Raw genomic sequence first — 144,179 nt, 5'->3', positions numbered from 1 at the left:
AGTCAGCCTTTGTGTTCCTCCATCCTGCTATTTGTCCAATCTTGTATGTGTACTCTTGTAGCTTTGCAGCTATGCGTGCTAACCTGGGGGTGGACATGTTGGTACCACCTGGGCTCAGCATGTGTATGAGTGGTTTGTGGTCAGTAAGGAACATGAACCCGGTGCCCCACACATCCTAAAGTATTCGACAGGTGAAGCACACGCCAACATTTCTTTTCCAATTGTTGAAAAACCTTTTTCAGCGTTTTTGATGCAATACCACTTTTTTAGTGTTAACCAATTTCTGGGTTAGGGTCTTACCTAGACTATAGGCACTGGTGCCCGTGGCGACAACCGTGTTCCATTGGGGATAGAACAGTCGTAGGCACAGTGCACTTAATATTCTGTCTTTCACTTCTCTGAACGACGGCCTTTCTTGGGTCGGGTTCCATTTGTACTCTGTTCTTTTTTTCAGCAGATCTCTGAGGGGTGCTGTTTCTTCCGAAAACCTGCGCAGAAATTTGGATAATATTCTGCAAGGCCTAGAAAGGATCTCAGCTCTTCCCTATTGGTTGGTGCAGGAGTTTTTACCAAGGCTTTCAGTAAGATCCTTTCAGGAATAATTCCCTCTTTGGATATGGTGTCCACTTCCTCAACACTGATTGCACACTTTTAATATCATATCCCTACCACTACATCTTGCAATTTGTGGAGTACTTCCCTTAACACCATGTTGTGCGTATTTGTGTCTTCTGCATACATATAGGATTGTCATCTTGGAAGTAGGCTACATTACTCATGTTTTTGAGTAAGGACTTCATCATCTGTTGAAAGGCGGATGCAGCCAAGCACACTCCAAATGGCATTCTTGTGCATTGGAATGTGCCGAACAGGGTGATGAATGCCACCAGTGGTCTTGATTCCATGTGTAGCGTGATTAGGTGGTACTCATCACTCATGTCCAGCTTTGAAAAGACTTTCACCTCCTTCATCAATAAAATTAACTCATTGATGCTGGGAAGCGAGTAACCGTCTGTGATAATCTCTAGGTTTAGACTGTGCAAGTCTATGCATACTCTCAAATCATATGAGCCTTCCTTCTTTATGAGTAGCACTGGGCTTAGCCAGTCTGATGACTCTATGGTCTCTATTGTGCCTTTATTGACCACCTACTCTAGTTTCTGTTTTAGTCCTTACCTTGCCGTGGCCGGTACCAGCTTGACTTTGTGTTTGACAGGGATGGCATTCTGGCGTAGCCTGATGTTTTGCACAAGTTTTTAATTCTGCCCAATCCCTTCAAGAATAACTCTGGGAACTCCTCTTTCAATACCGATGCTCCTCCCCTGGTCACCGCTAGTACCTGATCACTTGTGCTGGGGTCAAGCTTTATTTCTAAATTTGCTTGATCATCCCACCCAAGCACAGCAAGGTCAGTATCAGCGAAGTATACTTTGGTGTATGTTTTCCTTCCTTTTAGCTCTACTGTGCCTTTGATGTACCCCAGCAGACAAATGTGCCTCCAAACACTGTGGGATTGTGTTTGGTCTTCAAGACCTCCACTTTGTCATGGCCCATCATCTCTTTGTATGTGCGTATTGGCAGAATGGTCAGGTCGGAGCCAGATTCAGCCATGACTCTGATTTCTATTCCGTCAACTCTGATTATGCAGTGTGGCTTCTCTCTTCTTGCCATGACACTTTTGACCATGATGACGGTCGGCTTATCCTCGTCTGACGATTCCTCTTTTATTGCACCGCTATCGACGACCACTGACATAATTTTCTTGCCCTTCCATTCGGAAGCAACCGCTATGTGTCTGAACCTGGGGCAGTTTGAACACTCTTTGTTCCTGGCTGGCCACTCCCTATTGTTGGCCAAGTGTCGGGTGCTAGTGCACCTATGGCATTTCAATGTTTCTCTCCTGCTGACTCGGTCATCTTTGTCATCCCACCAGGATTTCTCTTTGTGGCCACATTACTGTATTGCATGCACTTCTGGGTTTGGGCCCCTTACCGCCATTTCTTTGTGCCTATTGGAGGTTTCCTAAATGGATCTGCTAATCTGAATCACTTAGTGGAGCACCAATTCCTTTTCCACAATGAATTTGTTCTGGACCTTTCTCGAGTTGGTTTGAACCACAAACGTATCACAGACCATGTTCTCTGTGTTGTTGCCAAAGTTACAAAAAGCTGCCAACTCTCTCATCCATGTAACATAGCCGTCCACCAGCTCCAAAACCTGTTTCCTATTGTAGAACTTAATCCGGTGTAGGACTGTGTTTTCTTTATTGGAAAACCGATTCACTATGAGTATAATGGCTTCTTTAAAGACATAATCATCGACATCCTCCACCAGCTCGAAGTTTAATCTCACAAATATCCTCTGCTCTTCCAACCCTATGACGTTCAGTAGCGTGGCTCTTTTTCTAGCAGTGGGGTAGTCTGTGCCTCCCACAGCATCCAGGTAGGTGGTGAAAAGTGGTTCCCACTGAAGCCACGGAATGGCAGGCCTACATAGCACTTGAAGAAAAGCAGGAGGTGGATTGGCGCTTTGCATCTCGACTGCCCGGTGATGTTCCTGCTCTTCATCCCCAATTATGTTGTATAATGATGGCCACATGATGATTTGGGTAACTGGATATGGTTTAATAGTGAGGAAAAAGTAATGGAGTTTTCTGTTACAACACAGGTGAGTATGGTCATACAGGAAGTCTCTGCATATTGTTCATAAGTGCTGCCGAAAGCCTCTTGCTTTATGAGTCCATATGTATATATTGGAGCGCTGGAGCTGAATCTTGCTCCGTCTACCTCCCGCTCAGTCGGCGTGCGCTCTCGAGCTCACGCTCTCTGCGTCTAGCGAGATCCCAATGGTCACAGACTCACATGAGACTCGCTCGCCACAATCACTCTCCTTCAGTCGCTTTCTCTTGATCGCTCTCTTCCTCAACAATCGCCCATCCCAGTATGTTAACTCTACTATACCCTCGCTTTCTGACTTTTCCCATTTGCCTCCACTTAAGTCTGTTCACACCGCTATCTGCTACAAAGATCTCATCCTCCTATCAGGGCTGGAAATTGAACAGATTGTACTATGGGAACCCACTTCTGGCGGTGTGAGAGGCTAAAGCAATGGGGCAGAGCTAGGCAGTAATGGAAGACAAGTTTTATGATTGTAAAAAGTGAAAAACACAGACCTAAAAAGCACCCCTTTTTAGCTAGAATACTTACAACATGTACAACCTGACAATATTTAAATCAGTATGGTAACATGTCGATAAAAAAGACTGTGGTTGTAGCTTTATGTTACCTGTCCTGAATAGAAGCCTTACATTGCCGCCATGCAAGGTAATATGAGAATAAAATAAATTGCTTTTGCAAACACAATGAAATAAACTGCATGATACAATCATCTGCTGTAGTTATTGTTTCACACAACAGGGAGCTTCCTGCACTACTTTTGTATTTCTAATCACCCAACACGCACAGCTCTAAAGAGAAAATAACCACTCCCAGTTATCAACTCACTCATGTGTCTACATCCATCATTGCTCTCTTTTGTCATTGCTAGGTTGTGGCTAAAGGTCAAAGGGAATTTCAAGTTGGTGAAATGCAGTATTATCCCTTACCTAGCAGTCGTTCCTTTCAAAAGCAGATTCATTGACTGCAACTTCATATCGACGAATTGCTGGCCTTGGAAGTGCTTGTTTTATATTGATATTATGTTATTTGACATGTGTGGACTGAAACTCAAAGCTCCTGTGCCACGAATTTATGTGAGTGTGTGATATTAAAAGCAAGTACAAAACAGAACATATAAAGGCACTGTGTCTGAGAATGCACAGATGTTTATGAAGTGTTCTTTTGTCATCCAGTGCCTCTTCCCTCATCAACAATAGTGAATAACACGTTTAATTGTCAATTGTGTTCTTTTGATGTATGCCTGTGTCATTTGCTCGATCATGACCCAGATAATCAACGTTTTGTTCTCTAAATTTACACATGTCTATGGAACTCATGAGTCCTGATTCTATTAACTTTCCCAAAACCAAACGTAATCTCTAATTATGTTCTTCCACAGTTCTCCCCCACATTAAAATATTATCTTGATAACACTTACTTTAACACATTGCTCCAAATTGTTTCATCCTTACTCTCTGGAAAACACTTGCAGTGGATACCAACCCAAAAGGCATGAGTTTACAAAGTTATAAAACAAATGGCATAATAAAAACATACATAGTCTTACATCCCAATAGCTCCTATGTATCACTACAATGGGATTCACCCACTCTGAAGTGTCTGCTGCCTGTATTGTACCCCCCTTTAACATTCTCTTTAACTCCCCTTCTACCTCCACCCTCAACACTAATGGTGTAGGTCCGACCTTAGATGCTACCGGCCTGCCTCCCCCTTGAAGCCTAATTTAATGCATGAAGCCCTTTAAACACCCAGTAGGGTTCTTAAACACTTCCAGGTGGCAAGCAGTTGTGTCACTCTCACTACTCCGCTTTGCTGCTTATTCGTAGGCACGTGTACTTAAAGTTTGATCTGGATGAGATGGATCCAATTGGATCCCTAAATCAGTCTGGGCATGCCAGGACAATACATTTCCAACTTCGTTCATAACATGTATCATGACATTTGCTATCCGATCCTTGAACTTCAGGGTAACCTCAACCATCAATTATGTCAATGGGTATCTCTCAATATTCATGTGTGACAACTTGGACGTCTTGTAATGTACATTGTTGAAGCTTCCCTATCCATGTTTCAGCATTAATTAATTAATGTATAATCCACTTCACTATTGATGTGCCTTTTAACTTATTTCCCATTGATGATAACTCCAGCATGAGGCTTGCGTCTTTTCAGCACTGCATTTATTGCACTGTCCATATATACTTCATCTCTCTTTTCGGTTCTATCATCACTCGCCTGGCTCTAATTTGTCAGCAACGTGACTTTGTTCACAGCACAAGCATTATTGGCATTTCCTGACCGTTGCTTAGAGCATCTTGCTATGAGTCCCTTCCGACAACAATTTCTACAAATCAAGTGCATCGCAAAGCAAACTTTATCACTTGCCAAATGATCCATGTGTGCACATTGATAACATCTCTTGATCTTCGATCTGTTCTACACAAACCTCCAATTGATCTCCTTTTCGGTATCCTCATGATTGTTAGTTTGAAACTGTCTTTAGTCATCTTTTGTAACTTGTCCACGATGATTACTTTCATCATCTTACTCAGGTCAGGTCCTAATTCTTTAATACAACTCTGTATGTTGTATCATTTTGGCTATTTTGATAGCCTTCACAAGAGTAATGTCTTCTTCACTACGTAATGCCTCACATAATTTGTGATTGGCACATTTCATCATTAACTGATCCCTTCGGTGCTTCTCTTTGCAATGTATAGCGTCACATTAATTGGCTAGAGCTCTCAATGCTGTGATGAATTCCTCACTAGTCTCCCCTTCTTATGTTCACAAGTGGCAAAATAACATCTGGCCAATATCTTGTTTTCTTTGACTTTAGATTATTCAGCCCATCACTGTTAGCCTAAGTTGGTTCCGGTACCTTTTGTATATGGCCTGACCTTCATGTTCCAAACAGCGAATCAAGAGAGCATTATTCCACTATTATGCAAAATTGGTCCCATACTCACCATGCATATACTGTAGGAAACCTTCCTTCCAGTCTGCCAACTAGACGGCTGGTTGAACTGCGGACTGGAAGAACAATGCTTGCCCAGGAATATTTGCCAAAATAATCCTCTTATTCCTCTATTTCTTTCCCTATCCTCTTTTTTTTCTTGTCACATTGACCGATTTATACTTCTTTCCTTTGATTTAATTTGTGCAGACACTGCAGCATCTCTGTGTTTCCTCGCACATGGTGCCTCTTTTTTACCTTTGTAAAGATGTGTTACAGTATCTCTGTGTTGCCCGGAAGCCAGGACTTCACTGGTTGCTTGGAAACCATGACGCTTGTCTTCGCCGACATATTGGGAGCCACAAGTCCCGGTCTGATGACGTTCCCTTGACAACTACGTCAACACCATGGACAACACCTGCAATCCGCACATTACTAGCCCGATTCAGAGCTACAGTCCTAAATCACATTCCATTATTGTTTACTATGCAGCCCTCCCTCCAGCCTGAAGGGCAACCTCACTCAGGAACCAGGGTTTCCTTGCCTCTCCAGGTTCTTGTCACCATTATTAAAAGAGACTATGCATTCAATAAAAAGATAATGCCATTTATTTACATATCAACATTAGTAACCACTTCCTGCGAGACCCAGCTCCAATTCCATCTCTCTCCACTCCTCAGGTTCCTCTCACGAGCCCCCTCCCATTCTATCCCCATGTGACACAAAGGAATCTCGAGCTATTAAATTCTGCTAGATTTTGCAATGTCCCTCTTGTATCTTCCCAACATGCACAACTGTATATGTAACAGTATACACTTATGTTTGTCCCCTTGAGCTGTGAGGTGTAGTATCCTGTTTTACTGACATCTTCCACTGGCCCTTATGTTGAAGCCTCTAATATAGGTGCACCCTGTAACCTTCAACTGCATTGACATTGTGCAGACTGCATCTTTTGCTGCCTCTTCTGCATCCCCTCTCCACTGCTGTCTCTGCAAAGGAGACACTGGGCCTGAGTCACAAATATTTCCACTGGTGCACATGAGGAATTGTGCCTGAGCATTTAAGATATGCATCTGGTACATTATCCCTGATTCGCAAAGCCTAACAATGGAGCAAAGTTGGATCTGCATGGAGCTTCTTTGAGACACTCATGTGCAAATGCAATTCAAAAAGATTTGCTCATGGGCAACTAAGGGACTAACTCCATACATCTCCAGATTTGACTTGTTTTAGAGTTTGTTTATCAGGTATAAGGTTTTAGCTCAAATCCAAGATGCTAACATCTCCCAATTTCCACTTTGCAAATCTTTGGGAATCAGGCCCATTGTGTCAGTCTCCATCAATTTTATTTATAGTTTATTTATGATATGAATTATTGAAAACACTGTAGTACAGCATTGTTCTCCTGCTTTGCCATCGAGTTCAGGGCAGGGATATGAATTTTATTTTAAAGCATAGCATGCAAATTTAAGGCAGAAGTCTACAAAAAGTCTGAAAATAAATGTAACTATTTTCTTCTGCCACACTGGCAATAAAAAGTGAGCAATTGCAGGAATAATATCAGATGACTGCATTTATTCTCCAAAAACTTGTTGACTGCTTCCAAGGAATCCCTAAGGAGCATAACTGAAGCTTGTATGTGTGTTAACTCAGATATGCTTTCTCGAGTGAGTAGTGTGAAGAGGAGTAAGCCCATACTAAGCTGCAAAATGCTTGAGACAGTGTAGAGAAGCAGACGAGTATGCCACTGATAGACTCCGCCCCCTCACTTCTGTCATGTTGGAATAATAGTCAAAGAGCCCTATGTGTGAAACCAGGTATTGTCCCAATACTGCACTGAGTGTATGAGAGATGTTATGCACTCAGCCAACCGTAGGGAATGTACCCTCACACTGGGATGGTAGAAGGATGTCAGCATACACCGTTGGACATAGTAGAGCTGTATGTGCAAACTGACAGCTGCAAAGTGAAAGAAAGACACAAGGACACACTTAAACAATATGCGAATACTTAAAGAATAACGATGTAACTGAAGTAACAAGAGAAACATGTAATCTAATACGAATAAATCATATGCACGAAAGAAATTCATGGCAAAAGACAAAGTGAATGTACTTATGCAGAAAAGCAAGATAACTGAGACGTATAGAACCTTGCTGCAGTAGAAAATGTAACATGACTTTGCAAGGAACCTTTAATGCATCTCTACATTTATTGTAACCTTGATACACTATGTTGTGCCTTTTAATTGTTAACTCCACTTACATTTGTATCTTGGACTATTGGTTAGCAAGTATTATAATTTTTAATTGTTGATGATTATATCCTGTATTTATCCATCACAAAGCCTAATAAAAATTGCACAAAAAAAAGAAAAAAGAAAATGTAACTTGACTAAAGCAGCCATGAGAAAAAGATGGACGTCCGATTTGTGTTGAAACCAATCAAGCTACGTGTTGAGATTTAGTTTCTTATAACTTTAGAAAAGTGTCAGACTTATTTTAAGTTAGCACAGTGCAATTCAATAACATTATGATGTAACCAGATTCTAACTGGAATGTATTGATGCGTTTATTCTAATCAGAATGTTTGTGTAGGTTTTCTTTTGTATGAAAAAGCAGTTGGAGCCCGCCTCTTGAGGAGGGTGCCTGCTGTGTGTTACGTTCTGTAATACTGAAAATAAATGTTCAACCAATTGTGCGTCTGGCCCCTGACTTAACATTGGCGACGAGGCTAGGGCACCCTGAGGACCCGCTCGTGTTTGGTTCGCCCTCGTTTGTTCCCGCATTGCTGATCCAAGTGTTCCGACGCCTCCCTCCTCCGACACAGCAGGCGAGAGGCAGGCGGAGGGAGCGGCTGATCCGGCGGAGTGTCCGCGTGAGTACTGTGCCCGCGGGTCCTGTTTGCTGCATTTGGGTGGTATTTGGTGGGTCACTGCAACGGCCCACCGCGGCCTGGCTCGAGGCCTTCTCGCTCACGGAGGCTCACGCTTGTGCGGCACGCACCTCGGCGTGAGCCACAAAGAGAGTTCGCTACGTGCGCTGACCATTCAACACGCCCACCTCACTGCGTGTCAACTCGCCAGCCCTCATTGTTGCGTCACGCCCAGCGGAGTGCTGCCATTGGCTGGGATAAGGGCATTGTCTACTCCGGATCTTCCTTGTGACTCTCTGTACGTGTGTGGAATTTCGCCAAAGCCCATTGTCATCCACGGAAGAACTCAAATCTTATTTAAAGGGGAACACGCTTAACCAATTAAAAGTTTGTTTTTAAGCACCTGCATAATACTGATATCCCCAATTCTGCATGTCACTGCTAAAACAAAGGGAATACAAGCAGTTTTGAAAGCAGTCCAAAGGGATTTGTAAAAGTGAAAGTGGAAAAAGTACTGTTCGTTGTTCGCACTGGTCATTTCACTTTTCTTGACTTCAATTGTTTGTGGCTCCACAGCCAACCACACACATCCCAGCCTTCGGATTCTATTGTGTGCATAGAGTGTTTCTGTCTCCAGGACAAAACATGACCTCTATTCGACCTCCTCTTCCTTTTGTCAGCGATCCGGGCCGTCCTGTCATCCCATGGGATCGGTGGAAAGATGTATTTGAGAACTATTTGGTGGCCATGGGTGGGGACAGATTTCCCGCTGCACGGAAGAAAGCTCTCCTTCTTCATAATCTCGGCACTGAAGGGCACAGAATTTATGATGGACTTCCTAGAAATCGAGACCTTGGAGCTGGTGATATGGATGAATACTCATTTGCCCTTAAACAACTTCGGGACCACTTTGAGCCAAAGAAGAATGTCAGTTTCGAGCGGCATATGTTCTTTCAGAGAGTTCAAGAGAAATCAGAATCTGTGGAATCATATGTTGCTTGTCTCAGATCATTAAGTTATACGTGTGAGTTTGAGCAATTAGCAGATTCTCTCATCAGGGACCAACTGGTCAGATGCACAAATAATCCAAGAATTCAGGAGAAGCTACTTGCAAAGGATATGGTCCTTCAAGAGGCAATTGAAATGGCGAGAAGCATTGAACAAACCTCGGAGTACGTCAAGGAACTCAAGGTTGACAAATCAAATTCTGATCAGGTCTCGGTGTGTGTGGTGGATCAAAAGAGGAGGGGTAATTCCTCTACGATAAGGAGAGGAGTTTGGAATGTAAAAGGCATGTGTTCTCGTTGTGGCAGCTCCAGACATGGAATGAATTTTTCCCTCATGCCCTGCCAAGTATGCAGACTGTTTCAGATGTAAAAGCAAGGGTCATTTGCAAATGTTTGCAAAAATAAATCAATCAACTGTGTGGAACCCAAAATGTTGAATCATGAGGAGGGTGACATCAAGGCAGGATACCATGGTCATCAAACTTCTGCCATACAAGAGATGACCCCTAAACATGTGTTTCAGATTTCGGAATTGTCCACTAATACTAAAGGCCCTGTGGACACGTTCTGGATTGATGGTGTTGAACTCTCAATGAAGGTGGACTCTTGTTCACCATGGTCTATCATATCCAGGGACATATTGAGAAATGTCCTAAAACAGGATGATGCCGTTATTCTTCCCACCAGTATTAGAGTATGTGGATATGCAAACTCTGATATAGATATCGTCGGCCAATTCTCTGCAGGAGTGTGCTACAAGGGTAGAAACTGTCAAGCCACATTCCTTGTGGCGGAAAAGGGAGCTTCCTTACTAGGTTGGGAAGAACAGAAGAAATTGGGTATAGTAGTACAAGCTAGTGCATCTGTTCCAGTTTCAATTGCCGAAGTGGGGGATTTCTGGACGAAGGAATTTCCTGAAGTGTTTTCTGAGGGACTTGGCAAACTCAAAGACTTTGAGCATCACATTAGATTGAAAAATAATGCTCAACCTGTTGTGCATAAGGTTCGCCAAGTGCCATTGAAGATGAAGGCGCAACTTAAAGAAGAACTTGACAGTCTGATGGTCAAAGGGGTTATTGAACCGGTAGTAGCTACAGAATGGTTGTCCCCCATCGTTCTTGTTACTAAAGCCAATGGCAAAATGAGGTTGTGTGTCGACTTACGCAGTCTTAATAGGAACATTGTAGTTGAAAGACATCCCTTGCCGAATATTTCGGAAATTCTGTCCACACTGGGAGAGCCTAAACTGTTTTCCATTATTGATCTTTCTTCTGCATACCATCAAGTCCCGTTGTCTGAGGAGTGTCAACAGTTAACTGCATTTATTACTCCGGAAGGTGTTTTTATGTATAAACGTATGCCCTTTGGCTTGGCCTCAGCGGCATCTGTCTTCCAAAGAGTGATGGAAACAGTACTTAAAGGCCTTAGCAATGTAACTGTATTTCAGGATGACATTCTTATTTTTGCCAAGAATATTGTTGAACATGACAATGCTTTAAGATCTGTTTTAATTAGACTTAAGGATGCTGGTTTAACTGTACAAAGAGAAAAATGCAGAATTGCCATGACAGAAGTAGATTATTTGGGGCACAAGATTTCTTGCAATGGCATTTCTCCTAGAAAGTCCTTGGTGGATAGCATTGTGAGTGCTCCCCAACCCCTTGATAAGGAACAATTGCGATCTTTCATGGGGTTGGCGGAATATTATCACAAATTTGTTGATGGGTTCTCTAATATTTCGTCTCCTTTGAGAGATTTATTGAAGAAAGGTTCCAGATATGTGTGGTCGGATGAATGCCAGAAAGCCTTTGACAAAATTAAAGAGGGCATAGTCGAAGCACCTTCTTTGGGTGGGTTTGTATCTGGAAGGAAAACTGTGCTTGCTGTGGATGCGAGCATGTTAGGGCTTGGGGCCGCCCTTTTTCAGTATGAAGGGAGCATTGAACATGTCATAGCTTTTGCCGCCCGGCCACTGAGGGGGGCGGAGAACAACTACTCTCTGGTGGAGAGAGAAGCTTTAGCTGTGTCGTGGGCAGTAGGCCATTTCAAATTTTTCCTATGGGGCCAATCGTTCACTGTAAAAACTGATCACAAACCTTTGGTTCAGTTGTTGGGCAGTGCCGACTGGACTAAAGGTTCGCCCAGGATATCCCGGTGGATGATTGATTTGTTGGCATATGATTTCTGGATGGTGTATGTTCCTGGTGGTGAAAATGTAATTGCGGATTGTCTTTCCAGACTACCTATTCAGGCCAGAGATTTCAAGAATGCTAATGTGGAGTCTACGGTTAGTATTTGTGAAATGGTGCACAATGCGATAAGTAAAGAGGAATGGGTGTCTGCTGACAATCTGGATGAGGTATTGGGCCAAGTAAAAGTCTGGGTCAAAGCAGGTTGGCCCAGAAAGGATCTGGTGGAGAGGAAGTTTGATGCGTTTCAAAATGTCAAGGAGGAATTGAATTTGTCGGAGGACGGGTCTCAACTCAGAAATGGGATGAGGATTATACCTCCCTATGAAATTAGATCCAAGCTAGTGGACATAGCCCACCAGGGCCATCTGGGGATGGGGGGCACCAAAAGACACATAAGGCAATCATTTTGGTGGCCAGGGATAGATAGTGAAGTGGAGAGACGTGTCAGGAATTGCAAGGAATGTGAAAAGAGTGATAAAGTAAAGTTGTCAGAGATACCCCGTTAAGGCCGGTTAGTGTCCCAGCAGAGCCTTGGAGGAAGTTAGCAGTGGATTTGATGGGACCCATTCAGGAATTAGGTGAAGATTTCAAATACCTCATTGTCTTAGTAGATTATCACACAAAATGGGTTGAGTGGAAACCTATAAAGGAGGCAACTACTTCACAAATGATCACTTTCTTTGAGGAAGTTTTTTACAGGGAGGGGTTTCCCTCGGAGCTCATCTCAGACAATGGGGTCCAGTTTTGTTCGGACAGAATGGTGGAATTTTTTAATAGATATGGTATCAAACATTACAGGACAGCATTGTACCAACCCAGAGCGAATGGCTTGGTTGAAAGAATGAATAGGTTTCTTAAGGGTGGATTACAGTTGGCCATGGCATCGGGATTGAAGTGGCAGACGGTCCTTAGGGAGATGGTCTGGAGCTACTGTGTGACCCCACACTCTGTTACTGGTATTTCACCTTTTTCATCTCTCAAGGGTAGACACCCTGGGACAAGGCTGTACATATTGACAGAGAAAAAGTCATGGATCTAGTTAGGGAGACTCAGAATGAGTACAAAATTCGTTTTGATGCAAAAAAGTCTATTGGAGGAATGATTTGGTCTATTGGGGACTGGACTTACATCAAAAATCCTAGAGTCTCTCCTAAATGCATTACTAGTAAATTTATTGGTCCCAAGAGAATTGCAGCCATAAGGGGGAATGTTGTTATAATGGAGGGTGGTGAATGTTGGGCAATGTCTAGACTTGCCAAAAGCAATAAGGTTGTTAGTGAAGGAAGTGAGGAGCGGGACCAGAATTTGTCTTATGAGGAGGAAGCTCTAGTGCCTGGATCTAATGCAGATAGAGTAGTGAATTTTGAGTGTGACCGCAATATTAACACTGATAGTGGTTTGAAAGCAAACAGAGTCAGGAACAGACCAACTAAGTTTAATGATTATTACTTGGGTTAAATGCTTCTGATTAAAGGAAGGAGATGTGTTGAGATTTAGTTTCTTATAACTTTAGAAAAGTGTCAGACTTATTTTAAGTTAACACAGTGCAATTCAATAACATTATGATGTAACCAGATTCTAACTGGAATGTATTGATGTGTTTATTCTAATCAGAATGTTTGTGTAGGTTTTCTTTTGTATGAAAAAGCAGTTGGAGCCTGCCTCTTGAGGAGGGCGCCTGCTGTGTGTTACGTTCTGTAATACTGAAAATAAATCTTCAACCAATTGTGCGTCTGGCCCCTGACTTAACACTACGTCTTCACTTGGCTGTTGCTTTTGGACTGCACATAATTTTCCTATCTGTTCAGACAACATTTTGACTTGGGCCTCTAAGCACTGAAACCTGTCCATGTCTCTGAATTCCTTCCGTTTTAGCCTGGGCCAGTAATGATTAGGCCTGTTTTGATATCACTTAGGATATTGATTTCTATTTATGTTATCTCTGCATTCATGTGACACAGGACGTGGAGAAACCGGATTGACCATCCTTTGACCATGGTCGACTGGTGGTGGTGATTGATTATAATTGTGAGGGACATAATTCATATGTTGTCATATTTTGTCTTTCATTTGGTGCAAATTGTCCCTTATGCTGGTTTCCATTTTCAATGAATCTATCCACATATCTTGGTCTTTCTTAGTGACCATATACGATTGTATTAGGGTCAAATCTACTCTGGGTCACTAGTGTCTGGTATGGGCCATTGTACATTTGATGTTGATTGTTATTTAGGCCTGGCATGTCGTAGCAAAATCCCACTCTTGGCAAATTACCAAGGTAGGGATCATCAGCAGAGCATGTTGCATGATTAGCAGTCATTCACTCATGTATAAGGGAGGATGGAGAGGTAGTACAGGATGGGAGTTGGTAGGTGGGTGATGTGTCATCAGCATTACACTGGTAGCGGGATGCAATGGTGGTGATCGAGTGGGCCAGAGGGGCATGGTATGTGTTGGGGAGCCATGGCGATTGAATGGTGCCCTGAGGAACGACACAGGTGTGGAGTGAGGTGGAGGCATGGGAGTGGCACGACTGTCGTTCTGATAGATAGGCAGTCAGCCATGCCAGGGCCAGGTCCATCAGGATGGATTGGATGTGTGCATACATGTGTTACAGGTGCACATTGCACATGGTGCATGCATGCCACCTGGGGGGTATCGTGTATGTGTTGGTTCTCATGTCATCAATGCCTGCACATGCACAGTACATGTGTGTGTTTGGATGTATGTGGGGGGAATTTTTGTGTGCCCTTGGCCAATGGCCATGGTTCATTGGCCACGGTATGGGTTGGATGTGTTCTTGTGTCATGCAGTTGGGCATGTCTCTGTGTGCTGTGCACTGCATTTGCCTGCTCACTGTGTTTCCTTTGGAGTGGTACCTTGTACTCACTGCCCTCTCCAGGTGTCCTTACTCCAGCCGCTGCTGCTCTGACTCCCTCGCAGCAGGTTACGCACCTATAAGCAGAGGTCATCCCACTGCTTGTGGCAATCATGTACTGTGTGGGGTATGGGTCCCACGGCTGACACCTTCTGAGCCACTTCCCAGCAGATAGCATTCTTTCGGATGTGTGTGCTGCAGCGGTGGTCCGTTGCAAATAGGTCTCCAGAATGTTGTACAATGATCAGTGATGTCATCAATGACATTTGTGATGTCATGTTTGATGTCATGGGTGTTAGTCTTAGCAGTGCACAGTGGTGGCGCGAGTTATGGTTGCTTAGGTTACCATAACTGGTGAATTTCTGTTTTTTTTGGTTTACTTGTAACTACAATATGGATAGGTTGTTATTAGTGCAAAGTAAATGCAATGTTCCTTTCAAGTACTTCTTGCACTGAATTTGATAGGTTTTTCTTAGGGCAACTGAAACATATCGTCCCTTTAATAACGTTTTTTGTCAGTGAATGGCAACGTTTTTTAGTACTGCAATTTACCCATAACATCCCTTTAACAAGGTTTTTTGTCAGTGAATTGCTTAGGTTTTTACTAGTGCAACTTAACCATAATGTCCCTTTAACAATGTTTTTTTGACTGTGAATTTCATAGGTTCATACTAGTGCAACTTAAGCATAATGTTCCTTCAGCAATGTTTTTTCAGTGAATTGCATAGGTTTTTAGCAGGATACCCTTAGTTTGTAAAGATGTACTGTACAACATACTGAACCTGTGAACACCATGTGAATGCGCACAGCAGTCTCGGAGTATGCGTCTGGTCGCGGACATCGGGTGGCATGCAACCTGCTCAGAAAGGCAGTGGCTCTCTTACATAGTGGTAGCATCCAGCAAACACAAGCAACATACGCAAGCAGCTGCATGAACATGAATTGCAAGGTAAGATAGAGTAGGTCTGCAAACTGCGTATTTATGAAGCAAACAGTACAAAGGCATAGGGACTACAACATAATGGAATGCACCAACAACAGAACTGACGTCTCCCTTCAACAATCTTAACTCACTGCTACTGTGCATGGGAACAAAGAATGAATGGCCAGAGTAAGGACAGGAAAGTACAAAGACCAGAACATCACTGCAACGTAGCAAGCACACTACATGTTGTCTGATAATTGCGCAGGTGGTGCAGTCAGAAGTATAATTTTTTTAAAAATGTTTCATGTAGCAATGGCAAGCACCTAACAGTGGCTGGAAGAAAATGTCCTTAATGACGCAATGACGTATGATGCTAACCACATTGGTACTCACAGTAGTGTGAAACGTAATTATGTAATATATATTGCTTCATGTACACCTAACACATTTTCTTCTCTGTAAGCAAGGCAGCACAAGTGGCACCCCTTCCACAACAGCATACAGGCATAAGAAAGGAAAGAAACTCTGTAAATAGCCAAATGGACAGCCTGGAAGCGAAAATGGAGGAATTGGTGAACAAATGTGCCACCTTAAAAGATTGCGTACAAGAGTATGTTATGGACCAAATAAAACAGCACTTCCAGACCTGCACGTATATCCCTTCCCCATGTCAGAGCCCGCCATCCCCTCAAATTCTGTGTGATAGGAGACATTACCGTGATACCTCAATCCCTTCCCCCGAACGACCAAGCTGTGCAAATCCCCAATTCCCCACAATAAGTATCTACTTCTGCTATCCCTTCCCTTTCCTAATGGTGTGTATGAATGTGTGCGGAATCGTACAAAAATGTCGACCTGGGAACTGCGACGGCCAAAAATGCTGACTTTTATTTTTCTTTTTAACCCCTCCCTTAAACCACATATATATATATATATTTGGGGGGTTAAGTGTATAATATTAATATCAGGGAGGCTGTGGGGGATCGCCCCCCGCATATATATGTGGTGTGAAGGGTTAAAAAAAAAGTCAGCATTTTTGGCCGTCGCAGTGATCACAATGTGTGCAAGTAAACGTTGATATTTAAATTGTTGCTCAGTGCATATGTGGTATTGTTTCCTTTTTTAAATGCCGTTATAACTCAGCAGCACACAGGCCTCGTAGGAATGACCGCAATTAAGCAAAAGGTAGGTGTCCTACGGATACCGCACCAGCCCGGCCTATCCACAATGACAATGGAAGCATCCGTACAACGCCAGCACGACCTGCATGTCCGCATGTTGTGCACCACCTATAATTATTTGTGGGAGCAGATGTTTGTTTGTTGTGCAAGTAAACACTGGTATCCTGCACAGTGGCCTGGTAACACCGCCACTGTGCAGGATATGCAAACAAACTTTAATTAGGTCGAGCCGCCCACCCACGTCCTACAGGTAGCTATACAGATAAACATCCCACCTGCTATACCTTATAAACACTGAGTGTTTCCCAAAATGGTCGGTGCACGTGTGTCGCACTATTAATCAGTAGAGAAGTGGCAACGGTCTGCATAGGACACCTACGCACATGCGCACAATGCATTCCACCCAAAACACGTCCTGTGGACAGCTGTACCAAGGGAGAACAGTGGCAACGTCACGATGCAACCGCACCGACACTGTGCGTGGGCCCTTATTTCGGGGACACGATCCGGACCCTCGGACAGCAGAAAAGTACAGTATTGTGCAATGTACGGAGTGTTTTTCGCAAAGTACACGCTTACAAACACACAACAATGTGCCGTTGCACAGGTATATTTGTTTTTTAACAATGTAGGGCTGTTTTCCTGCTGTAAGTTCTCAAGTAAGTACCTTCAACTCTCACTTCCTAAATATCTCACTGCTCGAGCTCTTCCCTCATCCCCCTCCAACTCCCTCAAGCGGGACTTGGTTCAGAAAGCATGCTTTTGTGTGTTTGGTGGAAATCCGACCAGTGCTTTTGATGCAAAGAAGTGAAATGTACGGCTCAAAAAATGAGTGATATCTGGGTCTGCTCCACAGACCCATTTCCCTGTTTGCTCCGCCGACAGAAGTGTCATTGGCTTGCGGTACGCCATGATGTCGGCGAGCATTGAACGTGACCGGTGGTTGGCTGGAGGGAAGCAAACTGTGCGTCAAAGTTTTTGGGAAAGCTGCCATGGTGTATCAGAGGACAGTGTGGTGCCGAAAGGGACTGACAAACATACTTTATGCCATGTGGTGGTGGGAAGAAGAGAATGAGAGGGTGGGGGAATGAGAAGAGGTTCATGTGATAAATGTCAGTAGGTGGAAGTAGACGGTTATGTGTCTGCAGTATCCATGCATATTGCGCCAATTTGTGGCAGCCTCCACAGGTGGCTACCTTGTGTGGGGACTGCAGGCAGTCTGCGTTACAGCACCGTAGCTGGTGAGGCGACCTGTTTCCGTGGCCACTGATGGCACAGCAATGTATACAATGTTGGTTCCATCAGTTTGAGGATTAGTAGTACATCATACAATGTTTACTGCATGCCTGAGTGCCCTGTCATGTAGTGTGTCCACTGGGTGCAGTGGTTAAGTACTGGATGCTTAGAAGTGGTATGGTTGCACGGTATGTACCTGGCCACTTGTTCATCTGCATGACTCTGTTATGTTGTGCTGGGTGTGGGCAAGACCTACACTGGTGGGTACATGTCGAAAGGCCGTAGGCCAGGCACCGTAGAGCCTAGGCCTGCACCGTATGCAGGCACCATAATGCAGGCATGCATTTTAAAGTATGCATGTCTCCGAGGGAGGTGACGTTTAAAGAATGGTGGGGCAGGAAATTGTAAACCAGGTAGAAGAGCACAAACAAACTGATATGCATACAGTATCATATGGTCTACATTATTGCACGTATTGCACAATAGGAAGCCACATGTCTCCATTGGCCTTTGGTATGGGTTGCGCTTTATACTACCCATCGTATGGTACATGTGTGGATTGCGGCACGCAGCAAATGTTCCCGTTCATGTCGCCAATATGTTGTGCGGGTTCTGGGCAAGGCCTACACTTTTGGGTTCATGGCCAAAGGCCATAGGCCATTGGCCATGCACTCAAGAGAGTAGGCCTTGGCCACACCCAGCTACACATAAAACTGCCATACAGGGTTAACTCTGCATCTCTCCGAGGATGGAGACCTTTGAAGAATGTTGTCGGGAACTTTTTACATTTGGTGGAAAAAGAAAAGCGAGGTAATATGCGTTCACTAGCACATGGTGTAGGTCAGTGAACACGTTGCACATTAGGGGCCAATTTCTTAATATTCCCATTTGCTATGGGTTGCCCTGTACAAGACACTTGCTTGAAGAAGTGTCTTAACACATTGCGTCATGAGAAGAAGTCGTCAGCATCACTAAGTGCACGTGCACTGTGAGTGTTTCACTGTACGTCTGGAGTGCTGTACAGAAATGTTAGTGTACAATGCAGTGGTCTTGCATGTGATTGCTACATGCTTGTGTGACTATTTCATACTACCTAATGAGGGAGTGTTGCAAATGTAAGAGTGGAAACGGAAGAAGGACTGTGTCTGCTTTTCTGGGGTGCGGCCCTCGCTGTAGCTGGGAAGAGGCACCTGGTACATTCTACCCTTCTGAGCATGGTGGCCTTGCAAATGGAACTGTGGGGATTATCCAATCAGGTCTGGAGGGTGTGGTTCACAGGAAGGGGCAGTAACATTTTCACCCAAAACTCGATGCAGTGACGTTGGCAGAGATGGCGTGACGCAGAGTGCTTATCGTGGGTTATACCTTTGTGCAGGATCTGCACATGTATGCCATGGAAAGAGGCTTTGCTGCTAACTTTCAGTTGGAAGGAGTGGAGGCTTTTTGGGGCACAGTCTATGAGTCGGGTTTCGGGTGCATGGATCTCCTTTGAACATGTGTGGCCTCTGTCGGTACTGTTGATGTGGTGGTCGTGCATTTCGGAACACTACATTTGGGATGCATGTCGTGCTCACATTTGCTCGCTCCCCTAAAGAAGTTGATGACAACAGTGATGCAGATGTTTCCAACTGCCAAGGTGATTTTCTCATCGATAACACCAAGGGGAGCATGGGACCATGCCGGTGTAATTTGTCCACAGCCAGAGGTTGGGAGGTGTTGGATAAACAGAAGCATGTGTGACTTTATGTGCAGTGCTCGGATGTTCTGCACCGACCATGAAAGCATTAATAACCAGCAAAATTTCCAGTGGTTCCAAGGAAATGGTACATTTTTGATCTCCATACGCAATGCTGTTTTGTTTGCCACTCTGCACGAAGCGTTGCAGAGAATCCTGTAGAAATGTAAGAGAAGCGTTGACCTTCAATCGATAGAAATGTCAGGAGGAGAAGCAAACAGACAGTCGGCGAAAGACAGAAAACACAAAAAATGTATGCACATACATAACAAAAACACGAAGAAAAAATAAGTTTTTTCAGAGACAGTGCTAAAGACACAATACTCTACCCTGTTTTACATTTCCTCCCTCCACCCCATCCCCCTCCTGCTCCTAGCACGGTAACTCTGCAGATTCTGCTGTACTTTGAGAATTAGACGTGCCACAACTGGCTCTTTTCAGGGCGGCAGCTATGGCATTGGAACTGTTGAGGATAAGGTATTGCACAATGTGGTTGCTGGTTGTGGTGTTGTCACAAACCTTTGCGGGGGACAGACCACAAGACAGACTTGTAATGATTCAACTGAGGTTTATTCAACAAATTAGATTGATCATAAAACAGAGATATTCACATGAAAGGTGTGAGTTTTCCCTTTAGCAGGTCGTTTCTCATTTCCTCTCCTCGGCGGGGAATTCGTGGTGGTGGATATTCTGTTCCAGGAGGATGTGGGTTACAGTCTTTAATATCAGCTTGTATTGTAGTGCAGATAATATGGGGACTTGGAACTTGTTTAGTCTCTAAAGCAGCTTATCTGAGTTTCCAATCGTTATTTGCCTTTCTGATATTCACTCTCTCTCTCTTGTGTTTACTCTCCTACCCCCTCCTTCTCCTTTGAAATGCACTTGTAGACTCCGTCGTCAGGAAGGGGCGTTCTAGCTTTCCAAACAGTTTATTTTGTAAATACGAGGAAATATTACACTGTGGCTGGCATGTACATTAAAGGTTCACTCAAGCGCTTACTGCCTCATAAGTCGTTCTCCTCAGCTCTCCTTCTCTCTTGTTCTCTTCACTCACTTGCCGTTTTTAAGGTCCTTACATCTGCGTCAGTTTGATGTAGCTTTGGCTTCTCCTCTTTTACTTTTATCCGCGTTGAATACAGTCAGCTGCCCCTTCTGCAGCAGCTGCCTCTCTGCTCCGATAGGCTGCACAGGACAGGCCCCCTCTCCGTACGGCGGTAGCGTTGAAGAGTGTTCCGCTTTGGCTCCTCCTCCCGCATGGTGGGGGTTAGGAGCGGAGTCGCAGGGATAGCTGCACAGACGATCCGGCTGGCAGCTGCCAGCTCTTTCTCACTTACAGTTCTAAATTTTAGGAAAACGTTTATCACAGTCTGTACTATTCATCCGATTTAGGCACAAACACTGACAACTGCTCCTTCAAGCACAACGGGTGTAACTCATTCTTTCTCCTACGGCCTAATAATTACATTAATAAGCCCATCCGTAGATTGGCTCTTCTTCAGATACTGCTGACTCCTGTCAATTTAAAAACAAAAACAAACAGAACCCACAGTATTATAGGAAAGCACCTAATAGGTCTGGAAGCTTATTTCTCATTGTACTAAAGTGTGTGTCATACATCAGCAGAGCCATCCCTCATGACATCTTCCATTTACCCTCTCCCTGGCTTGCTGCTTGATAGAAAGGGACATATCTTAGTTCTGATTTCCTTTCCCTTCCACTGCCTTATTACAGGTGTGTACACAAACACTGTGGCAGAAGTTCTGTTTGCACTGAGAATTGTAGGAGGCTATGGTGAACGTGTGCAAGGTAAGTGGCATCCTGTTTGTATGCATGCACTTGCTTAATGTTGCTAACATACATTCCATGCTTCTTTTGTGGGATCACCTTTCCAACATTTGTAGTACATGGATCACAGTGGAAAGACCATTCTGTGAAGCCTACAAGGTACGTGGCAGGCATCCTGTTGTAATGAATGCAGTGTGTGTGTCATATGATATGATGTGATATGGTATGCTGTGGCATTTGTACCGCACCTACACACAAGTGTGTGAAGGCGCGACGAGGAAAGGGAGGCAGCACAGAGGCCACACAGAGATATTGATCCCACTAGGCCAGGTGATACTGAGAGTGTGCAGGTGAATGGGAAGGGGGAGGGCAAAGTGGAGTACATGGGAACAACAAAAAATAGCAATAAGTGCCACTACGGCCGGTGCTGGCAAGTGCAAGGATAAGTGGAGACATCAAGTGGTGGTTGGACTGTTAGGGTTACAGAAAACAGTCCCCAAGTGAGGGGGTTGGCAGAAAACTAGTGCAACGGTGGAATTATCAGGAGGGAGGTTGCCCGGGCCACAGATTAGAGGGTGGGTAGGAACCCAGTGCAAAATCAGTTTTAGGAAGGAAGTGAGCAAGGGAGAAGAGGGGAAAAAGAAGAAGCACATGGAAAGGTTTTGAGCTGCTTCCACCCTAAAATGGTTCTTCTCAAGTTCCAGGGAGGAAGAGAGCCTGTTCCAGAGGGAGGCCCCAGCAGAAGAAAGACATCTACCTCCAACTGCTTGCGTGCAGAAGCAACTGACCCTGAGGGAGCAGGAGGCGGATGAGGGAAGAGCTCGAGCAAGCAGATATTAGGAAGTGAGAGTGGACGGTATTGAGGTCCCAGGGACCAGAAGACCTTGTGCATAATGCACAGGGTTTTCATTTTATTCCTCACAGCCACTGGGAGCTATTGCAGACATTTTAGTCCAGTATCTCTATAGCCTTCAGACCAAGGACAAGTCGTGCAGTCCTCTTATGGATCAGTTGCTGAGGGTGAAGAGTAGAAGCTGGCAGATTTAAAAAGAGTCTGCAATAGTGCAGCGTACACAGGACCACAGCTGCGCACACACTGACCTTTCGTAACTGCATTTAGGTTGGCAAGACACATTCAGTAGTGGCTTTGGTGCCACATTTTTACTGTTTATGTAGGAGATGGGTTAGTGGGGAACACAATTCGTAGCATTGTTGGAAGGAAAGAAGAGAGTTCCTGTTTTGCTAATACACCGTATCATATGGGTAAATGAAAATGTTGAAAGCAGGTACCATTGAAGTGCCACTACATGGTAGGAAATGGGGGAAAAACCAGTATGCTTTTCAAAAACATAATGGCCGCTTTGTGGCAGATATCGTGCGCAGAGGCACTTATAACTGAGTTGTAAACATACTAGCAAAAAAATCTTCATACCTTTATTTAGTGGTGATGGGTGCTAATGTGGATGAATGTGCATGCACAAATCCTGCAATGTTTCACTGAACTTTCCACTGGACGTGATTTCGAATAACAGTACACTTGCAGGCTGAATGTGTAACGGTACATATGACGTCTTGTGGAGAACTGACAGTGTTAGATGCTGACCTCTTGGATGGCATTGGTGGATGCGTGTGTGACTACTTAACAATACCCAATGAGGGTGTGGTGGGAAGAGGGCATGCTTTACTGGGGTGCAGCCCTCACAGTACTTTGGGAAGTGCACATGCCACATTCTGCGCTTCTCACCATGCTGGCCAATGGAAATGGCACTGTGAGGATTATCCAATCAGGTACTGAGGGTGTGGGTCGCAGGAAGGGGCAGTAATACTGGTATTCATTACTGGTTGTAGTGACGCTGGCTGACATGGAGAAACACATTGTGTTCACTTTGGGTGATGCCTTTGTGATAGATCTGCACAAGTATGCCCAGGAAAGACACTTGAATGCCAATTTCGGTTTGGAAGCAGTAGATGCAATGTGGTGCGCTGTTGATGACCTCAGTTTAGCCGATATGCATGCACTTTGCAGAGAACTGGCCAGTTCCGCTACTGTGAATGTTGTCATCATGCACTATGACGGCTTGCATTTGGGTTACGTGTCTTGTTTACGTTTGCACTGTCGACTCAAGAGGCTGATGAATGCAGTGAAGAGACTTTTTCCCACTGCCCAGGTGGTTTTCTCCACCATACCACCAACAAGAGTATGGACCACTCATATTGTCTGTTGTACCAAGCCAGAGGCTGGAAGGTGTCTGATTAACAGAAGAATGTCTGATTTTATGTGCGCTCGTGGCATATTTTTCTGTAACATCTCCAAGATGCATTGAAAAGGTTCCTGTAAGATCTGAGGAGGAAAAGAAAACACACAACTCTATGAAACCAAAAACAAGCTCTTTGTGTGGTCGCAGATAATAAAACATTTTTTTAAAAAACACAACAGCTCTTTTCAGAGCCATCCCTACAGACAAAAGCTCTTACCCTGGTTGACATTTCTTCCCCCACGCCTGCACGCAGCACGAAAGCCTCATTGGCGGATTTTCAGGACGGTGGCCATGGTAATGGGACTGTGGAGGCTGAGGAATTGCGTAACAACGTTTCTCAGTGTGGTGTATATGCAGGGGATTGTTGTACAGAACTGCTGGTGTTACATGGAGAGCGCACGTGCCACAATATGTGCTTCTCACCATGCTGGCCAATGGAAATGTGACTGTGGAAATTGTCAAATCAGGTGGTCAGGGTGTGCGTCACAGGAATGAGCAGCCATATTTTGTTTCATTACTCTGTGTAGTGAGGCTGGCAGAGATGGCAAGACGCACAGTTTTCATAGTGGGTGATCCCTTTGTGCTAGATCTGCTCCAGTATGCCGTAGAAAAAGGCTTTGTTGTGCGATGTCGATGTGCGCAGTTTCAGCCATTTGCTTGCAGAATGTCAACGAGTGGCCACTTTCGCTACTGTACATGTTGTGGTCGTCCACATGGCTTGTTCACGTGTGTACCGTCAATTCAAAAAGATGACGAAAGCAGTGAAGTGCATTTTTCCCACTGCAAAGGTACTTTTCTCATGTATACCACTATTCCAATCAATGTTGTCATCAGCCGGAGGTCAGAAGGCGTCTTATCAACAGAAGCATGTGTAACCTCTTGCGTGCTGCTGGGATGTACTCCTGTGAGAATTACAACATTGGTTATCGGAATGTGCAGCTTCTCAATGGAAAAGGCATTTCTTTGTCGCCCAGTGGCAATGACATTTTGTTTTCCAATCTACAGGCTCCATTGAAGACGCTATTGTACGAATGTGAGGCGAAGTACAACTAACAAAAACACTTATAAAAACCAGAATAAAAATTGTTTCTATGGAAGCATCTTTAAACAAATTACAAAACGGCTCTTTTGAGAGCCACCAGTACAAATGAAATCCCCTAACCTGGTTGACAATTATTATCCCACTCCCGCGCGCACAGCAAGATAAGTCCGCCGACATTGCGATAGATGCAAGGTTGCATGTACCACATCCGGCCCTTTTGCAGATGGCGGCCATAGCAATGGCCGTGTGCACACTACAGGTTTCTGGGTGTGGTTTTTACACACAAACTGTGATACACAGTGTATTTGCCGATACAAATGCTAAAGTTGCGGTTATGGCTGTGTGCATACATACATAGGGGAATTTGCCCCTTTCAACAAGTTTGTCATGTGGGCAGCCAAGGATTCCATGAACAAATGTTGTTAACGGCACATTATGGCTCAGTTGCTCTACCACAAAACGTTCACCTTCACAGAAAACACTATGCTAAAACAACGTTCTGGTTACAGTGCCCTACTAAAAACCTATCATATTCACTAACAAAAAACACTGTTAACGGGATGTTATGGTTACATTGCACTACTAAAAACAAATCCCCTTCACTGAAAAATCTATACTGAAGGAACTTTCTGGATCCACTGCAGATATAATAATGTATTGTCTATTTAGGAGTTGTCCTTCATCTTTGGGGGACTATCAATCTTCTAGTATAGGGTAGCTGTATTACAGTCTTCTGACGTTCTTTGTCCTATTACGTTCCCCACATATTTTGGTTGGTATACATCTAATCTTGTCCTCTTGGTTTGTGGGGGTGGAGCAGCTTGTTCCACTGCCACCTTCCACTGCCCCTTATGGTGAGATATCTAACGGATGTGTTCCCTTTGACTATTAACTGTGTTGAAACACTTCACAGTGCCTTTCTTTTGCTGTTTCGTACACAGTCCCTCTCTACTGCAGTCCCTGTAAAGGAGAAACTGGACCTGTTTGCAAACGAGGAAGTAGCCGTGCATTTCAGATTTGCAACTGGTTCACAAAGAATAACATTGGATCAAATCTAGAGATCACTGGAGCATAGAGGAGATGCTTAGATTCAAATGGTGTTGACAAAGATTTGCTCAAGTGCATGTAAAGTATACTCTGAGTATCTCTGTATTTGCTTCAGTTTTATGGTTCTTGAATTCGGTGCAATGGAGAAGCTGAAAAGTTCAGATGCTCACCGGATCTCCTGATTAGCCCAGTGCAAACATTGCAAATCTGGCCCATTTGGTCAGTCTTCATTGCTTTGCTTTTGAGTTCATGACCTGGGGTTTTTGTTTAGAAACAGGTTATATCTTCCTTTAAAGAGAAGGAAGCTAATTTAAGACAGAATAAAAAGAAAGCCCAACGATTTGTTCCCCATTACAGGAAGTGGAATGTTTTCTGAGGTGCTACTGTGCGATAAGTATGACAGTTGGAGGTCACTTTAGGGCAGTGCTAGCTGCGCTACCATGTGGTGTCTGAATGAACCTCAACTTAAACACGTCTGAGTCACTTTTCCCTGCAACAATTCTCTTTTCCTTGAATCAAGCAAGGGCCATCATGACCCCACTTTTAGGTTCCTTAACTTTGTATATAATCTCTAATAAAATGGGTGTGTCCTTGGTGGAGTCCACTTGGCTTTTTAATAGCTGATACATGACCAGAGACCAGAGTGGGATGTTGCTGCAACAAAAAAGGAAATGGTCATTCTGGATGGCACGGGCAAGCTTTTATGCTGCCCTAAGCAAAGTACCCTTTTGGTGGCCACCCTTTATACTGGAGCCTAATTTAACATAAATAGCATCCTCTTTTCTGCACCTCTGCTGGTAACACCTTAGATGGCTTTTCGGGGTTATTTTATAATACTATTGGCCCTGTTGGATTGAGGTTGTTCCACAGCCACTTGCACAAATCTATTCCAGTGAAATCCTTCTTGCCTAGCACTCTTGAACACATTTCTCGCCCAGTTTTCTGGACGGAAATGTCATGAAACAAACATCTGAATACTAAAGTCTACTGGACTTCTGCTCCATTTACTCAAACATCTCCATCCTGAAAACTCGGTTATCAGGAACCTTTCCTTCACTTTTCAGCACTTTATAATTCAGAATGCTTCTATTAAAGGCCATCAATGGTGCTGGTTGGTTCATAGAGTATTCTAGATAAGATAGTGCTGGATAATATGACTTTGGCTTTTATGCTATATCTCTGGATTATTTCACTTGCTTCAACTTTAAGTACTGTGAGCTCTTGTTTTTCTTCCTTTCTTATAGCTTTGTGACAGAAATGAATCATTTAGCCAACATAAAATGCTCAATTTAAAAACATGTCCCTTTTGGTTTTGGCTATCCGCAAGGAGTGATGTCATCCATGGCAAAACTTCAGTCTTACACAAAGACAATATTTTACTCAATTTAAGAGTGACAGTGACTTCATGCCAAATTACAAAAAGCAGAGTTCAAAAGATTAATGCTTGATGTGGAATCGTTCTAAAATGAACCAATTCTAGACAAAACTTCTCATAGACCAGGGAGCTGTGCTGTGTCTTAATCATGCAATCTGATTGATTGACAGCTGTTCTGTGTCAATCAGGGAGTTTCATAGAGAATCCAAAAGGAACTACTGTCATTCTATTTTTACAGAAGAAAATTTATGAAGGTTGGCAAAAATTCTGACAAAAAGACTGTATTTCATTATCACTAAGACTGATACATTCCTTGATACAGGCAATGTCTGCAATAATTCTAGATGGTGTGAGAACCTTTGACAATTTGGGACCTAAATCGATTAATTTATTTATTACATATATATAGCGCGCAGGCAGCCCAGGGGCATTGTGGTGCTGAATGTGAATGTGAATGCTGAATTAATGAATGTGTAAACAAAAGCAATCTGTGGTGGCTAGGAGGTGCAGTGTAAGACCGACCTATCATGGCTGAAAAAGGTGCATTCTGGAAAAACATCTTAGGGTTAGGACCAAGTTTTCCTATAGAAATGATAAGATTGGAAATGGGCTCAACATCCTAAGTAACGCAGGCCCTGAAAAGATGTGTGTTATACAAGACAAGCGTGCTGCCCCTGTGCTATCCTCCCTCATCCGGGGAGAAGAAATCAGCATTAATGCTAATAGTAAATGTACATGGCTGGTGACTAAGACCTTTGAAGCCATAGGATGGAGCCCACACTTGGATGAAGATCTCCCAGTATTGCAAAAGAAGTTTGCTGTTGAAATTAGAGCAATGGGATTGGACCACCAATTATACCCATCTGGCTACTTTGAAGAATTGTCCTAAAGTAATAGAGAATCAGTCCCATACATTTAAAGAAACACAAAGGTATTTAAAAATATGTCCATCACCAGCGATGCATAGATTTCTTCTACTTCTGAGGGTAAATAAATTACCAGTCTTGGTGGCTATTGGTCCAGAACTTGCTATTCCTAAAGATGCACGCATATGTTGTCTATGTGGTATTGTAGGTAAAGAGAAAACTGCATGCTACGTACTCACAGAATGTCGTGAGCATGGTTCACTTTACACAAAGCTGCTGGGTCCTTTCCTAATTAATCTTGACAATATAAAAAGTGACTCATTATGGTGCTACTGTTTAAATACAGAAGATAAATCTATGCACATAGCACTTGATCATGTCTGGATTGGTGTGACATCAACAGGGAAGCTCGATAAACGGAGCAGGTTAAGTAGGATTTAAGATCGCCTCCTAAAAATAACGTATTGCAGTTGCCCTGTTTTCAGATTAGATTTAGTTAGAAACTGAACGGATTGTTTTATTGTTGAATAATAATGTGTTATTTGTATGATTGTAATGAATGATGTTATTAAAATGAATTGTAGTTTTTTGTAACAAAAGGTGCTATTAGAATGTATTTATTGTGATTTTATCTGTAATTTCATGATACGTATTTTTTTTCTTTTTTTATCTATGTTTCTGATATGTGAAAGTTTGTATGAACTATAAACATTAATACATTAATAACAATCTATCCGCAATTAACAGGAGGAAACATCATGGAACTGACATTTTTGTAATATTGTGGTTGTTTTAAGAAATGAAAGGTTTGGGCACTGCATATGTGATGTGACCTGGTTAATCTCAGAGTTCTTTTGGGCAAGGGTAGCAGGTGGACAGGAGACTGCACTCACAGTTGAGGTGCAAAAATATTTAGCAAACATTGACTTGGTAATTATTACTTAGTAGACAAATAAAAGAGGGTTACGTTACGTCTGCTATTTTACAATGTATAAATGTATTAATGTATCAATTCAGTTCGAAATGTGAACAACATTGAGTGTAATGTATTGTACTGTAAACAAATGCTTTTAACTTTGTATATATGTGAAACGTTGCTAAGTCAACCAAAGCACATTGTAATAAAAAAATAATGTGATTTTATGATGAAGTTTTGTGTATTCTATTATTATGTGTACATGCACTTTTTGGATTATCATGTGTCCCAAATAAACTAAGGATGATGGTGATTATTGCTATGCATGAATACAATGTATTTCAGTTAATGCCACAGAGATGTGTATTGTAATTCAAAAACTGATTCACGTTGAAGATGTTGTTCACTACAAATAGATGAGTGTAACAAAAGCAATCACTTTTAGAATTAGGTAAATTTGACATGTAAGAACCGATTTATATAAATTGCTGTCCATTCAAGCTTCTTGTTTATATACTAAAAATGTAAGGTGGCATAGAAGGAAAGAAACAAAGTGGGTCTAGGCAATTCCTTTCCTGTCAGGGCTGGAAGAGGGTCTCTCTGAACCGCTCTTTTCCCAGGATCCACCAACAAAAGCCTAGGAAGTGAGACATCGGACAAAGACACCTATCAAGGACTATGTGGATGGGAGAAGAAAGATTTGCAGCTTATATCAAAGGATATCTCCAGTGGAAAGCCAAGGGAAAACCCTTGTCTGAAGCTTACACCCCATCCTTACTCGTCTAAAAGAAGCACAAGCTCTGAACACCGTCTCAGGGCCGGCAGATATGGCAGACAGAATTGCTCCTTTCCCTGACTCACAAGTCCATGGCAAGACAGAAGGACAGAGAGCATGTTTTCATTGACTGACACCATGCTGGATCATTCTACCATACCAGTGTGAATAATGCACAGCCATCAACCTGCTTAAGCCATCTCCTTGGCAGAGGTTTACAGCTTGAGAAGACCAAAGGCCTCCTTAAATAATGTTGATACGGTAGCCAAAGTCGCTAGGTGGGACATGGCTCATTGGTACCAATACATAGCACCATTACCGACAGGGGAACCTCTATGCATTTATTACATTTTAAACATAGAAGAAAAAATGCAAAATAGGCCTCGATGAATGGCCTCCCTAGGGAGGCTTGTCCATGACCAAGAATAGCACTGATGACCATGGGGAAAGAAAAAGAGGAGAGGAGAGAAGAGGAGAGGAGAGGAGAGGAGAAGAGAGGAGAGGAGAGGAGAGGAGGGAAGGAAAGGGAAGAGGGATCCCTGCACTGTCAGTTTATAAGGGGATTTTAGTGTAGTGATGTATTGTCTACTTAGGAGTTGTGCTTGCACTTCGAGGGAGGATCCAGCTGTCTTTTATAATTCTAGGATAGGGTACACGCATTACAGTCTTCTGCAGTTCTTTTCTCTACCACATAAGTCACATATCGGGGTTGGTATACACATATTCTTGTCCTTTTGGTTTGTGGGAGTACAGCAGCCTGTTTTACTGACACCTTATACTGGCACTTATGGTGATGTCCCTAATGTAGATGGCCCCTTTGACAACCAATTTCCATGGCATGATTCAGGCTGCCTCTTTTAGTGCTTCTTCCACAGTCTCTCCACTGCTGCCAGCAAAAGAGCTATGGTGATTGATTCACAAATCTTTGCAACATACCACATTAGGGGATGACCTTGAGCATCTCCAATTTGCACCTGGTTCACAAAGTATAACATTGGATGACATCTGCAGATGACTGGAGCGTAGCTGGGATGCTTATGCACACATTTTATTCACAAAGAATGTCCATTAACTTGTTTTTTCCCATTGAATTTCAAAGGTTTTGTTATGCAATACCACCCACCACCTGTAAATCTATCTATATTTCTGATAACATAACTGAAATCAGATCACTATATATTATTGAATCTCTTTTTGTGTCCACTTAATAAGACGGGATTAGTAATGGTGTACTGTGACGAAGGGAGACGTGTGGCTAGTGAGGGACTGTGGCAAGATAGAGTGAAGTTATGTAGTTGGGGGCTGGGACGAGGAAGAGTGAAGTGCTGTAGTTGGGGACGTGATGAGGAGAAGTGAGTTGGGTGTAGTAGGGTACTGTTATGAGCAAGAGTGACATTGTGGTAGTGGGGTACTGTGACAAGGAAGAGTGAGATGGTGGTAGTAGGGGACTTTGACAAGGAAGAGTGAGGCGGTGGTAGTGGGGTACAGTGATGAGTAAAGGTGAGGTGGTGGCAGTGTCAGACTGTGGCAAGGAAGAGTGGCGTGGTGGCATTGGGGGACTGTCAAGAGAAATAGTGAGGTGGTGGTATTGAAGGACTGTGATGAGGAACATGAGTTGGCGGTAGTAGGATTCTGTGACGAGGAAGTGAGATACTACCCACATACTCCCTAGCCACAACACAACCCTACTTACACCCCTTATTTAATTCTAGGACACTTTCCAATATTGATTCAAGAACTTGTTTATCGAATTTCATAATGGCAGATTTTCAGAAATAATAAAGCTTGGCGACAGCAATGCAGCAAATAAAACAAATAACTACTGGACTGATTTCCACCAATCCACCAAACCACCAAAGGATTTCCTTCAACGCATTGTGTGCAACTTATTTCTTATTTGGCGTAAATCTGTCCAGTGGTTTGGGCTGTGCGCTTCAGTTAATACATATTGCACTATTTTCCTATTGGAAAATGAATGCGAAAGTGAAAAGCACACCCTTTGTTTACCCTTTATATCTTTTGAATCATAAAACGGATTTGCACGAAAAGCTAGGAATTTTTAATTGCCACGCTGATCCGCCCTCTGGCTCAAAATTTATTAGCCATAGAATGTTTGCATTTCCTATGGATGATAGGTTTCACCTTCACTATAGGGTGGCTAGTGCTGCCCTATAATTAGGTCGTTTGTTTCCAGATCAGTACTGCACAATCATTCCATGAGCAACAATCTACATGGACTTCAGTATTGGCTGTGGAACTCTGTGTGCAACATTCTACGTGGAGTTCCCAGCAATGGCTGTGGAACGTCTTGTGTTCACTTCTAGCCTGAGGTTCTACTGGTGAGCTGAGGCTGGGAGTTGGAGGTTGAGGTATTCTTAAGGGCTTTGCTACTTTCTAACTCTACTATTTACAATAAAGCAAACCAGCAGTTTGACCCGAATCCGACTCTGTCACTTTTCATTAGAGTTGTCCATTGCCATTTCATGTTAGTCAAACTGAATTATCTCTAAAGCTCCATCATCCCTTGCCTTTCCAGTATGTGTTGATGGGACAAGTTTAAGGGTCTGATTGACAAGGCTTTTTTCAATGGGGCTTCCTCATTGAAAACACTTTTGTGAATCGGGTGCAAGATCTTTAAAAACATAATCTGCCCAGTTATTAACATTTGAAATACTCTTCTTCCTTTCTCTAACATGGCAATCATAGAAATAGCACAACTCTGTTTTCCTGTACACCTTTCTTTTATTTAATAAAATAGTCATGCCTCAAAATCATTAGTAGAGCCTGCCCAATAGTAGACTTCAATTTGCTGCTTGATACTGGGATATTGACACTGTATGCCTGACCCTATTGTGATGCTAGCTTGATGTTGAAGCGATTACCCCATTGTGATGCAGTTGATGTGGGGAGGCAGGCTTACAAAAGGCCTCGCAAACATGATCACTGTTGCCTGTATCACACCACTAATCTCAGAGGAAGATATACAGGTTCCTGGAGCTCTCAGTGTCCAGATTTCAAATTGAATAGTGAATGTATGTATTGTTCATACTCTGTATTGATCAGGATTGTTGAACATCCTAATTCTACATCCTAGTCTCAGATTTCAATATATTGTGCATTATCATCTGATAAATTGGTGGTAGCGTACGACGAATGACTGGACAACAATTCTCTCAAAGGTAGGAATGAAAAAGAATGTAAGATTTAATTACTTGACCTCTGTAATCTTCTTTACAGCCATGCTTGTTTTTGATGGACAAATACTGTGCTTTTCCTCTCCTTTAATGGGGCTTAGTGAGTAGAGAACGGAAAGGGGATTCCTGAAATGTGTCAGCTTATAAAGGATTTCTGGTATAATAATGTATTGGGACTTGTCCTTCAACTTGGGAGGGAGCTCCAACTTCCTTCTACTTAAGTATAGGCTACCTGTGTTAGTGTGCCTTAGTTTTTAGTTCGATCACGTTATACACAGATTTGGGTTGTTGTACAACTATTCTTGTCCATTTCGTTAGGCGGGGCTCACTAGCCTGCTCTACTCACATCTTCCTCTGTCTCCATTGCTGAACCTGCAAAGAGGACACAGGGCCCGGTTTGCAATAAATTGCACTGGAGCACATAAGGAGGTAGCCTTGCATCTCAGATTTTTACCTGGTTCATAAAGCATAACAATTGATCAAACCTAGAGATTATTGGAGCATAGCCGGGATGCTTCTATGCAAATGGTATTCACAAAGATTTGCTGGATGGCATGTAACAGATGCTCAGTGCTCAGAGAATCTCTGGATTTGCCCCCGTTTCCTGGTTCTTGAATCTGGTGTAATGGAGGGGCCGCAAAGCTGAGATGCTCACAGGCCTCCCAGGAATAGCCCAGTGCAAATTGGTCAGTCTCCATTGCTTTGCCTTCGAGTTCATGACCTGGGGTTTTGGGAACAGGTTAGGGTTGGTGGATTTTCTTTTAAAGAGAAGGCAGCAAATTTGGGGCAGAATTCTGAAAATATATTAGTTCCTCATGACAGGAATTGGAATTGTGCCGATGTACTGGTGTGGGATAGGTATATTGGCAGTTGGAGGTCACTGTAGGGTGGTGCTAGCTGTGCTACTGTGTGGTGCCTGAATGAACCTCAACTTACCATTATCAGAGGCCCCTTCCCCTGCAAGTTTTCCTTTCCTTGAATCAAGCAAAGGCTATCATTACCCATGTTTAAGATCCACAACTTTGCATATAATCCCTAATGTATTTGTGTTGAATTGTGCCAAAGTATTGCCTCCTTTGTGGTGGAGTTCACTAGGTATCTTTACAGCTCATGATTTACTGTTGCTCAGGTGCTCCTGTGTCAGTCCCAGCTTCTGTATTCTCTATTGGAACTGCCTGTAAAGCCTATGGGGCTCATTGCAACCCAGGCGCTAATTGCGCCAACTTTACCACCATGGTGTAAACTATGTTTACACCATGGTGGATGGCGGATTTACCGCCCCATTCCAAGGTGAGTGGGGCGGTAAATCCCCATTTCCCATTTTCCCTTCCCCATTCCCATTTTTGCCCTATAGGGCATAATGGGAGTGGGGAAGGCGCTAATTACGCCACCGTAAATTACGGTGGCGTAATTAGCATCATGGCAGGTTAGCGCCATGGATTTTAACGGTTGCTAAAAGCAGCCGTTAAAATCAGAATAGGCGTTAAGGGTTAACGACGGCGTTAACCCTTAACGCCTGGGTCGTAATGAGGCCCTATGTCTCATTACGAGTATGGCGGTTTGGGAAAAAAGTAGTGGTAAAGGAATTGCTGCCACTTTACCCGCTCTGCTATACTACGAGTTTGGCCCTGGAGTGGTGAATTTACCTCCAGCATCATACTGGAGGTAAATCCACCCACTTTCCACCGAAAAATCAGCAAAATCAGCAGAATTACAGCGAGCGGAATTACAGCTATGATAATTTCACAGAAATACTCCATGTACTCCTATGGACTCCAAATTAATGAGGACTAACACCACCATCAGCACTAGTAATTTGGCAGTAAATGCATCTGAACAAGTGGCGGTAACGGTAATTCGGTTGTGTGGTATTCTGGCAGATTTACCACCAGAATACCACCCAACTTGTAATGCGTCCTAAATGTGTTTTTATTCAGTTTCTGTGGAAAATTGCACTGTTAAATGAATTGCATTCAATGTTTTCTTGATGGTGAACCACCAAAATCCTCCCCCCTTCTCGCCAGACTCTCACACATAATATATATATTCATCGCACCTAACACGACTGATGGACAATAAGTCATTTTTAAGGACGGTAAAAATGCTGTAAATGTCATTGAGACAGACATCAAAGGATGAAAATGGTAACCTGAGTAGGACTTTAAATGGACAATAGCAGTCAGGGTACATCACAGATAAACCAGAGACCAAATTAGGGTGTTGCTGCGACAACAAAGGAAATGGGCACTTTGGCTGGCAAAGGCAGGTGCAAGGTTTTATGCTGTCCCAAGCGAAATATCTTTTTGGTGCCCACCCTTTCATACTGGAGCCTAATTTGATATTTTTAGGGCCATACACGGCACACCTTTTCTGCCCCTCTGCTGGTGGCACTCTACATTGCTGGTTAGGACTGCCTCACAATAGCATTGGCCCTGCTGAATTGCATTTCTGAGTTTTTTTATTAGCCGCTTGCTGTGGCCCTATTACAGTGAAAGCTTTGCTATTTGGCATTCTTGAGGGCAACAAAGGGTATTGGAGATCAAATTATTCAGGCTAGCAGAATGTCTGTAGTCTGGCGGGAAAGGCCATGAAAGTGTCCTGGACTTCTGTTTCCTTTACTCTCAGATCACCACCCATACAACTCTGGTAATCTGGATATTTTCCCTTCACTTTTCAGCACTGTATAATTCAGAATCCGTCTATTAAAGGCCAGCTAGGGAGACGGTCGATCGAGTTGTATGGATAAGATAGTGCCTGATAATATCACTTTTGCTGTAATTATATATCTGGATTATTTCACTTGCTTCAGCTTTAAGAAGTGTGAGCTCCTGTTGTTCTTCCTTTCTTTTAGCTTGGATGCAAATATTGTATTATTTATTCAACATAAAATGCTCGATATAAAAATGTCCTTTTGTTTTAGGCTATCAGCAAGGAGTGATGTCATTCAGGGCAAATCTTCAGTCTTATGCAAAGACAGTGTTTTACTCCATTGAAGTGTGAAAGTGATCTCATTCCAAATTACTCAGAGCAGAGTTCAAAAGGTTAATACTTTATCTAGAATAGTTTTTTAAAATGTCCCTTTCTAGACATAACAGCTCATAAATCAGGGAGCTGTCTGTAGTAATGAAAGCTCCACAGCTCTCAAGGTAAGTTGTACTCTTTAATGTCCAGGTCCAGTTCCTTCTTCACACAACAGGATTGTAGGGGAAACACTAAGACCAACAAAAGGGAGAAACACTGGAACAGCCCCACACCCCATAAGCACCTTAACTTCACTCACTAGTCCCAACCGTCAATCGTAGAACCTCTGAACCCTCACATTCCACACAATGACACCCTCATCATTCCACTAGCTCATACGCCTACATTATAACACTTCCCCATCCCTTGGGAAAACAACAAGAAACAAGGGAAAAATGACCAGCATCAAACCCAAGTCATCACAAGACAAGTACTACACTACTAAACCTGGCGGCCGTCCAAGTTAGCAAATACAGCACCAGATAAGGAAAACTCTCACTGGGCCAACCGGACCACAACCACAACGATGCTCCACGGGCCCACCAGGACCACACCCATACCTAAACACTACACTACCACCAACAACCAAGTCCAGATCAAATGCCCAATGAATTCCAAAATTAGTATATTCATAACCTATCCAACCCACCAGCTAATCCAACGCCTCCATACCAAACACCTCGGTGAAAACCTGCGAGGAACAAAAATAATAAAGTAAAGCTCTTCCACCGTTCCGAGCTGCCCCTCGGAACCCGGGACTGCCACTCCCAGTCACACAGTTTATCATAAAAGACGACTACCTAACAAAACCAACACCAACATGGCACTAACATCCTCCTACTCTGGTCTGCCCCCCAGAGTCTCAGAACTGCCACTTCTGAGCACAAACTCGCTCAGAAGAGCACAACAAATGCCCAACACCACCGAGGTACTTTGCAATTAAAGAAACTCCACTACACCAACCTCTTAGGAAGTAATGACCTAACACCCTAACCGACATTAGATCTGAAAAGTCTTACATGACAGCTTCACCACTTCACCTGCCCAAACGGTATGACCAAAATTGGGGCAAGGTATACCACTGCCAGGACAAACTCCACACCCTGGCGTGAAAACATTCTTTCCAACTCCTCAGACGGGCACATGCCCCTAAATGAACTCAAATAGGTCCATAGGACAAGGAGATAATGACGTACTCACCCAAATTTATCCACCGGAATCGCGGACCCACCCGGCTTCCACGACCCACGTGACGTACTCACCCAAAATGTATCCACCGGAATCGCGGACCCACCCGGCTTCCACGACCCACGTGACGTACTCACCCAAATTTATCCACTGGAATCGCGGACCCACCCGGCTTCCACGACCCACGTGACGTACTCACCCAAATTTATCCACCGGAATCGCGGACCCACCCGGCTTCCACGACCCACGTGACGTATTCACCCAAATTTATCCACCGGAATCGCGGACCCACCCGGCTTCCACAACCGGCGAAAAACGGAGAAGGACCCAAACCGGTATCCATCTGCCAAAACATATCCATGCCCAAGATTCACATGGTAACAAACTCATGAGGCTGAAGATGCAACAATAGACCCACCCGGCATCTACGACTTGCACTGCCTAAACTGCCAACCAACATAGTATATACATAAATTCACCTACAATGAACCTATGAGATAGAACATGTAACATAGACCCACCCAGCATCTATGAACCGCACTGCCTAAGCTACAAACCAACCTAGGCACATGCATAGAGTCATACAGTGATGAACCAATAAACAGAAAATGCAACATAGACCCACCCGGCATCTACGACCTACACCACCAAATTCTGTAATCCAAAAATTGGCAACTAACTTCATCAACATAAGTACCTCACTTACCACACTCACACCACTCACAAGACAACATGATATAAAACATAAACATTATTATGCATTCCATGCAAATAACATTTCTTGGTAAATGTGCATTGCAGTACAATTCATTACATTCACGAAAAAAAAAAAAAAACTTTTCCTTTTTCCTATCTCCATAACCACCACCCTCAAGTCCAAATCCAGAACCCGGGAAACACCACCCGCAAGTCCAAGTCCAGTCCCCTGGAAACACCACCCGCACGTACAAATCCAGTCCCCTGGAAACACCACCCGCAAGTCCAAATCCAGTCCCCTGGAAACATCACCCGCAAGTCTTTGCTTCCCGCATAAGGAATAATCACTCTAGACCCATGGAAGCATAACCCTACTGTAGTGACATAGCTAAGATGAATTTCCATACTGGGACCCAACATGCACTATGAGGCCACAACAAAACACTCCATTAGGAAGAGACAACGGCCTCGACAAAATCTACACCTAACACTACCAGGAGTTCAACCTGCACCCACAGTGGGCCACAACATCAACACAACAACACACTGGCCCAAAACACTAACCTGCAATGTTCAATATTGTTCCAATTCAGACGGTTCCTTTAAGTGCCCAAACACGAGATCTAAGAAGCAAAGGTCACTCATATTACTTCCAGCGCCGGCACATAAACTCCCATCACACTGTTCGCCGTCCTCTGCTGGGCTTCCAATACCAGGACCAGGACAGCACGAAGCACTCCTCAGAACGGGGTGCAAAATCCTCTGCTGGCAGACCCCACCAGGACCGGGACCATCCACCGCTCCTGACCGCCTTGCTGAAAAGGAAACATCCACGGCATCAGCCACATCGCCGTACTTCCGCATCACGTGACCGCCATTCGTAGCCTCCGGAACCGAACTACGAAAGTTAGCATTGACCTCAGTGCTGACGTGGGCAGAACACCTCCCACGGGAACACCAACGGCCTTGGCGGTAATTGGCCAGCTTAGTGAGAGCCAGAGACGACGTCATCACTCTTCCTGCAGCCTTCGACCTGGCAACAACGCTACCGAACGTTGCCGATACCTCCTCCGTGGACTTCCCAGGATGGCTCACGTCCGCTCTCCTGGACGCAAAAGTCAGTCCTGAGGAGGACCGTGGCACGCACAACTGCCGTTTGTCCGGCAGACACCCGGGCATGCTCCTCTCCATGCCCGAAACCAGCCGTGTGCCTCTTCTTCACCGCTCCCCCTGATAAGCACCGCGATCAAATACGGAGCCTTGCCGGCATCACGCTCCAACTCCCAACCGCTCCCTCACACAGCGGATGGAACATAAGTGCCACCAAGCACTGGCAAGCCACCAAACCAGATGCTAACGCGGGCACAAACCTCTGGCGAGAGCCGACATCAGCTGGAGTGGTACCTGTCTGTCCGCCAACTCCAATGCAGCGCTCCCAGACGGAGCCCGCAAGACAGACAGAGGTACCTGTGCAAACGAAACCGCTCGGGGTGCGGGGCTTCCTCTGGGGGCAGTGTTCTCCGGTGGCACAGGGCTGCACCCCCCCAGCAGCAACGGTCTCCCACTACAATCCCATCCTCGTCGCCAGTGTAGTAATGAAAGCTCCACAGCTCTCAAGGTAAGTTGTACTCTTTAATGTCCAGTTCCTTCTTCACACAACAGGATTGTAGGGGAAACACTAAGACCAACAGAAGGGAGAAACACTGGGACAGCCCCACACCCCATAATCACCTTAACTTCACTCACTAGTCCCAACCGTCAATCGTAGAACCTCTGAACCCTCACATTCTACACGATGACACCCTCATCATTCCACTAGCTCATACGCCTACATTATAACACTGTCCAGTATCTAAATAATGCAAGCTGATTAGTTGACTGCTGGTCCGTGCCAATCAGGGAGTGCCATAGAGAATCCAAAAGGAACTACTGTCATTCTCCTTTTACAGAAGAAAACTTAATAAGGTTGGCAACAATTCTGACAGTACCGTATTTCATTATCACTAAGACAGATCCATTCCTTGATACAGGAAATGTCCACAGGAATTCTAGATGGTGTGAGATCTTTCACCCTTTTTGGACCTAAATCAATTGATAAATGTGTAAACAAAAGCAAGCTCCGGGGTTAGGAAGGAAACTGCCAAATGATGCTGCTCAGCCTAAAAACATATATTCTCTTTCTTTTTTGTAAACAAGCAAATTGCAGTCTCCAAACCACAGCCTTTTCCAAAACAAACCAATGGTTTCAGCCAGGGATGTCGGACCCGAACCTCCCTTCTGAGAGTCAGCAGTGAGTGTTAAAACATGACCGTTTTGCGATTCAAAATTGAATTGAAGTCCTTGACGCATTTTATACAATTGAATTTACACTATTTGTTTTTTTTCCCCCATTATTTTATGAGGAAAACATTTTTTTTTTGTAGTGTATTGCTGGGAAAGTTTAATATTATGTATGCCACGCTGTACATTTCGTACGTAAATGTACAGTTCCTTTCATACATTTATGTAATCATGTTCGAGCTTAACAAAACGAAATGTAACCAAGGTTATGTTTTTTTTTTTAAAATCCATATACTTGGTCCTCAAATTGCCTACAGACTAGAAGGTTTCCAGTTGCCATTTCATGTAAGTCAAAAAGAAAACTCTCTAAGATTCCATCATCCCACACCTTTGCAGTGTGCCTTGATGCGCAAAAAGTTTAAGGGCCTGATTTACCACACATTTGTCAATTGGGTTTTTCTATTGAAAACACTTTTGTAAATCATGCACATAGGGCCTCATTACACGGATGGCGGTAAGGATACCGGTACTGGTAAATCCTTACCGCCTTACTATGAGGTCCCTTTGCGGGTTGGGGGATTTAACGCCTGCTTTTTGCAGGCGTTAAAATCCAACCCGCAAAGGGACCTCGGAGCTAATTACAGCACCGCAAAATTGCGGTGCCGTAATTAGCGCCTTCCCCATTCCCATAGAGCCCTATGGAGCAGAAATGGGAATGGGGAAGGGCAATGGTGGAAGGGGGATTTACCGCCCCTCCAACCTTGGAATGGGGCGGTAAATCCCCTTTCCACCAAGGCGGTGGCGGTATTTTACCGGCATGAGCCATGGCGCTAATAGCGCCATGGCTCACCGCCTACCGCGTAATGAGGCCCATAATATTTAAAGACAGAATCTGCCTAATTAACAGTTGAAACTCTCTTCCTTCTTTTTCTTTACACGTGATTCACAGAAATCACACTGCTCATCGTCCTGCATGCCTTTCTTTTTATTTAGCCAGAAAGTCATCTTTCAAAATCATTATTAGAGCCTGCCCATTTATAGACTTCACTTTGCTGCTTGACACTAGAATAATGACACTGTATGCATGACCCTATTGTGATGCTAGCTATGATGTTGAGGTGGTCACCCCATTGTGATGCAGTTGATGTGGGTAGGCAGGGTTACAAAAGGCCTGGAAAACATGATCACTGTTGCCTGTATCATTCCACTACACTCAGAGGAAGATATACAGGTTCCTGGAGCTCTCAGTGTCCAGATTTCAAATTGATCAGTGAATGTATTTATTTGTTCATAGATTGTATTGATCAGGATTGTCGAAGATCCTAATTCTACATCCTCGCCTCAGATTTCAATATATCCGGCATTAACATCTGATACATTGATGGTGGCGCAAGAGGAGTGACTGGACAATACTTATCTCAAAGGTAGGAATGAAAAAGAATGTTCAATTCAATCATTTGACCTCTGCACTCTTGTTTTCAGCCATTCTTGTGTGGGATGGGGAGGGACAGTGTTTTTCCTCTCCAATATAATGGAGTTTAGTGAGCAGAGAACAGGAAATGGGATTCCTCTACTGTGTCAGTTTATGAGGGATTTGTGGGATGATGAAATATTGGCGATTTAGGAGTTGCCCTTCAACTTGGGAGGAATCCAGCTGCCATCTATTTTACGACTATAAGCTACCTGTATTACAGTCTTCTGCAGGTGTTTGTCCTATCACATTATCCACAGATTGGTTTTGGTATATACATGCTTGTCCGCTTGGTTCATGGGGGTAAAGTAGTCTACTCCACTGCCATTTTCCGCCGCCCCTTATGGTGAAGTCTCTAATGTAGTTGTTCTCTTTGGCTGCCAACTGTGATGACACTGTTCTGACTGCTTTTTTGCTGCTTCTTCCCCAGTCCCTCTCCAATGCGGCCCCTGCAAAGGAGATGCTGGGTCTTGGGTCGAAAATATTTGCACTCAAACACATGGGGAGGTAGGTAGCCTTGCATCTCAGATTTGCACCTGGTTCACAAAGCATAACAATGGATCAAACCTAGAGATTACTGGATCATAGCCATAATGCTCATATGCAAATGTATACACAAAGATTTGCTAGAGGGCATGTAACAGATGCTCAGAGAATCTCTGGATTTGCTGCAGTTTCCTGGTTCCTGAATCCAGTGTAATGGCGCGGCCGCAAATCTGAGATGCTCACAGGCCTCCCCTGATTAGCCCAATGCAAATCATTGTGAATGTGGTGTATTTGGTCAGTCTCCCTTGCTTTGCTTTTCAGTTCATGACCTGGGATCTTGGAAACAGGTTAGGGCTGGGGGGGGTTTCTTATAAAGAGAAGTAAGCGAATGTAAGGCAGAATTCTAAAGAAAATGTCAAAGATTCCTGTGACAGGAAGTAAAATGTTGCAGAGGTACTACTTTGGGATTTGTGTAATGACCATTGCAGGTCACTTAAGGGTCGTGCTAGCTGTGGTAACGTGTGGTGTCTGAATGAGCCTTTATGTCCTGGCATCAGCATCCTTCTTCCCTACAGTTTTCTTTTCGTGGAATAAAGAAACGGCCATCATGACCCAGGTTTTGCGATTTCTAAATTTGTATACAATCTCTGATAAAAAAAAGTTGTTGAACCATGCAAAAAGGTGCTTCTTTGCAACTCATAAATGGTTTGCTGCTGCTGTGATGCTCCTGGGTCAAACCCTCTGTAGTATTCTAATAGCTATTATGTTCTCCATTGAACTGCCTATCCAGTTTCAGTGGAAAATTGTGCTGTAGAATTAACCATCACAGCACATTTCTATCAAGGTTTTCTTGATGACAAACCACCAAAATAGTTCCCCCTTCTCACCGAGTTGCACACAAAAGATATAGTCACCTCTGTTAGAGGTTTTGTCAGAGTTCTATAACATAACCTGGTTGGTATTTTATTATTGTGTGTAAAATAATGGTAATGTGGTAGCACAGTGTATTTATGGTAATGCCCTATATGATGGGACACCGCTTCCCCTCTAATATACAAAATAGTGGACCTAGCACTTGCAGGGGCAAAACAGCACTACCTGTCACTCCATTCACTTATTTACGAAACAGGACTACTTTCTTCAACTGATTGTTCATAATACTTTTCATTACGATCAATGATTCACAATCCACACACACACATCCTACGTTTTCTAGCTTGCTAGCTGGTTCCCAAGCTTTACCTCCCACTTTACCACATGTGGTAAGTATTTTACCGCTTTTGATACACTGGGGCGCTTCCCTGTGGTTTCCCCTCTTGGTCAATGAATTCTCATAGGCACAGAAAACTGATTGCTTTTCTTTTATCTGCATTATGATTTGAAAATAGGTTCTGCGATACACATATTAAAACAAGTTAACCCTTTAGCAGATACATAAGCAGCCTGTGTTCATAATAAAAACATTCACTTTCCCAGACCATGAAGCCCGAGACGGTTACAGAATGTACCATCTAAAAGAAGAGACAGAAAGCACATAGCACAATAGCATGGCAACTTTTCCCTCCGTTACACTTCAGTGTTTCCCAATTACCCAGGTGAAATAAAGAGAAAAAAAACTCTGGTTAAAAAATTCCTGACTGACTGACTGACTGACGGAAAGGTAAACACAATTATCTGCACGCTCCTCAAATTTTACCAATACTCACTTCTAATGTGTAGGACTTCTGTGTTGCTTATCATGAAAAGTCCCTTCTCTGCAAGCTCAAGTGTTGCAAATTCTGCAGCTTTGGCAGCACAATTAGAAGCCAGCAATCTCACTCTGCCCTCCTTCAGACTGCTGCCTGGGAGAGAATCTTGCCTTTCTCCACAGCCCAGCTCTGTCCTCTGGCCAGCTGCTCTCCTGGTCTCCTCTCTTTAAAAAATAATTAATTAACCTCCACCCCTCCTTCCAGCTAGATTTATACCCTAGGCTTGTCAATCTTATTGAACCTCCCCTTTTCCCTGACATCTCACATCACCCTAGCTGACTTTTCTATAATCATGGCATTTCTCTCTCCCAACACCACCTCCCAAGTATATTTGTATCAAATTGCTTCCTGGAGCACAATACGATTTCTGAATGAAAATACAGCCAATGCATTCTGCAAGCACATTTTAAACTTCCACTAAACAAAAACAGAATCTGTCATCTGAATCACTTTGCACTGTTTTGTTAAAGGGCAAATTAATTATTGGGGAGTTATTTGATGGGAAAGTGTTAGTTAATTAATTTAAGTTAGCATATGTATTCAGTGCAAACTGGACAGATGGCCCATTCACAATAAAAAAGATTATTTCAAATGTGCACAGTGTGCATGTCCATTTGCTGTCTTTATTTTTGCATTCAGCTTTTTGCTTCCACTGATAGTAATGTCATGTACTAAGGCATCCAGTTTACTGCCCCCACGAAAATAAATACATTATCTAAGCCTATACCCCACTTGATACTATTGATGGAAAGTGAATCGTTTTACTGACTGGAAATCCTGTAAATGTAAATGTTGCAGACAATAAAGGATGAAAAAGGTAACCTGAGTAGGACTTAAAGTAGAAAATAGCAGTTGGGGACAGCACAGATAAACTACAGCCCAAAGTAGGGTTTTGCTTTGATAACAAAGGAAATGGGCACTTTCGGTGGCAGGGAAAGGTGCTGTCAGGCTTTATATTCAATCTAGTTGTTGTCCGCGGAAGCTGCTGAACCCCTGCAGCCCAGCCCCCCTTGGATGCTAACCTCTCAACTGATATCAAAACAGTTTAGCTGAGAGCATCCCCAAGGGAAAGGGGGAAAATGGGACAAAATAATAAACTTCAGGTCCTGTTCTGCTTCTTTACATCACTTAACCTGTAGAAAATAATAAGAGATAAACTTTAATCACTAACCTTTCTTTTTCGAGGTAGGTTCTGACTTCCCTTAAATAGCTGATATCCCAGAATTGAGAAAAGAAACACACCACCATACCTGAATATCCTCTTTTGATAACTTAGAGGAAGTATTTCCTTACTGATAGATAGTAGAGTGTCTCTGTCAATATTACTATCTCTTTAAATCCTTAGTTGGAAAGCTGCTGCCTGATTTCACACTTGGAGTTCCATGAATCAGATAACTTGCAGTTCAAATTCCAGAACACACACGCCTGTCTGTAAAGCTAGGTTCGTTTTTGCGTGAATCTCTTATATAAGGCACTAAACTTGTAGCGTTCCACTGAAGAATAACGTAGTAAATAAAATTAAAAAATGACTGGTCTCATAAACGTGAAAAGAACTACATTCAATCCTTATCACTGAAGTCTTGCGCTAGCATATGAATATTACACTTCCTTCACATTTAAATGAGTTTCGCGCATGTAGAAGAAAGCAGCCTTCACTCGGATATTTGGATTCATGGGCATGCATGAAAATATAACACTCTCTTTCTTCTCCCTTCTTAAATAGTTCACACATGTGAAAAGAAAGCAGTGTTCGCTTGGCAGGATTAATGCGCATGCGCGGAAGTATAGCACTCTTTCTTTTTCCTTTTGGAATAGTTTGCGTATGTGAGAAGTGAACAGCGTTCACAAGGCAAAGTCTTAAATTCATGCGCATGCATAGAAGTTTAGTATTCTTTCTTCATGAATTAAATTAGGTTTGCGTAGAAGACGTAAAGAACTGTGTTCCTGAAAAAGATCCTTGTGATTACTGCTTGAGGATGAACGCGCGCAAGGTTAATATGTTGCTAAATAAAAACAAAACACCTCCAGGATTACGTGCCTAACACGCTGTCACTTGCGCAGACAGTGTAAGATTTCTAACACGAGCCCGACGCTCATGAAAAGCACGGTAAGAAATAACTGCACTAAATATTTTCATAAGGCCGTAAGAAATGCAACGCTTAAACAAATTACTAACTCCCACACGCAATCAAGGCATGCGCTAAATACGTTACTCAGTTCATGAATGAAAAAACTGTAAAAAAATCGAATAATGTCTTTTAAGAATTTTAACTAAACAAACTCCTTCAAATAAACCTTTCCTTAAAAATGGAATCAGGAAACTGGGAAATAAGCTGTATTAGGAATATAAATTCCTCACAGAGCTAAAAACAGAGTTCAGTTTACAAATAAAGTCACTTAGCTTGCTTCTTTCTTTTCCCCGAACGTTACTGGCTTTCTTCTTAAGTTCTCCAAACACTCTCTTGATCCTAGTAACATAAACCTAGGCACAAGGGCCCAGCTAAAGTTTCTAAATCTTCAGAACTCCAAACATCAGACCTTCCTGCTGGGCTGCTGACAATGAAAGGCAGTTTAGAATGTTCTGACAATGGCTTTCTTTTGCTTCTGACCAATCACTGATCTTATTTGAAGTCTCCATTTTGGCTTGGGAAACTCCCCACACTCTGCACTTCACTGTTAAGGCCCAAACCATAAAGTATATTAATCATATACTCACTCCACCACATTAAACCAAGCCCCATGAAACCTGACAAGTGCAAGGTGTTATGCTGTCCCAAGCATAGTATGTTTTTTGTGTTCACCCCTTTATACTGAAGCCTAATTTGATATTTTTAGGGCCATAAATGTCATCCCATATTCGCCCCTCTGCTGGCGGCACCCTAAATGGCTGGTTAGAATTGCCTCATAGCATTGGTCCTGTTGGATTGCATTTCTAAGCTTTTTCAACAGCAGCCTGATAAAGCTCTATTAGAGCGAAGCTTTGTTCTCTGGCACTCTTGAGGGCAACACAGGGTGCCAAAGAACGCATTATTCAGGCCAGCAGACTGTCTATATATTCTGGATGGGAAATGCCATGAAACAGAAATAAATTTGGATGAAAAAGTGCCCTGGACTTCTGCTCCATTTTCCCACACATCACAATCCGGAAAACTCTCTTATTTGCACATTTTCCATTCACTTTTTGGCACTTTGTAATTCAGAATGCTTCTATCAAAAGCCATCAAATATGCCGGTTGATAGAGTAATTTGGCCAAGGTAGTGCCAGACAACATAGCTTTTTCTGTCATTCTATATCAACTATATGGCGTGAGCTACTGTTTTTCTTACTTCCTTTTTGCATTATAGCAGAAATGTTATCATTTAGTCAACATAAAATGTTCAGCATAAAAGTGTGTTCCTTTTGCTTTTAGCTATCATAAAGGAGTGATGGTATTCGTGGCAAATCTTCATTCTTACACAAAGACAATATTTCATTAATTTAAGTCTGAAAGTGATGTTGTGCCAAATTACACACAACAGACTTCAAAGGGTTAATACTTGATCTCAAATCGTTTTTAAAAAGGTTCCATTCTAGGTATAACTGCTTGTAAATAAGGGAGCTGTGCAGTGTCTAAATCATGCAAGCTGACTCGTTGACTTCTAGGCCATGCCAATCAGGGAGTGTCATAGTGAATCTGAAAGGAACTTCTGTTGTCATTCTCCTTTTACAGAAGAGAAGGTTGCCAATAATTCTGACAGAAATACTGTATTTCATTATCACTAAGACAGATAAATTCCTTGATCCAGGCAATGTCCACACACATTCGAAATGGTGTGAGATCCTTCACCATTTTTAGACCTGAATCAATTAATGAATGCAAACTACAATCTGGTGGTTGGTAAAGCAATTTAACAACTTCTAAATGATGCACCTCAAGGCAGTGTTGATGGAAGAGGCATCAGGTGTGAAGGAGGAGAGCGAGAGCTGTAGGTCAAAGAGAAAGAGGAGAATGGTAGCAGGTTTAAATGTCCTTTTAGTAGTAGGTGAAACATCTGGTGAGTAACGGTCAGAGTGGAAAGGTCAGTGGTGGAGACAATTGAATGATCAGATATGGATGGTGTCACAGTAGTATTAGTATCTGAGAGGGAGGTGGAGATGAATAAAGGATCCAAACAATTAGCACCTGTTTGGCTAGGCAGTTTATGGATAGAGTGGAGAGCGTGGTCACTAAGAAAAGACTAAAGTTCAGATTTCTGAGAAGTTGTTGGAGAGGGAAGGTTAACATCATCTAAGAGAATTAGGTGATGTATAGTGGGTAAAGAATTAAGGAGTTGCCCTATATCATCAAAGAATGGACCAGTGGGACTAGGAGGATGATAAATAGAGATGTGAACCAATTGAGGCAGAGCAATAGTAGAGATGGTGGATTCATATGAGGTAGGAGAGAAAGTGGCATTGGAGATTTGTGAGGCATTGAGGAGGAAAGAGAGGTGTCAGACACCACCACCTCTGCCAGTCAGTAGAGGAGGGTGAATGAAGGATAGTTTGGAGTCATGTTGGGCTGCCGGATGGCCAGTATCAGATGGAAAAATGCAGGTTTCAGTGATCGCAAGAAGGTCTAGGTGAGCAGAGCTGGAATGCAAGTAGTCAGTGATGAAGCAAGTTTCAGAGTGCAATGTTCAGTTGAAGCGGTAAGGAAGAGAAGAGAAGTTGAGTGTCAGAGGAAAAGAGGCAAGGTGGATTGATGTTATAGTAGGTATGGTAAGCTCTCGGGTTTGTTTGCTGGAAGGAGGAAGAAGAGAGATGAAGTAGAGGGTGTTTCGAAAAGAGGAAGTTGTAGCATGATTGGAGAAAGTGTATGTACGCAGAGGTTAGTCAGAAGAGCAGCAGGAGTGAATGCATTACAGGTGAGCAGCACAGTGTGGAGAGACAGTGCAGTAATTAGGGATCTTCGGGAACTCACAGGTGCAACAGGGTGAACGGCAAAACCAAAGGCGCATAGGCTAAGAGACAAAGAGTCTGGTGAATGGCCGGTCTTCAACCTTCAGTGTTCCACCCTTAGAAAGAAAGTCATTAGGAAATTCAGAAGGGATGACACACGCTTGTGTCACCTGATCACCTACTCCATTAGTGGTTTGTCTCTCTAATTATATCGATAAGTAATTTTCCATTCATTGCAATTTAGAACAGTCATTGAAACATGCAATTTAGATTATAATATTTTTTTCATTCCAGCATAAGCATTCTCGAACTTCCGGAAGTGAACACGAGTGTCCCTCTGTTTTGGCGAGGTTGAACTCTGCTACTGGTCTTGCAGTGGAATTCAAAATGTATAGTGTTATGATTAGCTCTGCCTGCAAGAGAGTGGAATGTTGAGATGGAAGGCAGAGCGCAGAATGTTTACCAATGAGTGAGTGTTCCAGGGTGGTCAGTTGAAAGATGTAAGCCCTGAGAGAGGATGCCGGTGGGTGTCCTATTTTCCCCATGATTTATCTGACATAAGAACTGTAATTAATAAGCCCAAACTAAAGAACTTACAGTTAACAAGAAGTTGTCAGAGTCATTTGTAACCAGACCCAGAACTTAACAGTGGCGACGAGGATTATGCTGATATTGCTAAGGGGACAGCAGCACCAAGGAAGGACACCCACCGGCACCCCCAAGAGAAGAAATCCTCTCTCAGGTAAGGGCGCAAATTGGCAGAGAGGGCACTGTGATGTGAGGTGTAGTGAGAGCAGCTTTGACCAATAGTGAAGGGCTACAAATGTATTGGAAGCTGCAGATGCCCATTAAAGTGCTCCAACAGCGTGTGAGACCAGAGAAAGCCAGCGCTATAGAGAGAAGGCAAAGTGGCGCTGCAGGCCCATTGAGAACAAAGGGTTCAGAAGCATTTTGCTACTCAGAGCTGCCAGTTGTTTTAAGTGGCCTTTATGTCAAGGAGCGCAAGAATTGGCAAAATGACAGTCAGGGAGCACTTTCAGTTTCAACATATGCCACACCTACCAGCATGATTATATGACTGGTGAGGTGAGACTGTAGGCGGCCTCTGGGGAGAGCGCTTTTCAGGCGAGTTGTAGGTGGCCCTGAAAGGACAAGTGGGCATTCGTCAGCAGAGTTTGTTGGTTCAGAGAGCTCTGTTTCCCTCAGCTTCCCAGTCCGACTGATGACGTCGGGTGGAATGCTGGAGGAGTTTGTGATGGTGCTGGCATTGATTGGCTGCGAGTTTAGCTGCTGTTCTGGAGCGTAGGAAAGGAGAACACAGCAACGTGCAACCAGAGGTCCGATCACGTGCAATGTTGCGCAGCGTTATTTGTTTTTTTCTCTGCGAGGTGCGCTGAATTAAGTAAACAACATGAGAACGACTGCCGTATAATAGGAAAGGGAGCCAGACATTGAAGTGGCTTCTCTCTGTGCTGTTTGAGGAGAGAGCAGAGCCAATGGCAACTTGAAAGAAGCATGTTGCATTTCAGTTTGATGTTTGGCATTTTTATGGGACTTTTGAGCAATAAATGATTTGGCTGTGCAATGAGGAAAACATGTGGTCAGTTGAAAGATGTAAGCCCTGAGAGAGGATGCCGGTGGGTGTCCTATTTTCCCCATGATTTATCTGACATAAGAACTGTAATTAATAAGCCCAAACTAAGTAAAGAACTTACAGTTAACAAGAAGTTGTCAGAGTCATTTGTAACCGGACCCAGAACTTAACATATAGTAATTTGGACCAATTGGTAGTCCTTATTTTCAGGGTAAATATTTGATCAGTCAATCAGTAAAGTTCTCCCTGGCACACCTCGCTACAACCTAAGGAAGACCCATCTCACCAGTTCCTATGTGGATTTTGCCAACTTGTAGGGATGTATTTTACAGAGCAGTCTCATTGCTGGTGTGTAAAGTTGTTTTTGTTTTATTTTGAGACGTTTTAGCTGGCTGTGTTGTGTCTGCCAGCTCCGCTTAAATCCCCTTTGTCTTCCTCCTTTTGTTGACTTCACTTTCCCTCTTAAAAAGGACCCTTTGTTGTTCTCCACAAAAGTGTAAAAACATAAATAACTTTTCTTTGACTTTCCCTACTCCCAATTGTGTGCCCCTAAGAATCATTTGCATTTGTCTGAGTCCTGAACAGCCTTCTATTATCTTAGTCACCATACTTGTCTTTATGTTTCTATTTTAGTATATACTTTCTAGTGCAGTTGGGAGTCTCAAAGGACATATTTCCCATCAGGTTGGTTGAACACTGGATTTCGGAAGAATGAGGTGGTGCACACCTCATCCAGGTTGAGGATATTACCATGGTGTGAGCATGAATGAGGTGAGGTAGTTGTACTTGTGGGGACAGGTCATATTGCTTGTTGCCCACACCTATATCAGGTGCAGTCTGATAAGTCTGGGGCATTGGATGAGAGGATGGAAAATCAATGAAGAGGGCTTGCCACATGTGAAGAGGATGAAGAGGGATGGTCAGAGGAGAGACCCATTGAGAAAGAATGTTTTAAAGCTGATGAGTTATGTAAAGGGACACAAGCTGACTTGCCTACCCCCAGGAGGAAGTTGCAGTAGCTACAGGGCACCTCAAGGAGTTCCTGGGGGATGTTGCAGAGTGGGTGGGCTCTGTTAGTGAGAGGTTGGTGTAGACATTCAAGGGCAAACATTTGGGGGAGGAGATGAAGGAGGGGAAGGGGGTAGCTCAGGAGAGGAAACCCTCAGGTGGTGAATCATGAGCCAGAGGTGTACACCAGCAGGTGGCTAATGGGGAAGAGAAGATGGCAGAGCAGGTAGTGAAGTCTAAACCTTTGCCTGTCTTTGTAGAGGGGCAAGGCAGGCACATGGGTTCATGGACATGGTTTGATGGGACAACAAACCTACCCACTCATAGCTGTGCCCACCTAGACATGGGTGTGGCACTACTCCAGCAGAAGGAGTGCACAATGGTGCCAAAAGACATGCAAGTGGCGCTTAAGTCAAACGATTTCCCAACGGGTGCAATATCCATGTCCAAACACATTTGACAGTGGCATGGTGCATACCCTACACCTTGTCACCTGCCACCAGAGAATTTGCCGGTGGTGAGATGTCTGTCAATCATCACACTCTTTGAGCTTGGCCAAACACAGCCAGTGCCGGGTGTATGCGTTATAATCGCTGTGGAAATACTTTGTTTGATAAATGGTGGTGGAAAAATAAAGTATACAGAAATATCGAACAGGTGAAAGAAAAACATATATTAGCCCTTAAACTCAATTAAACCAAACCCTTTTGGGGGTAAGTGCAGAAACACCCCACAGCCCTATAACCATCCTATTCCTCCCCTTACCTCCCCTTGGCCACTATGTTTTAAACATGTACTGACCATTAAAACGAATGAAACCAAACACTTTCAGGGGACACCCCCTAAGCCCCACCCCGCTGCTCCTGATCCACCCCCAACATCCTTTGGCCACGATATTACTTATTCAACAGAATTTAGAAAAATATTACATGCCACTAATATTTAAGTCCTGCATTCTTTCTTTCTGTGAACAACATTTTGGGTAACAATTATATCACTGGCTAACCCAGGGGCATGTTTGCAGATTACAACCAGGCTGCGTTACCAACACAGGAGCCTGTTGGTGGAGGAAAACCGTTGCAGTGGTGTTATGTTGTCAATCTCAGTGGTGGTGACTGATGTGGCATGCATTGTCGAGATTGTATGGTGCTGTTTGTTTAGAAGGATAAAGAGGACACAGTTCTGTTCATATTGTAGGGGGTTGGGAATTAGGTCAACCAGTCTGATCTATGGGAGAGCTACAAAAATTGAAGCAGTGGCTCCTCCAACAAAATCCCATGGTGCAATCCTCTTTGAGCACACTGTGGGGATCTTTGGGCAACTGATGGCAACCCTCCATGTGAAGAGCGTCCTTGATAAGACACAAAATATATCACCCAGGCCCATCATCCTCATGCAGATCACCTAACCTCTTAAGATTAGGAATAGGTGCTTTTCAACCCATATTTATCAGATGTGCAATTGAGAAGAGTCCAGGGGTATCTCTCTGTCTTTCACACAGATCCTCCCACAAGAATGACTATCTTTCACACATTTTACAGAATGAGTATTGGGGAGATCCCCACTCTGTTCATTGTGAGAAATGCATAGGGAACGACTCTGGTTTCTTAAAGTTTCTCAATCCCTCACAGGCGAGAATCAATGCCCAAAATATTGATATAAAACACCCTGTTGTCCTTTGGCAAAGGGAGAGCATGTGTGATATTCAGTGTGAACCCGGGATGAAACAGAAGAGTGATAGTGTCCCAAAAGCTATTAGAAGGTTGGAACCCACAGATAATCCTGCCCCAACCTGACACGCTTTTCCAGAAAACCAATGGACACTCGTCAAACTAGTCTTGAGATGTGTCCCCTGATAGTATTGATTTTATGGTCATAGGAGACCTTGACCACACTCAGGACTTTATGCACACACACAATTCCTCACCGAAGCACACAGACATTAGCACAATGTACACAAGCACAGAGTAGTGCTCCTCAGGCAGCGGCAACATTCTGCTTCCAGCCCAGATGTGCAAGACTTACAGGCTTCTTCCACCTGACATAAAAATGAAGACGAGGTTCTTTAAATGCCAAAGATTCATATTACTAACTGGGCCTTATAACCAACAAGAGGCAAAAAACAGTCACACCTGAACACCCTCATTAGACAAAAGGAAACACTAAGCGGAAACAGATTAATCAAGGGAATTGAAACAAGAGGAACCAACAACCAGTGTTAATATTGAACAATTTAAACAGCCAATACCCCTAAAAAAGATCAAATGACTGATCCCCCTGAGGTTTAGGCTCGGATAGTGCAATGGCTGCATGGGAATGGAAGATGAGCTTACTATGTGTTATTTCGCAGACACTGGCATGGATCAGACCAACACAGATAGAGAGATAATACCAAAGTACTGCTGAGGCTATATCTTGGATCCTAGAAGTAAGCTGAACCAGAGAGAAAGAAGACCAAATTGCCAGGGTGGGGGCGGGGGGGAGTATATACTTGAGATTGGTAGAGACCAGACCCAGAGACAGAGAGTTCACAAGCCTGATTATCGTTACATGTAAAATGCTGGCAAAGACCAGATTCAGAAGGAGGGAGAACATTAAGAGCTTGCAGAGGATTGTAGCAACCACCCTAGCCAAACCACAACTTGGAGACAAAGACCTCCAACCTGCTGAGCGCTTTATCACAGACCCTGGCAGAGGCAAGAAAGAAGGATGGAGTGAAATCCAATGCCACTAAGAGAATGCCAATCCCAAGAAAGGAGCCTGATACTGAAGGGGATAGAAGGCAGTGGGTTAAAATATCTGAGCTTGTCATATAAGGCACGTGTGGAGAAAAACGTGCTGGTAGGCAACGTCAAGAAGGAAACTGGGCACTATAACTCTTGTTAGTGTGAGGTAGTTAAGGAACCTCAGAGAAGGGGATGGATTCCTTACCTTCTTACCAAAGCCTTTGAATCATGTTTAGTTACATCCATTTAGACTTTTTGGTAATAGTATCATATATCCTATATTATTTCTACAGTAATTCCCCTAGACCCTGATAAAGTTTAACATAACCTAGCCTCATGTGCTTATTGAAGTATTGAACTGCATTTTCGACTCATTTATTTTGTTGATCTTTCTTCATACATAGTTCTAGAAGAGGGATCCATAGAACTTGCTACAAATGCTCAAGCAATGGAAACACAATTAATGACTAATGTCCCAATAAACCGTTTAGATTTAGTCCATTAATTTAGGATGAAACCAGACAGCGGAACCCAAACACCTGGCAAACCCAGACTGTGAATCCATGTGGGACGCAGTGGATAGAAATAATCATGCCTATGATGACTTTATCTGAAAAACTCCTTGGTCAGACTGATCCAAAGACAGAGATACCATGGACATTTTGTGAGATTCCAGCTATACCTCTAGCGCTTGGTAAGGCTTTGGGGTCTCATCAGTTTGAGTCCCAGGTGGTAGGAAACATAGTAATAGTGTATACAATCTTATGACCTACGAACAGCGATTTCCTAAGAGGACCAAGTGGCACAGCTCTATTTGAGAAATCTGGAAGGTATAATGAGATACATTAAGGACATGGGGATCCTACCCAGGAAAAGTCCTAAGGATGGAAAGGCATGATTCCTTAGATATTCTTAAAGTTAAAGAGTAGGAAAGATATGCAATCATTGATGAAATGGAAGCTGAATCTAGTTGAATCTAGGAAAGTGAGAGGGGTACTCGTGTGAGCAGGTTGGAGAGATGTAGGGTTGAAAATAACTTTAAGAAGTTGTTTTGAGTAGTGTTCACTATGCTCCTTCTTCTTACAACACCCTGGAGGAATATCAGCTATCAGTGCAGATAAGGCAAAGGGCATAGTCATGTCAATTCCTTTTGGATTCAGGGAGTTGACAAAGTGCTGTTTGGGTTGATTTAGTTATGTTGCTCCTCTGTCATGTTACAAAATGCTGATTATTTATATGCATGGCCACCAGATACGCTGTACCTGTCATCAGAACTGATAACGCTATAATCAAGAAAACAATCTGGTGATGTATCGCCTCACCTCCCAGTACAGTTTGCTAAATTTGACACTTTGTTGGAACATGCCTAAAAATGTTTCCATCAAAATTTAGAGGCTTCACCAACTTGGTAAACCACCAAGGTGTTATTTGTGTCACTGGGTCAGTCACAAATCTTGGAATATTCTAGGGAGAACAAGATATCTTGGGTACAGCCAAAACCTTGAGCCTAGCACAATCCCATCAACTTATAAGGAGGAGCTATGAGGAAATTGGAGAAACAATCACATTGTGGCTTTGGCACCCTCATAGAGCTCTGGGTATGGGAAATGTCCAGCCATCAAGTAAACTATTACCTGGAGGAGGTACATTGGAAGCATTTCTATGCCCTTCATGTCCCATATCACTTGCTCTCTTAAGATTAGGGATGGATGCTGGGCACACACTTACAGATCTGGGATTGTAAGAGTAAATAGAGCATAATCTACTTTCCCACCCAGACCTGCCCTCTAATATTCTACCTTCCATGGTGTCATTTCTTTGTATTGTGTGTATACAATTTACATATTAACTTAATACCTTTGTATAATACGTTCAAACAACCACATTTTTTTTGAAAATCATCTTTCCATAAATCTAAATCTAAAAGTCTTGATTCTAATTTCATATAATTTCTTACAGTTTCATAATTTCGTACACATTTCTCATCCATCTAACCAAATGTAAACTTTCTCTTCTAACAACTCATGGATCCTAATTAAAATTTGAGAACGAGAATGATTATAAGTGAAGTCGAGTTACGAAAGTGCAGGAAGACATGGTGAAATTTGGAATCCAGAAACCTTCTTAAGCACTCTGTTAATTCATTTGGCCTACGATGAATCCTTGCATATTCAACATCATTTTTGTATCTAGCAGCTTGGTCTTGAATCCGAAACCATTCCAAGGTTTTTAGCTTCTTATGCAGTTTTGTGGGATTGTCCAACAAATAGGCCATGTTGGAATCAATTCCCTTAAGCAGTTGGTCGCATAACTGGGCAAACTTGTTTAATGCCATGCATGATTTGTTGCACAACACTATTTAAATCAACAAAGACTCTCTTGGAGAATCAAGGATTTTTCGATACAGCCTCAATGTTGCTAATCAACATATGTTTTCCAGGAAATGATATCCAATTTGTGTCTAATTAAGACCAATGGGATTGATTCTGATAGGACTAATATTTTCTTCCAGAGATTACCTCCCAGTCGGTTTAGCAAATTCCAGTCCAAGGCCCTATATACAATCTTCATGAATACCTTTCCCGTAGTGCCTTATGATTGAAATCATGGTGAATTTACAATGTTTTAACCATATTTTCCTCATCTGGACAAATTACAGAAATGGATTTAATATAATCCTAGCACTTGTATCATGCTTACTGCTATTACTATAAATAGGATAGCCCAAATAAATCCATGTGGACGTTTTTATTATTGGCATTCCCTGTATATTCTATTTAAAGCCCTACATTTTTGCTGTAGTCACAATAATTGCTGATTCAGCTATATTAAACCTTAGCTTATTGCTATGAAGATATGCACTTAAATCACTCTGGCCTTTTGCAGGCTTTCTGTTGTCATAGCAAGGATAGCAATATCATTGGCAAAAAAACAATGCTGAGATTCTTACATTTCTATGTTTGGGGGAAAGTTTTGATGTTTATTCAGCTCTTCCAGCAGGTCTGATAGATATTAAATTAAAAATACATGGTGCTAAAACACAGCCTGGTCTTAGGTCGGAATATGGCTCTTTGGCAGCACTAAGGTTCCCATCCATGTTTAGCCTAATCAGTACCATTGTATTGGAATGTAATTCCATTATTAGGTGTAGCAACCCTCCTAGGATACCCCACATATGTAGCTTATTGCATAGCCTGTGCTGATCCAAATAATCAAACACATTTGGTAAGTCGACAAAGGTAATAACAATGTTTTCTTTTCTTTTAAATAGATGTGTTGTTGCAGAAGGTGAATTAATAAACCATTTAGATTGGTACCACCTTCCCTCCTAAAACATGTCTGGAATTTCACCAGCTTTCCGATCGATCTTGGCCAGATGTTTAACTGCGCTACGAGCAAACTCACACAAATCTTAGATGAGGCATCGGGAAGAAAGAAGAGCCGATAATTGTCTGGATTGTCTACATCACCCTTTTTATATATAGGCACTGTATAGCTATCGCCAGGAGCCGGGCAAAAAGTCCTTTAGGCAATATATGCAAACAGATTGCATATTAGCACCCAGGCGGGGGAGCAAGCAAATCAGGTGGTTAGGAATGCAGGCTTGAACTGCCGGTATCTGCCCACGTTCCAAGTTGCCTGGCGGCCGGCCATGCCTGCCGCCATCTTCCCCTGCCATGTTTTTTTTTTCTTTTTTAACCCGTCACCCCTCTTACCTTACTCTCACTGCGGCAGCCCTTGCTGCCACAGTTGCACCTTCCTCTCAGCTTCCCACCGCCACCATGGAAAGGGAAGAGGGGCTCCGTATGGAGTCCCGCCTTCCCTTTCCATGGTCGCTATGTTGGTAAAGGATTTTCCTTCCAACAATCGGACATGCGCGGTGTCCTGTTGTAGGAAGGAAAATCTTTTTTTTTTAGCACCCCCAGTTGCTGCTTTAGTAACCTGGGGTGCTAATGGCACTATGTACACGTTCCATGGGCAACACTGTGGGGTAACAGTCAAGGGCCCATGGTAATGGCCCTCATTTTGCTCGGCACGTTAACTGGGGCCACGGGCAGTTACCCCCCCCCGTTGTTGCCCGTGGAACCGGTACATAATGCCACAGAATGTGCCCACAGGTTGGAGTTATCCTTCAGAACCAAATTTGGTAAGCGGTCCCAGCCCTGTCTTATTCACTCTTAAAGTGATTACACCAAATTGCCTCACATACTCTTATTTGCCACGGCAACATTCTGCACTCATTTTGCTTTATTGGTACTGTTGAGACATTTCCAAAGAAGACGAGCATTAAACTTCTTTGCTACTTCCAGTATAATGTGGCTGTCATTACTATGCAATTGGATGCTATATGACTTCAACCAGTTTTTATATTGTTGCTTTATATGCTTCACATGCCCATTCTAAGACCACCAAGGAAGGTATCCAGTCATTTTATTGCAGACATTACAGAGTGGTACATAACAGAGCAGACAATAACACTGAAAAACACTGAAAAGATTAAATAAATACATAAAGGGGGGTGAGGGGTTAAATGGGTTGGGATGGGGTTGGGGTGGCATTATAAGGGTAGACCACCCAATCAGAAATAAACAAAAAAACCTTTTTTTTCAGTCTTTTGCCCACAGTCAAATGTACCACTCTGTAATTGTGGTCGGTAATAACCCCTAGGATCACCCACATCATAATGAATAAGTAATTTCTTGTCTCATTTGACATTTCTTAGATTGAACTATTGTATCAAATGTATTCATGCCGTGAATACGTTTATTATATGCCCGTAAACATTTAGATCCCTGCATGGCGGAAGTGAGATCAGTGATAGACTTAAATATATTTACATCCATATAGTAATTGTCTCTCTTAAGTATACTTCTGATTAGCCCTTGGATAATCTGATAATATTCCTCAATGGCCTTATGGTTGATCAGAAAATATTATTTTTTTGACAAAATACCACAATGTTCTTTGGTCATTTAGGGTCTGTTTTATGTCACACTGTCAAATCAAAGTCTAAAGTCAGATGGGTGTGGTACTGGTGAAACAGAATTGGATATTTATTTCATTGATTTTCGGCACGAGTTTTCCCGAAACAAAGATATACCGGGCCACATCATGAGTTGGGCGGTATCTGGGCGCATATAACACTGTGAGTTTTGGCAAAAACAACACCCCATCACGACTCAGCGTGCTGCGCACATGGCCCAGGCATTAACGCAAATACCGTTCAGTGGTAATAGTGGCTGGAAATCCAAATACACAACAAACATTTTGTTAGCACCGGCGGCAAGCGCTATTGGTGCAGCGGGAAATGCGTCACCGCCGGAACGGCAGCCATTTTGGAAATCACAATCTACCTAAAATCAGAGCCCCTAGAAGCCATACACTGCAACAAATTGGAGAAAATGTCCCAGGAGCGTGTGAGGGGCCAGTCTGCCCTGGATAGGCTGTGAAAGCCCAAGTACTCAGACTCTGAACTCACAATACTGATGGAGCAGGTGATTTCCCACCAGGATGAACTCTATGATCCCCAACAGAAGAAGACGAGGTCACAACGGTGTTACCGCATCTGGGCAGACATCAGCGAGAAGTTCACTGCAGCGGGCTTCATCCCCAGGGATGGTGAGGACTGCCACAAGTGATTTAATGACCTGCAGGTCCGTGTTTTGGGGTCTCCTGGCACAGCACATGAGTGAGATCATGGTGAACAGGGGAGGGCCACCACCACTGGAGCTGGCACCATGGGAGGAGCAGTGCACCACCTTTATCGAAATGGCATCCATTGAGGGAGTTGGAGGAGCGCAGGCAGGCACCGGCAGCCACCGGCTGGAGGTGAGTCCCCCCCCCCTTGCAAATTGCATTGTGAATAGGCCACCACTCCCCAGTGTGAATACCTAACATTCGGGCACTGTGAGAGGGTCCAGTGTGTGTGAGCAACCACAGGCACTCATGACAGCATCCTTGTTCCAGTGCACCTAGGCGACCCCTATGATCCAGAGTCGTGAGTAGTGCAGACAATGTTCAAATGCAAGCAACATGCTACACACACATCCATGGCGGGAGCATAGTATTGTCAGCTGGGCATGTGTAGTACCAGCCCCCCTCACTGACTGTGGCATGCCAGCTGTGCATGTGCTTCATATGAATGAAATGGCTAGGCCAACAATTCCAAACTGTATCCTCTCTCATGCAGCATTCCCCAGTAATACCAACACCTCCAAAACAATACAGGTGAGGCCCAAGCATGAGTGAAACTGTCCTGTACAATCCCCCCCTGTAAGTACTGAAATGCATGATAAGAATTAGAGGTGCTCCATCCTCCTTCCATACCCGATGTTCCCTACAGGCATGCAGGCATCATCCAAGGGCAACATGGATGACGAGGAAGCAGGTCCATCCCAAAGGTGTACCCAGACGCGCCTCCACCAGCACCAACACCCCGCGAATGGCCCGGTAGGACACGCCAAGGCAGAGGACCCACCCCACTGCAGCAGAGTCACACCACCTCGGTGCACACAAGCCACCAGGGCCTCACCCATTCGGTGCACACAAGTCACCACAGCCTCACCCCCTTGGCGCACACAAATCACCAGGGCCTCACCCCCTCAGCACACACAAGCCACGAGGTCCTCCTCACCAAGCCTGTCCCAAGCCACTGGTTCCCAGGATTTGGAAGTGCCCATGAGTGCAACCACCCCAGACGAGGTGGCGTCATCCGGTGGTAGAGCAGCATGCTGGATCTGTCTTGACACCAATACACAGTCCTGCGTTCTGGGGAGTTTGTGGGATGGGGTATTTGTGATGGGCAGTTGGTGTGGGGACGGGGTTAGTTCCACTATCATTAAAGCCTGTTCAAACATGACATACTGCAAGGACATTCATGTTTGTTTACAAGTGTTCTTTACTTTACAAGTGCTGTTCGTGGCATGTACCCATTCACCATGTTAGAAGAAATTGTCAATCAACACCTGTCTGGCCAACCTCCCCTCCCTCACCCGATCCATGTGTGCAAAAGCCCCGGCACCAAGCACATATTCATCATCACTCTCATCCCCTTGGGGTTGCGTGTCTGCGTCAGGGGTAGTGGCACATTCCTTCGGCAGTAGATGTTGTGAAGCATAGCACAAGTGAGGACAGTCTTCCCAACCTTTTCGGGCGCATACATTTGTGCCCCTCCAGTACGGCCCAGGCACCTGAATCGTGCCTTCAACAATCCAAATGTCTTTTCTGTACACATGCGTGTCCTACTGTGGGTATTGTTGTATGCCTGCTCTGCCGGTGTTTGGGGATTCCGCACAGGAGTCATCAGCCAGGTACCTGCATGGGATGAAATGAGTACATGAGGCCTAGGTCACATCAATGGGTGTGCAAGGACTAAGCATCGATACACTATGCACTGTGGTCCTCCTTGTGTGCAACAGGGACATGCAATGTGTTTGTCTGATTGGTATACATCCATCATCTTTCATGCCATGCATCATCTGACCCGTGCATGCACCCTGTGTGATTGAGTGGGCTGTCCTGTGGTGGATGACAGTTGGCTGCACATGAGATGACTGAAGTCACGCTAGTGGATGTTGCCCTATGTGAATGGGTTTGTGTGTGACACTCCTGCTCATCAAGTATCCACTTGTACTTGGAATATGGTGTAGCTATCTTGCATGGATTTGCTCTGAAATGTGCGCCGTGACCCTTGTAGCCCATTTTCTAACTGCACAGCATCCTAGGTGTGATTGGCACAGTGCTGCATCCAGACCACAGGATGAGGCTCCCCTCATGACTGGCTGTTCAGAGCCAGTGGTCATTTGTATTTGAATCTGGCTGTCTCAGTGGATGGTGGAGATGGCTCCAGTTTTTGCATGTAAATGTGCATCCATAGTTCACTCTCGCAAGGATGGTCATGTCCAGGTTTGATCCTGATCATCTACAGTGGATTACGGGACGGTTACTGGATTGCTCTCACTTTGCATTTCCTGTGGTGACCTGGGTGGGGTTGCTCTTTGGTGTCACGGTGTAAAACAGCAATGCAACACAGACAAGGCGTATTCTGGTTGTTGAGGTCCCATGTGTTAGTGTTTTCATGTCAGGTTTCCTTTTGTTTTCTCTTTGTATTGAGGATTGTAGGTGGCTTTGGTGTGAGTGGGAAGTTATCTACTTTGGTTGGTGTGGCCTTAACCTTATAATAGAGAATACTGAGTCTGGGCCAAGGCAAGATGAAATTTCTCAATGGGAGCTCTAATTGGCTAGAGAGGACAGCAGGACTACAATGAATATTCTAAACTGTCACTCTCTGCCTTTCATCATCGTTGCCCCAGCTGAGAGTACGTGTGTTGTAGCTGGTCCTGCTGAAGTCTTGGGCCTTGTGGATCTGAACTGTCAGGTCTCTCGCAGTCGAGCAGCTACTCTTTCGGCCATTTCAGAAGGCGTATTCTGGTTGTTGAGGTCCCATGTGTTAGTGTTTTCATTTCAGGTTTCCTTTTGTTTTCTCTTTGTATTGAGGATTGTAGGTGGCTTTGGTGTGAGTGGGAAGTTATCTACTTTGGTTGGTGTGGCCTTAACCTTATAATAGAGAATACAGAGTCTGGGCCAAGGCAAGATGAAATTTCTCAATGGGAGCTCTAATTGGCTAGAGAGGACAGCAGGACTACAATGAATATTCTAAACTGTCACTCTCTGCCTTTCATCATCGTTGCCCCAGCTGAGAGGACGTGTGTTGTAGCTGGTCCTGCTGAAGTCTTGGGCCTTGTGGATCTGAACTGTCAGGTCTCTCGCAGTCAAGCAGCTACTCTTTCGGGCATTTCAGGAGAAGAGTCTGGGCTCTCAGGAGAGTTCTCAGAAGACAGGAAATCCTTAAGTACCAGTGAAAATCATACTTATGATAAGTGACTTCCCTTTGGTTTTAAATAATGGTGGCCATCATTTTCAAGAGTCATTTTTATTTGAAGAAAACTCAAGCTTTTAACTATTTATTCGCACTGTTTTTATGAGTGTGTTATTTCGTTTTTCTTTCTAAGTGCGCGCAAGGTTTGTTTTCGTTTGCGCTAAGTACTTTGCATGTACGGTTCCTCACAGTGACGTGTTTAATCTACACTTGCGTACGGACCTACTCGTGCAAGAACTCTCCTACTGTTGTGTGTGGACTTTCCTGTTACGTGTTTACTTCAGCGCGGTAAATATTGCTACGCATGCGCGCAATCTTCAAAAACTGCGTGTACTCTTCAGCGCGTGTGCATGGTAAATATTGCTACATATATTCAGCTAAGTGTGCTTGCGATCTTCAAAAAACTATGTGTACTCTTCAGTGAATGTGCGCAGTAAATTCTGCTATGTGAATTCAGCTACGTGTGCGCGCGTTCTGTAAAATCTATGTGATATATTCAGCGCGAGTGCGCGGTAATTGTAGATACGTGTATTCTTTTGCGTGTGCACGCATTCTGCAAAATCAATGTGATTTCTTTTGCGCGAGTGCGCGGTACTTGAAGCTACGTGTTTTCCTATCGCGGGTGAGCGCGATCTGCAAGAAACTACATGCTCTTTCATTGCATGTGCATGTTCGGAACTCAAGTGCAAAGAACAGCCTTTCTTAAAGCCTAACTTTACTCGAACTGTGTGCAGTTTAAAAGGCAAAGGTCAATGCTGTTGTTAACCTCAAGAGACTCAAGAAAGAGGTAGAGAGATTTTCAGCAATTGCTACAGTCTTCTCAGGTGTTTTAGGAGAAGAACCAGGATTAAAGTCTCTAAACCTCGAAATTAAGTAAGCAATGAGAGAATCTATGTTGTTTATGTATTCTCTGCAGGTTCAGCATCAGCTAGTCTTGATGTCGCCAACGTGGTGTTTTTTGTTATCCACTTCCCCCTTTCTCTTTGGGGTGTAGTAAGCAGAGCTGAGTTTTATCTAGTTCTGAGTATTACACTTCTGGGGGATTGTCGGGGGTTCAGCAGCTTCCGCGGACGCAGGACTACTCTCAGCCTGATATTTCAGCAGTGTGTGACCATCACCTTTGTGGTTCCTGGTGTGGTGGACGTGTGCAGGTCTGACCTTGTGTGCCCCATGTACATGGTACTGGTGCTCTGATGGTGCCGTCTGTGGCTTCTGGTGCCATACAAGGCTTCCTGTGTCAACTGTGTGCTGAAAGCTGCCCGTCCCAAGGTATTGTAGGACTGACACCAACTTCCCTAGTCGCAGCTCATCGGTGCGGATGGCAATCCTGCTCCCATTGCCCCCTTGAATTGTGTCCAGAAACTGGGTGATGGTGGCCCTGTCCAGCCTGTACTCTGCTACCAATTGCCCATCAGTCAGGGCCCAGGGTGATGCCCTGATCCAGGGGATGACTGCACACCTTGCTGAGGCTGGTCTCCTCCTTCTTCTCCTCCTCCTCCTCACCCCCGCACCCTCCCCCCCACCTCTGTGCTGCCTGCCTCCTGGGCTGCTTGTCAGGCCTCTGTAGCTCCAGGCACAGCATGTAAAAGTCCATGTCAAAGCTCCCTGCTCCAAATAGCAACATGGTGCTGTGGAGTGTTTTTGGGGCCTGGGTGGGTCTTTTGTAGGCCGTTTGTGTGCATTGTTTGCACCTGTGGCTTTAATACTCGCATTTGTATTCAATTTACTTCACCGAAGAGAGCTGGTTTCTGCAGGTTTTACTATTGAGCTTACAACCTCTCTGGCTACTGAGGCTTCTTCTAAGGATGACAAATCTGGTTCCAAATTGTCCATGAAGCCCTCTGTTGGTTCATGAGTTTGGGCAGCGACAGGTAATTTAGTGTAAGCTTTTATTTAAGTTTGTAATCCACCCCTGTGGTCCGGCTCCAAATGTTCATCGCCCTTCTTCGCTGTGTTTTTTATCTTTTCTTTTCCTTTATTGTCCAATGAACCAGTGACATTCAGATTTGAATCCCTAGGTTGGCTCTTAACATCATAGTCATTTGGATTTAATGATTGTAGGAATTGTTTAGGATGTCTGCGTTTGGAAGACAGAATTTTAAGTTTTATTCTTTCTCAGACTTTTTGGTTTTTGCTCAGGCTGCCTATTTGGCGAAAGGTTTGATGTTAATGCGTGATAGAGCTAGCTCAAAGATGAGTTTTTGGTAGGGAACGGCAGGTTGGGGGTTGGAATGACTATAGGGATCAGCATGCCCATGGCAAATCTATGAGTGAGTAAATAAACTCTGTGTCCCTCATATTCAATCTTACTTCACTCGTATTTCAATGCCATAATTACAGCGTATAGATGCTGGCGGTGAACACCACCTAAAAGCCAAAACTTATAAGTGAGGTGACACATTAGCATAAGGACGGCACAATACCACCTGAAGTGACATGGGAGGACACAAACACACACACAATACCAGTCTCTTTTATGACACAGGTGTGTACTCAGTAAAAGCGATTAATTCACTTGATTGGCAGTAGAATGTTTCTATTCTACTACAGGGTAATAATCTACTTGTAGTGTTAGTTTCCTTTTATAGAAGCATAAGCACTAGAATGCAAAGTGCTGTAAACTTTACACACAAAGAGAGCTGAATACCTTACCACCTGAACAGGAGCAACTTGAGATCTCTCCGAACAGCAACAATCTAAAAAAAGACTTAAAGACGCTCCAAAATAGTCCGCAGGGTAGCCCCTGTTTTTAATCATTCTTAATCGTGAGGAAAAAACTTGCTGTTATTCCTGATGAGATTACATCTGCATTAAGGAAAAATACCTCTTTGAACTGTTCACTTATTTTATTTAGTTTTTGTTTTCTTGATTTCAAGTAAATATTCAGAAGCCGGTCATGGGCAGTGTGGGTTTTGCCTTTTTAATGCTTTTGTGCAGATGTTAAATGCATCGCAAAACAAACAGGAACCAGATAATAACAGGCAAGTGTAACCCATCACAAATTCCAGCTCATTCTGACATCTGTGCGTAGGCTGCTGCCACAGGTTCGAATCCAGGCAGAACCAACTCAGCCTTTCATCCTTCCGAGGTCGATACATTGAGTACCAAGCTGTGGGATAATGACAACTTGTATTGCAGTGCTCAGATACCTGTGGATTTGCAGCGCTATATAAAAACAAGTTCAATCTGCATTGGGGTGCTCAGCTCCAAAGGCTCTCACTCCAGCCTTTGGTCCTAGGGAGATTTGCCTCCTATTCAAAATAAAAAAAACGTGCCCTGAGTTTTCCACCAAAGATGCCATGCAAATGTCAAACGCTGCGCTATAACATAAACCGCCACCCCACTGTTCAAAGTGACAGTTTAACATTTATCCGTATGCATGTTACTGCATAGCACACAAAGCTACTGGTAAAAGCCCCAAAAGTTACATAATGTCAAGTCTAGTCTTCAAATCCAATGCGGGAGCTGCTGAACCCCACAGACCCACCAAAGCGTTGCGTTCTCAACTAACTATATAACCAGTTGAGTCCATGACACCCCGGGGGGAAAGGGGAATTTGGATAAAAAATTAACTCAGACATTGGAACTTGTATTCCTTTCTGGAGGATAGTATCAACAAGTAAATCAACAAGTTACATCAAAATCTGTATACATTTAAAATAACATTTCAATTTCTGGTTATTCCGCTCTCAAACATAGGTTACCTGAAAATCCTCTACAAATGCTTAGAGGATATATTCCTTGTTATTTTATGTTAACATTAACAGTTATCTCTTGCAAGGAAAGAAAAGATGATAGTTATTTTTGAGTTCTTTTTTCTCTTATGAATTAAAGTGTGCCCCCTTTAATTCTTTAATGAGAAATTATTTAGATAGCTGGTTTAAATGAGACTCAATCAGTGAATAAAGTTCCTCAGTTTGCCCAGGATATCCTTCATACAGATTGAGATCTGAAATTCAAACTCTTGAAGTGTTTCTTTCTTCCTTCCTTTGATTTACTCAAAGATATTTCTTTTAAAAAACTCATTCATACTTCAGTTGCTCAAAAAACATTTAACCATTTCTGTATAGTGTCTATTCTTTCTTCAGAATAAGTAGTATTTGCATTTCTTTAGTGGTTTATCAAAAGAGATAGGATACACCTCGTGAATATAAAATGTTTAAGGTGAGAATCTTCTCATCTAGTCTGCTTTGTAAAATACTTCAAATAATGCCTTTTCAAATTATGAGATCATTGATGTACATCATCCAGAATAAATAAAACTCAACCATAACTGAATCTCTTGAGTTGAACTTTATATTGGTTTACATGCATTGATGCAGCCTAAATGAGTAGAGAAATTATACTGTTGCCGCGCATGCGCACTTGAACTCCAACAAGGAAAAAAGGTAACCAAGTCTCTGCAGTTCGTATGAAACACGCAGAGTTAAAACGAGACAAAAATGCATTTAAAATTCAAACGTTACAACTGAGAGATGATTTATTAGCGTGTCGTTTACCTTATCTTCATAAATGCAGAATTCGGAAGAAACTTACACATCCGCAAAACAAAAAGTCAGCTGACACGCTTCCGCAGCTGGGCTCTTCCCTGCAACGGTGCTCGTTGGCACGATTGATTTCAGGAAATGAAACTCCACCGAAGTGAAGACGTTTCATTTCGGGTTTCCTAAAAAGGTAACAGAGGCATCAGAAAAGGCATGCGTATTAGCTAGAAATAACCACGCACAGTTAAACCCGCATACAGTCAGATTTCAAGTTAACCCTTTGCTGACCAGAATCCTTAAGTAAACAAAAGTTGTTTCCAGCAAAAATTGCTTTCTTTTTTATACTGTTCACAGTATTTATCTGAACAATATGAGTTATACTTAGCTCTGAATTCTTCATTTTTCTTGCTGTTGGATTTTCTTCTTCTTTCTACTGAATTGAAGTCTCTTCCTTCAAAGGGTGAGATGACAATTTTCAAGTTGCTTAAAGTCCAAATCTCTTCATAAAGGCTCTAGGCCTATAATGCTCAGGAGTAAACAAAAACATGTCTTGCTCAAATGATTAACTAAATGAAAGGCAGTTTAGAATGCTGAGATTACACCTTTGTTTCCCCCTCAACCAATCATGGTTCCTACTCTTTTCCACCATCTTGACTTGGGCTCCCAACTGCACTCTGAAAACTAAAGTTGAGGCCTAACCAGAAACCAAAAAGAAACTTAACCAAAATTAAATAAAATGAAACAGATCAAGATTTAACTTTCATTTTACATTCTCAGGGATCTACATCTACTCAGAGACCTGACTGTACCCCCTCTCCAAGACCCTCCCCCAGGCCCAAGCTTGAAACAGAACTTTCTATGGAACCTAGAAACCAACAAAGGAGCCTGAACATCACTAGAAACCTCCAGGACCGTTCCTCTGGACCAAAACCCTTACAATCAATTAAATATTGTAACCTTCCCTGACTCCTTCTAGAATCCAATATTGCTCTTACTTCAATTCCCCAGAATGATCCATCAAGGATTACTGACTGGGAGGAGTACTTAATCTTGTCCCTTCTAAAAAAGGTTTCAATTGACTTAATGAAAAGTAGGATGTACTTTTAAATTAGCAGGTAGTTTTAGTCTAACAGCTACAGGATTTATTACTGCCTCCACATAAAATGGCCCACAAAGCGTGGACTAAACTTATTTTTTCCTTTAATTCTCAGATGTCTCGTGGATAACCAAACTCTATCCCCAACTTGAAAAACTGGACCTGGTTTCCGCTTTAAATCAGCATAATACTTGTAATTATCCTTGCTAATCTGAAGTGCCTTAACTGCCCTTTTTCCAAATTCTCTTTCATAGCCTTTAACCTAATTTCAACAGCTATACAATAAGCTTCAAGATCAATTTGTTCACTAAGAAAACATGGATGGAAACCACGACTACAATAAAAAGGAGACATGGAGGTAGAATCCTTAACAGAATTGTTGTAAGCAAATTCAGCCACCCAGATAAGATCCACCCAACTATCTCCCTCCTGGAAAAAAACACCTTAAATATTTTTCCAACTCTTGATTAACTCGTTTGACTTGACCATTACTTTCAGGATGATAACCAGATGTCAACCTTATCTCCACACCCAAATTCTTGCAAAACGCTTTCCAAAACTTTGACACAAATTGAGATCCTCTATCAGAAATAACTTGACTAGGTAGTCCATGCAATCTAATGAAAGTGAGAGGCCCCAATACTGCTGGCAAATCGCCTAACAGAGTCAATAAAGGTACATCCCAGGAGGGAATAAGACCAAGACAAGGTGAGAGTACGATTAAAGGCTTTTTATCTAAAGTTAGGGAAAACAGAATCTACACTGCTCACGCAGAGAGCGCTTTGCAGAAAACATGTTACAAGTCATTTTTATACAGGGTTTTTCATCCAAGAAAGGGGTGGCCTAAGGGGCACAGAATCAATCGGTATTGGACACTAAGAGTAGGCACCTATAGGTGCTATAGGGTCTGCGATGGCTGATTGGTCCATGGGCACGTGACGAGATGACATGGTGCTTGGGGTCAATCGTTCAGCTGGGCTCATCGGTCTGGCATCCTTTGCTGGTTCCCTGACATCCTATCTTGGCAAAATGTTGCCCTTGTGGCCACACATTCTCATCCATTCAGAACTTTGATCTGTTCATCCGGCACGCTCTCGGGCAAGGTTATTTATTGCTAAACATGAATTATAAACCCTTACCAGAGGTATTACTCTCCTGTCCAAACATATTCAGATACTGAGTCGGTGTAGGGGTTAAGGGGTCAATGTATGGTCGGGGGTGTTCATTTAGTATTGACAAGAGGAATGTTGGAGTATATGGCTGAGATGACCGGGTTACAAAAGGCACATTTCATGATAAACATGCACTTCCTTGGAGGGGGCTCAGGGGCTGAATGTCCATACAACATAACTCTTTGCTGAAGCCAAGGTGATCAGAGGCCAGCTGAATCCCCCTTTACAGTCTAGTCCCACACCACATAATGGCTCAAAGCCTTTCTAAATACACTTAACATGTGACTGTTTAACACATGGCTGGCTGGTTTAGATTTCAGTCAAATAGGCTTGGAACATACTTTTATCTCTATACAACTAGGCAATTTTACAACAACAGAGAAAGAGAGAGAGACAGAGAGAGAGAGAAAGCTTGTCGATGAATAACCACATAATAAAACATTTTTTTGGCTGGAGATTCACTTACTCATGGTCGTGCAAATTGTGGCTAAAGGTCTATGAGAATGCCAGCCAGGAGCGACTAACTTTTATATTATACTTTTCTGACATCATACATGTAATTACATTTAGCTTTGTCAAGAATGAGGTAGCATTGTGTGAGCATGTACAGATCTACATTTCATTAGCCATTGTAATACTGCAGTTAGTATTGTGAACGTTTGAGCCATATAAGTCGACATATATTATGCTTTCAGTATAGTAGGTGAGCATAGGAATTTCCAATTACACACATATGTATTTACATTGTTTACTCAGAAGCCTTCTTAGTTTATCAGCAGGTTTATATAATATCGCACAAGACGAGAAAGCATGCTTACTTTTATCCGTGTTAAAGGAAAAATAGGTTCACTGCTTTAAGGGTCTTTTTAATTGTTGACTTTGCCCTAGAGTACACAGGGATTACGTTTTTATGGCCAGAGTCTGCGGGGTGCGGGGCAAGTTTACAGAGACAGATAGCCCTTGCTCTGGCTCTTATTCTGGATGACATCTGAGTCAGACGGCAAGTGATACAGTGTGGATTGTGTTGCATTCATGCATCCAGCCTTCTCATGGGAGCCAAGTAGTTGTGTGGACGTCAGAGGGGAGGAGGTGGGGGGAGAGTCTCGCTTCCTGTGTGTGCTCGCCGGGGCTTCTGCAGGCCGGAGTAAAACCTTAATAGCCATTTACTATTGCAAATGGAGTCTGTGATTTTCAAAATGGAGTCTTAATCAACCCTGGTTTTGCTATACAAGGGTGTGCACGGGGGGTATTTCAACACCCAGAGATATTCCCGTACGAAAAGGGTCATGGTTCCCGAAGGTGTTCCTGAAGGAGTGCCCCAAGGCCGGGGCCCTGGACCTGAAGCAGCTGTGGCTGGGCCTACCCGGGAAGCATAGGAATAAGGGAGGGGGGTCTCAAGTGCCCCCTCCTTCCACTCATTCCCCCCTTTCGTTACTTAAGTAACAAATCTTGTAGCTGTCCTAATCTCTTACGTTCTTCCTCCTCTGCCACTGCTTCATCCCATGCAGGTGTTCCCTTTATTGGCATCCATGCCCTGCATACTCCTCTCAGACTATGTCCCCTTCTAGCATATTCGTCAGGGGTGCAGCTCATATAGATACACCCCCATCACCTTCCAGGTCCACCCACACTTCCTTGTACCATGACAATTCTCTAGGTTCTTTTACAGTTGTGTGATATAAACTATCAACTATATGCCCTGTATTGTATATGGCAGTCATTCTATATTTGGGCTCCGGAGCATTTCCTGTTTGCACTTCTGCCTCATGTTTGATTTGTGCCACCCCATTTGCACGTCCCTTTGTCACCATCATTAGTGCACCATTTGGTACTGCATTCGCGCAGCATCGAAGTCCCAGTTGGAACACACAAAAAATCAGGAGTAAAAAGACGATGAGAGGTATGAGGAGCTTTACCGTCATTTCAAGCCCGGAGGGCACCCATGAGAAGAGATTGTCGAACCAGGTGCTGGGTTGTGCCCCTCCTTTGTCTTTCATCCGCTCACCAAGGTCGTGCACTGCGGCTATCACATGTGAAAGGGAGCCATTGTCAGCTTCTGCAGAAGGTACAAATGTGAAACATGCACTCCCGATTGTTCGGCAAACACCTCCATCGATTGCTGTTAATAGGTCCAGCACGTATCGATTCTGCATTGTCATCAATCGCAAGGCTCGGAGTTCCACTTTGATAACATTGAACCCTTCTTCAGTGTCGTTTGGCCGATTGGATGAGCTCCCACCTGGTTATCTGGAGCCACTTGGCATTCACTCTCGCCTGTATGCTGGGAACGAGGGACGCAAAAAATGTCTCTATGGAGCTGAATAGCCGAAATTTGTTAGGTATTTGGGGCAAAAGTTCATGGGACTTGGCTGAAATATAGTTGGAGGACCGTTTCGTTCTCCTTAATGGATATTGGACTCCTTCCTCATCTATGGCATATGCAGGTATCATCTCGAGCGGCATTGGGGAAGGTCCATCTGGGATTGCCGCACGCTTGCATTTTCCGTTAATGTGGCTCTCAGGGATTACCATTCATGCAGAATGTAGTGTTGCCAAGGAGCACGTTCCTTTCCTGGATTGTGGGAGATGCAGGAATGCCATGTTGCCGCAAACCCAATATGTGTCCATTAGTGCTGCTGTTCCCTTCTTCATGTCAGGAATTATGAGAGTTTTGCTACAGTTCTTGTTTCTCCCCATGTCCCTCTTTCCTTCTCCATGGAAGCATAGTTCGCATGAGATGTTTTTCTGTAACTTTAAGGGTTTCTCGATGGTGGTGACCCATGTGAGTTTGCTTATGTGTTCAGTCCATATGGGAGCGCACGTTCTCTCTACCCATGAGAGCTTTTCCTCGGACAGGCCTTGCACCGCTTCTGCTTTGCACAATATCTCTTCTTTCTGCCACTTATTGTCCACATGCAATGTTCCTTTTATTACGAAAAAAGGTTCTTTTACACAAATTACTCCTTGCGTCCGGGAATAGCATGTTTGTTCATTCTGTAACAGTTCAAAAGAAACTGTGTGTGCTTGAAATGTATTCTTAATTCACCACAGTGTAAGATGTAGAAGACATTAGGCCTCTGCAAATGGAATTTCTTGTGGCAATAGCACCTTGGGAGTGCCTGATGCGTGGGGTATTAGCAAGCAGACATAGCAGCTCTCATTAGTTGTTTGTGGTGCTGGTGACTCATGTCGGCATACCACTTATTTGTTTGATGGGCTTGCTGGGGGTCATCAACTATATCTAGGCCAATTTTATACTGCTCCTCCCAATCATCTACCACTGCCTCTCTTCACTTTCTCTTGGGCATTTCCTCTTCGGCCCCTGCTCATCATTCCCATGATTATATAAATTGTAGTAAGGGCTTAACATGGCTCTGCTCTTATTACCCCCTTCTCCAGTGGTCAGTCTGGAGGGCAGGGCTGCTCTTGATATTGATATAGTTGTTGGGTATGGATGGTTCTGTACCCATGTCAGTTCTGAAGGAATTTTGTCATTCATTGTATACACATTAAAATGGGAGTCATTCATTTTTAGGGGCAATGGGGTGGTCTGCATCATTGTGCTATGGGCGACACTTGTGTTATCATCATTATTATGTTCAGTCTCAGGGGTCCAATGGCCCCATAGTAACTTAGCGCCGTCCCAAATTAGGGGGGGCCCTTTTAATTGTTTCCATGCACGCACCCCCCTGGCCAGCATCGATTGAAATGTACACGATCACCCGGTATAGAAACAGTCCAAATAGTACCGAAACAAATACCACTGCACACACAAACAGCACACACTCATATGAATAACTAGGATATGCCTCTCCTCTGTCTACTCCTATCTACACTACCACTAGCTGCTACCGGGGACTCGTCCATGCCCAGTGATACTCCTAATAAACAAGATATACGCACTTGTTAATCATGCATATATACATTGTTTACAACTATAATTTTGATCATTTTAAGTCTGCTCCTCCATGTGATTATTTTGCACATAATTGATCTTACAGCCACATTTACATTTGTACATTTTCTGTTTATACCGTGTCCTTCCGTTTCCCTCCCCCTCACTTTCAGTCTGGGGGAAGGGAACCGAGGGAGGCAAAAATACAGCCACATCATTTCATTACTAGAGGAGGGAAGATGTTATTTACAAGCCATCATTTCAGTTGACAAATAAAACCGTAGAGACAAGCAGAGGGAGAGAGAGAAAAAGCGTGCAAAAGATCACCTTAAATGGGCCATGAAATTGCGGCCTGTTCCATCTCCACACAAAACGTCTCACGTATACTATGTCACCTTCATCAGCTGGCAGTCTGCATTCTCTGTGGTGGGGCTACTGTGTCAGTGGAGGTATCTTGTGTGAAGGGGTGCTATTTGCTTTGCTATTGCGCATGCTGCTTTTGTCAAATTTCTGTGATATTCGTGGAATTCTTCACCTAGGACAGTGGCGCTTTGATGTGCATCTGATTGCGCAAGGGTCAATGGGCTGTATGCATTCTCTGACCTGTCACAATTTCATGCAGTGACAGGTGGTGGTCCTTGCTGGGCTGGTTTCTCATTTCAAAAAGCGCCAGGGGTAGACAATACACCCAATTCTTTTTGAGTGTGTGGCACAGTTTGGACAATCTACTCTTGAGTAATCCGTTCATTTTTTCCAGAAACCTGTTCGATTGCAGATGATAAATCGTGCAGAGTTTATGGGTTATGCCCAGCATTGCAGTGATATGCTTGAACATATCATTCACAAAGTGTGTTCCGTTGTCGGAACGTATGACGTCACAGATGCCCCAAAGGGTAAACACCTCTCTCAGTAGGAATTTAGCAGCGCACCGTGCATATGTGTGAGCGCAGGGTCCTGCTTCCACCCACCGGGAAAATGGACACACAACAACGATCAAATATCTGGCCCTGTTACACCGCTCCCCCATGTCTGCATAGTCTATATGCAGCTCTGTAAAGGTCCCTTATGGTTTTGGCAATGTTCCCCTGAGAGTTCATAATGTCATACCGGAATTGTATGTTTGGCATTCTACTATCAACTTTGTGACATGTTCCTGTATCCCGGGGGCAAACCAATTTTCTTGGATGTCTGCAATGATGTGTTGTTTTGCATTGGGGGCTGGGAAATGTAACTGTTTAAATGCTACTTCTATCAATTTTGTTGGCATTACTACCTTCCAGTAATGTTTTGTCTCCACAGTAGATCAGTGGGTGATTGAGTGCACACCCTTTTTTACCCACATCTCCTTCTCTTCGTCAGGCGCATCTTGCTAATTTTCCATTATCTAGGAAACTGATATTGAGTTAAAGCCCTGTGGTTGTATCTCCTCTACCTCCTTTTGCAATATATACTCACCTGCTAAGTCCTTTGGTAAATATGAGGCTTCTTTTGCAGCAGCGTCCGCTGCTACGTTCCCTCTGGCATGGGCTTGGCATTTCACCACTGCGACAAGGGGAGGTTCCTTCAAGGCATCACTCAAGTCTTCTAGTAACGCTGCATGTTGTACAGGGGACTATCTGTTCTCTGGAATTCCGTTCTCCCCCACCATGCTAGTCCCCCATGTCCCGTGGTTGCCATATAGGCAGAGTCTGTATAGATGGTGACCATACATCCTTTTGCTGCATGGAGCGCTTCTATGAGTGCTGCTAGCTCTGCTGCTTGGCTGAAAAGTGTGGGGACAACCTCTTCTGCACAATCACTTCAAAATCCCCATCTTCCACCCGCACTACTGCTGCTCCTAAATCTATGGAGGCAGACCCATCCACGAAGTAAACCTCTCCTTCTGACAATGTAATTTCATGTGCTTTGGGCGTGTCATCATTCCCTGTGCATGTGGTGCAATCGTGCTGCTGCATGTCTTCCATGGTGCATTCTTCTGTGATAAACGTGGCTGGGTTTACACTTTTACACCGCACAATATGGATATTGGCTCTAGAAATGATCAGTTCATAAGATGTGGCCCTTTGAGTGGTCAACATACTCTTTGATCTTTCGAGGATGGTGAACAGGGAATGTACTATGTATAACATGACGGAGCATCCCATCACGATCGTAGAGCTTTTTTCTATTGCGAACGTGGCGGCTGAGAGAGCCTGTTCACACGCAAAGTGTCCTGCTTACTGCATCAAGTGTTCCACTGTAAAATGCCAAAGGCTTGTGGCCCAGGGATGTCTTTTGTATCAGCACAGCTGTCATAAGTGTGTAGTTGCAGTGTGAGAAAAGGTAAAATTCCTGCTCAGCTCATTATTTGGGGTCGCGAGAACTGGGGCAGTAGGTATCAGTTCTTTGAGGGTGTCAAAGGCCGTGTGCATTTCCTGTGTCCACTGCAACTTAGCGTTTGTCAGGCTGAGAGTTATCATGTGTCCGCGGAAGCTGCTGAACCCCCGACAATCCCCCTGAAATGTAATCCTCAGAACCCGATAATTCTCGGCTCTGTTAACTACAAAGGGAAAGGGGGAAGTGGATAACATAAGAAACACCAGGCTGGCGACGTTCTGACTAGCTGATGCGGAACCTGGTTCTTCTCTTTTAGGATCTTAGAGAAGATTGGAGTAATAGCTGATAAAATCTTTCTACCTTTCTTTTGCTTTGAAAGTCTTGAAAATAACAGCAACTCCTTTGAGTATTGAACTCTTAAGAACCTTGACTCTTGCCTTTAAAACTGTTAAATGTTCCAGTTAAGAAGACTTAGATGAATCCAGTTCTTCCTTCTTAATAAATAAAGTTCATAGTTTCTTGAAGAACTTTCAAACTTTTCCAAAGTCCGTTGAAAACATTTCGCGCACACGCGCAAAAATGTACCCGCGCAAAACACGCGTTGAAGAAAACACGTGCCGGAAAAAAAACATGCGCTGGGGAACACATGTGCTAATAAAACACGCACTGAAGAAATCACGTAGTAGTCCTTTCTTACTCTCGCGTACATGCGCTATAAACACCCGCGCTATGAACACACGCGCTAAGGAAATCACGTAGCTGTCTTTTCTCGCACTGGCTTACAAGCGCTATAATTCACGTGCAAAAAACACACGCGCTATTAACACTAGTGCTGATTAAATCATGTAGAAGTCTTTTCTCGCGCTTGCGTACTCGCGCTATGATTACACGCGCAATGAACACACGTGCTATGAACTCTCGTGCTGGAACACACGCGCTATATAAATCGCGTAGCAGTGTTTTCTCACGCACGCGTACACACGCAATGAATTCACGCGCTGGAGTTATCACGTAGCAGTCTTTTCTTGCGCTCGCACACTCGCGCTGCGATCACACGCGCAATGAACACACGTAACAGTCTAACGTTGCTTGCGCGCGTTTAAAAATGAAACGTTGAACTTTAAACAGAGTAACATCAGTTCTTCATTTGAATTTTCATTTACAATCTCCTAAAGTTTGTAATGAATCTGAGCAAAGATTTACATATCCAAATAAAGTCACTTAGCTTAAGATTTTTTTCTTCTCTAAAAGAACTACCAGAAACTCTCCTGTGAACCTGAATTCTTCTCCTGAACAACCCTGCATAAGTAGCCGCTCGACTGCCAGGATTTGAAAGTTCAAATCCACTAGGACCAAGACTTCAGCAGGAGCAGCTACAAACATGTCCTCTCAGCTGGGGTTACGATGATGAAAGGCAGAGAGTGACAGTTTAGATCGTTCATTGTTGTCCTGCAGTTCTCTCTAGCCAATCAAGGCTTCTATTGTTAAACTCCATCTTGCCTTGGGCCAGAGCCAGGAATCTGTATAGAAAGGTCAAGGCCAAACCCACACAGAAATAAAGGGAAATAATTAAAGGGAACCTAACAGTAAATTAAGGAAACCTGATGACAGTAATTAAAGGAAACCTGACAGTGCTCTCCCTCTGTGCTTCCTTGAGTGCCTGTAGCAGGGGCCTAGTGTATGATGCATAATCTAATATCCATGTGTGGCAGTAATTACACATGCAGAGGAACTTCTGCATCTCCTTTACTGTATTGAGCTCTTTCACTGCTGTTATTGCTGCTGCTGTCTGGAATGATTCTTTTACCATCTTTGGAGATCAATTGTCCTAGATACAGTACTTCTGTTAAGCAGTATTGCAGCTTATGTCTGTCTACTTTGTACCCCTTCTGTGCAAGATGTGTCAGCAAGATGATCGAATCTTCTCTGCACTCGTTTTCACTTTTCCCGCAGACCAACAGATCGTCTACATACTGAATTATGGGGCTCATTGTGTGTATGTTTCCAAGGTCTTTGTGCAATATTCTGTTACAAATGCTAGGACTCTCGCAATACCCATGGGGCAGCCTACAATGTTCGTACATTTCCCCCCCTAGCGTGAATGCTGTTAGGTACCAAGAACTTTGATCAAGTGGGATTGAAAAGAATGCGTTTTTTAGGACCACTACCTTGAAATGGGTGGCTTCTGTTGGAATACTGCATAGAATTGAGGCAGGATTTGGGACAAGAGTGAATTCCTTCTGTACTATGTCATTGAGAGGGCATAGATCTTGGATCATCCTCCATGCCCCTCGCTTCGCTTTCTTGATTGGGTAAATCCAGGTGTTACAAGGTGAGCTAGATGGAACTATTATGCCCTTGTACCATTAGTGCATAAATTGTGTCTTTTATTCCTTCCTCAGCTTCTCTGGATATGGGGTGTTGCTTCACCTGGGGTAGGATAGCCCCGGGTTTGAGCTTGATCTTTATTGGCGTTACTTCGTGTAGCATCCCTACATCGTGTGGGCCTGTGGTCTACAGTTGTTGTGGCACTTGGGACATCTCTTCCTCAAAGTATGCTAGTGGGCTTTGATCATTGCCACGAGAGGTGGCTGCACCTCTCTCCTTTGGATCATGACGTCACAAGGGATTGCAATTTCCATTACTATCTCCCTGGTGTCTTCTGTGTCACAAAAAAAGTTCTTCATCAGTTAAGTCTTGCAGGGCCTTATTGGCATTGATGCACAGCACTGTTCTCCACTGGCATCCCTGCATGTTCATTGCTATCACTGCTATTCTCTGGGCTGATACTTGCACTGCGTGTATGTCCAGGCACGCGATGGACCCCAGCACTATCTCTGGGTCTGCTACTGGGCGAAAAATGAACTCTGAAGGGACATCACCATTTTTGTTCTTCAGTTCTCGCACTACTCGCGTTAGTATTCTCGGCCCTTGTATGAACATGTCAGGATTTACGGGTATGCCTCGTGTTTATGGGAAATCCACCTGTGTGTGTATCACTAACATCGCACGAATTGTACATATGCCTGGAGTGGAACACAATATCCCTCTCACGGTAAACGAGATGGTCATGTTGAGTTTGCTGAGAAGGTCCCTTCCCAGTAAGTTGATGGGCGATTCCTCATAGTACAACATGGGGGCATGAACAGTTTCCCCTCCCACCGTTATGTCTAGCTCTTCAGTGTATGGAACCTCGACCACCGCCCCAGAGACCCCTGCATTTCCAAAGTTTGATTAGAAAGCGGGAACCTGCCTTCTTTGTGGCATGATTTTTCCACTCCCGAGTCCACCACGAAAATGAATTGTTTGTTTCCTATTGCCGACCCAACGAGTGGTTCCTCTGCTGTGTCACAGGTTCTCGATAGTACTGGACATGCCAAGTGCTCTCTGTGGGCTGTCCTATGCTGAGTGCCACGGGAGTTCATCTACATCAAAATCATTTCCTGTCAACACTGTTGTCCCCCTGCACGGTGTCGTTGGTGCCTCATTTGCTGTAGTGGCATTAGTCTGGTTGTGATTGGGGACGGCATGATTATGACACTGGGGGTGAGAGGACATGTATTGATGGGGTATTGGATGCTCGTTCATGTATCTGGGGTCGGGTTGACTATCTCGCCTAGTCCCGTCCATTGGCAGCCCGTAATGGCTTTCTGGATGGGGGTGTCCGGTCTGACATTCGTTTGGATATGTATTGTTTGGTCTTGTTGGGTATTTTGTGGAGATTTGGGGCCTGACGGTATTTTATTACCGCCGGAAAATAACTTAGCAATAATCACTCTTTGTATTCAGATTTGGCCATGTGCAACAATAATACAATGGGCATGCATTATTTCAGCACCCAGACCTGCATATTTGGTATACGCGGTTGGTGGTATTTTGGTGAGCATAATTCCCTTGTTTTATTTGTGGCCCCAATGTCCAGAATCCCTTATCTTCGCTTAGATTTTTCGTGTGATCACTAGAGAGACCTCAGACCTGCATTCTAGGGATACCACATTTTCCAGTGATAGTGTTGGTGCGCCACCATGGGCAAACTCACTGACTTATTTACGACAGAGAGCTATATGTGGTAGTCTTGTGGTAATTTCCACTACCTTATATACGGTAGGGAGCTATGTTCAGAGAGTCTCTCTTCCCGTTGGCTCATATACCTCCAACAAGCTATACTACAGTCACTCACAATTATTCATACTGATTCTGACATGCACACATCTGTCTTAAAATGACCATTGCACTGTTTAAAAATCTCCCCACATCATCAGCATTGTAATGATAAATAGTAAGTACACCATCCGTCTGTTTTCAAATATTTTTCTGTATTATAAAAGTTGTATTTAACACGATCTCATTCTTTACAGCAATAAAATGGAACAATCAAAGCATTTTCTATGACACACTGCAATTATAGTGGCGGAGAACAGAACTTAAATTGCAACATTAGCACTTGATTAAGACACGCACGGGACTTTCATTTTTCTACACTGACTGCATATTTCCGTGCACACACACAGCTCCCCCAGTTAGGTAATTACCTTATCTGTTCAGAGGCTTCTCTCTGTGAATGTGGCTCTCTTGGATTAACTCCAGCAAAAAGGAACGCTTGCCTTCTCAAGCCGGGGTCATTGCCTGGAATTCTCAGCTTTTTCAGATAGGACTGCCTCAGCCAGTGGACAGGTTTTTCTTTCAGCTCTCCCCAATGTCGACTGCAGCAGGACACAGGAATCTGCATTCAGTCAGGACCCCACAGCCAGGTCTTCTCCCCAGTAGTGCAGAAAGATGTCTGCCTGTCTTTTTCCCTGCTACTGCCCACTAAAACTTTCCTCTCAGCCCTCTTTATGACGTGTCCCAATGAAATTCATCATCTCTCATCCTCCTACTCTTCAACAATAGCTTCGCTTATACATTTGCAATTGTTGCAAATCTGACTTCCTCCTTCCTGCAGTTACTGTGCACAACAACACGGATAATCAGGCAGAGAAGAGAAGAAAAAAAAATCTGCACACTCATTTAAATGGTTTTCAGAGTATGCCTAATTCTGCAGTAGAGAACACATTTTATTAGTGGGTTATATTAAAATAAGGTTTTATTAGTCAGGTTAATGGTTAATAGGTTAGCTGTTAATTTTCAAATGTGTCTCTAGCAATATAGGCATTTCAGGTGAAAAATAGTGTGCATTTTTAAATGAACACGTGTGCTTTTAACTGTAAAAATAGATTTGCATCTTATATGTTAAAATCGTTTTTTACTGAATAGTCTGTCTTTCCTTGTTGATCTGCTAACCCATATAGCAATGCACCGCACCCTTGTGGTGGTGGTGCTGCAAAAAAATTGTGCTACTTGTGCAGTATTGCTGTACTGTGTACTGTAACACGCCAAATATCCTTACATATACCCTCCTTTTGTTTTTAGAACTTGGCTATAATCCAAGCCAATTCCTAAAAACAACTTGTTCTATTTTTTTTTACAATATAGCAATCCAACAAAATGAATATTCATGTGCATCAATGAAAATTTGCAATCAACATTTCATCTGAGTCCATCAGTTCATAAAATGTTCCACATTTGCCTTCTCAGTGTAAGTGGCATTACTTTAAGTTTAAATTTTCCAAGTCAATTAAAAACAATGAAATAAAACAACTAACTAAAACAAATAAGTAATATAACAAGTTAAAATAAATAATTAAAATAATAAATACGTGGAACTTCATATGCCGGAACTTTTGTTTTGTCTCTTTTGGTATGTCCCGACCAGCGATGTTATTCGGTTCATTCGAGTACTCTTTCATCTTGGCAATCTTGAATCCACAGTAGTCATCTCTTTTGGCATTCCGGTTATTTTGTCTTCACCTCCACCTGGAGGCAGGCATCTTTTGGTCTTCATCCAGGGGACTCCAGGACTCCATCGTCTCCCGTGGCCTCTGATCCCGGAACCTCCGACCAAATAATGTTAATTGTCTAAATCAAAATAGAAAATAAACAGATTAAGTACATAGCACAATACTAACTTCATCCTTTTGCCAAAAATAAAACATGCTTGGTAAAAATACTTCGTTTTTTTTTTCTTTTTTCTGAAATTAAACACAAGTTAAAAGAAAACAAACACATATAAAACAGCATTCAATATTTAACACACTTTCTCTCTGCACACCAACCACGAGCTTCCGTTATATGTGCATTTATTTATTTATTTATTTATTTATTTATTTATTTATATTATATATTTTCACATATATTACAGCGTTTATGTGCCATCATAACAATCAACTTTTTTTTAACTTCTTTGTCACTGCCTCCTGATCACACCCATTTATTTTCTCAAGGGACTCTATCCGTTTCCACATGCTCAAGCTGCCTGATCTCATGTCTGGGATGGCATGGTTTGATTTGATTTACATGGACAAACTGCTCTATTGCTGTTTCACCTTCATTTTTCAAAATTTTATACACTACAGGAGAGACTTTATCTATAATTCGAAATGGCCCCTGCCAGGCTGCCAGAAATTTAGAATTTTTCTGTTTACTTTTTCCAAAATGAAACTTGTACACCTGATCCCCTACATTGTATTCCTTTACTGATGTCTTTTTGTCATAATATGACTTAGCACTGTCAGCAGCTCTTTCCAGATTTCTCTGCACAAAAGCAAATGCATGTTGCAAATGCCTCCTCAGTTCATCAATATATTCATGAACTGTGGATGCACTCACTAGAGTTTGCTCATGTGTTCTGTATAGTAGGTGTTGTGGTAACACCATTTTCCTACCTGTTAAGACCTCATGGGGCCTAACACCTGTTGCTTTGGCAGGAGTCGACCTGATTGCCATCAAAACCAATGGTAAACGCAAATCCCAGCTGGAACCTGCTTCTGCCACAAATTTCTTTAAAATATCCACAACAGACCTATTGCTTCTTTCAACTGTACCTGAAGACGCCGCCCGATATGCGATATGTAGTTTCCTTTTCACACCTAGTATTTGCCATACCTTACTCATTAGAGTACTTGTGAAATGACTTCCTCTGTCTGACTCAATTCTTTGTGGCAACCCAAACCTTGAGAACACATGGTTCACCAGCAATGTGGCTGCTGTTTGCGCACTACAATCTGGTGCGGGAATGCACTCAATCCACTTTGACATCAAACATACCACACTCAAAATATAGCGGTGTCCCCTGCTCGACCTTTTTAAAGGACCTACATAGTCTATTTGCAAATCTGACCATGGGAGAGTTAGGCCTCTTTTCATCAATGGTGCTCTATGCATTGGTGAAGCAGGTTTAAATTGGGCGCATACTAGACATCCTCTAGTATATAATTCCACATCTTGGGACATATGTGGCCAGTAAGCATAATCTTTTAGTATTTCTAATGTCTTTTGTGAACCTCTATGGCCTGCAGTTATGGCATCATGTGCATGGTGTAGCATTAGTCCTCTGAATGAAAGGGGTACTACCCACTGTATTTGCCCTGTTATGGACTCTCTAATCATGAGTCCATCCTGTAATCTAATTCGTGTTTTGTTCTTTAATAACACCCTCAACTCTTCTTTTCCCATACAATCATTTTCTGTTAAAGGATTTTGTTCAGGATCTATCAAATGATTATAATAGATTCCCAAAATTTGATCATTCTTTTGTGCCTCAATCAAATCTTGGTCTGGCGTGTCATGACTCCACTGCACCACCGGTTGATCTACCTCCTTTGGTGCTTTAGAACGTGTGACTGCATCAATTTGTATTTCACCCATTAAATAATCAATAGGTAGCAATTCTCCCATCACAGCCCCAATCTTAGCCAGATGGTCTGCCTTATCATTTCCCTCCTTATCCTCTCCTGGTGTTTTTAAATGCCCACGAATTTTTCTCCAGTATATTGTTAAATTATTTTCTGACACCAATTTGTCTATGGCTTGTATCATTTTTCCATGTTTAAGTGGCTTTTTGTTGTATGTAACCATGCCTCTTGCTTTCCAACCAGGCAAATACTCCACAAAGCTATTCCGTGCATAGTCAGAATCAGTCACCAGGACAATTTCACTGAACTTTTTATCAACTGCAGTAGCAATTGCTTTATAGATGGCTGCCAATTCCGCCACCTGACTGCTCCTATCTCCAATCCTCATCCCTATACTAGGAACGCCTTCACATTTCAACCAGACATTTCCTATTCCTGCCACTAATTGTTTATTACTGTCATTTTCAATGTGAAAAGCACAACCATCCACATATACAGTTGGCAAATCCTTGCATGTTTTTTCATCAAAAGCTTTGTGTGGTGATTGTTCAAATTCCTGTAAACTAGCTTCCACATCCATTTCATTTGATATTTGTTCAGCTGCACAGTCATGTAAGTCAGCTAACCCTTGAGCAATTGGGCTCTTTTTATTTTGTCCATATCTTACTTCTACGGGAAAACCTTGTAATGCCAGCGTCCATGAAGTGATTCTGGATTGCGCTAGATTGCCTGATCTAATTCTTTTACTCTCTAAAAATTGCAAAGGTTGATGATTTGTTTCAATAATCACCTTTTCTCCCTGAACAATGGGGCGGAAATGTTGTAGCGCCCACACAGTGGTTAATAGGGCCTTTTCGCATTCATTAAATTTCATTTCAACTTGGGAAAATGCCTTACTTGCATATGCAATGGTTTTGTGATTCAAATCGTGTTTTTGTGATAACACTGCTGACATACAATGTTCAGAAAAGCCTATTTCTATAAAGAAATCCCTGTCCTTTATGGGGTATGCTAAACATGGTGCCTTTACAAGACATTCCTTCAATCTAGCCACTGCATCAGACTGCTCTCTTTCCCATCTCCAGGGAGTATTTAGTTTAAGCAGTTTAGTCAATGGTTGAGTGATTTCTGCATAATTCCCAATGAACTTTCTGTTATAGCCTGTCATCCCTAATAAACTTTTTACTCCTTTCACATTTTTAGGATCTTTTAATCTTTGTATGGCCTCTATTTTCTTCCTTTGTGGATTTAGCCCATGTTCAGTCACTTCATGCCCTAGAAAGTTCACTTTTTTCTTGCACCATTGTGCTTTTTGCAAAGATACTTTGGCGCCTGCTTTCTGCAATTGGCCAAGCACATGTCTTATTTCATCAAAATGGCTTTTAAGGTTTTCATTTTTTATCAAGACATCATCCACATAAACTATTGTTCCTCTTTCCGCTGCATCTGGCATGGCCTTTCTCAAAAATATGCCAAATTCACTCCCACTATTGATGTACCCGAACGGAGCTCTAAGCCAGGCATATTGAGTCCTGTCAAATGTAAAGGAAAATAGGTGTTGTATCTCCTCTGCCAATGGCACACACCAATATCCAGATGTGAGATCTAACGTGGTAAATACATTTGAACCATGTATCTGAGCTAGGCCCTGATCAATGAATGGTAGTGGCCATCTAGATACTGGTACTCTTTTATTTAACTCTCTTAAGTCTGCACACAGCCGCCATTGACCATTTGGCTTTAACACACCTAAAATAGGCGTATTGGATGTGCTATGAATGGGCCTAATTATTCCCCGTGATTCCAAATTTTTAATAATCTCTGCCAATGATTCTAAACATGCCAGCGGTAGTCTATACTGGCGTACAAACACTGGATTTCTGCTACAACCTTCTGGTAGTGTGGCCACATGTAAATCAGTTAAACCACAATCATAAGCATCTTTTGCAAATACATCCTTAAACTCCATAAATATTTCCCTCAGATTGCGTCGATCCTCATCGCTGTCACATGCATCCGCTAAGGAGATCTGCTCTTCTACCATTCTGGAAAATTCTGGAAACTCTTCTGGTAAAGGAATCTCAGCGCTTTCCTCTAACTGTGTGGCTGTGTCTTTTTGTAGAGCTGCCACTTTCAAATATTTTGGCAGATCAGCTTCCACTTCAATGGGCTGATTTCCTGTTTCATTTTCATTTAAATTAAATATTATGCAATCCTCTTGATGACAGCACACTGTCTCATTTGAATCATAAGGATACACAGAATGAATTTTAAATATTCCTTTGGGCTGAGAGTCCAGGTGTTCTGGCAACTCGCCCTTGGCATCTACATATTTTTCAGGAATATTCCCAATCACCATGTTATTTAAATCTGCCGTATAATGTGATTTTTGTATGGCCATTCCTAATGGGGAGTTTTCCTCTAAATGAATGTCCTGACAACCTTTATTATTTACCATGATTTTTACAGATCCTTCACCAATGTCTACCAATGGAATGTATTCATAATCCAGGCCTTGCTGTTTTATGGATTCATTCAGGCATACAAATGCATCAGAGCCTTTCATCTGCTGTCCATTTTTGCATTTCAGTGTTATTGCAAACTGTTTTGTAAATGCAGGAACAATAGTATTTTTCCTCATCTGTAATTCGACTGCATAAGGAACTAGTTGTGCACAATGATAAGCCCTTCTTTTGTCTTCAAATTCAGGCGCCGGCCCACCTAGGCGTGACCATATTTTTTGATTAAGGAAATCTAACACCATACACATTCTGTGCATGATGTCATTGCCCATGTAAAATTCATTTTGTGCTCCACTCACTATCCATACATTATGGTAAATTGTTTTCTGCCCCATGCTAATTTTAAGCATGCATCTGCCTGTAATTCGGTTTTCAAAGTTTGGACTGTCCAACCCAGAAACATATTGGTTTTTAATCCTAAATTTCGGGATTTCTTCCCTCTCCATAATTTTTTGCAACAATTTCTCATTAATGAAACTCCTTTCATGTTCAAGCGCTAAAGTGGCTTTTATTGTTTTAAGATAATCATTTATACCAACGTGAACCCATGGTTGCTCATCTTCCATGTGTATCTCTGCCAGAGTGGTAATGTGTTTTTCTGAATCTGTTTTAGGAACAATATTCTGTTTGCATGTATTCTCTTTTAAGTAAAAACGTAATGTGTGCTCATCTATAGCAGTCTGCCAATCTTTCCTTGGGTCCAAGTATATTTGTACAGGTAGTTTTTCATTGTCGCTCTGATCTTTGTCTTGACACATTAATATAACAGTGACACTAGGTATGCAGCTATTCTGGAGATATACCTCCACAGCATCATTTGTTTTGGCAACGGTGTGACATTCTTTTATATTGCTGTTTTGTGATTTTAGTTTCTTAGGCCTCAATGGTTTTTTGGTTAAGGACCACAGCACTCCATTCACCCCATCTATGAGAGGAGACAATCTTTTCAGGCAATCTGTCCCCATCAGAAATGGAATTTCACAAATAGATGTGATCAATACCTCTTGTTTCATTCTGTGCTTTCCTATTTTTATGTCAACCTCAGTTACACCTATGATGGGCACCTCCTCCCCATTAAAGTTATGCACTGGGCCTTGATTTGCCTTCACTGTGATCTGACTCTGTGGAGGCCTCCCTTCATTGATACTCTTTACCAGCTCCTTGGACATAATTGTGGCCTGTGCGCCAGTGTCAATCATAGCAAAGGTGTGGCATTTTTCTTCTACAGTGATGGGTGCATAATATCTGTCCTCAACTTCCTCTAATACACATAAGAAATGTGAATTCTTACTGATTTCAGGGCTCACCTTTCTCAGGTCTTTTTCACTTTTGGCTAAGCACATTGGTAAATGAAAAGACATTTTTCCCTCCTTTTTACCCATTTCTGTGCGAGGTATTTTATTCATTTCTCCATGTTCAGAGGTTTTTTGGAGTGTGGCCACCGTTCGCCCATCCATCTGGGTAACATCAGAGACCACATTACAACCTTCCAACTGAACATGTGTAACAACATCATTCAGCAATTTGTCATTTTTTAATTCTGTGCATTTGTGATCATTTAGTGTAATACCAGCCCTTTCAGCCTCTTCAAAAATATGTGGCTCAAAGAATTTTTCAGGTGATTGACTTGTACCCTCCTTGTGAGTATTTCCTTTTTCTGTCTGTGTTTGGTCATTGTTTTGCTTGCCCAGGGAAGGAGCTATGGCATCCCCACTTACTCCCTGTTCACTGGTATTCCCCATGCATGAGTCATTTTTCTTAAATCTGTCCCTTTGTTCTTTTGGAATTCCTAATGTTTCTTTTTCATTTGTGCAAATCTTTACTGTTTTATTTAGCTCTAAGTTAAACCGTACCTCTTTTTTAGAAGTATTTACACTTTCCATCACAATTTCATTTACTGGTACTTTCATTTTTAATCCATTAGTCATCTCAGAGTCGTTATGCAAAGTTATATCAGAGCAATCTGTCATTTTGGCACTGCAGTTATCATGAGTACTTAGTCACTTTTCGGAAGCCCCCCGGTCATTGCTATGGCCATCAGCCCCCTCTTTGGAAGGTTGTTTTTGCGCTGTATAGAGCTTTCCTATTTGCTCAGCTAACATTTTCACTTGGGCCTCAAGGCATTGGAACCTTTCCACCTCTCTAGGATCCTCTTTCTGTGGCCTAGGTCGATATTGGTTGTTTTCCCCCTGATTGGATCTATTCTGATACCTCTCAGGTGATTGATACCGGTTGGGATGGTTTCTGAACTCTTGATTCATTTGTGGAGGGGAGCGGGTTGCACCCATCCTTTGATTATAGTCCCCTGGTGGGGAATCATTGTACTGGCGTGGACTGTAGTTCACGTTTTGCCTCATGTCCTGTCTCTCAGATTGTGGGTACTGGCCCCTATATTGATTTCCATTATCAGTAAATCGATCCACATATCGGGGCCTATCCTGATTACCATATATCATGGTGCTGGGATCAAATCTGCTCTGTGTCCCCAATGACTGGTAGGGACCATCATTTCTTTGATCTTGATTTTGTCTCTGGTTATTGTTCATACCTGCCATATCAGACCGGTATCTTACCCGGGGTCTATCTCCTAAATATCTAGGGCTGATGTAGCTCTCTCTATTACTAGGATCATGTGATTGGAACATTGGTACAGGAAATGGCGATCTTTGTTGATTACCCCTTTGTTCAGGTGTCACATTATTTTTACCTTGGCTTTGAGCAGACTCAAGGGACATTTTGGCTGACCTGATTTCCATTACTGTGGCTGAGGGTTCTTTAGATTTAGGCCTAGTATCTTTCATTTTATCACTTTCTCTACCCTGACAATAGAGTACCTCATATAGCTTGGTGCTTTGATGTACAATCCATTCAAGGGACTTGTCACGGTCAAATTCACGGACCAATTGGGATATGATGTCTTTCTGTAGCCCATAGAAGTATGCGGTTTTAAACTCATTGGAATTTGAGTCAAAAGATACATCAAAGCGAGAGAATGCTCTTTTTAAGTCTTGTAAAAATTGGCGAGGTGATGTATTAGGTCCAGCAGTAATAGTGTACGCGACTTTCTTTGCCTCCTGCAATGACTGAAAAGGAGAAAAATGACGCCTAATTTCTTTTTCAAACTCCAGCCATGTCATATTCTGCTGTTCATTTAATCCCCTTATGATGCTGGCCGTCGGGGCATCTAAAGTTAAATGAAAATATTGTCTGTACTGTTCCTTAGGTATCTGGAGTGCTTTAAAAATGTCATGCACCGCTTCTAAGTGATCCTCAATGCAGCATTCACCTCCCTTTTTAAATGGTTTGATCAGGGCTTTAATGGATTTCATTATTTTTATGGGGCTACTTGTTGCAATGCATGGAATTGCACTATTTTGTGAGTCAATCCTGTTTTCAGGTGTATGAGATTGGTGACTGCCCCCAATGGGAGTATCAAATCCCCCAAGGGCGCTGCAACCAAGTTCAGTCACCGGCCCTGTCACTGGGGCACTAGCTCTTTGGGCAGAGCTAGAATTCACCTCCACTCCATTGAATGTGGTACCCTGCCGCCTCTCCTGGGACCTGGGAATGCACATTTGCTGTTCTAAGTCCTTACACTTTTTAAGGAGTCTGGTTGCTTCATTCTGTAAATAATTATTTTCATCGCTCATTTTATTAATCGCCTCCTGCATGTCACACATTTGCATTTGGCATTCATTGAACTCTTTATTTCTTTTGTCTCTTTCTTGAATCATTTTAATCATTTCTTGTTCTACACCGTGGAGATCACCTTCTTTTTCGCAATGTTCTTTTTGTAAAATCTGCATTTCTGAAACAATCTCATCTTTATCCTGCCTAATGTGATCCACTAAGGCTTTTAAGTGTGTCAATTCTTGCTCACTATCTTCAAATTGTTTCTTGCTTTTGGATAACTGAGTATCAAAGTCTCTGCATTTTAATTGCATGTCTTTTTGGCATACATCCAATTCTGCTCTCAACATTTCCTGATTTTTACTTGCCCCATCTAATTCAGTCTTTAACCTGTTAATTAGCTGAGTATCATTCTCTTGCATTCGCAGTGACTTGTTTAAAATAAACCATATTTTGCCGCATAGCCGTATTAAACAGTCTTTCTCTGCACTTTTATCGGCTGCATTCAATAATCTTGTAAGGCAGACCTGAATTATGCTGCCTTCTGCAAAAATATTGTCTAGTTTTTCTTTCTGCACCTCACCCTGAATGCGGTTACTCCATTCTAAGGTACTGTTCGAAGACCAATTCCCATGTGCAAATAACTTTGCCTCTAAATATTGCACTAGATCTGAGAATGTGGTTTCCCTTTGTGACATTCTGAAATTCGTTTTTAGTGGCACACTGATATTATAAAATGGGTTCCCTTTAATGTGCAAATGGCAGTGTGAGACACGCTTGCCACGCCCAGTAGGTATTCTGTGATCACTTTCCCGGCCTGCAACGCACCATAAATATGTCGGGTATTTTGTGGAGATTTGGGGCCTGACGGTATTTTATTACCGCCGGAAAATAACTTAGCAATAATCACTCTTTGTATTCAGATTTGGCCATGTGCAACAATAATACAATGGGCATGCATTATTTCAGCACCCAGACCTGCATATTTGGTATACGCGGTTGGTGGTATTTTGGTGAGCATAATTCCCTTGTTTTATTTGTGGCCCCAATGTCCAGAATCCCTTATCTTCGCTTAGATTTTTCGTGTGATCACTAGAGAGACCTCAGACCTGCATTCTAGGGATACCACATTTTCCAGTGATAGTGTTGGTGCGCCACCATGGGCAAACTCACTGACTTATTTACGACAGAGAGCTATATGTGGTAGTCTTGTGGTAATTTCCACTACCTTATATACGGTAGGGAGCTATGTTCAGAGAGTCTCTCTTCCCGTTGGCTCATATACCTCCAACAAGCTATACTACAGTCACTCACAATTATTCATACTGATTCTGACATGCACACATCTGTCTTAAAATGACCATTGCACTGTTTAAAAATCTCCCCACATCATCAGCATTGTAATGATAAATAGTAAGTACACCATCCGTCTGTTTTCAAATATTTTTCTGTATTATAAAAGTTGTATTTAACACGATCTCATTCTTTACAGCAATAAAATGGAACAATCAAAGCATTTTCTATGACACACTGCAATTATAGTGGCGGAGAACAGAACTTAAATTGCAACATTAGCACTTGATTAAGACACGCACGGGACTTTCATTTTTCTACACTGACTGCATATTTCCGTGCACACACACAGCTCCCCCAGTTAGGTAATTACCTTATCTGTTCAGAGGCTTCTCTCTGTGAATGTGGCTCTCTTGGATTAACTCCAGCAAAAAGGAACGCTTGCCTTCTCAAGCCGGGGTCATTGCCTGGAATTCTCAGCTTTTTCAGATAGGACTGCCTCAGCCAGTGGACAGGTTTTTCTTTCAGCTCTCCCCAATGTCGACTGCAGCAGGACACAGGAATCTGCATTCAGTCAGGACCCCACAGCCAGGTCTTCTCCCCAGTAGTGCAGAAAGATGTCTGCCTGTCTTTTTCCCTGCTACTGCCCACTAAAACTTTCCTCTCAGCCCTCTTTATGACGTGTCCCAATGAAATTCATCATCTCTCATCCTCCTACTCTTCAACAATAGCTTCGCTTATACATTTGCAATTGTTGCAAATCTGACTTCCTCTTCCTGCAGTTACTGTGCACAACAACACGGATAATCAGGCAGAGAAGAGAAGAAAAAAAAATCTGCACACTCATTTAAATGGTTTTCAGAGTATGCCTAATTCTGCAGTAGAGAACACATTTTATTAGTGGGTTATATTAAAATAAGGTTTTATTAGTCAGGTTAATGGTTAATAGGTTAGCTGTTAATTTTCAAATGTGTCTCTAGCAATATAGGCATTTCAGGTGAAAAATAGTGTGCATTTTTAAATGAACACGTGTGCTTTTAACTGTAAAAATAGATTTGCATCTTATATGTTAAAATCGTTTTTTACTGAATAGTCTGTCTTTCCTTGTTAATCTGCTAACCCATATAGCAATGCACCGCACCCTTGTGGTGGTGGTGCTGCAAAAAAATTGTGCTACTTGTGCAGTATTGCTGTACTGTGTACTGTAACACGCCAAATATCCTTACAGTCTGCTTCGACATTCTCTCATAAAATGGCCCCACCTCCCACAATTCCAACATTGTCCTTGCATTCCCCCTTGTGGCCCTCCATACCCAGCACCCCCTCCTCTTGATCCCCTGAATCTTCCTCTATTGCCTCGCCCCCCTCTCGATGGCCACTGCAGTCCCTCATATTGATTTTCTCCTGCCCAATGGTCCTGGCTGATACCTGTCCAATTTGCCACCATCTGCATTGGTATCCCCATCCGTCCGTCTTCTTCCTCCCGTTCCCTTCCTGCCACGCTGGTAGCTGCTACCGCACTGACCTTCAGCAGTTTACTCTGTACTAATACTAAGCGCCGCTGAGCTATCTCCTTTTCCTTCTCTTTGATCCTCTTCCAGTGGTGCACTATGATGCTTTGAATTTCAGGCCACCCCTTGGCTTCTATCCCAGCTATTTTGCCAAGGGCCTTCCACACTTCCTTTGGGAGCCCCCTTTTCATAATGAAGTAAAACAGGGACGTTGATTGGTCCCAGGCCGTACCTGTTTCTGCTCTCCACATGTCCTGCACCAGGAGAATGAAGGACATCACATCTTCCCCATCATTCATTGTACATTGCATCACTGACTGTAAGTCAGGAGTGTCTGGGAATGTTTCCCTCAACGCATCCCACACACGCGCTCACACTGTGTTAAACGAGGCCCCATCATGGCGGTCACAATCTAACGTTATTCCTGGGAACTCTGCCTTTGCCCAGACCCTGTTAGCCTGATCTCCCACTGCAGATACCAGCTGGCTTTTAACATCCCCCACTGCCAAGGGCACTCCTGCCATGTGTTTTTCAAATGCATATATCCACTTGCTGGTGCCTCCGGATAGTGGGGGTAGTTGTTTAAGCAAGTTGGGCTTGTCCATTTGAGCCCAAAGTATGTAATTTGGCCTTCCCGCCCCCCTGTGTATCAGAGGCAGCTGTAAATTCTTCCCCCCCTTTTTAGTACTCACCTTCCCTTTCTTTCCGATCACTGCCATGCACCCTGCCCTGTTTCTTAGCCTCCCCGTCCATTCTTCCACAGGCGACAACCCTTCTCCAAATGAAGCCCTACCAGTGGCGATTCCAAGCCTCCTTCCCTCCTCTTGCTCTTCTAAGTCACTCCAACACTCTTCCTCTCTGTCTGATGTTGCCCCTCCTTCCTCTACCTCCTGCTCACTATCGGCCGTGTTTATTTCTATTATTCGCGTAGGGGTGTCATTTATTCTGAATAGAATCTCTCCCTTTTTCCATCCATCTTCCCCTGCTCCCGCGCACAGTGCGGGTGTGTCATCACGTTCTACTCGGGGGGTGGATACTCTCCCACCTTCTCCCATGGCCCTTATGCGGGACAGCTCTGTTCGGGCAATTGTTAGTTGTGAGTCTAAATCCTGTGCAAGCTTTCCAATATCGATTGTAGGTGTATCTAGGGGTCTTGTTATGCTCTGGCTCTCATACGAGGGTGGTGCCATGACGGATGGCTTATGTATGGGTGGGGCTGTGGGCTGTGCTACATGTACAGGGTCACGGTATCCCTCTGCGGACACTGGTTTTGACAATAGGGGATAAACACGTGTGGTCTCTATTACTTTTTCATCTTGAGTGGGTGGCCTGTGCTGCCAGCTGTTGTCAGGGGAGATGCATCATGCTCGCTACTCTTACCTGGTGGTACCTCCTCAAATTAGCACCACAGGTCCAATATCTCTCTTCTATTCTGCAACTGCTTCCCCTGGTACTTAATGAACAAACAAGTGGCAACCATGTCTAACACCTCCTTGTCAAAGGACCCTCCTTCAGGCCATACTTGGGGTAACCTTTTACCCCTTCAACTCCACAATCCACTGCTCATGTTATTTGTTAATCTTCTCCGCGTACCCTGGTAGCGTTTACAAATATGGGCAAGGGGCATCTCTGCACCCATTGTATTTTTACTCTCAGTACAGCTTACCTGACACTTCTATTTTGTACCTGTCCACTTCTCATGTGACCAGTTTAACACAACCTACTCTCCTTTGCAACCTAAATTGAATGTTCATTCGCTTTTCAATACCTTAAAATCACGCTGTCACATATGCAACTTTTCTCATATAACACCAAATTTGCTTCCCACGTAATGCACAAAAATACTCTTTACACACAAAAAAATGGACGTTTAACGTTTAAGATGGACAACAGAAAACATAAACAAGACAGGTTATTTCCCATCGTCCCCAATGCTCCTCTACTTTTGCCCAGTTCCCTGTTCTTCTCTGAGTTTTAACCTCTCCCTCCACCTTTCTTCAGTTCACCCACATGGGAGGGACAGAGAGAGAATAGATAAGATAAAGGTCGGAAAAAAGCATTTCTAACTAATACTCCAGGTCTCCCCTTGTACTCCTACGTTAACTTCTTTTACCTCAATTTCTCATACCCATATATCCTGTACTAGTCAAGATAGCACTATGTGGTGCCGCCTTCCACCCCCCCACAGAGATAGGATCCCTGTTAACCTCTTGTCCCTTGTACTTCGTCACCGTCCTAATGGCCATATGCGATAGAATGAGAATAGTATGAAATATAGAAAAGTCCCAGACTCCCAAAAATACTTCAATCCTCTTTAGCTTCTACCCTCCACACCTTTTTTGTTTTACCAAGATTATGCCGTTTTATCCCAAGACCTCCTAATCTGACTCCCACCCGTGCCTTTAATATCACTCGCACTTGATAATCACATATATGTCTTGATCCGAGACCCTCTGGACCTGATCAGGAAGGGCGCCGCTCCTCGCTCAAAGACCACGCCCGGCTCTGGCGAGTGGTACATATGGGTTTTGTTAAGAGGTATCCCGTTTCCACCCGCCCTACTGCGTGCACACGTCTAGGTGGACAGGTTGCTGTTGGTGGGTAGCTCTTGAGGGAGCGTGCTCAGGGTCAAAGCAGTGGGCCGTCTCGTGTCAGAAGGAGAGAAAAGAACGCTATCACGTCGGGGTCACCAATGAAAGTGGAAGGCCCCAATACTGTTGGCAAATCACCCAACAGAGACAATAAAGGTATATTCCAGGAGGGAATAAGACCAAGACCAAGTGAGAGTACGATTAAAGGTTTTTCATCTAAAGATAGGGCAAACAGAATCTACTCTGCTCACGCCGAGAGTGCTCTGCAGAAAACAAGATAGGGCAAACAGAATCTACTCTGCTCACGCCGAGAGCGCTCTGCAGAAAACATGTTACAAGCCATTTTTATACAGGGTTTTTCGTCCAAGAAAGAGGTGGCCTAAGGGGCACAGAATCAATCGGGATTGGACACTAAGAGTAGGCACCTATAGGTGCTATAGGGTCGGCGATGGCTGATTGGCCCACGGGCACGTGACGAGATGACATGGTACTTGGAGTCATTTGTTCAGCTGGGCTCATCGGTCTGGCATCCTTTGCTGGTCTCTGACATCCTACCTTGGCAAAGTTTTGCCCTTGTGGCCACACATTCTCATCCATTCAGAACTTTGATCTGTTCATCTGGCAGCAAGGCCTGCATCTTAACACTTGTGAAAACAAGGCTCTCGGGCAAGCTTATTTATTGCTAAACATGAATTATAAACCCTTACAAGAGGTATTACTTTCCTGTCCAAACATATTCAGATACTGGGTTGGGGTAGGGCTTAAGGGGTCAATGTATGGTCAGGGGTGTTCATTCAGTATTGACAAGGGGAATGTGGAGTATATGGATGAGATGACCGGGTTAAAAAAGGTACATTTCATGATAAACATGCACTTCCTTGGAGTGGGCTCAGGGGCTGAATGTCCAGACAACATAACTCTTTGCTGACGCCAAGGGGATCAGAGGCGAGCTGATGCCCCCTTTACATTCTAGTCCCACACCACATAGCGGCTCAAAGCCTTTCTAAATACACTTAACATGTGACTGGCTGGTTTAGATTTGAGTCAAATAGGCTTGGGACATACTTTTATCTCTATACAACTAGGCAATTTTACAACAACAGACAGAGAGAGAGAGAGAGAGAGAGAGAGAGAGAGAGCTTGTCGATGAATAATAATAAAACATAATTAATAAAACAATATAATAAAACATTTCTTTGGCTGGAGATTCACTTGCTCATGGTTGTGCAAGTTGTGGCTAAAGGTCTATGAGAATGCCAGCCAGGAGCGACTAACTTTCATATTATACTTTTCTGACATCATACCTGTAATTACCTTCAGCTTTGTCAAGAATGAGGTAGCATTGTGTGAACATGTGCAGATCTAAATTTCATTAGCCATTGTAATATTGCAGTTAGTATTGTGAACGTTTCAGCATTATAAGTCGACATATATTATGCTTTCAGTATAGTAGGTTAGCATAGGAATTTCCAATTACACACATATGTATTTACATTGTTTACTCAGAAGCCTTCTTAGTTTATCAGCAGGTTTATATAATATCGCACAAGACGAGAAAGCATGCTTACTTTTATCTGTGTTAAAGGAAAAATAGGTTCACTGGTTTAAGGGTCTTTTTAATTGTTGACTTTGCCCTGGAGTGCACGGGGATTATGTTTTTATGGCCAGGGTCTGTGGGGTGCGGGGCAGGTTTACAGAGACAGATAGCCCTTGCTCTGGCACCTTGTTCTGGGTTACACCTGAGTCAGTGAAGGGAATCGGACAGCAAGTGACACAGTGTGGATTTTGTTGCATTCTTGCAGCCAGCCTTCTCGTGGGAACCAAGTAGTTGTGTGGACGGCAGAGGGGAGGAGGTGGGGGGAGAGTCTTGCTTGCTGTGTGCACCCGCCGGAGCTGGCTGCAGGCTGGAATAAAACCTTAATAGCCATTTACTATTGCAAATAGAGTCTGTGATTTTCAAAATGGAGTCTTAGTCACCCCTGGTTTTGCTATACAAGTGTGTGTGCGGGGGGTATTGCAACACCCAGAGATATTCCCGTACGAAAGGGGTCATGGTTCCTGAAGGTATTCCCGCATGAGTGCCCCAGGGCCGGGGACTGGACCTGAAGAAACCGTTGCTGCGCCTACCCAGGAAGCGTAGGAATAAGGGAGAAGGGGGTCTAAGTTCCCCATCCTTACACTCACTAACAATGCCTTGAGAAAAACTTCTCAGCAGAAACTTCCCCCTTCACAGGAATAAAATGTCCCTCCTTCGTAAGTAAATCCACCTCCACTAAAATTGTCGAACAACCCTGATCTTTAGGAAGATCAACAATGAAATCCATGGAAATAGTATGCCATGGATGGGGTGGAATAGGAAGGGGTTCAAGATGACCCATTGGTTTTCCCTCTAGAGATTTAGCTTGAGCACATGATTCACAAGTCTTAACAAAATTTAATATATCCATTCTCATAGTCTCCCACCTGAAGTGTCTCCTAACCAATTCCAATGTCTTTCGAAACCCTGGATGACCTGAAAGAACCGATTCATGACATTCTGTCAAACTTTTCTCACAAAGTTTTACAGAAGGTAGATATAACCTAGAATCAAAATAAGGTAACCCACATTTTATTTCTCTAACTGGATCTTTTCTCTTCCAATTTTCTAACTGCTCTGGATTCATACAATCTTTAATTTCCTTAAAAAGACTTTCATTACTTGAAAGTCCAGCCACAATGAAACTTTCAGAAGGAATTAATGGTTGCTGATTCAATTCTTTTTCATGTTCACAACCCATACATTTACGGGATAAAGCATCAGCTTTCCCATTCAACCTACCAGGTTTAAATGTAAATACAAAGTTGTCAGCTAAAAAAATAAAGACCATCTCAATTGTCTAGGCATTAAAGTTTTTTGCTTACTTCAGAAACAACAAATTACGATGGTCAGTTAAAACTGTAACCTTGTGTCTAGCCCCTTTCAAATAGTGTCGCCATTCTTCAAATGGACATTTAATTGCCAGAAGTTCTCTGTCCATAATTGTGTAATTAACTTCTGCAGAAGATAATTTTTTAGAGAAATACACAACTGGATGCAACTGTCCATTCTTCTCATGCCTTTGTGTAAAAACTGCCCCCATGGCTAGGTTAGAAGCGTCTGCTTCCACAAAAAATGGTTTCTGAGGATCTGGATGAAGTAGTACAGGACCAGAAGTGAAATAGTTCTTAAGATACTGAAAGGCTTCTTCTGCCTCTTCACTCCAAAAGAATGGTTCTCCTTTTCTTAAAAGCTTAGTATTTGGAGTAATTATCTGCGAAAAACCATTGATAAACCATTTGTAAAAAATAGCAAACCCCAAAAAACTCTGCACCTCCTTAACCTTTGTTGGGGAAGGCCAATCTCTAACTGTTTGTACTTTTTACAATCCATCTCTAGACGTTTAGGTGATATTACAAATCCAAGAAACTTAACCAAATCTGTATGAAATTGGCTTTTTTTCTAATTTAGCATACAAAAGATTTTCACGTAATTTCTGAAGAACTGCTTTCACATGACATTGATATTGTTCCAGATTCTTAGAATAAATTAAAATGTCATCTAAGTAGACAACAAAAATGTCTAAACATTCTCTAAGAACCTCACTAATAAAATACTGGAAGGCAGCAGGAGTATTACATAGCCCAAAAGGTATAACTAGGAACTGATATAGACCATATTGGGTCTTGAAAGCAGCCTTCCATTCATCTCCCTCACAAACTCTGACAAGATGATATGCTCCTCGAAGGTCTAACTTAAAAATGTCAGCTCCTTGGATCTGATCAAGCATTACTGAAATTAAAGTCAGCGGATATCTATTCTTTATAGTTACCTTATTAAGAGCACGGTAATCTATACAAGTCCGAAGTGTGCTCTCCTTTTTGGGTACGAAAAATAATGGAGACGCAGCTGGGGATTGTGAATTTCGAATACATCCTTTTGCCACATTTTCGGTCAAGTATTCTTTTAAATAATCATTTTCCTTTTCAGTAAGGGCATAGACTCTACTTCAAGGAAGATTAGCTCCTGGCTCTAATTCAATCTTGCAGTCAAAAGATCGATGTGGAGGTAATGCCCATGCAACAGTTTCATCAAATACATCTCTAAATTCCCAATAACAGTCAGGCAACTCTCCCACAACTGCACCAATTGAATGAGATTGTATAAGTGCTACAACCTCACCCAAACCCTTAACCAAAGAATCTTCTTGAATCTGCGAACTCTCTAAAAAAAGATGAAATTAAACAATGTTCTATACAAAATTCTGACTTTAAATCTATCACTCGTCTTCCCCAATCAATCATTGGATTATGAAATGTTAACCATGGCACCCCCAATATGATTTTCAACTGTGGTGCATCTATAATTTCAAATACCAACTCCTCTCCATGATTTCCTGCCACAGACATCTTTAAAGGTGAAGTTTCATGAGTAATAGGACCTGAAGTCAAATTTGACCCATCCACAGAACTAACCTGTTCTACCAACTCTTTCCTGATCAAAGGGATGCCTATTTTCTTTGCCACTCCCCAATCCATAAAATGTCCAGATGCTCCTGAATCAATAACCACCAGACCACTTCCCACCAACCTCTTGTCAAAAAATAAGCATACATTTACCGTTGTATGCGGCACTGCTGCTTGAAGAGTATTTGCCACTTGATGTGTCTGGTTCACTGTAGACTGATTCTTTTTTGGAATATAAGGACAGTTACCAAGAAAATTGCCACTTCTACCACAATAAAGACAAAGATAATTTGCACATCTTTTCTCCCTTTTTTCCTTATATAAAGGCCCTCCACCGAAGCAAAGACGTTTCGTTTTGGGTTTCCTGAAGCGGTAACACAGGCATCAGAAAAGGCGCGCATATTAGCTAGAAATATTGCGCACAGTTAAACGCGCGTACAGTCAGATTTCAAGTTAACCCTTTGCTGACCAGAATCCTTAAGTAAACAAAAGTTGTTTCCAGCAAAGATTACTTTCTTTTTTATGCTGTGCACAGTATTTATCCGAACAATATGAGTTATACTTAGCTCTGAATTTTTAATTTTCTTGCTGTTGGATTTTCTTCTTTTCACTGAATTGAAGTCTCTTTCGTCAAACAAAGGCTGAGATGACAATTTTCAAGTTGCTTAAAGTCCAAATCTCTTCATAAAGGCTCTAGGCCTATAATGCTCAGGAGTAAACCAAAAACATGTCTTGCTCAAATGATTAACTAAATGAAAGGCAGTTTAGAATTGTGAGATTGCACCTTTATTTCCCCCTCAACCAATCATGGCTCCTGCTCTTTTCCACCATCTTGGCTTGGGCTCCCAACTGCACTCTGAAAACTAAAGTTAAGGCCTAACCAGAAACAAAAGAGAAACATAACCAACATTAAATAAAATGAAACACAGATCAAGATTTAACTTTCATTTTACATTCTCAGGGATCTACATCTACTCAGAGACCTGACACATAAACACCCTCCCTCTATTGTCTAAAGATGCTAGTACCAAGTAGCAGATTTCTAAGGTGGGCTACATAGCTTTACTTAAACATAAACCCTTTTTCCTTATTAGACTATGTTTATGACGTGCTACCATTTTCCCGCATGGTATATAGCAGTGCCTTGCAAAAGCTTAAAACTTATGCACAAGCCACAAATATTGGCTTTGGCGATTCTTGTTTTATACAGGACTTCAGTTGCTTGCCAATGCTTATTTTTAACAGGCTTTCAGTGGACCAAAGGGGTGCTTATGAATCGAGTGGATGAAGGCAGGCCTGGTAAGAGAGCGTATTTTTACAACTCCAATTAAGACATTAACTCTCGGAAGACTGCTTTGAACAAACACTGGCAGGCACTTTCAATGTAGAGTCTGATGGAAGGAAAGGTACTGTCACTAACTAACCCTGCTAAAAACTCTACCTTCTGCATACACCTTCTCAAACTCTGAACTAAACACAACCATACCTCTACAGCACAACAAACTGCATGCTTTTCCCAACACCACAACAACAAAACAAACCACACATAGTCTCGCCCAACACCACATGACGGCTAACAACACATAAACACTACGCTCAGTGAATGGTTTCACCAAACTGAAGCTGCTGACAGCACATCACAACTCTCTTGCTCTTTTTCCCTGCTCAGTCCTAGTAACCTACTCACCTCCCTCCTTGCATTATAGATCTGCCAGAGTGCCAAAAGACCACACATGTGTCAACAGTGCACCGTATAAGAACATAACATACATTAAAGATTACAAAAGGGATGCCCACAGTAAGTCTCTGACATCATAGATACAATGCAATACAGTGAATGCATGACATAAGTAACCAAATCTTCATTTTGTTGACCCTATCTATGGACAACTTGGTTACATTTTCCAAAAGACACCATAGACAGTCCTACTCCAAATTATGCAGTTAAGCTGTATGAAAAAGTCACAGGTTTTAGAATGATGGATGATGAGACTGGGGTGACAATGGTGGCTGGGTGCCACCAACCTAAGTGATATAGAGGTCGAGATTCCCCTTAGTAACAAGTTAAGTGTCATATTTTTAAAACTATGCAAGAATTTGGGAGCCTATGGAAATGAAAAGGAACATGACTGAATAACCTGTTCTATGGGTTGAGAAAATGTGTGGATTGAAACTTTAAGTACAAATGGTATTCCAGGCATGGATCCCTTGCTCATTGTGCTTGCCGAGGCATAGTATCATCTCACTGGTGATACCCACCCAACAGAAAGCATTCTACCCAACAGAAAGCATTCTACTTTTGTGTCAGAAACAGCCAGTGCTTTGGCCGAATCCTCTAGGCAGAAGTAGTGGCAAAGGGGCGAGTGGAGCCTGAGAGGACTCGGAGTGCCTGAGAGGAGCAAAGATCATGAGTTTGAGTGGCTGGGAACCGATTATATTGCTGCACTATTGGGAAAGGGTGAGGAGGTTGCAGTACACTGTGGTTTGGTCTGGTGAAAAATTTATTAAGAAAGCCACTAAGCAAAACTGGTTCCTAGGAGACAGTGTTGACTGGGCCTCAGGAAAAGGCTTGGTGAGAGTTGTATACACAGTCTACAGACCATGCAAAGTGGAGCTCACTAGTAGTGTGTAAAGTGCAGCATAGCCTTGACAGTTTTCAGAGTTTGGGCAACTTGGGAAATGTGTGCAGGTTGTAGGTTAGGAGGCTAACAGACAAGAGTTAAGAGGGATCGGTCCAATTGCAGCCCACTAGTTAGCGAAAGCGTACCTTAGCCATCCACACTTCTTTCTCAATCTTTTACCTATTATTGCCCCGGTTTGGTATTAGACCACATTTTGTAACCTCAAAATGTCATCACCAAACATTGCTTGTTACAACCTGCAAAGTTCCCCTTTGTGTAATAAGGCTGGCCCCTCAAAAGCCAACTTTCAGGATCCTTCTGACTCCTTGATAATACAGGCATTATCCTCTGACCATATCACAATTGCAACGCAAACAGATGAAAGTCTACCTGGAGCTATGGATGGTCCTAAAACGGACTCATCTAACACCTCTCTGATTCATGTGTTGTCAAATAGCACAGCAGACTACCTGCAATATGTACCTGTGCTCAGGCAGCAAACGCTTTGAGGTGCAACAAAGATTTTTAGTTTGGGCTATTAGGTGTCACTTGTGACAACTATAAGCTGAAACTAATGCTTTGGAGTACAGATACGGAGAACAGAGGTGGACTGGGAACCAAAAGAGGCACTGCCCGGAATGGCATATGAGGAGGGACACAGATATGTAGGTGTTGTTTGGTTATGTGCCCACCCATTGCCTGCCCATGGCCATGCTAATCCCTATGGACATTCCCAACCATTCCTGCCTCTGCCTGCCCACCTCCTGGGAACTCTTTGAGCATGCTTTAATCAAGCACTTCCATCAGACTAGAATGTTTACATTTGAGTATTGATGAATTGATATATATGAGTATGTTAAATATGTTTTACGTCTGTGAGATACAAAGAATAGTCTGTTTTTAAACAAGGATAAATAATTCAAGAATGTATCTTTTGATATAAATGATCTCATGGTTTATTAAGTTGGTATTGACTAACCACTGAGATAGGAGAGGACTATTCCAATAATTGTGATAGTGTAAGGGAGGGGTAACCGATTTCCTTACCTTATATACTGTTTATCCCATTTTCCCAACTTGAAATCGGTCCCCCAAACACAAAAATATAGGGAAATACCCATTTTTGACAAATGTGCAAGATAAGGCCCACCAGCACAAAGGGGCCAAATGTGAGACACTGCGCCCTAACACAGATGGGTCAAAAGCAGGACCTGGCTCATCGACAGAAACGGGCCAAATGTGAAATGTTGCTCACCAACACAGATGGGCCAAATGCGTGACATGGCTCACTGACACAAATGGGCTAAATGTGAGACATGGCTCGCCAACACAGAAGGGCCAAATACAACCTATGGCTCACTAACACAAATGGGATAAATGTGAGATAAGGCTCACTAAGACAGATGGGATAAATGCAAGATTTGGCACACTGACATAAATGAACTAAATGCAAGATATCACTCACTTATAGAGCTGGTCTAAATACAAAATTTGGCTCACTGGTATAAATGAGCTAAATGCCAGAGATGGCTCCCTAACACATTAATATAAATAAAACATATCATAACACAGATGGGCTAAATGCAACATATGGCTCACTAACACAAATGGGCTAAATGCAACATATGGATGACTAACACAATTGGGCTAAATGTGAAATATGGCTGAATAACACTAGTGGTCTATGTTATAGTAGGTATTAAGAGTGGTGGTGCATAACTGGAGTTCAGTAATGGATTCCCCACCAGACAACACTTACCTTATCTGTTGCTGCTGTTTAACTGTGGCAGACTTCACAGGCGACAACGGGCAAACGGACTGGAGCTGCATTCATGGGAGCTGCCCTTTGTCTTGGGGCCCTTAGCCGACTGGCTTGCTGGGCAAGGGCTGCCCAGAGGGTCAATCGGAGGGCAGTGGACAGGAGGGAGCAGGGGAAAAGGGCCAACCAGGAAGTGGAGAAAGGATTGGAGCAGGTAGGAGGTTTAGAGCTTGCTAAGGCACTAAAAGGGCACAAATATCACTAAGAAATCGATGTGTAGGGGTGGGGGCCCTGGATGAGACTTACCCCAGGCACATGTCACATAAAGTGGTTCCAGGGCTATGGCGAGGGTGCTACACCTTCACTCACAAAACACTAGGCCTCCTGGACAATCAGAGGGCAGTTTTTGGGGAGGCAGGAGGGGAGAAGGAATGACCAGGAAGCGCTGAAAGGATTGGAAAGGGGATGGGGTTTCGAGCATGCTAAGGTGCTAAAAGGCCACAGAAATCACTAAGAAATGGATGTGTGAGTCTGGGGGCTCTGGACTTACCCCAGGCACGGGTCACATAGAGTGGCTTCGGGGCTATGGTGAGGGCGTTACACCTTCACTCACAAAAGACTAGGCCTTCTGGCCAATCAGGGGGCGGTGGGCAGGCCGGCAGGAGGGGAGAAGGGCCGACCAGGAACCAGGGAAAGGATTGGAGCAGGGAGGGGGTTTTAGAGCAGGCTAAGGTGCTAAAAGGGCACACAAATCACTAACAAAATGGATGCGTGGGGCTGGGGGGCTCCGGGTGATACTCCAAGCATGGGTCATATAGCATATATGTTTAATTTCAATAGAAATCATTTTGAAATATAAAAGAGCAGAATCATTGTATAGTTATGGATATATAAGTAAAATGAGGGATGATTATAGGTAAAACAACTAAATGGCCAGCTCCCCCACATTTTCTAGAATGTCTATAACTTGCAAGGGGAACTTCCAAAGTCCTCCTCAAAGCAGCTGTGTCTAAACTGAAATCGGTTGTGAACAAAGAAAATAATATGACAAGCAATATACCTAGTTGGACCCCTGCCTGCTCCCAATGCCACCTCCCTTCCTACTTTTTTTGCTACAGTTCTAGCTCTGGATATAACCTGTATCCACAGGGCAATTGTTACCATGTCTGAGAGTTGATGGTTTGATTCATCCGGTTCCATAAAATATTGAGCTGGTTATATCCCTTAAACTTACATGACACTTGTTTTATTCCTTTTCTATCAGTACATTTTCAAAGAGGTGAAATATTGATTAATTCCCCAAAGAGAGCATGATTCCCATAACAATATCTATTAAGGTTTTTGTGGTTACAATCTATTAAGTTAATGTTTTTATGTTGCTTTTTACAGGGAACTTCTCTCTAAGATGGAGGAGGTTACATGGTAGGTGGCATATTATTTTACTTTTTATATCTATATAAAGCACTCTATAATGGATTCCTTCTCCTATTAAGCTCTGCAAAATATTTTTCTTATTGTCAAATGTATCAGCCTTGGAAGGGTGAACTGGGATTTAAACCTGTGACTGCAGGTTGAATATAGTTTTCTGAGGCAGCATTTAACTGATAGGAGCAGCATTTAGCTATAGAACACTGTGTTGTGTACAAATATCTATGATATCAGCATGCAGAATCTTCAATATGGGGGCAAAATCCAGAATGAACACATTTAAACTTGCACAGAGTTAAAGGAAATTGCCAGGCAAAGCATTGATTACAAAGTGAGTAGAGCAGACAACACGCGTTAGTGCCATCAGTACATGGATCGCAATATCAGGCTATGCTTTAGTACAATGCTAGGCAGAGAACTATACATGGGCTCCTTTTGTAAGCCTGTGAGTGGTAAAGTAGTAAGTCCATGAATCACAGGTACACTTTAATTAGCTTTATTCAATAAGCTACAAAACCTACAGAAGCAACCCCAGCCTCCTCAGTTCCCAGCTCCTTCGTAGCTGCAACCCTTCTCTCTTCAATCATAAAAATTCCCCCATTCCATATTCTGCGTTTTATGAGAATCTTCATTCTTTTTTTATGTCATCCAACTTTAAATTTCAGCAGCTCCAGATTGCAAATACACACCAACTATTTACAATAATAAATACAACAGTAACACAAGGTGTAAAACAAAGGCTTAAAGCCCACTCTGCAAGAAGCAGAAATAAAGTTTTGACGCTACTATTTTTGCTTCATCGCAAAGAGCACATGGTTTAACGCCACCATGGAAAATCCGTCTGACATTAGCACCTGCGAAAAGCACCCAGATTTCTTTGAAATCCATTCCAAAAGCTGGCTGCAAAGTGTACTGTGTAGGCACCAGTTATGCTTTTTTTTTTACAAAAGGGAGCGTAAAAGCAAGTAGTAAAGGCAGTTTTGGCTGTTCTGCTCAATATTATTTTGAAAAAGTAAAAAATTGCACGCATAGGACTCAACAGCACGTATGTGTTAATGTTGGTGGCTCCCTGCATGTAATTTTCACTTTTAATGATATGACCAGGACAGAATTTTCCATTGAAAAGCAAAAAGGTCTGTCCCAGAAAGGTTAGGATTTGAAGCAGGACAGCCATGGTGTTGCCAAACATACATATAGCTGCTGTGCTAAACAGCACACATGATGTTACTGATCCGTAAAATAAGGCAGAAGTTCATAGACGTACAATCCAATGCTATATAAGAAAAGACAGGCAGATTTCTTCCCCTTGTTTTCATTACTGGTATTTTTAATAATACAAATGTTTTGTAGAACAGAGAGACTTGGCATATCTGCTAAGTCAATAGTAAGTGCCGTAGTTGGGTGCGCTTTTGAATATTTCTTAGGGTATTATCTGTTTGGGCAACAGCAAAATTAAGTGGGAAAAAAAAGATTTGGTGAAGCCGAGTGGACCAGATAAAAGGTGCACATGAGGTACAGAGGGTGGGAGAGACAGTTTTCTCAAGCTGCTTCAGGTTTCCACAGGTTTCCACAGCATTGGAAACATCCTTGGCATTTAAATACTGAAGTGCTTCTGTGTTGCTGAAAGCCTCTGCCTGCCTGACTGCATGTCTACAATAAGTAGACATCTCAAACTGTCCAATCTAGCAACAGTGTTGTGCTGTTGTGACCCTTTCTGCTCGCCCCTACCAGCTGAGAATCTGCCAGCAAAGTAATTCTGCTAAGCCCTACCTTACACCTGTGTGCCTGCACATTGAGATGGGACAGGGGAAGTATGCTGCAGAAGGGGCACCCCATTCTAGCTTCAGACCAAATAATAGGAATTGACTCAGCAGCAGGGAGAGCTGGCACGAACATTCTGCAATCTGTGTGAAAAACCGCAGTTACATATGAGATTCCACACACAACCTATGCAAATATTTCCATTTGCCGGTCTAGGCAAGGTGGAAAAAAAATCACATAAACACAGAGTGTCAAAGATGCTAAATCATTTCACGAGGCCAAGCATGTTTACGTTTTCATGTTGAAAAATGCTCTGCATTTCCAGCAGCAATAAGCAAAAGCTCCCAATAGGAAGCTTTTGCTAGATTGCTGCTGCAAGAGCACTGCATTAGCTTCCACACATGAAACTGAGCCAGCTTACAAAATGGCTGCACCCAAGTGCTTGAAAATCGAGGCTTTAAAAGTCGTGAACACATTTTTCCATACAAACCTTTTTTTAAAACAATGCTAATATATCTTTTTTATGGCCAACATTTTTAAAGGATAACATTTTTGACTGAGCTACCCCTTTAGGAGTTCTGGCAGAGCACTTAGTTTTTCTGTAGCTAGACCTAATGAGGGAACTGACGAACAGAAATAAAAACAAATGCAATGTAAACATGCTCTAACGTTTCTTCCATTCATTATTTTTGTGCTTTAGATACTGTGTGCCTGAAGTGAACAAAATTGGTGCTTAACCTCAAGAAACACATGGAGGGTGACATTTAGAGAGATCAAGCACTATGGAGCAGCAGTTTCTTGAGGTTTAACAAATGAAAAAACATCAAGGTCCAAAGAAACTGACAGACACAGAAGATGAAAGCTCCACAGATCCAAAAGCCCAAAAACATCAGGACACAGAAGCCCAAAAGAGCACGGATCAAAAGTGCTCAAAGAATCTGCAGAAGATGAAAGCAAAATGTCTCAGAGTCTGCAGCCTGTACATTGTTGTTTGTGTCTTTCAGTATTTTAAATGGAGCATTGCCGTTCCATTTCTCTGTGTGCTACTATGCAAAAGCATTTCCTGCCTCTGTTCTCTGGGCACACAGCGCACCAAAGAGAAAGACCCCAGGGAATGGAAAGAAAAAGGAGAGCTGGAGGACAGAGACAATCAAGCTTCCCACGAGCTGCCAATACTGACATCAAGCTTTGAGGAGGTGCAAGTCTCACTCGAGCGAATCCGAGAGGAACTGTTTGAGCAAGAGCACTGCTGTTCAGTGGTGCAGCAAAACAGACAAGAACAGTGCCAGAATGGCCTTGCAGGTCCAGATCAACAGAATTACTCAAATCAATCGCAAGCCCATGGTCAGCACAGCCAGAAACAGGAAGAAGAACCAAGAGTCAAAGCATCTGGCATCATAAATAAGCTGCTAGCTCCATTTCATAAAGGCTTCAAGGAAACACAAAGCCTAGAGTTTCACAGGCAGTGGATGAAACATTTCATAGACTATCAACATTTCGAAGGGTCTCGACTCTGTGCAGTACTGGGTTCCAATGATCTACAGGGTCCAAAGAGCGGCAAGGAACACAACAGACGAAACAAAAAGAACATAAAGAAATGCAAGAACAGGAACAGAAGAGATTGTAGCTGCAATGTGCAGACGCACAAAGTACCCAGAAAGAAGTCAGGCAAATGCTGCAGGCAGATGTGTCACAACACATGTCAATGCTTAGAACACCGGGGCTCTGGAGATTCAGAATTCCAGGGAAAGCAGATCCATAAGGTATTGCAACTCAGGGATGATATAGAGATTTTGGATTTTAAACTTTTTCAAGAGCAGGACAATGTAGTGCCAAAAAACAGAGAAGAGCAAAGCCCTAAGCAGACACGAGACAGAGAACAGCATTTCCCAAGAGCGGATAGCACCAAAGGACCAGGAAGTCAGGTGAAGCAGAGCCTGCAAGGAAGCACAGGCCACCAACATCAGGTCACGGTGGGCCCACTGCAGCTGCAAGCACTTGGCCCTAATGTCTTAAGAAACCCAGTTAAACAAAGTTTAATTAAGCCACAACTAGAAGAATCAGCTTATAAGCATCAGCATGATACACAAGAACGTGACACTGAGAAGACAGAAAGGCTGACATGGAAAGGCCAATACAAGCAAAATGTGCCAAAATCAGGAAGATTGAAACAGCCGCTAAGCCTGGAAAATTCACGCCCACCTCTGAACAATCAAAAGAGAAAAAGACAAGAAATCTGGGTTGGAAGCAGGCAAGGGCAAGCATGGCCTTTTGAAATTCAATGTGCAGAATTGATTTGTAAGAGAGGCACAAGTAAGAGGGCCATGAGGATTGTGATTGACCTGTTACCAACAGAAAGTCTGCCCCTCCCAGATATCAACAGACGGGCTGCATGGTGGTGCCCCAAAGATGAGCAGGATGTGGAATGGAGGGACAGAATGGAGGAAAAAGCCCTTGAAGAGAAGTGCCTTATTGAAATATTGGGAGAAAAACAGCCGTGTCCCAGAGAACTGCCACATTCTGAAAAGGAGGTTTCTAATACAATCCAAACCTCTGAACCTCACCATCCAACGGAACAACATGAAACTGATTTGGTATATCCCCAGAGGCAACAAGATCCTGAACAGAAGGTTCATAAAAATACACATGCAATTGCTTCAGAGGACCCCAAAAATGTGCTAACCCTGGAAGACCATTGCTTAGAGGACCTCATAAAGTCAGAAGAGCAAGATTCTGAGCAGCTGCAATACATACACTCATATGAACGAAAGCTAAAAAGAAGAGTATTTTTGTTTAACAATAGGTACAGACTTAAACACTCTTTTGAAAAGCATGCAAACTTAATCCGCAAAAGTGGAAAATCAATGAAATCCATCATGATTGTTAATGATTTGTTAGCAATAGAAGGTCTATCCCTCTTAAATATCAAGAGATGGAGGGAATGGTGGTGCCCCAAAAATAAGCAGGGTTTGGAACACTGCAAACAAATGGAGGGAAATGTCTTCAAAGAGCAGGGGATAATTGAAACATTTGGTACTGAAAAGCACGGCCGCAGGCAGCATCCACATCTAGAATCGCATGGTTACAATAACCCAGAGAGACCAGAAGAGCAACAGCAGGTGGAGAAAAAAGAAACAAAATTGGAATTACTACAAAAGCATCATGATCCTGAACAGAAAGTTTGTAAGGATCCACATGTTATAGTCTCCAAAGGCCCAAGAAATCTACGAGGCCTGGAAGAGCTGAAGTTAAAGGTCCTGATAAACTCAGAAGAGCAAGAATCTGAGCAGCTGCAATGCACACACTCCTGTGATCAAATGCATGAAAACAGACACAGATTTAAAGGACCTTTTGAAATGCATTATGCAGAAGTGATTTGCGAGTCAAGCAATTCAGAGACACACATACAGATTGTCGATGGCATGTTAGCAAAAAAACGTCAGCCCCTCTTACATATGCACAAGTGGGGGGCATGGTGGTGCCCGAGAGATGACCGGGGCTCAGAACAGCAGGTCTATGTGGTAGGAAAAGTGTATGAAGAGCAGGGTATTCCAGAAACATTGGGTACTAAAGAGCACTATCTCAGGGAGAAGCCACATCGAGAATGGCAGGATTTCAATAAACCGCAAAAGCCACAACAGCAGTGTCCTGTGGAGCAAATTGAAACTAAATTGGAATGTCCCCAGAAGTATCAAGATGAACAACAGAAACTTTGTAAGGATCTACGCGTCATACCATTTATTGAAATGGTTGGTACAGATCAGCACTGTGCCAGGGTGCCTTCACATCTGGAATGGCAATGGTCCAATAAACTAGAGAGGCCAGAACAGCAGCATCCGGGGGAGCAAAAAGAAAATAAATTGGAATTTCCCCAGAAGCAACAAAAGCCAGAACAGAAACGTCATAAGGATCTATTTAGTGAAATATTGGAACCAGAAAAGCACTGTCCCAGGGAATCATCACTTCCAGACTGGCAATATTCCAATAAACTACAAATCCCAGAATGGCAGCATCTGGTGGAGCAAAAGGAAACTGAATTTGATTTTCCCCAGAAGTATAGAGATCCAGAACTGAGGGTTGAAAAGGAGTCACAGTTTATAGCATCAGATAGTCCTGAATGTTTTCTAGACGTAGAAGAGGAAGAATCTCAGCAGCTACAATGCATAACAACATGCAGTCACATGCACAAAAGACAACATATTCGAGTTGAACGCAAGCACAAGCTCAAAAGACTAGTTGGCATACATTATGCAGGATGGATTTGCAAGAAAGGCAAAACAAAGAAACTCATTAAGGTTACCAATGACTTGTTAGCAAAGGATGGTTTACCTCTCTTACATATTAACATGTGGGGGGCATGGCGGGGCCCCAAAGAGGACCAATGTTCAGAACAGCAGGTCTACAGGGTGAGAAAATCTCTTGAAGAGCAGGGGATCGCCAAAACATATGGTGCAAAAAAGCACTGTCCCATGGAGAATCCATATATAGAATGTCAAGATTTCAATAAACCCCAAAAGGCAGAACATCAGTACCCTGTGGAGCAAAATGAAACTGATTTGGAATTTCCCCACAAGCATCCACATCCAGAACAGAAGGTTTGTAAGGATCTCCATGTTATACCTTTTATTGAAATGTTTTGTATGGATAAACCCGGTCACAGGGTCCCTTCACATCTAGGATGTCAATATTCAAATAAACAACACATGCCAGAAGAGTGGTATCCAAAGGAGCAAAGGAAAACTGAATTGGAATTTCCCCAGAAGCATAACGATCCAGAACAGAGGGTTCAAAAGCATTCAAATGCTATAGCATTGGATGATACCAAAAATCTACTAAGCCTGGAAGAGCCAAGTTCACAGCACCTTATAAATTCAAAAGAGCAAAGATCTGGGCAGCTGCAATACATACCCACATGTGATCAAATGCTAAAAAGAAGATCATTTTGTGTTGAAAACAGGGATATATTTAATGAACCATTTGAAATGCATTATCCAGAACTGATTTCCAAGAGAGGCAAGACAAAGAATCCCATAAAGGTTGTCAATGCTGTGTTAGCAAATAAAGGTCAGCCCCTATTATATATACACAAGAGGGCGGCGTGGTGGTGCCCCAGAGATGATCAGGGTTCAGAACAGCAAGTCTATGTGGTGGGAAAAGCTCCTGAAGATAAGGGTATTCCTGAAACATTAGGTACAAAAACACATTGTCCCATGGAGAATCCATATATAGAATATCAAGATTTCAATAAACCCCAAAAGGCAGAACATCAGTACCCTGTGGAGCAAAATGAAACTGATTTGGAATTTCCCCACAAGCATCCACATCCAGAACAGAAGGTTTGTAAGGATCTCCATGTTATACCTTTTATTGAAATGTTTTGTATGGATAAACCCAGTCACAGGGTGCCTTCACATCTAGGATGTCAATATTCAAATAAACAACACATGCCAGAAGAGTGGTATCCAAAGGAGCAAAGGAAAACTGAATTGGAATTTCCCCAGAAGCATAACGATCCAGAACAGAGGGTTCAAAAGCATTCAAATGCTATAGCATTGGATGATACCAAAAATCTACTAAGCCTGGAAGAGCCAAGTTCACAGCACCTTATAAATTCAAAAGAGCAAAGATCTGGGCAACTGCAATACATACCCACATGTGATCAAATGCTAAAAAGAAGATCATTTTGTGTTGAAAACAGGGATATATTTAATGAACCATTTGAAATGCATTATCCAGAACTGATTTCCAAGAGAGGCAAGACAAAGAATCCCATAAAGGTTGTCAATGCCGTGTTAGCAAATAAAGGTCAACCCCTATTACATATACACAAGAGGGGGGCGTGGTGGTGCCCCAGAGATGATCAGGGTTCAGAACAGCAAGTCTATGTGGTGGGAAAAGCTCCTGAAGATAAGGGTATTCCTGAAACATTAGGTACAAAAACACATTGTCCCATGGAGAATCCATATATAGAATGTCAAGATTTCAATAAACCCCAAAAGGCAGAACATCAGTACCCTGTGGAGCAAATTGAAACTAAATTGGAATGTCCCCAGAAGTATCAAGATGAACAACAGAAACTTTGTAAGGATCTACGCGTCATACCATTTATTGAAATGTTTGGTACAGATCAGCACTGTGCCAGGGTGCCTTCACATCTAGAAGGGCAATGGTCCAATAAAATAGAGAGGCCAATACAGCAGCATCCGGGGGAGCAAAAAGAAAATAAATTGGAATTTCCCCAGAAGCAACAAAAGCCAGAACAGAAACGTCATAAGGATCTATTTAGTGAAATATTGGAACCAGAAAAGCACTGTCCCAGGGAATCATCACTTCCAGACTGGCAATATTCCAATAAACTACAAATCCCAGAATGGCAGCATCTGGTGGAGCAAAAGGAAACTGAATTTGATTTTCCCCAGAAATATAGAGATCCAGAACTGAGGGTTGAAAAGGAGTCACAGTTTATAGCATCAGATAGTCCTGAATGTTTTCTAGACGTAGAAGAGGAAGAATCTCAGCAGCTGCAATGCATAACAACATGCAGTCACATGCACAAAAGACAACATATTCGAGTTGAATGCAAGCACAGGCTCAAAAGACTAGTTGGCATACATTATGCAGGATGGATTTGCAAGAAAGGCAAAACAAAGAAACTCATTAAGGTTATCAATGACTTGTTAGCAAAGGATGGTTTACTTCTCTTACATATTAACAGGTGGGGGGCATGGCGGGGCCCCAAAGAGGACCAATGTTCAGAACAGCAGGTCTACAGGGTGAGAAAATCTCTTGAAGAGCAGGGGATCGCCAAAACATATGGTGCAAAAAAGCACTGTCCCATGGAGAATCCATATATGGAATGTCAGGATTTCAATAAACCCCAAAAGCCAGAACATCAGTACTCTGCCGAGCAAAATGAAACTGATTTGGAATTTCCCCACAAGCATAGAAATCCAGAACAGAAGGTTTGTAAGGATCTCCATGTTACACCTTTTATTGAAATGTTTTGTATGGATAAACCCGGTCACAGGGTGCCTTCACATCTAGGATGTCAATATTCAAATAAACAACACATGCCAGAAGAGTGGTATCCAAGGGAGCAAAAGAAAACTGAATTGGAATTTCCCCAGAAGCATAATGATCCAGAACAGAGGGTTCAAAATGTTTCAAATGCTATAGCATTGAATGATCCCGAAAATCTACTTAGCCTGGAAGAGCCAAGTTCAGAGCACCTTATAAACTCAAAAGAGCAAAGATCTGGGCAACTGCAATACATACCCACATGCGATCAAATGCTAAAAAGAAGATCATTTTGTGTTGAAAACAGGGATATATTTAATGAACCATTTGAAATGCATTATCCAGAACTGATTTCCAAGAGAGGCAAGACAAAGAATCCCATAAAGGTTGTCAATGCCGTGTTAGCAAATAAAGGTCAACCCCTATTACATATACACAAGATGGGGGCGTGGTGGTGCCCCAGAGATGATCAGGGTTCAGAACAGCAAGTCTATGTGGTGGGAAAAGCTCCTGAAGATAAGGGTATTCCTGAAACATTAGGTACAAAAACACATTGTCCCATGGAGAATCCATATATAGAATGTCAAGATTTCAATAAACCCCAAAAGGCAGAACATCAGTACCCTGTGGAGCAAAATGAAACTGATTTGGAATTTCCCCACAAGCATCCACATCCAGAACAGAAGGTTTGTAAGGATCTCCATGTTATACCTTTTATTGAAATGTTTTGTATGGATAAACCCGGTCACAGGGTGCCTTCACATCTAGGATGTCAATATTCAAATAAACAACACATGCCAGAAGAGTGGTATCCAAGGGAGCAAAGGAAAACTGAATTGGAATTTCCCCAGAAGCATAATGATCCAGAACAGAGGGTTCAAAAGCATTCAAATGCTATAGCATTGGATGACACCAAAAATCTACTTAGCCTGGAAGAGCCAAGTTCAGAGCACCTTATAAACTCAAAAGAGCAAAGATCTGGGCAACTGCAATACATACCCACATGTGATCAAATGCTAAAAAGAAGATCATTTTGTGTTGAAAACAGGGATATATTTAATGAACCATTTGAAATGCATTATCCAGAACTGATTTCCAAGAGAGGCAAGACAAAGAATCCCATAAAGGTTGTCAATGCCGTGTTAGCAAATAAAGGTCAACCCCTATTACATATACACAAGAGGGGGGTGTCGTGGTGCCCCAGAGATGATCAGGGTTCAGAACAGCAAGTCTATGTGGTGGGAAAAGCTCCTGAAGATAAGGGTATTCCTGAAACATTAGGTACAAAAACACATTGTCCCATGGAGAATCCATATATAGAATGTCAAGATTTCAATGAACCCCAAAAGGCAGAACATCAGTACCCTGTGGAGCAAAATGAAACTGATTTGGATTTTCCCCACAAGCATCCACATCCAGAACAGAAGGTTTGTAAGGATCTCCATGTTATACCTTTTATTGAAATGTTTTGTATGGATAAACCCGGTCACAGGGTGCCTTCACATCTAGGATGTCAATATTCAAATAAACAACACATGCCAGAAGAGTGGTATCCAAGGGAGCAAAGGAAAACTGAATTGGAATTTCCCCAGAAGCATAATGATCCAGAACAGAGGGTTCAAAATGTTTCAAATGCTATAGCATTGGATGATCCCAAAAATCTAAGCCTGGAAGAGCCAAGTTCAGAGCACCTTATAAACTCAAAAGAGAAAAGATCTGGGCAACTGCAATACATACCCACATGTGATCAAATGCTAAAAAGAGGATCATTTTGTGTTAAAAACAGGGATAGATTTAATGAACCATTTGAAATGCATTATCCAGAACTGATTTTCAAGAAAGGCAAAACAAAGAATCCCATAATGGTTGTCAATGCCGTGTTAGCAAATAAAGGTCAACCCCTATTATATATACACAAGAGGGGGGCGTGGTGGTGCCCCAGAGATGATCAGGGTTCAGAACAGCAAGTCTATGTGGTGGGAAAAGCTCCTGAAGTTAAGGGTTTTCCTGAAACATTAGGTACAAAAACACACTGTCCCATGGAAAAGCCACATCTCGAATTGCTGGATTTCAATAAACCACAAACGCCAGAAGAGAAGTATCCCGTGGAGCAAAATGAAAGTGAATTGGAATTTCCCCAGAATCATCAAGATCCAGAACAGAAAGTTTGTAATGATCTACATGTTATATGGAGCATTGTCGTTCCATTTCTCTGTGTGCTCCTATGCAAAAGCATTTCCTGCGTCTGTTCTCTGGACACACAGCACGCCAAAGAGCAAAACCCAAGGAAATGTAAAGAAAAAGGACTGCTGCAAGACAGAGACAATCAAGCTTCCCACGATCTGCCAATACTGACATCAAGCTTTGAGGAGGTGCAAGTCTCACTCGAGCCAGTCCAAGAGCAACTGTTTGAGCAAGAGCACTGCTGTTCAGTGGTGCAGCAAAACAGACAAGAACAGTGCCAGAATGGCCTTGCAGGTCCAGATCAACAGAATTACTCAAATCAATCACAAGCCCATGATCACCACAGCCAGAAACAGGAAGAAGAACCCAGTATCAAGGCATCTGGAATCATAAAAAAGCTGCACCTTGGGGAGCTGCAAGCTACATTTCATAAAGGTTTCAAGGAAACAAAAAGCCTAGAGTTTCACAGGCAGTGGATCAAACATTTCACAGACTATCAACATTTTGAGGGGACTCGACTCTGTGCAGAACTGGGTTCTAATGACATACACGCTCCAAGGAGCGGCAGGGAACAGAACAGCCAAAACAAAAATAACTTAAAGAAATGCAAGAACAGGAACAGAAGAGATTGTAGCTTCAATGTGCAGATGCACAAAGTACCCAGAAAGAAGTCAGGCAAATGCTGCAGGCAGATGTGTCACAACACGCGTCAATGCTTAGAATACAGGGGCTGTGGAGATTCAGAATTCCAGGGAAAGCAGATCCATAAGGAAGTGCAACTCAGGGATGATCTAGAGATTTCGGATTTTAAACTTCTCCAAGAGCAGGACAATACATTGCCAAAAACCAGAGAAGAGCAAGGCCCCAAGCAGACACGAGACACAGGACAGCATTTCCCAAGAGCGGATAGCACCAAAGGACCAGAAAGTCAGGTGAAGCAGAGCCTGCAAGGAATGACAGGCCCCCATCATCGATTCATGGTGGGCCCACTGCAGCTGCAAGCTCTTGGCCCTAATGTGTTAAGAAACCCAGTTAAACGAAGTTTCATTACGCCACAACTAGAAGAATCAGCTTATAAGCATCAGCATGATGCACAAGAAAGTGACACTGAGAAGACAGAAAGGCTGACATGGAAAGGCCAATACAAGCAAAATGTGCCAAAACCGGGGAGATTGAAAGAGCTGCTAAGCCTGGAAAATTCAGGCCCAAATCTGAACAATCAAAAGAGAAAAAGACAAGAAATCTGGGTTGAAAGCAGGCAAGGGCAAGCATGGCCTTTTGAAATTCAATATGCAGAATTGATTTGTAAGAGAGGCACAAGTAAGAGGGCCATGAGGATTGTGATTGACCTGTTACCAACAGAAAGTCTGCCCCTCCCAGATATCAACAGACAGGCTGCATGGTGGTGCCCCAAAGATGAGCAGGATGTGGAATGGAGGGACAGAATGGAGGAAAAAGCCCTTAAAGAGAAGTGCCTTATTGAAACATTGGGAGAAAAACAGCCTTGTCCCAGAGAGCTGTCACATTCTGAAGGCGAGGTTTCTAATACAATCCAAACCTCTGAACCTCAAAATCCAATGGAACAACATGGAACTGATTTGGTATATCCCCAGAGGCAACAAGATCCTGAACAGAAGGTTCATAAAAATACACATGCAATTGCTTCAGATGCACCCAAAAAGGTGCTAAGCCTGGAACACCATTGCTTAGAGGACCTCATAAAGTCAGACGAGCAGGATTCTGAGCAGCTGCAATACATACACTCATATGAACGAAAGCTAAAAAGAAGAGCATATTTGTTTAAAAATAGGCACAGTCTTAAACACTCTTTTAAAATGCATTATGCAAACTTGATTCGCAAAAGTGGAAAATCAAAGAAATCCATCATGATTGTTAATGATTTGTTAGCAATAGAAGGTCTATCCCTCTTAAATATCAAGAGATGGAGGGAATGGTGGTGCCCCAAATATAAGCAGGGTTTGGAACAGTGCAACCAAATGGAAGGAAATGTCTTCAAAGAGCAGTGGACAATTGAAACATTTGGTACCAAAAAGCACGGCCGCAGGCAGCATCCACATCTAGAATTGCATGGTTACAATAACCCAGAGGGACCAGAAGAGCAACGGAAGGTGGAGAAAAAAGAAACAAAATTGGAATTACTACAAAAGCATCATGATCCTGAACAGAAAGTTTGTAAGGATTCACATGTTATAGTCTCCGAAGGCCCAAGAAATCTACTGGGCCTGGAAGAGCTGAAGCAAAAGGTCCTGATAAACTCAGAAGAGCAAGAATCTGAGCAGCTGCAATGCACACACTCCTGTGATCAAATGCTTGAAAACAGACACAGATTTAAAGGACCTTTTGAAATGCATTATGCAGAAGTGATTTGCGAGACCAGCAAGTCAGAGACACTCATACAGATTGTCGATGGCGTGTTAGCAAATAAACGTCAGCCCCTCTTATATATGCACAAGTGGGGGGCATGGTGGTGCCCGAGAGATGACCGGGGCTCAGAACAGCAGGTCTATGTGGTAGGAAATGTGTATGAACAGCAGGGTTTTCCAGAAACAGTGGGTACAAAAGAGCACTCTCTCAGGGAGAAGCCACATCGAGAACAGCAGTATTTCAATAAACAACAAAAGCCACAACAGCAGTTTCCTGTGGAGCAAATTGAAACTAAATTGGAATGTCCCCAGAAGTATCAAGATGAAGAACAGAAACTTTGTAAGGAGCTACGTGTCATACCATTTATTGAAATGTTTGGTACAGATCAGCACTGTGCCAGGGTGCATTCACATCTAGAAGGGCAATGTTCCAATAAACTAGAGAGGCCAGAACAGCAGCATCCGGGGGAGAAAAAAGAAAATAAATTGGAATTTCCCCAGAAGCAACAAAAACCAGAACAGAAACGTCATAAGGATCTACTATTTAGTGAAATATTGGGAACAGAAAAGCACTGTCCCAGGGAGTCATCACTTCTAGACTGGCAATATTCCATTAAACTACAAATCCCAGAATGGCAGCATCTGGTGGAGCAAAAGGAAACTGACCTTGATTTTCCCCAGAAGCATAGAGATCCTGAACTGTGGGTTGAAAAGGATGCACAGCTTATAGCATCAGATAGTCCTGAATGTTTTCTAGACATAGAAGAGGAAGAATCTGAGCAGCTACAATGCATAAACACATGCAGTCAAATGCATAAAAGACAACATATTCGGGTTGAACGCAAGCACAGGCTTAAAAGACTTGTTGACATGCATTATGCAGGATGGATTTGGAAGAAAGGCAAAACAAAGAAACTCATTAAGGTTATCAATGACTTGTTAGCAAAAGATGGTTTACCTCTCTTACATTTTAACAGATGGGGGGCATGGCGGCACCTCAAAGAGGACCAATGTTCAGAACAGCAGGCCTACAGAGTGAGAAAATCACCTGAAGAGCAGGGGATCGCCAAGACATATGGTGCAAAAAAGCACTGTCCCAGGGAGAATCCAAATATAGAATGTCAGAATTTCAATAAACCCCAAAAGCCAGAACATCAGTACACCGTGGAGCAAAATGAAACTGATTTGGAATTTCCCCACAAGAATCCAAATCCAGAACAGAAGGTTTGTAAGGATCTCCATGTTATACCTTTTATTGAAATGTTTTGTATGGATAAACCCTGTCCCAGGGTACCTTCACATCGAGGATGTCAATATTCAAATAAACAACACATGCCAGAAGAGTGGTATCCAAGGGAGCAAAAGAAAACCGAATTGGAATTTCCCCAGAAGCATAACGATCCAGAACAGAGGATTCAAAATGTTTCAAATGCTATAGCATTGGATGATCCCAAAAATCTACTAAGACTGGAAGAGCCAAAATCAGAGCACTTTATATACTCAAAAGAGCAAAGATCTGGGCAACTGCAATACAAACCCACATGTGATCAAATGCTAAAAAGAGGATCATTTTGTGTTGAAAACCGGGACAGATTTAATGAACCATTTGAAATGAATAATCTAGAACTAACTTTTAAGAGAGGCAATACAAAGAATCCCATAAAGGTTGTCAATGGCGTGTTAGCAAATACATGTCAACCCCTATTACATATACACAAGTGGGGGGCATGGTGGTGCCCCAGAGATGACCAGGGTTCAGAAAAGCAAGTCTATGTGGTGGGAAAAGCTCCTGAAGATAAGGGTATTCCTGAAACATTGGGTACAAAAACACACAGTGCCATGGACAAGCCACTTCTCGAATTGCCGGATTTCAATGAACTACAAACACCAGAAGAGCAGTATCCTGTGGAGCAAAATGAAAGTGAGTTGGAATTTCCCCAGAATCATCAAGATCCAGAACAAAAAGTTTTTAATGATCTACATGTTGTACCATTTATTGAAATGTTGGATACAGATAAGCACTATCCCAGGGTGCCTTCACATCTAAAATGGCAATATTCCAATAAACATCAGATGCCAGAACAGCAGAATCGGGGGGAGAAAAAAGAACTTGGATTGGTATTTCCCCAGAAGCACCAAGATCCAAAACTGATGGCTCAAAGGGATCCACATGGAATACTGTGTAGTGACTTGTGGGGAATGGAAAATCACAGTTCCAGGGAGCATCCACTTCTGGAATGGCAATATTCCAACAAACTACAGATGCTGGAACAGCAACATCTGGTTCAACAAAAACAAACTGAATTAGAATTTCCTGAGAAGCATCAACATCGAGAACAGAGGGTTCATAAGGATTCACCCATTAAAGCATTGGATGATCCCAAACATCTGCCAGCCCTTGAAGAGCCAGGTTCAGAGGACCTTTTAAACTCAGAAGAGCAAGGATCTGAGCAGCTGCAACACATTCCAACATGTGATCGAATGCTTAAAAACAGTTACAGATTCAAAGGACTGTTGGAATTTCATCATGCAGAACTGATTTGCAATACAGGAAAGACAAAGAAATCCATAGAGGCTGTCAAATGCATGTTAGAAAAGGAAAGCCTAAACCTCTTCCATATACACAGATGCGGGGCATGCTGGTGCCCCAGAGATGACCAAGGTTCAGAGGAGGAGGTCTACATGGTAGGAAATGCTCTTGAAGAGCAGGGCATTCCTGAAACATTGAATAGACAATATCACTGTGCCAGGGAGAAGCCACATCTAGAATGACAGGTTTTCAGAAAACTACCATTTATTTTTATTTTTTCATTGGTGTATTACAGTCACATAGCGACTTTTTATACGCACACAATAATGGAAGAAGTGAAACAAGCATAATAGTTTCAACAAAAGAAACTATTTCAACTGGTAGCCGATTTGATCTAATAGCCCTTTTATAAAAGAGTAACATTTATTTAGGTGATAGATTAAACTAAAAGCGTTGCCAGCGAGATATAGGCTCTATATACTATCTCCTATCTTATCGTCGATGTAAGGTTGTCAGTAAGTCAAATAAAATGTCTTACATATAAGTATGAAGCTTCAGTTCATTTACACATAATCTGCATGTGCGATTGTGCCTAGGGATATTTAGTGGCGTTACTTTAATTTCCAAAAACTCCATCATGTTAAACATCATTCTGATATATTTCCAGAGAGGAGTTTTGCTGGGAAGAGCAAACATATATACAGGAGGTCAAGGTCGTTCCAGCCATGACTTGATGAAATAACCACTGTTAGCTCTGGTCGCCAAATTCACTATTGTGTTCTATGTGTCGTAAATGGAAATAGTTTTCCTTGTCTGTTTTTTTTAAAACTCCATAGTTATGGCCACGGCCATGAGAGGAGCCAAACGAGGCCTCTGTATACAAAATGTTTCAAATAAGGCATCAACAATAGTGCCTTTAAGATAGCTAGCATTTTTTTAATAATCATCTGGAGGCACGACAGCAAACAATGAATCAGGGTTCGCATTTACATACTTCCAGTGATATTTAATGCGCTTGGTGATAAGGATCGAGCGTATAGACCTTAAGTTAAATTCTAAATAAGTATATTCAATTGTGGCTCTGAAAGGAAGCCTTCATGTTTATTCTAGAATTTTCCTCACTGTGATATCTAGCTTCTTGATGTGATTGCAGGCCAGTATTTCGGACCCATATGTAATTATGGGGAGAATATTTGCTTGATAGACTTTTAGCACTGTGCTCAGCGCGTAGCCCACATGTCTAGGGGAGATGTTTTTAAGGGCTCCCAATATTGAGATACCTGTTATTGTGTGTTCATCAATTGGGCATGCAATTCTACGTTTTCATCAATGATGATGAATAGATATTTTTATTGATCAACTTCTCCAATGGTATGGTCATTCAGAGACCATTTGTAACCATTAAATGGACACTTTTCCCTGGGTAAAAAGTAATGATTTTGGTTTTAGTTGTCTTTATTTTGAGCCTTTTTAAAGCAGTATATGCCCCAAGTAGAGATAATTGTGCTTGTAGGCCCCTGTGTGTGCTGTCAAGTAAGTCCCAGTCTTCTGCACAGCCTAGCCATTGTAAAGTAACTGCACCTAGCTTGGGTTTATGAATTCTTGTAGATCTAAGGGATATTGGGAGATCAGCCAGGTACAGATTAAACAGGGTGGGGGCCAATATACACACCAGCTTTAATCCAGTGTAAGTAGAAACTTTATCAGTAACCACCTCAATCGAATTTAGACACTTGTGTTAGAATAAAATCCCTTGATCATCTTAAGCAAGCCTCTCTGGAGGCCCCAAGTTGTAGTTTTTTTTCCAGAGAAGATCTCTGCAAACTGTGTTGAATGCCAAGCTAAAATCTATAAACTACAAAAAAAAGAGCTTGGTCACAAGTTTACAAACCAACTGAATCCCTGCAACTAAGGTTAAGTCATTATCCAAGGTACTTTTGTTTTTTTAAAATCTAGTTTGGTTAATGAGTAAGAGTTTATTTTTCCAAATCCAAGTGTTTAAGTCGTTCAGTAAAACTCTTGAAAAAATGTAGGCGGGGTTGTCTAGGATAGCCATTATTGTATAATGACCTGAGTTGTTGTGTTGGCCTTTCTTAAAAATGGGAATTATAATGCTGTTTTGCCACGATTCCGGTATTATGCCTGTTTTGTTAATAATGAGTAAACTGTAGTTTATAATGTTGTCCAAGAGACCATTGTCTACATATATAAAACGGTTCCCATGCACTTTCGCATTCTAAATGTCACGGGGCCTAGTGAGATCGTTTGTTTGTTGTTTCTCCCTTGTTCCCCTCCCTTTGCTTGGTTATGCACTGAAACACTTTTGTATGAGCGCAATATAAATAAAATATCATATCATATCATACATCGGTATGTTTGTTCCTCATAGAAATCAACAATGTTCCACCAATCTGCACCTAATTTTGCAGATACCTGTTACGACCCTCCAGACATCACTAGCTATATGACATTTGGACATATCACCCCTTTTCCTGAGAGATATTATGTTTCTTTAAGTTCCACTCGTTAAAAACACTGATTAAAATACCCCTTTTGGGACTTCCCAAAGGGCCTTTCGACACTAGTGATTCAATAGTGATTCTCCAATCAATGTCCAGTTAATCAACCAACCAGGTTTCTTGTAAGTAAACTAAACTATAGTTTCCAATGTTGTCCAAGAGACCATTTTCTATATACATAAAACATAAAATCTGTGTGTTTGTTCCTCATACAAATCCACACTGTTCCACCAATCTGCACCAAATTTTGCAGATACCTGTTTGGACCCTCCAGACATCTCTAGCTATATGACATTTGGACATCTCACTCTTTTCCCGAATTTCAGCACTGACACACAAAAGGTGGTTGCCTGAAAGTGACAATACATCAAGGTGGACATAGTAGCACTGGACAAAGTTAATTTCAAGCATCTTAACATGAGGAACCAAACTGAAGTCCCTATGGGGCCTCGAAAACTAAGTTTCAAGGCCCTAGGGTGCACCGTTTGCGAAGTATATTTGCACTGCAACGATTTGTTTCTTATACAATTCCACACCATTCCACCAATCTGCACCAAATGTTGCACAGTTACCTATTAGAACCCTCTGGACGTCACTCGCTACATTACATTTGGATATCCCACGCCTATCGGACACACCACCCCTTTCACCGGATTCCAGCCCCAACAGAGCTCATTTTAAGCCACTCAACACGGGAACAAAACTCAACATGTTTCAAGACCCTAGGAGATATTTGCACCACACCACACCACTCTCACCTCCCCTTCACTTCTGCTCCAGGGTATGTAATCCATATTTCAAGGTTCTAGGATGCACTGTTTCTGAGATATTTGCACCGCAACGCAATGCACAGTGCCAGGGTAAGGTGACAGGTGGGAGAGCACACAAAAGGTCCCACTACACTGCAGCATGCCAACTCTTGCCTTCCCTCCACATCTGCACTGGGGTATGTAAGCCAGTCACACATGCCCATTCTCAATGCAGTTTACATCAAGTGATAAGCAACTCGAAACAACTACCTAAAGGATCATTGATTTTCAACAAATGATGAGTGTTTTCATGTCTGTCTACAGAACCTGTGATGCATCATCTTTTCCAGTTTCAGGGAGTATTTTAATGTGTGGGGAAGCTCAATATCTAAAGCCTGCCTTTCAGAGTAAAACTACAGATCAGGTACACAGACAGGCAGAGATAATGGGGTCTTTCCAGTAGGGGCTCTTTAAGCTGTAATATTGTAATGTTTTTCAAAGGCTTCATTCTATCCCAGCGTGAGAAAGTAGAGACGTTCCATGAAAGCTTGCAAATAAGCAACACAAAAATATTCAATAGAGTAATGACTACAACAGATTATTCCACAATTGATCATAACAGGTATTTACCCTCCAAAATGTGAACTTCTGCCTCCCTTAGTTAGAGTAAGATGTCATTCTCAGTGGCTGCTCAGTTCACTCAAGTTACAGTGCTGCATTTTGCACAGCTGGCCCTGAGTCACATAAACCACATTGGATGATCTGCATGTAAGGCGTTGTTTGATACTATATGTACTATAAGTGGTAGAGCATGTGGCAGGGGAGGTTTGTAAAGATTTTTACATGTGATGCATCTTTTGAAATCACAGCAGAACACTCCCCGGTGTGTAACAGTTAGTTGTAATCCTGCACCAACAATAAGTTTGCCTACATTTGGAACTCTGCAATAAGCAATAAATGGTGGTTTGGGGAAAGTCGTTTGTAATAATCGTGAGTTGGCCAATAAGGGAAACGGTTCCTGACTGATCTTTTTGAAATTGGGTGCTGCTGGATGGTAATCCACAGCCAATGGCATCCTGTCACATGTGTCTCTGATTCTGGTTTTCTAAATAAGTGTTTCTCTCAATATTTCAAAAGATTTTTTAATCTTCTGTTGGATAATATGCAAAAGGTAGCCACACAGTCTCAATAGATCAGTGAGCTCCTCCATGCATTTTTTGCACGTGTCTACATCACTGCAGATGCGTCTTATTGTCAGATTGTGAATGTAGGTAATATGGACTTTCATATGATGTGGGTGACAGGATGTCCAGTTTAAATACAGATGGGCATAGTATGCAGATCTGTTACTATCTTATTTCCATGAATACAGAGTCAAACACCCAGAAAGGGAAGGTGGGGACATTCCAAGGTGTAAATTTAATGGTGGGATGGATACTATCGATGAAAGTTGGACATTCTTCAAGTGCTTTTCACCCTGCATTCTACACTATAAAGATATCAATGTTTCTGAGCCCAAGCAACAAGTTGATTGGAATAAGTTCTATTTTGCCCATGAAGATGTTGGCATGGAGAGGTGACATTCCAGTACCCATAGCCATGCCCTGCAGCTGTAGATAGTGGATGTCATTGAAAGTAACGTTGTTGGATGTCAGGATGAGTTGTGCCATGTTGGTGAGAACTTTGTGGGGACAGAATTTTTATCTTTGTTTTGTTAGGTGCTTCTGTAAGCGCCATAAGGCCATCATCATGGGGTATATTTGCGTACAGCGAAGTTACATCAAACTTAGCCAGGGCAGTGCTTTCAGAAAAAAGGCTCCTTTAGTTTCGTTTTGCAATCATTTGTAGGAAGCAATTGGTATTACTAATAAATGATGGTAGTTTTGATAATGGGCTGAAGGTGCAGATCGACAAAGCTACTTTCTATGTGGCTGAATCATTATGAGAGGTTAAAGGCCTCCAGGGCAATATCTTCCAGTCCTTGTTCTGGAATAAACAAGTATTTCTGCTGGCACATCAATGAGAATAAGTCTGATCTATTTAACAATCACATAATGGATCACTTTGTTCAGGTCTTCTGTTGGATAGTTTTCCAGAGCTTTGTAGGTGGTGGTATCCTCTAGTTGTCTCATTACATCCTGCACATAGTCAATGATTGCCATGGCAACTACTGCCCCACCCTTGTCTGCAGGTTTAATGATGGAAACTGTTCTTTCGTGAAGGTTGTGGGTAGCTTTTCTCTTCTTTGGTGATGTCATAAATCCTTTTGGGTGTGGATTGTTTGATGTGCCTGTTAATGAACAAAATATATGTTTCAGGTACAGGATTGTTTCCACACTGTGGATTCCGGGTTTTGGGAAGGCAGTCATTCTCAAAAGGATTGGCAGTGTACGTGGGTTGATCACCATCCATTTCCTTGTAAATGAGTTATACAAGCCTGCATCTTCCAAATGTCTGTCCTCGTGCTGGCAGTATTATCTTATCTGGGTACAGGGCAGCAATTCAGGTCCTGCTCAACAGTTTAATCTCAGAAGGAGATAAAAGTCCTCCAATCACTGAGTTCTGTATATAATGGGGTTGTAGGTGATTAATGCCTTCCAGATTTTGATTCTTCCTAAACCTCCTGTTCTTTTTGCTTGGTCTATCTGCAGTCCTTACATTGAAGGAGGATCACTGAAAATTGGCAGATTCATGAAGTGATGAGGTGGAATGCAAGGGATCTGAAATCTAAGCATGTCTCTCTTTAGTTGGACAGATGTAACTTTCAACATTTCCTTGGTTGTCCTCCATTCTACTTCTGGCATGTCCTGCACCAGGTACCAGGTGTGACATCACAAGGTCATTTCTACTGCCCCTTTGAAAGTTCAGTTCCATTTTTACTTTGGATTTAAGCAGCTGCATCTTTTGAATGTTGCCTTTAATAGATGCACACAGTAGAGCCATCAAAGCAGAACATTAGACATAGCAAAATGTGGCTTGATCTTAATCCCCAGTCCCTTGGGATATACATGAAGCTTTTCATAAGTTTGTAAATGTGTAATGGCACTTACTGATTTTCTCCTGGTTGAACAGAGTATATTTAGGATGTTGATTTGTTTTCGACATGGTGGTAGCCTCTGGCTTGAATGTCGGATCCAAGGAAAGGATGCAGCTATGAAATCCCAAACAAGTTTTCAAGGAGATGAATGATAACAAAAAACCAACCTCCAGCCAGCACAATAGATCTGGATCCAAATGGATGGCTGGATAAAGTAATAAAATATTCATTACACTAATGACTGGAACAGATAATTCTACAATTGGTCAAAAAATGTATTTAGCCTACATTTCCGGCTTCCACCTTCTTCAGGTACAGTAAGATGTCTTTCTCAGCTGGTGTTATCTCTGTTCATTGGGATGCAATGATTTTAAATGGTAAATCCAAAATAGAGAGAATCTGCATGTCTGACAAGGAACGGTCAGAATGGTTAAAATGGTTGGCTACTGGCTGTTCCACCCTCTGTATAATGATGGATGATTTGTGATTTTTGAAGCATGTCCGAAGTTCATTGGTGGTTTGAACTACATATTGTTTTTTGAAGTTCTCCCGTTGGCTCGGAATCATATAAACTACATTGTATGATCTACGACTAAGGTGTTGTTTGATACTATAAGTTCTTACAGTTGTAGAGCATGTGGCAGTGGAGTTTTGTGTAAGGTATTCACGTGTGCTGCATCTTAATGCAGTGTTTTATAATGTTAATGCTGAAATACTGTAATTATGCATTATGCATCTACTTACATTTTGAGGAATGTAATTGCAAGACAGTCTTTAAAAATGTGACCTCATACTGGTCCTTGCAAAGCAGAATAAAGTTAGCATAACAAGTATCATCCTGATTACTGCTGGTCAATTCCTTGAAAAAAAAACACCTTTCCTGGCTTCCTCTCCCAACACAGGTATTTGGCAGTAGATAATTGCTGCTTCGCTCACCATTAGTCCCTATAAACTTGCTGTGAACAAAGAAAGGAAGGTGGGGAGAGCCATGAGGCAAGGAAAGAATACAGACTGAATTGTGTTTTCTTTTGAACAGGTTAATTTAAATTGCCTTCTGTGCCAGCAAACCTACAGAATAACATCACACATTGTGATGTGATACTTCTTATGGTATGCCTTGTACAGTCAGAGAATGTGGATGGGAGAAGAAATGTTTGTAGCTGATGTCAAAAGACATCTCCAGTGGCAGCCAAGTGAAAAGCCTCATCTGAACACATACAACCCATCCTTACTTGTCTAAAAAGAGCACAGGCTCTGAGCACCTTCTGGGGGCCAATAAATATGGTAGAATTAATTGCTCCTTGCCCTCATTCTAGTTTACAAGTCCTTGAGGAGACAAAGGAGAGAATATTTGTTCACTGACTGACTTCATGCAGGATATGTCTACTGAGACCAGCATGGAGAATGCACATCCATCCACCTCAAAAACAGCCCCTCAGGCAGAAGCTACAAACCAAGCCCCCTTGGAGAATATCTAAGCAAAGTAGGTTAATGGACATGTGGTCATGATGGAACCAATAGGTTTCTTTGCAGCCCTCTAGCCACGGCCGAAACTTGACATTTTCCACCAATACTAATCTTTGCGGTCAACTAGCCATGATCTTTGAAGATGGCCAGTGGCATCCTTGGTGCACCAATAGTTTTCTTTAGGGCCCACTAGCATGGCCTTTCGCCGTGGCCACCGCACATGTTACAGCATACTTTTTTCTTGAAGACCCATTGTCCCCTGCTTAGTAGTTGTGATCAGTGCAGTTGAAAAATAAATTCACTCCCCATTCTTGTGGAAGTGCCTTCAGACATGGGCGCTGTACATGTTGCACCAGTAGGTCTCTTTGTGGCCCACTAGACATAGTGGAAGGCCATGGACAGCAGGCACACGTTTGTTAGGTAGGGGAGGGCTGCCAAAGGGACAGCTTGCAAATCATGACACCTACTTTACACGGCCACAAATAAATGCTCCATCTCCACAAGGCCTAAATGGATCCACGCAGTAAACACCACGGGTGCAAACAGCAGTGAAAATAGTATTAGTATAGAAAGACCGTACCCTGAACCCCTGAATTGGCATTTGCATCTACATCACACACATAAAAGTCACCCGATTCCAGATATACTTTAGAGAGCAACTTTGACAAAGGCACTCTGCAAGAGGCAAACACCTAGATCATCATTTGTATACGATTTTTCCATGGGTGAACCAAGATAGAAATTACTTTGTGGTGTGCAATTTAACATTGGTCCCTTTTATTATACACTTGCATAAAGTTCCCGTTCTTTGAACCGGTTCTGTAGACAGACATGATAACACCGTCATCAATTGTTTAAAACCAATGATCCTGTAGGTCGCTGTTCTGATTTGCTTATCGCTTGCTGTGCTTTGCACCCTGAACTAAACTGCACTGAGAATGGGTGCGTGTGGCTATCTGACATACCCCAGAGCAGACATTGGGGGGAGGCGGGCGTTAGTGTGCTGCTACGTACTGGGACCTTCAGTGCGTTCTCCCCACCTGTCGCCTCACCTTGGCGTGGTGCAGTTCATTGCGGTGCATTGTGGTGCAAGTATCTTGGAAACGGTGCATCCTAGGGCCTTGAAAAGCAGCTTTCAAGGTCCGATGGAACTTGAGATGTGTTCCTCGTGTCGGGACAGGTCCTTCTACGACCACATTGATGTTTTGCTTATTTAAGGAAACCATCTCATGTGTAAAGATGCTGCAATCCGGGGAAATGGGCGGGGTGTCCAAATGTCATGCAGCCAGTAATGTCCAGAGTGTCCTAACAGGTAACTATGCAAAATCTGGTGTAGATTGGAGAAACGGTAGCAAATTGTATAAGGACAACACTTCGTCAAGTCACAAACCCAAAAACAAATTCTGACTTGTGCTGAAATCTGGGGAAAAGGGTAGGGTGTCCACATTTCATGTCAGTAATGTCTAGAAGGTCCTAGCAGGTAACTATACAAAATTTGGTGTAGATTGGTGAAACAGTGTGGAATTGTATAAGGAACAACACTTTGTCAAGCCAGAAACCCACAAACTAATTTTGACTTGTGCTGAAATCCATCGAACGGTGTGGGGTGTCCAAATGTCATGTAGCCAGTATTGTCCAGAGGGTCCTAACAGGCAACTATGCAACATTTGGTGATTAGTGAAATGGCATGGAATTGTATAATGAACAATCCTTTGCCACAAACCCAGCCACCCACACAGTTTCACTTTTATAAATATAGAAAATGCATAGATAGTTGGCCAGATAAATAGTTGGCCAAAATGATGGCCAGTTAAATCCTTAGGCAAAAAGTTGTATATGTTTAGGGTCTAGCAATTTTGACAAGTTAGGCACTGAGATTAAATGAGTTGCCAGGGAGTGCAGACTAGATTTAGTGGTGAAGTTAGGATTGTACCAAGTGTGCAATTTCAGCACTTGCCACACAGTTTCTCGATTCTTGTCATACAGAAAGGTGCAATTATGTTGAGAATGTCTGACTTTGATGAACTAATAAAACAATTTCTCTTGTAGAATTAGATTGGAAAGAGAACAAATCACATGATTAATAAACTTAACTGTATTTGAAAACTAAACTCCTTAATGTTAATGTTGATGTTAAAGGACATTTATAACATGCACGGCCGCCACCGGAGTAGTCCCCTGGCGCTCTGATGGCTCTGAAAGGCAAGAAGGTAGGGTAATTTAGTAGGACAGAGCGGGATAAAGAGCAAGAGAGCTGTGATGTTGTATTGGCAGCTTCAGTTCGATTAACACAGTTCGCGGAGCTTAGGTGTATTTCTCAGTGAATAGCCTACATCTGCTGTTGTGCGAGGCTATGCATGGTTTGTTTTGTTGTTGTGGTGTAGCGATGTTTGTGTGGTTTGTTGTGCTTTAGAGGTATGGTTGTATTTAGTTCAGGGTTTGAGAGGTGTATGCAGTTGGATTCGTTTTTTATTAGTAGTGTTGTTATAGACTAGACGAGACACATAATGATATCTACAATTCCAACCAGATTTGACGCAAGCTAATATTCACATTCTTGTCTAGATGTGGCGACGTCTAATATTCACATTCCTGTCTAGATGTGACGTCAGCTAATATTCACAATTCCATCTAGGTGTGACGCAAGCTAAATTCACATTCCTGTCTAGATGTTACGCAAGGTAATATTCACTATTCCATCTAGGTGTGAAGCAAGCTAACATTCTATTTTCTGTCTAGATGTGAAATATATTATGCACACAGAGAATCATTGTTGCTTTAATTTTCTCTATTATATATGGAAGTCTACAAACAGCAGAATACTAACTTTTATGAGCAGAAAAAAGTCCCATCTCGTTTTTTTACTGCATTTTAAAAGCACCTAACAAAAAAATGTGTGTGATATGTTTACCTGCGTCTGGACATAGTTTGACACAGACTTGCTCATTGTTACTCATAATGTGCATAATAATATTTGAAATTGCAGAAAACAGCAAACAAGGGAAGACCCGAAAATAAGCCCTGTGACATTTGATCAACATTTGATCTCCTCTCTAGGACCCCCTTCCAATCAAATGACCTACGTAAAAAGAAGAGACATGCAATGTGCTAAGCAATGCTACCAGAATGTGAAAGGGCAAACCTGTTCACCAAAGACAGCCCAGTATGGTACAGTGAGGTAAGATGACCTGCCCAGGATGGCAGTATCTTCTGTTGGCAAAGCAGGTTATGAGCGTCTTCTTTTTTTAAAGGATTTGTATTAGATTCAAATCCTAAATTGCATATAAACAATTGATAAGGAATATCCATATAAAACACAAAGATGTTGTAATATGATATTTAGCTTCTATGATAAGCGATAGCAAAACTTAGCATGAAAGTATAATTATTAAAACCTAATAGTATGTTTTTTTTAGGATAATAAAGGTAAGGGGGACAAGACATGACATACAAGACAAGACATCCACAAAAGGAATGCTACAAGAAGAGGGAGGGGCGGGAGAGAGGAAGAGTGCATAACAAGTTAGAGTAAGAGTTGGTTAAACACTTAATAATATTGCAAGAAATTCAGTTAAAGGTTTCCATTTTAGCTCATGTTTGCGCAAAAGAGAAACAGTAGAGGCATTACAAGTTTCAAGTCTGTGAGTATTACACATCACATTCCACCATAGTTTCTGATGTAATTTTTCTAAGTTTTTCCAATTAGAAGTAATTGTTCTTATGGCTAACATAATAAACAGATCAAACAAAAACTTACTATATCAACATGTAATATCGAGAACAATAGCACTACCAGCAAAATGAATCTGGGGGCAGAAGTCTAATGACGTATTAAACATGTTTTTAATTACTTTCCAAACTTCTGTCCAGAACATTGAGACACATTTGCAGTCTAGGACTATGGGCCTCATTACGACTCAGGCGGTAAGGGTTTTACGACGGCGTAAACAGAGCCGACCCTTACCGCCTGAGTACGAGGTCCCTTAGCGCCATGGCGGATTTAACACCTGCTTTTAGCAGGTGTTAAAATCCATGGCGCTAAGGGACCATGGAGTTAATTACGCCACCGTAATTTACGGTGGCGTAATTAACGCCTTCCCCACTCCCATTATGCCCTATGGGGCAAAAATGGGAATGGGGAAGGGTAAATGGGGATTGGGGACTTACCGCCCCGCCAACCTCGGAATGGGGCGGTAAGTCCGCCAACCACCATGGCGTAAACGTAGTTTACACCATGGTGGTAAAGTCACGGCCCAGGCGGTAACTTACTGCCTGGGTCGTAATGAGGCCCTATGTGTTTAAAGGATCCTGGTGTAACTCACCACCTGTAGGACTGGCCAGGGCGTTGAGAAGACAGAGCACCAAATGGACCGGAATCTTCTGTCACTGCTGAGTATTGTCCAACAGGACTCCTCCGACCGGACTGCCTCACTTGAGGAAGCTCTTTATGATAATGGACCCCAATGACTGTGATAATAGAACAGGCAGGTTGGTGTATTACCCAAAAGAGCGGGGAAAACCACGCCGCCACACCAAGCTGCAAGAAACAAAGGCACAGGTTAGAGGCAGGAATATCAAAGAACTGATAGAGGTCTAGGATGAGGGTGAGTACCTGAAAAGGATTGGCAGCTCGTGGTTAAGGAGAATTCTGACGAAGAAAAAGAAAAAAAAGAAAAAACTCAATGTTAGAAGTTCTACAAATGGGCAATACTAATAGGAGACTTATAGAAAAAGTCTTACCCCCTCTATTGATGAGAGCGGTCCCTAAAGAACACAACGGAGGTGTAAAATAATAAACAGGTAATGTTAGTAGAGGGTAGATTCCCGGATGGCACGAGGGTCGCAACTAGGTTCAGGATGGTGCAAGAAATCAGCAGGGCGTCCAGCTTGCACAAGTGAGGTTTCCAGAAAGAAAGGTAGTCTCTCACAATGTTTCTTTGCAGAAGACAACAGATGGTAAACAAAACAAAGTCACAGTGGTTGACACTTCTTACCGTGGGTAGTATGGAATTAAGAACACTAATAGCAACCAACAGGAAACGCATGAGGAAGGAGTTGTCCAGCTGAGACGTAGGAGAAATGTCAAAAAAGGAACTGATGCTAGGAGTGCAACGGAATACACAGCCAAGCGAGGTTCAGTTAGTCTTGTGAAGATGAATGAAATGGCTGATAAGGAGAGGGTAAAAGCAAGTCAGGATGCGATCCAAGGTAGATTAAACAGCAGGTCAATCCAATGTCAGGCAAAGGGGCGTGCAAAACCAAGCTCGAATAGCAAAGTCCGGAGTCAAGGAATAGGAGGAAATCCATATCAGCACACACGAACTATGGCGAGAGTAACGCTAATTAGAAGCACCGTGCTTTGTGTCATGTGTGCTTTTATGCAGCAGAGGGCGTGTATGAGTCAGCTGATCAGGATACCGCTGTTCAGTCCTGCGATGTGGTTTCCCAGACAACCGCCAGCGCTGCCAGAACGGGGAAGCAAGGAATGACAACCGCTCTCTTAGAAGTCAGAAACGCCATGAGCCGAGGAGAGCAGATCGGCGCCCATGTGTAACAGCATCCGCCCTCAAAGAGAGCGGCAACCCCCTGGAAATGTGGAATTCCCGCAAAAGGTCAGGTGAGTGGATGTGCAACAAGGGTTCCCAGGTCCTTTCTTCAGGGCCGTAACCAGGGCTGGACTGCCCCACCGGGACACCGGGTCATCCCCCGGTAGGCCTCTGGCCTGTAGGGCCTCTTTTTGAGCGGAAGGATACACATGTGTTAGCATAAACACATCGCGTGATTTTCCTCGCCTCCGTCTGGGTGGTTTGCCTTGAATTGGCTGTCACCACTGACCGAGGCACCGGCACCGGCATTTATTTATTTTTTCCCAGCATCTGGGCTGGGCCTGCGCCTGCGCAGGGCCTCCTGGGCTGGGTACCAGATTGGAACCGCACGTGCCCTGCCTGCTGCCCAGGCTGCGCCTGCGCGCACAGTGCGCACATTAGCAGGCAGGCAGGCAGCTGGTCCGGGCTGCATGAGGCCTGGCATTGCAAGCCACAAGATCGATCGATTGTCAGGTGAGAAGCGATCAGCGAGACACACTGCACATTGATGATATGTATCTCGAGTCTCGTAAGTAAAGTTAACTTGCAGTGGCTGCTTGAAATCATTCCCCAGAGCCCTGTTATTGGGCCGTAGAACCGTCTAGGCCAGAGTGGGTAAGCACATCAATGCTCGGCTGGTGTAGGTTCAGCACCTGGGTGAGGGAGAGCCCAGCCGAGCGTCGATGCAGCAGGACCTACCCCGGCCTGTCTCTGCTGGTAGGGCAATAAGGCAATGCCCGAACCAAAAACACAACAAAATGCTAGTTTGGGCCTGTTTTTTTTAAACAAAGTGGGCCACTCTTTTGGCCAATGTGGACCGGTTTGACAAGTTACTTCGCTCTGCAGCTAGTAGTTTTGACCAGTGTTGCTGAATACATTTTGTTTAAATTGCACAATTTGCATCACATTTTATCAAAAGCCTCGCCCTTGGGTACTACTCAAACAGTCTGTCACAAAAGCAATGAATTGCCACTTGCAACTGTGGGCCACTTGTTCAAGGTGCTCGAGATAATGTTATTCCCCAGCCCGACCCTGGCACCAGGTCAGACTCCGGCCAGTGTCTGCAAGTGGCTCGTCTCAGCCCAGACTGTCTCAGGTGGCATCATCCGTGCACGTCACCACAACACTGCAAAGGTTGTGTACCCATTACACGTCCTCCAGTCCGCGTGGCTGTGGCGAGAGTCACCTCACTCCACCCCTCCAAAGGCCACGTGGGGTTCCCTTATCGCACCACCGAGCACATCATAAAGCGCCAAGAGGTGGCCATGCAAATGACAAAAAGAGCGCTATACAAGACCCAGCACATAACATATGCACCTTGCACACAGAATGGGACCCATATCACCACGTGCCCTCCACATGCACACTGCAGGGAGCACAACAGGGGCATCGCGTGCACACTGTAAGGGTCACCACGGGGTGCAGCACATGCACTCCGGCACACCTTGCGACCTTTTCAGGTACGGAGAAGTTTCAAATCAGGCCTCCTCTGGTCTGTGATGGTCACTCACTGCTACTGTTGATGAAATGCATGATTTTTTTCAGTGAATTAACTTAACTTAAAGCCTGCAAGTCAAGTTACTTTACTGAACAAAATCAGCTTTTTCTTGAATCGTGCATTATTTGCAGCGGCAGCCAGTCCCTCAAATCATTCCCCAGGACAGAGCTCTCAAGGACTGTCCGTCCAGGTTCCCTGCCCTGGGGAATGTAGGGTAATGGCAGTGCGCGTGAGATGGGGGCTATCGCTTGTTTTCTTTTAAAAGTTATTGTGTTCCGGGTATGGAACGTATAGGGAGCATCAGCGTGCAGTGTTCGTAGCAATCTATGCTTTTGAGTGCAATAGGCGCTTTGCTCAGATGTGTCCTGTAAGGATATTTGGCGTGTTACAGCACAGATTACAGCACTACTACACAGGTAGCAAACAGCACAGAGTACAGCACTACTACACAGGTAGCAAACAGCACAGAGTACAGCACTAATGCACAGGTAGCAATTTTTTTTTTTGCAGCACCACCACAAGGGTGCGGTGCATTGCTATATGTGTACCAGATTAACAAGAAAAGACAGGCTATTCAGTCAAAAACGATTTTAACATATAAGATGCAAATCTATTTTTACAGTTAAAAGCACACGTGCTCATTTAAAAATGCACACTATTTTTCACCTGAAATGCCTATGGTGCGAGAGACACATTTGAAAATAATAACTAACCTTACTGATAACTAACCTGACTAATGAAACATAATCCACTAATAAAAATGTGTCTTCACTGCAGAATTAGGCCTATTCTGAAAGTGAACTTTTAAACGCACATCCATTTTTTTTTCTTTCTCCTCTCTGCTGCCCTGTCCACATAATTACAGGAAGCAAAAGAGCTTGAAAGAACAGGAAATCAGTTGGTTACAAAGTATTACTATAAAAATGAGCCATTGTGTAGAGAAGGAGGAGATGGCATGATTGATTCTGATTGGAGCAGGGTCATAGCAAGTATCATGCTAGAGGGAGTGATCAGGCTTTTGCTGGGGGGAGTTTGAGGAAGAAGAAAGGCAGTCAAGATTTGGCAGAGCTGGAAGAAGGACCTTTCCCCTGGCTGAGGCATTCCTATCTGCAGAAGCTGAGGATTCCAGATAATAACCCCGGTTTGAGAACGAAAAGCATTCGTTTTCACTGGGGTTAATCTTCAAGGGAGCCACATTCAGAAAGAGAACAACTAAAGAGATAAGGTAATTACAGAAGTGTGGGAGCTGAGTGTGTATGAAAATATGCAGTCAGTGTAGGGAAGGAGACTCCTGTGCGTGCCTTAATCAAATGCTAATGTTGCAATTTGAGTTCTGTTCTCTGCCACTCTCTTTGCAGTGTGTCATAGACAAAGCTGTTACTGTGCTATTGTATTTATTTCTGTAAAGAATGAGATCGTGTTTAAATGCTCTTTTATAATACAGAAAAATATTTGAAAGCAGACGGGTGGTGTGTTTACTATTTACCATTACAATGCTGATGATGTGGGGAGATTTTTAAACAATGCAATGGTCATTTTAAGACAGATGTGTGCATGTCAGATTCAGTATGAACAGTTGTGAGTGACTGTAGCATAGCTCGTTGGAGGTACATGAGCCAACGGGAGGAGAGACTCTCTGGACATAGTTCCCTACCGTATATAAGGTAGTGGAAATTACCACAAAATTACCGCATATAGCTCTCTGTCGTAAATAAGTCAGTGAGATTGCCCATGGTGGCACACTAACACTAACACTAACACTGAAAATGTGGTATTCCTGAAATGTAGGCCTGAGGTCTCTCTAGTGATTACACGAAAAATCTAAGCAAAGATAAGGGATTCTGGACATTGGGGCCACCAATAAAACAAGGGAATAATGCTCACCAACCACGCATACCAACCACGCATACCAACCACGTATACCAAATATGCATGTCTAGGTGCTGAAATAATGCATGTCCACTGTATTATTGTTGCACATGGCCAAATCTGAATACAAGGAGTAATTATTGCTAAGTTATTTTTCGGCGGTAATAAAATACCGTCAGGCCCCAAATCTCCACAAAATACCCTACATATTTATGGTGCGTTGCAGGCCGGGAAAGTGATCATAGAGTACCTACTGGGCGTGGCAAGCGTGTCTCACGCTGCCATTTGCACATTAAAGGGAACCCATTTTATAATAGCAGTGTGCCACTAAAAACGAATTTCAGAATGTCACAAAGGGAAACCACATTCTCAGATCTAGTGCAATATTTAGAGGCAAAGTTGTTTGCACATGGGAATTGGTCGTCAAATAGCACGTTGGAATGGAGTAACCGCATTCAGGGTGAGGTGCAGAAAGAAAAATTAGACAATATTTTTGCAGAAGGCAGCATAATTCAGGTCTGCCTTACAAGATTATTGAATGCAGCCGATAAAAGTGCAGAGAAAGACTGTTTAATACGGCTATGCGGCAAAATATGGTTTATTTTAAACAAGTCCTTGCGAATGCAAGAGAATGATACTCAGCTAATTAACAGGTTAAAGACTGAATTAGAGGGGGCAAGTAAAAATCAGGAAATGTTGAGAGCAGAATTGGATGTATGCCAAAAAGACATGCAATTAAAATGCAGAGACTTTGATACTCAATTATCCAAAAGCAAGAAACAATTTGAGGATAGTGAGCAAGAATTGGCACACTTAAAAGCCTTAGTGGATCACATTAGACAAGATAAAGATGAGGTTGTTTCAGAGATGCAGATTTTACAAAAAGAACATTGTGAAAAAGAAGGTGATCTCCAGAGTGCAGAACAAGAAATGATTAAAATGATTCAAGAAAGAGACAAGAGAAATAAAGTGTTCAATGAATGCCAAATGCAAATGTGCGAAATGCAGGAGGTGATTAATAAAATGAGTGATGAAAATAATTATTTGCAAAATGAAGCAACCAGACTCCTTAAAAAGTGTAAGGACTTAGAACAGCAAATGTGCATTCCCAGGTCCCAGGAGAGGCGGCAGGGTACCACATTCAATGGAGTGGAGGTGAATTCTAGCTCTGCCCAAAGAGCTAGTGCTCCAGTGACTGGGCCGGTGACTGAACTTGGTTGCAGCGCCCTTGGGGGATTTGATACTCCCATTGGGGGCAGCCACCAATCTCATACACCTGAAAACAGGATTGAATCACAAAATAGTGCAATTCCATGTATTGCAACAAGTAGCCCCATAAAAATAATGAAATCCATTAAAGCCATGATCAAACCATTTAAAAAGGGAGGTGAATGCTGCATTGAGGATCACTTAGAAGCGGTGCATGACATTTTTAAAGCACTCCAGATACCTAAGGAACAGTACAGACAATATTTTCATTTAACTTTAGATGCCCCGACGGCCAGCATCATAAGGGGATTAAATGAACAGCAGAATATGACATGGCTGGAGTTTGAAAAAGAAATTAGGCGTCATTTTTCTCCTTTTCAGTCATTGCAGGAGGCAAAGAAAGTCGCGTACACAATTACTGCTGGACCTAATATATCCCCTCGCCAATTTTTACAAAACTTAAAAAGAGCATTTTCTCGCTTTGATGTATCTGTTGACTCAAATTCCAATGAGTTTAAAACTGCATACTTCTATGGGCTACAGAAAGACATCATATCCCAATTGGTCCGTGAATTTGACCGTGACAAGTCCCTTGAATGGATTGCACATCAAAGCACAAAACTATATGAGGTACTCTATTGTCAGGGTAGAGAAAGTGATAAAATGAAAGATACTAGACCTAAATCTAAAGAACCCTCAGCCACAGTAATGGAAATCAGGTCAGCCAAAATGTCCCTTGAGTCTGCTCAAAGCCAAGGTAAAAATAATGTGACACCTGAACAAAGGGGTAATCAACAAAGATCGCCATTTCCTGTACCAATGTTCCAATCACATGATCCTAGTAATAGAGAGAGCTACATCAGCCCTAGGTATTTAGGGGTCAGACCCCGGGTAGGATACCGGCCTGATATGGCAGGTATGAACAATAACCAGAGACAAATTCAAGATCAAAGAAATGATGGTCCCTACCAGTCATTGGGGACACAGAGCAGATTTGATCCCAGCACCATGATATATGGTAATCAGGATAGGCCCCGATATGTGGATCGATTTACTGATAATGGAAATCAACATAGGGGCCAGTACCCACAATCTGAGAGACAGGACATGAGGCAAAACGTGAACTACAATCCACGCCAGTACAATGATTCCCCACCAGGGGACTATAATCAAAGGATGGGTGCAACCCGCTCCCCTCCACAAATGAATCAAGAGTTCAGAAACCATCCCAACCGACATCAATCACCTGAGAGGTATCAGAATAGATCCAATCAGGGGGAAAACAACCAATATCGACCTAGGCCACAGAAAGAGGATCTTAGAGAGATGGAAAGGTTCCAGTGCCTTGAGGCCCAAGTGAAAATGTTAGCTGAGCAAATAGGAAAGCTCTATACAGCGCAAAAACAACCTTCCAAAGAGGGGGCTGATGGCCATAGCGATGACCGGGGGGCTTCCGAAAAGTGACTAAGTACTCATGATAACTGCAGTACCAAAATGACAGATTGCTCTGATATAATTTTGCATAACGACTCTGAGATGCCTAATGGATTAAAAATGAAAGTACCAGTAAATGAAATTGTGACAGAAAGTGCAAATACTTCTAAAAAAGAGGTACGGTTTAACTTAGAGCTAAATAAAACAGTAAAGATTTGCTCAAATGAAAAAGAAACATTAGGAATTCCAAAAGAACAAAGGAACAGATTTAAGAAAAATGACTCATACATGGGGAATACCAGTGAACAGGGAGTAAGTGGGGATGCTATAGCTCCTTCCCTGGGCAAGCAAAACAATGACCAAACACAGACAGAAAAAGGAAATACTCACAAGGAGGGTACAAGTCAATCACCTGAAGAATTCTTTGAGCCACATATTTTTGAAGAGGCTGAAAGGGCTGGTATTACACTAAATGATCACAAATGCACAGATTTAAAAAATGACAAATTTCTGAATGATGTTGTTACACATGTTCAGTTGGAGGATTGTAATGTGGTCTCTGATGTTACCCAGATGGATGGGCGAACAGTGGTCACACTCCAAAAAACCTCTAAACATGGAGAAATGAATAAAATCTCTCGCACAGAAATGGGTAAAAAGGAGGGAAAAATGTCTTTTCATTTACCAATGTGCTTAGCCAAAAGTGAAAAAGACCTGAGAAAGGTGAGCCCTGAAATCAGTAAGAATTCACATTTCTTATGTGTATTAGAGGAAGTTGAGGACAGATATTATGCACCCATCACTGTAGAAGATAAATGCCACATCTTTGCTATGATTGACACTGGCGCACAGGCCACAATTATGTCCAAGGAGCTGGTAAAGAGTATCAATGAAGGGAGACCTCCACAGAGTCAGATCACAGTGAAGGAAAATCAAGGCCCAGTGCATAACTTTAATGGGGAGGAGGTGCCCATCATAGGTGTAACTGAGGTTGACATAAAAATAGGAAAGCACAGAATGAAACAAGAGGTATTGATCACATCTATTTGTGAAATTCCATTTCTGATGGGGACAGATTGCCTGGAAAGATTGTATCCTCTCATAGATGGGGTGAATGGAGTGCTGTGGTCCTTAACCAAAAAACCATTGAGGCCTAAGAAACTAAAATCATAAAACAGCAATATAAATGAATGTCACACCGTTGCCAAAACAAATGATGCTGTGGAGGTATATCTCCAGAATAGCTGCATACCTAGTGTCACTGTCATATTAATGTGTCAAGACAAAATACAGAGCGACAATGAAAAACTACCTGTACAAATATACTTGGACCCAAGGAAAGATTGGCAGACTGCCATAGATGAGCACACATTATGTTTTTATCTAAAAGAGAAAACGTGCAAACAGAATATTGCTCCTAAAACAGATTCAGAAAAACACATTACCACTCTGGCAGAAATACACATGGAAGATGAGCAACCATGGGTTCATGTTGGTATAAATGATTATCTTAAAACAATAAAAGCCACTTTAGCGCTTGAACATGAAAGGAGTTTCATTAATGAGAAATTGTTGCAAAAAATTATGGAGAGGGAAGAAATCCCGAAATTTAGGATTAAAAACCAATATGTTTCTGGGTTGGACAGTCCAGACTTTGAAAACCGAATTGCAGGCAGATGCATGCTTAAAATTAGCATTGGGCAGAAAACAATTTACCATAATGTATGGATAGTGAGTGGAGCACAAAATGAATTTTACATGGGCAATGACATCATGCACAGAATGTGTATGGTGTTAGATTTCCTTAATCAAAAAATATGGTCACGCCTAGGTGGTCCGGCACCTGAATTTGAAGACAAAAGAAGGGCTTATCATTGTGCACAACTGGTTCCTTATGCAGACGAATTACAAATGAGGAAAAATACTATTATTCCTGCATTTACAAAACAGTTTGCAATAACACTGAAATGCAAAAATGGACAGCAGATGAAAGGCTCTGATGCATTTGTATGCCTAAATGAATCCATAAAACAGCAAGGCCTGGATTATGAATACATTCCATTGGAAGACATTGGTGAAGGATCTGTAAAAATCATGGTAAATAATAAAGGTTGTCAGGATATTCATTTAGAGGAAAACTCCCCATTAGGAATGGCCATACAAAAATCACATTATACGGCAGATTTAAATAACATGGTGATTGGGAATATTCCTGAAAAATATGTAGATGCCAAGGGCGAGTTGCCAGAACACCTGGACTCTCAGCCCAAAGGAATATTTAAAATTCATTCTGTGTATCCTTATGATTCAAATGAGACAGTGTGCTGCCATCAAGAGGATTGCATAATATTTAATTTAAATGAAAATGAAACAGAAAATCAGCCCATTGAAGTGGAAGCTGATATGCCAAAATATTTAAAAGTGGCAGCTTTACAAAAAGACACAGCCACACAGTTAGAGGAAAGCACCGAGATTCCCTCACCAGAAGATTTTCCAGAATTTTCCAAAATGGTAGAAGAGCAGGTCTCCTTAGCGGATGCATGTGAAAGCGATAAGGATAGGGACAACCTGAGGGAAATATTTATGGAGTTTAAGGATGTATTTGCAAAAGATGCTTATGACTGTGGTTTAACTGATTTACATGTGGCCACACTACCAGAAGGTTGTAGCAGAAATCCAGTGTTTGTACGCCAGTATAGACTACCGCTGGCATGTTTAGAATCATTGGCAGAGATTATTTAAAATTTGGAATCACGGGGAATCATCAGGCCCATTCATAGCACATCCAATACATCTATTTTAGGTGTATTGAAGCCAAATGGTCAATGGCGGCTATGTGCAGACTTGAGAGAGTTAAATAAAAGAGTACCAATATCTAGATGGCCACTGCCATTCATTGATCAGGGCCTAGCTCAGATACATGGTTCAAATGTATTTACCACATTAGATCTCACCTCTGGATATTGGTGCGTGCCATTGGCAGAGGAGATACAGAATTTATTTTCCTTTACATTTGACAGGACTCAATATGCCTGGCTTAGAGCTCCGTTCGGGTACATCAATAGTGGGAGTGAATTTGGCATATTTTTGAGAAAGGCCATGCCGGATGCAGCGGAAAGAGGAACAATAGTTTATGTGGACGATGTCCTGATAAAAAATGAAAGTTTGAAAAGCCATTTTGATGAAATAAGACATGTACTTGGCCAATTGCAGAAAGCAGGCGCCAAAGTATCTTTGCAAAAAGCACAATGGTGCAAGAAAAAAGTGAACTTTCTAGGGCATGAAGTGACTGAACATGGGCTAAATCCACAAAAGAAGAAAATAGAGGCCATACAAAGATTAAAAGATCCTAAAAATGTGAAAGGAGTAAAAAGTTTATTAGGGATGACAGGCTATAACAGAAAGTTCATTGAAAATTATGCAGAAATCACTCAACCATTGACTAAACTGCTTAAACTGAATACTCCCT

At 42.7% G+C, this 144,179-nt stretch overlaps 1 protein-coding gene across 2 annotated transcripts; it reads left to right on the top strand.

The window, feature by feature from the left end:
- The first annotated feature begins 32,740 nt into the window (after window positions 1-32,740).
- LOC138515778 (uncharacterized) lies at window positions 32,741-121,852 on the top strand. 2 transcript variants are annotated; one of them, XM_069630486.1, is made up of 4 exons: window positions 32,741-32,905; window positions 41,400-41,529; window positions 105,429-105,461; window positions 107,929-121,852. In XM_069630486.1, exon 4 carries the CDS (start codon window positions 108,041-108,043, stop codon window positions 121,583-121,585), a length of 13,545 nt encoding a protein of 4,514 aa, XP_069486587.1. In that variant the 5' UTR covers window positions 32,741-32,905; window positions 41,400-41,529; window positions 105,429-105,461; window positions 107,929-108,040; the 3' UTR covers window positions 121,586-121,852. The 2 variants fall into 2 exon arrangements, with proteins under 2 accessions (XP_069486587.1, XP_069486586.1); XM_069630485.1 differs by lacking the exon at window positions 32,741-32,905 and having other exon boundaries at window positions 41,314-41,529.
- Window positions 121,853-144,179: the final 22,327 nt, after the last annotated feature.

This window comes from Ambystoma mexicanum, chromosome 6q, assembly GCF_040938575.1.
Source record: "Ambystoma mexicanum isolate Mex_15411 chromosome 6q, UKY_AmexF1_1, whole genome shotgun sequence".
Classification (NCBI taxonomy): domain Eukaryota; kingdom Metazoa; phylum Chordata; class Amphibia; order Caudata; family Ambystomatidae; genus Ambystoma; species Ambystoma mexicanum.
The sequence above is the reverse complement of the archived record's forward strand: the minus strand, read 5'-3'. Positions and strand labels throughout refer to the sequence as shown.

Bases quoted from the DNA above. Each gene is read 5' to 3' on its own strand.
- LOC138515778 (XM_069630486.1), top strand. From the start codon at position 108,041: ATGAAAAAACATCAAGGTCCAAAGAAACTGACAGACACAGAAGATGAA.